At 38.6% G+C, this 144,179-nt stretch overlaps 7 protein-coding genes and 1 non-coding gene across 14 annotated transcripts in view; 3 read left to right on the top strand and 5 right to left on the bottom strand.

Moving 5' to 3' along the window:
- The window catches only part of sept6 (septin 6), a 64,650-nt gene extending 39,821 nt beyond the window's left edge, over window positions 1-24,829 (bottom strand). For all 4 annotated transcript variants that reach the window (XM_039766100.1, XM_039766098.1, XM_039766101.1 and 1 more), the window contains exons 1-2: window positions 24,738-24,829; window positions 411-525 (exon numbers count right to left, since the gene is read on the bottom strand). In XM_039766100.1, the coding sequence (XP_039622034.1) occupies window positions 411-525; window positions 24,738-24,767 (145 nt within the window). In that variant the 5' untranslated portion in view covers window positions 24,768-24,829. The remainder of the gene's footprint in view (window positions 1-410; window positions 526-24,737) is intronic.
- A 27,418-nt stretch (window positions 24,830-52,247) lies between these two features.
- sowahd (sosondowah ankyrin repeat domain family d) lies at window positions 52,248-55,938 on the top strand. Of its 2 annotated transcripts, none has more exons than XM_039766097.1 (2): window positions 52,248-52,613; window positions 52,945-55,938. In XM_039766097.1, the coding sequence occupies exon 2, from the start codon at window positions 53,015-53,017 to the stop codon at window positions 54,143-54,145; it is 1,131 nt and encodes a 376-aa protein (XP_039622031.1). In that variant the 5' UTR covers window positions 52,248-52,613; window positions 52,945-53,014; the 3' UTR covers window positions 54,146-55,938. The 2 variants fall into 2 exon arrangements, with proteins under 2 accessions (XP_039622031.1, XP_039622030.1); XM_039766096.1 differs by having other exon boundaries at window positions 52,249-52,841.
- A 5,993-nt stretch (window positions 55,939-61,931) lies between these two features.
- Window positions 61,932-69,326, bottom strand: rpl39 (ribosomal protein L39). Its single transcript, XM_039766095.1, has 3 exons — window positions 69,220-69,326; window positions 63,015-63,118; window positions 61,932-62,123 (listed from the first exon to the last, which is right to left on the bottom strand). The coding sequence occupies exons 1-3, from the start codon at window positions 69,220-69,222 to the stop codon at window positions 62,075-62,077; spliced, it is 156 nt and encodes a 51-aa protein (XP_039622029.1). The 5' UTR covers window positions 69,223-69,326; the 3' UTR covers window positions 61,932-62,074.
- Window positions 62,413-62,547, bottom strand: LOC120538421. Its single transcript, XR_005635463.1, has one exon. It is a non-coding gene; the product is annotated as a small nucleolar RNA SNORA69 (small nucleolar RNA).
- Window positions 69,327-78,315: 8,989 nt separating the features above from the next.
- Window positions 78,316-104,995, bottom strand: upf3b (UPF3B regulator of nonsense mediated mRNA decay). The gene is made up of 10 exons (XM_039766094.1): window positions 104,764-104,995; window positions 101,953-102,059; window positions 99,474-99,580; window positions 95,878-95,976; window positions 94,038-94,148; window positions 88,129-88,172; window positions 85,768-85,950; window positions 82,330-82,493; window positions 81,799-82,102; window positions 78,316-79,169 (listed from the first exon to the last, which is right to left on the bottom strand). Exons 1-10 carry the CDS (start codon window positions 104,866-104,868, stop codon window positions 79,038-79,040), a joined length of 1,356 nt encoding a protein of 451 aa, XP_039622028.1. The 5' UTR covers window positions 104,869-104,995; the 3' UTR covers window positions 78,316-79,037.
- Window positions 104,996-108,217: 3,222 nt separating this feature from the next.
- Window positions 108,218-116,878, top strand: ndufa1 (NADH:ubiquinone oxidoreductase subunit A1). Its single transcript, XM_039766093.1, has 3 exons — window positions 108,218-108,404; window positions 114,217-114,306; window positions 116,764-116,878. Exons 1-3 carry the CDS (start codon window positions 108,303-108,305, stop codon window positions 116,782-116,784), a joined length of 213 nt encoding a protein of 70 aa, XP_039622027.1. The 5' UTR covers window positions 108,218-108,302; the 3' UTR covers window positions 116,785-116,878.
- On the top strand, window positions 116,837-143,962 carry LOC120537274 (A-kinase anchor protein 14-like). Of its 3 annotated transcripts, none has more exons than XM_039766092.1 (6): window positions 116,837-116,891; window positions 136,997-137,110; window positions 137,608-137,702; window positions 141,058-141,237; window positions 141,831-141,883; window positions 143,081-143,962. In XM_039766092.1, exons 2-6 carry the CDS (start codon window positions 137,002-137,004, stop codon window positions 143,163-143,165), a joined length of 522 nt encoding a protein of 173 aa, XP_039622026.1. In that variant the 5' UTR covers window positions 116,837-116,891; window positions 136,997-137,001; the 3' UTR covers window positions 143,166-143,962. The 3 variants fall into 3 exon arrangements, with proteins under 3 accessions (XP_039622026.1, XP_039622023.1, XP_039622025.1); XM_039766089.1 differs by lacking the exon at window positions 116,837-116,891 and adding an exon at window positions 132,432-132,513; XM_039766091.1 differs by lacking the exon at window positions 116,837-116,891 and adding an exon at window positions 132,783-132,850.
- Window positions 117,761-124,695, bottom strand: LOC120537273 (putative defense protein 3). Its single transcript, XM_039766088.1, has 5 exons — window positions 124,377-124,695; window positions 120,614-120,726; window positions 119,051-119,163; window positions 118,404-118,468; window positions 117,761-118,064 (listed from the first exon to the last, which is right to left on the bottom strand). Exons 1-5 carry the CDS (start codon window positions 124,579-124,581, stop codon window positions 117,967-117,969), a joined length of 594 nt encoding a protein of 197 aa, XP_039622022.1. The 5' UTR covers window positions 124,582-124,695; the 3' UTR covers window positions 117,761-117,966.
- Window positions 143,963-144,179: the final 217 nt, after the last annotated feature.

The following is a 144,179-nucleotide window of genomic DNA, read 5'->3' as shown; positions in this document are numbered from 1 at the left end:
TTTTTGAAACCTGCTAGAAGAAATTGTAAAATTGACAACTTTAGATATATTTTGTTTATTATTAGATAAAGCATTTTTTTCATAGAAAGAATAACTAGAAATTTTATTAATCACTTTAGTTCCTCTTGCTAAGGAAAATATTTTCTATAACTTGCAGGGTTATAGTAAAACATTTTCTTGAAAATGCAGCACAGCAATAAAAAAGTAATATTTGAAATAAAGTGTTTAACAAGTTTTGCAGCTCAGAAAAAATAATCAAATAAAGAGGAATAAGGAAAAAAAATATTTCAATTAAACATTAAACAAAAACATTGATTTTTTATTCCATAGAAAGACATTTATCCATCTCTTTAAAACATATACACAAAATGTAAGAAAAAAAAAAACCAAAAAAACAAAAATCGACTTACCCACACACAAGATATTGAAGCAGAACCCATGGCTTACAGATTTGTTGACCAGCTGGTCTGGCATACTGTCAAACCCCACATGGCCCGACAATGGAAGGCTTCTAACTCCTTCTCCCTAAAAAATCATAAATAGCAAATAACGGGAAATTTTAATAAGTTAGATGTCCTTTCACCATAATAGTTTGTAGTTGGAGAGGAGTATGCAAACTACACTGGTGATCGAATCAGACAGATTATGGCATTCAACAACTGAAACTGCTTAGGAATTCCATTCTACTCAGCAAAAATAGATGAATTCCTGAATAATTATGATGCAAACAAAATAAGTTTATTGAGGTTATTTATAGTGGTTGTAAGAATGCAATTACTGTACCCGAATTCTGACAACCCGCTGCTCAAACTCCTCTTTTTTCATCCACGGACATTGTTCTTTTTTGTTTTGAGAAGATCTCACTAAGAAGTCATGAAAACTAATTTATCATAATTTTTAATCTTGTTTGCAAAATATTTTTCTGAAACTTTGACCGAATTTTTCAGACTACCATTTCTGTTTCACAAATTACTTTCTTGAACAGTCCAGGAGTGAGGCTCCAGATAAGCCCACTGAGCCACCATGCCCATAAGCAAGTAACTTAATTTTTACAATGAGATGATCCAGTTGATTTTATCGTTTTATGACCCACCACCAGTTTACAATGTTTATGCACCGCTTATAGGTTATTAATATTCAATATAACTTAGATACTCATATTCAACTTGAGGTACACCAAGATAAATCGAAGCTCAATCAGTGAATATTTCAACAAGAAACACCAAATTCAAAAGGAAAGCTCCAATGATTTTCTCCTCCCAAGTACAAGAAGCTACATAACAAGACTCCTCACCACTTATTGAAATCTCAGACCAAATCCTCAAAATGTCAGGTTAAAATGAATTTCCTCTGCCAATGGATTTGTCTTTGGTGGATAATCATCCATATCACATTTGATATTCCCATTTTGAGATTAATGGTTTGTCCACCTAGTTGTTGCCCAGGCCCTTCCATTTTTTGGCCTACCTCTGACCAGTCTCCTCATATTAAGTTGGCTAGCATCTATGGTCATTACTGACCATATATTATCTTTTTTATCATTTTACATGATTTTATTCAACTTGCCCTCTCTGTTTATCTGGGTCAAATTTTGCAATAAATTTTTTTACCCACTTTTACCAAACTGATTTCCTTCAATCTCTGCGTGCATGCTGATCTCCGGTGACAATGCAACACATCAGTTTTGACCTGGGTTCTGTACGTATCTATATATATCTATATATATATATATATATATATATATACACACACACACACACACACACACACACACACACACAGAGTACTGTGCAAAAGTTTTAGGCAGGTGTGAAAAAATGCTGTGAACAAACAATGCTTTCAAAAATGGAAGTGTTAATCATTTATTTTCATCAATCAACAAAATGCAGTGAATGAACAAAAGAGACATCTACATCAAATCAATATTTGGTGTGACCACCCTTTGCCTTCAAAACATCATCAATTCTTTTAGGTACACTTGCACACAGTTTTTGAAGGAACTTGGCTGGTAGGTTGTTCCAAACATCTTGGAGAACTAACTACAGATCTTCTGTGGATGTAGGCTTCCTCACATCCTTCTGTCTCTTCATGTAATCCCAGACACACTCGATGATGTTGAGATCAGGGCTCTGGGGGCCATACCATCACTTCAAGGACTTCTTGTTCTTCTTTACGCTTAAGATAGTTCTTAATGACTTTGGCTATATGTTTGGGGTCGTTGTCCTGCTGCAGAATAAATTTGGGGCCAATCATATGCCTCCCTGATGGTATTGCGTGATGGATAAGTATCTGCCTGGATTTCTCAGCATTGAGAACACCATTAATCCTGACCAAATCTCCAACTCCATTTGCAGAAATGCAGCCCCAAACGTTCAAGGAACCTCCACTATGCTTCACTGTTGCCTGCAGACACTCATTATTGTACCGCTCTCCAGCCCTTTGACAAACAAACTGCCTTCTGCTACAGCCAAATATTTTAAATTTTGACTCATCAGTCCAGAGCGCCTGCTGCCATTTTTCTATACACACACACACACACACACACACATATAGGTCTATATGAACCTGCTACTAACAATTAAAGTTAACTAAGCAGGAATCTAGTGGTTCAGCACATACCAAGAATATGGTACCACAGTATAAGATATTTTAAATCAGAGACAGAAATTGTCAATTAAATACATGCATGATAATCATGTCTTCCTATCACACATAAGCATACATTAAAGTACTATTGCACAGATCACAAATAAGAGTTTCCCTACCAGAAATGTTAATCCCTCGATTTAAATGGCAATTTGTAGATAAAAAAATGACACCTGAATGTCCAAGTTGTGACATAATGCTGATCCCTAATCTCAGTAAACCAATATATAAAAAAAAATAAATAAATAAATAGGGTCAGCAAGAAATAGAATTTTACTAGTCAAACTGTATTCGGAGCAGCACAAAAATGTGTTTAATTTGCTTTTTTTTATTTTATTAATTTTGCAACAAAACCAGAAGCAACCATCCATAAACATGAACATGTGGAAACTCCAAAAACTCTCACAGCATTTAAATGCTTTAACCTACAAAGTATTCAAGATATGAAATATTGGCATTACCTTTACAGGTTTCTGTATTGGTAGTTTACACCATTTGACTTCTTAACACATCAAATTTAATCCTGGATTAAAGTTTTTTTTCCCTTTTATTCAGTAAACAGGAGGAACGTGTGTATACAATGTTGCAGGTTATCTAAATATTTATAAACGCCAACATTTTACTCTAGGCTTCACATCAACGGCTTTTCATACACTGACAATCAGGAATTGTTTCCAATGACTATTTTTGTCAGGAACTTTATATTAAAAAAAAAAAAAAAAAAATAGCCTGCTCTAAACCTGTTACACGCCTTACAATATATTTAGAATCAAAATACTAGGAATTTCAACACATCTTGTAACTGACCAAAACACTTTCTTGAATAAAACAGAGAAAAGCCAAATAAAATGACACCTTTTATTGGCTAACTAAAAGATTACAATATGCAAGCTTTCAAGGCAACTCAGGCCCCTTCTTCAAGCAAGATGTAATATAGAAACTGAAGTTCCCTGTGTTTATATCCACAAACTAGTACAAGAAACAACATTTGTAAATCTTTAAATGAAAGAACCTATTCATTTTTTACATTTAAGATCTTTCAGGCTAAGATTAATTTAACAAGAGAGAGAAGAACAATGTATGGCCAAGATCTTTGGATAAGATAACTGTTCAACAAAGTCCTTTGAAGTTTGTGATGAGTTTTTCCAAAACAATATGGGTCTGTAGACTGGTTATCTGTGTCAGTCTGAGAGATGAATAAAACAGAAAAGCATTCAGTGTTCATTGGAATATCTGCTGCTACCAGTTGTTCAGTAATGAGTAACTTTTATGGTGAGCAATACAACACTAACAAATGATGCAAACATTTCTGCATTCAGGATATTATCAGTTACAGGTTAAATGTGTTCTGTACTCTGGTTATTCATTTTAAAGACAGACCATAAACATGCAGTTTTAACACATTTTGGTTTGCTGAAAAAGACTAAATATGCAGGGCATATTCATGTGTGGGGTATATTTGGGGAAAATATGGTAATTATATCAGGTTGTTTTGCCAGTTAAGTTTGTAAGTCCTTTGTTGGTCCACAGTACATAAGCAACAGCTGAAGTTTGACATTTGCTTATAAAAACAAACAGAAACAAATAAAAAGATTTAGCAAGTATACAACATGATTCACAGCTTACACTTCTGCCATGTACTACCTGAACAGCTTCCTCCTTCTCACTAAGTTCACAATCAATTCCACTTTTTATGGCACTATGAGGTTTAAAATAGCTAGCTCAAGTACAGACCAATCCACTAAATTTTTACTTGAAGCTATCAGCTCCAAATAGCCAGCACCACTGACAAACGATCTCCTTCATTTTTAATGCCACTATGAGGTTTACAACAGCAAGCACATCTTCCAACAAAATTAAAACTGCACATTGTAGTGTGTGCGCATATTATATGATAGTTATACTGAAAATTTAATTATGTCTGTCTGCCTGTCTGTCTAATATTGTCTGTGGGCCCAGACAAACATTCACACAAAATCAAGTTAAATATGTTTTGTTTTTAGCGAAATGTAAATTTCAGTACAACAAACTTTTTTTGGGCAAAAAATTGTCACCAAAGACAATAATGCAATGCAAAAAATACTTAATTCTACGGCTACACTTTCCGCGTAGCGTTTCCGGTCTTGGGCCGTCTCGTGGAGAATGTAGGCATGACTTCATACAAGTATAGCCGAATGTGTCCTTAGCGTCCGCGTGGGTAGTTGTGTAGTGTGTGGATACTGTAATTTGAGTTTCATACCGGTTGTCAAAGTTTTTTGTTTTTTTTTTGAGATGAACAAAACAAAAAAGTGAGAAATGGCATCAGTTTATGCTGAAAGAAACATTAACAATCCTGGAAAAAGTTGATTCCAGAATGAAGAAAAAGGACATAATGAAAGCATTCAGAATCAACCCTTCAATACTGTCAACAATTCAATAATACCTGTATTTATATTTTTAAAAAGTTCTAATGTCTTGTTTTCATTCTATTGTCACACCTGTATTTCTATTAAACAAAGCTACATCTAATGCCACATTTTCATTCTATTTTCATATTTGTTTTTCTATTATAAAAAAAAAGTTACATCTAACGTCAAATTTTCAATCTGTGTTCATATCTGTATTTCTACTAAAAAAAAAAGTTATATCTAACATCTTGTTTGCATTCTGTATTTTCATACCTGTATTTCTTTAAAAAAAAAAAAAAAATAAAATATTTTTTGCTGTTTGAGAAGTGCCATTTCTTTATCGAGGTATTATCCAGCTTTTTGTGTGTGTACTGCGTTCACAGTCCGTTCACGTGAGCCGCTCAGAGTACATGCATCGAAGGTTCTCAGCTGTGGTTGTGCTATCTCGTGCGATCTTGCGATGTCCACGGCTTTATTTAATGTTAGCTCAGACCCGGCACTTAAAAGTTTCTCTCACACTTTCGCGGAGTTTGTGCCAAACACTATTCTATCCCTGACCATCTCATCTTCGTTTGCATAAGCACAGTCCTTCACCAGCAATTTTAACTCCGTTACAAAGTGATCAAAAGTCTTGTTTATACCCTGTGTCTTCTCATTAAAATTGTATCTCGCAAATATCATATTCGTCGAAGGCATGACAAACGCCAGTGGCAGCGTGTCCATGAACTTAATTTAAACTTAAGGTTTACACCGTGCTTTGTTTCCACAGTAGCTGCACTTACGAATATACTTGTATGGGTCACACGCTTCATATTCTTTTGCTGCCTTCTCAATTGTGTAATGCGTTTTTCTTCAGCGCTCTTTGGAGCTCTTGCTTGTTCTCTGCGTACTGCATTCAGTCAGTTCATGTGAGCCGCTTGGAGTGCATGCATCGAAGGTTCTCAGCTGTGCTCGGCGACCGAGCTGCAGGCTATGGCCGTATATATGTATGTAAGTAGGTTATGACCGTTACGCGTAGAATTTTGAAATGAAACCTGCCAAACTTTTGCAAGTAAGCTGTAAGGAATGATCCTGCCAAATTTCAGCCTTCTACCTACACGGGAAGTTGGAAAATTAGTGACGTTGGAAAGTTCAATATGGCGGCTGACAGTGGCGCCATACCATCGAAATAAGTACATACATCGGTTACGGTTAGCGCAGGGAAGCCGCCTACCAAATTTCGTGAAGATGGGCCATAAATAGGTTCAACATGGCAGACGTTGTCGACCGTTATGACCGTTACGTGTAGAATTTCGAAATGAAACCTGCTTAACTTTTGTAAGTAAGCTGTAAGGAATAAGCCTGCCAAATTTCAGCCTTCTACCTACACGGGAAGTTGGAAAATTAGTGATGAGTGAGTGAGTCAGTGAGGGCTTTGCCTTTTATTAGTATAGATTTCCTTTGCTGTGAAATCCATTTTCTTAACGGGTAACTATTATAATAAGTTTGTTATAATATTAAGGTTAATGTCACAGTCTTTGTAAAACACTTTTATGGATTCATTCAGATGAGCAGGCTAAGTTTGGCACACAGGGGCTAGTCTGCCTGCATTTAGAAAACCATTACTTTAGCAGTTTGAAGAATGTAGGACAACTGCGAGTGTAGGCATTGTGCTATTATTGTATTTTTGGAAGTGGGGTTGAGTCCTTTACTGTCCTTGTTTGGAGACCAGAGAGGACCAGCACATGGAGCAGCCAGTATAAAAAGGCTTGGACATAGCTAAACCCTTTGAAGCTGACGTCCGGATGATGTTATCTTCATCTGTCCCGAAAATCCTTTCAGTGCAGCAACGGAAAATGGCAGACTGTATACATCAGGATCCGACCTTATGTATTGTCTTGCTATAGCTTCCTCCGTTTATAAAGCCGTGTAAATCGTCATTAAAGAAAGCTAAGTATAATTCTCTTATGTGATTTTTGTACCGCCGTAATCACTATGGGAGGGATATCGCCTTTTAATATCATATCTCTATATTTTCGGTTACTTAAAATGCCACAATTTAAAAGAACTTATTCCAACAACGGAGCTTTTGCTTCTAAAGGAAACAAAATGGCACTGCGAGCAGGGTTATGGCTAAATTAATAACCGTATCATATTTATAATGTAATATTTCTCCCTATATAAAAAACTATTCTTCTATACAAAGCCACAAGAAATAGCTTATCAATCATAAATTAATAAACAGCAGTTAGTGGAATTATTTCCTTGCATGCTGATTAGTGCAAGAGTAAGGGTATAACATCCTGTGTAATAAAAATGTTTAAATGAAAAATGCAAAAAAGTTAAATGTTGCCATATTAAACTAGACTGATTTCTTTTTCTAGTCTTCATATGAAATACAGGTACATCAACATATATAAACCCTCTATACTGTATGTCAAATGATTATTATTATCACCAGTAATTACGAAATGTAGCAAACTGAATACATGTATGCATTTGTATCTGTTCAGTGATTAATGCTATGAAGATTTGTTATTACATCAATGTATTAAGGCTAATGCCCAGTAATAATGCCAGGGCTCTAGACTAACTTTTTGCACTGGTTGCACTGGTGCGCCTAACTTTTTTTCTTAGGTGCACCAGCACAAAAGTTAGGTGCACCAAAATTTTCAACCGCATCACATTTAACACCACAGTTCTACACGTTCACTTTATTTATTTATTTATTTATTTATTTTTAATCGCTGTCCATATAGGCAATATTGACTTGTAAATGATTAACTAACAATCTGGTCAATATAAAGTTCTTTATTTGAAGGCAAGCACAATTCTACAAGAAAGGTAACTTACTGAAAAAGTGTTGGTGCTTAAAGTGCTTTACTGAGCTGAAATTTAAACTTAAAAAATCTCAAGATAAATTAACTAAAAAGAAAATCTAAATTAAGTGTTTTAAGGGCTTCAAACTGAACATTTCATGGCTCAATGTCTTATGGACTATCCTCCATTGCAGTCACATGCCCCTCGGATGGCCAACTCCTGTAGTTTGGCCTTCTTGATCTTTGGCCTTGACTAAACCAGCTGGCCACACTCTCTAGCATCAAAATCTTCCAGACTTGGGCATGAGCATGCTCGACCTCAATGTGTCCAATAAGTATATTCACCGGTCTTCCTCTCCGCAAGATACGACCGTACACAATGACGCATTCCTTTGTGGCGATATCTGTGTCTCCGTCGATCAGGAATGCCATGTACGCACTGTTCGCAATTTGCACAGACGTCTTTTTTTTTCAATGTATCTGCGATGACTCCTATAAATTGGGCGCACGCGACATCATTGCTGTACGTCGGGTTTACATTCAAGCCATTTTTCTTCATAAGAATTATTTCGGACTTGAATTTAGTGAAGGGAAGTTCTTCTTTGCAATATTGTAGGCAGCGTTAAACTTAATTATCATCTCGGCCTCGTCTGATGATCTGTTTGCTGCTGCCTGCCGCTGAAAGGCAGCGGGGAGAGGGGACACTTGAGCAGTGCATTTATCGCGGCATGTAATGTGTTTTATAGATGCATTGTGCTTTTTCAGCGTTTCAATACTAAATGTATTAGAACCAGTCACAAATGCACTACTGCTGGCCATGGTCTTCCCACACTCTTTACAGTAAATACAGTGCATTATATTATCGGCTTTACTGTATCTTAGCCAGGGAAACTGGTCAAGCCACTCTTTTCGAAATGTATACACTTTACCCCTTTTAATTTCAGTGGGCTCGGACTCGATTGTATGTGGCTCATTATCTAATGCCGCCTCCGGACCAGGGCTTGCTATAACTTGGGAGGTTGATGGCTCTGTGTCAGAGCATTGGTTATGATTTTCGGACGGATCAGGCCCTAACTTAACATTCTTAACGAAAAAGCTGTCAATCGTTCTTTTCATCTTCTCTCATAATCCGCGGCTACATCCACTGTTTACCTGATGGGCTACTCACCTCTCTCTGTCTGACTGCATCACATACATTTTCAAACGTACACACACGTACAGGAATATCTGGACCACGGCCAATCGGGGCGGATCCGCCCTTCACTATCTCCGATTGGTTTAGACCACGATATGGGCCTAATGTGTGTCTGTTGTTGAACAAAAGGGAGACTTTAAGAGTCACAGAGTTTCGTTTTTTTTCCCCCTCGAACGGCTGGTCGCCCCGGTGCAACCTTTGATTTTTTTTAGTCGCACCATTGAGAAATTAGGTCGCACGTGCGACCAAATTGGTCGCACTCTAGAGCCCTGAATGCACATAGCTAATTGGATTGCTCAGTTATACATTAGAATCATTAGTCTATATAAACTGTGCTGTAGTAATATCTTAAACATTTAAAAGATTTGTCTCTTGAGCAGATGAGCTACAGTTTGTTATATGGTATAGATGTTATAAGATTTTTGTTTTAGACAAAAATGAAAACACTTAGGTTCAAATATGTAACATCTTGTTATAATTTAAGACACCTGTGATAGATAACTGATGCAATGCGTTAATTTAGTTTAGTGTATTATCCTACTGAAGAAACAGTTTCACTAGCCTGGTTTAAATATATTAATTTATTTCTGTTATTTTATGTTGCATTGTATTATACATATGATTGGTAAAGAATTGTTTTATCTTATGTATTTGCTCTACCCTTCACCCTTCCTTATTTAGCCTAACAAGTATTTTAGTTTAACCACTCAATTTAGTGGTTTAGGCCTCTCCAACTCAGTGGTAAAGTCTTATCAATAAAGAAAAGATGGTGTACTATGAATAAGATTTAAAGAGACTGTACTGCACTAATGACTCTTGATCTGCTGCACATACCTGGTAATAACTGGTGAAGAAACAACTTGCTTTTCCAGAAGTGGAAGGAGTGCAGAACCAAAGAAAGATTGTAAGTCCAGCTACACAAATCTGACGCCATGATATGTGCAGACACTTTTCTGCAGAAACAGAGTTGTATGGACTTTTAACAGAAACAGGCTGTGAAATGCCATTGAAGGGAGATGACAGCTGTTGAATGCGAAGGGCTCCCTTGATTGACTGCTGTATCCAGTGCAAGCCTAGAGTGAAGTGCTCCTCTACTAAAAATGGACAGTCACCATGTGTGCATTTCATGAGCTCTCTAATGGCAATAGGACTGTTTAATTTTCTGTTCCAGAAATAACAAAAACTTTAATGTCCTGAAGCAGTCACACGTTTGTTCAAAAGGATCTGCAAAGCTACCAATCTGCAAAGCCACCAAGCAAAAGACTTTGTCAACAAACCACTGGGTTGGACAAGGCATGTATATAAAAAACTTTAGGAATATACTTAAAAATGTTATAAGAGGGGCTCAAAGGTATGAGGATATGCATGATTTACCAATAATGTTAAATTGTAAATTGAAAGGGAATAGAACATCTGATAGTGAAGTTGGGGAGGATTAAAGATGGTGAACAAACAATTATGCAATAATACTAGTTAAGAACAATTAATAATCATAACAATAGATCTAGAATAGCATCTGAGTTATGTTACAACTAGTGGTGCAACGGATCAAAAAACTCACGGTTCGGATCGGATCACGGTTTTAAGTCACGGATCGGATCAATTTTCGGATCAGGAAAAAAAAAAAAAAAAAGACAAATTTAACTCTCCATTTATTTAATTAAATAAATAATTTATTTTGCCCATTAAAAAACATTCAACTCAAGACTCATTCCACTCAATTATATAAATACAAATGAAGGTGCAATATAGGGCATGATAACTATTTCCTTTAATGTGGACACAATAAAAAAACAACTTTAAATGCAATTTAAGGCATCATTGCTTCTTACTTTGAACATGGAGAGAGAAATAAAAACTAGCTTATGTCCACATCATCAAAAAAGAAGAAAGAAAGCAAAGCTGACCGGAGCTTATAATTTCAATTTTATTTTTTCAAAACCATGCGGATGTCTACATTTTCTGGGGAAAGTATAGATCTCTTTGCTGTAACTATGTCCCCTGCTGTTGAGAACACCCTCTCGCTAGGCACTGAAGTGCCAGGCACAGCAAGATGGTGTCTTGCCATTGTGGCAAGGTGAGGGTATTTACATTCGTTGCTTTTCCACCAAGTCATTGGATCACCATCGACTGGAATGCCACTTGCTGCCTCATAGGATACCACCTCCTCTTTGATGGTGTTAGCAAAAGCCTTGCTGACCATGTCCTTCTGTGCAAAGGTCTCGCCAAAAAGCTCCGCCATTGCCATCTTCTTTTGGGGAGATGTGTCTGCTCATGTTGGTGCTGCATATTGACGCTGCAGGGTAAGTTACATTATTGATTAAAACTTTTTTTTAAATGATGCTGAAGGTTTGTCGAGCTCCTCTGCTAAAACTGCTACCACTGTGCATGACCATGCGTATGTAGCGGCAAACCGGACAAAAGTCGAGCGAAAATGCGTGAGAGAGATAGAGTTACTGCACGAGAGCTACAGAGTTAGTGTGTGAGAGAGAGAAAGAGTTAGTGCACGAGAGACACGCGCACAATACAGTGGAACTTTTCTTTTCACGTGCGTACCGAACCGTGGACAGAAATCGGTTCGGATCACGGATCAACAGTGATCCGTTGCACCACTAGTTACAACTATTGTAACTCATAAAGAGATCAGACACCAAAGGGTGGGGCACATATAGCAACATACTGAAGTTAGAAATGTTATGAGTGCCAAAGAATAGTGAAATCCATCAAGATGCTATATAGAATTAAAATATAACCTGATGCTATGATACCAACTGCATGGATTCAGTAATATTTAGATACAACACTGACTATGTAAGACATAACAGGACATCTCCACCTACACCACTGGTGAGATGCAATGATCACTATTTAGTGTTAAATGTAACTGTTTGTCCAAATGTACTGTAACTTATCATTGTTAATATTTACGCTGGTATATTAGAAACAGGAGCTATAGTGGCACTACACTTCAAATTTCCAGAAATGTTATTGAAATGTCTACACTGTGAAGGGGGATCGAGTACCTTTTACTTTTTAGATAAGACCCTCAGGGATTGTTTTGTCACAGATCCAGTGACAAAGGGTGGTTTGTTATAATATTAAGGTTAATGTCACGGTCCCTGTAAAACACTTTTATGGATTCATTCACATGAGCAGGCTACGTTTGGCACACAGGGGCTAGTCTGCCTGCATTCAAAAAACCATTACATTAGCAGTTTGAAGAATGAAAGACAACTGAGAGTGTAGGCATTGTGCTATTATTGTATTTTTGGAGGTGGGGTTGAGTCCTTTACTGTCCTTGTTTGGAGACCAGAGAGGACCAGCACATGGAGTAGCCAGTATAAAAAGGCTTGGACACGGCTAAACCCTTTGAAGCTGACGGCCGGATGATGTTATCTTCATCCGTCCCGAAAATCCTTTTGGCGCAGCAACAGAAAATGGCAAACTGTATACATCAAGATCCGACCTTGTGTATTGTCTTGTGGCCCCCGGCCGGGGCTGGAGCCCGGCGGACGCTAGGAGGACGTGAGGAGGGCTTGTGCCTCCTCCAGACCGCGAGGGGGCGTCCGTCCTGGTTCTGTTGGGGGCCACGGGCTGAGGGCATGGAAGCCCTTCCCTGTAGGGGCCCGTGGTCACCGCCAGGCGGCGCCCCGATGCCGGTTTATCCCGTGCGGTTGCCGGTTGGGGCTGGAGCCCGGCCGGGACGCCTTGGAGGACCGGAGGAGGCGAGTGCCTCCTCCAGACAGAGTGGGGGCGTCCGTCCTGGTTAGGCAGGGGGCCTCGGGTACAGGGCTTTGAAGCCCAGCCCTGTAGGGACCCGTGGCCACCGCCAGGCGGCGCCCCGGTGCCTAATTATCCCGGGAGCCCGGCACTTCCGCCACACCAGGAAGTGCCGGGGAAGACTTTGTGTGGCACCCGGAGAGCTGCCGGGAAGACAGCCGCCACTTCCGCCACGCTTAGGCGTGGCTAGAGACGGAACACCTGGGGCTCATCCGGGAGCCTTATTTAAGGGGCCGCCTCCCTCCAGTCATTGGTGGAAGTCGGGAGGAAGTAGACGGAACTGGAGAGAGAGGACGGGAGGCGGCCAGGAAGGCACAAGAGACTGTGGGCCTGGACTTGGGGAAATCGGTGCAAGAAGGCACTGGGGGTGCACGTGAGCGAACTTGTAAATAATATTAGTGTAAATAAAAGTGTGTTGGGTGCAAAAATGTTGTCCGTCTGTCTGTGCCGGGGCCAGGTTTCACACTTGCTATAGCTTCCTCAGTTTATAAAGCCACGGAAATCGTCATTAAAGAAGTATAATTCTCTTATGCGATTTTTGTACCGCCGTAATTACTATGGGAGGGATATCACCTTTTAATATCATATCTCTATATTTTCAGTTACTTAAAATGCCGCAATTAAAAAGAACTTATTCCAACAAGGGAGCTTTTGCTTCTAAAGGAAACAGTAACTAACTACCCAAACCTTAACAGCAGTTCAGTCTGACGGAAGTATTAACATAAAAAAACGGAGAAAAATTCAAAACAAAGCGCAACTGCAGTTTCATCATATAAAGTCTCCATATAACATAACCCCTTATTACTACAGTAGAGTCTCGCTTATCCTACCTTTGCTTATCCAAAGTCCCACCACAAAAAAAAAAAATGCATCAATCGGCAACAAGAACTGCAAGTTGTGAGTGTAGTCTAGTTTTTGTTGTGCCCGACTCTGCCGCAGCTAATTACAGTGGAACCTCGGTTTGCAAGCATAATTCGTTCTGGAAATGTTTAATACAAAATCTAAATTAAAAATACATAAAGCAAATTAACCTGCACTTTACCTTTGAAAAGAATCATGGCCGGTGTGAGTGAGTTTCTAAACTCTTGTGGGATACCACCCAACGGGACGACACGCGGAAGAGTGTCCCAAAGCAATCGCAGTCTCCCAGCGCTGTAGCAGTTCGCCATAAAAGCAAATCCGAAAAGATCGCGGACATGCTATAAGCGCCTGCCGTCGATGGGTGATACAAGGAACAACAAATGCGCAGGGCACAGTATTACTTTCCCCTGACCCTGCCTGACTGTTGTGTCTGTGTATAGGAGAATGGCAGATCCCGCTACAATAAATAACTGCACTGTTGCTGTTTCAAGCTTAATAAAGCTGGTGTTGCTAAAGTACTGAGACTCAGCTTCATGTTTTCAGGTGCAAGACGGGGACTCGCACGTCACAGCACAAACACACACACACACACACACACACACACACACACAATGCTGTAGTAAACAGTATACGCTCATATGGATGTTGACTATATGAGTAATGGAGTTAAGGCTCTAGAAACTGCAATTAATTACATTGAGCCACAAGAAGCAGCTACAGGAATCAACATAATGATGCTGCAAAGATGGCGAGACTTGACAGCGAAGAAACGGCACTCGTCAGGAAAGCAGACTTCGATCAAAAATGTCTTTAAATCATCACAGGACTGAACTTTTTAAGTACAGTACATTCTGCATTTAACTTCAGACAATTCTGTAACTGTAAGTTCATTTTTTCAGTGAATTTATTCTGTTTTGTTGTAAAACATGATTATTGATTATTAAATGTCAAACTATGTTATAATTTTACACATTACAAACCTAATAGGCTTTTTCGTAACACCTGCCATTATCCAACATTTTCGTTTATCCGACGTTCTGCCGGCCCGTTTATGTCGGATAAGCGAGACTCTACTGTACTTATAGAAAGTTTTCGAAAGCAGACAGTTTCATGTCACAAGTCAAAATAGAAGTGTGTGATATAAAACAGTCAGAGAACACATGTCTCACTGTTGAAAAATTATAAGATCTCTATGTAATAATCTAATTAGCCCTTTAGTTCACATTAACAATAGAATTACCAGAGCCTACGAAAAAACTCGTAGATCCGTCCCACCTTAAATCGCTTCTTAAATCCGTTCGCACCTCTCCGCCAGCATCTTTTGTCTTTGAAATGTGCCGATAAAGACAAGTTGCAAGCAGCCGGCTATTCCATCCCCCCACCGACTTAGAACGTGCACGAACTTCTCCCAGCTCATGCCTTGATTGATTATCTGGGAGTGAAGTGGAGTTTTAGAGTGGAACTAATAGATCGTTATTTGAAACACACACATTTCATGTGTGTTCCATTTCTACAGTAATCTGTGTAAACACATTTTTAAAGCAGAAACTTTTTCATATTCCAGTAGTAAATGACAAAATGTAGGCATAAACTATATAATGTATGAAGCCTGAAGTCCAAATATCAAACAAAGACTTTCACAAAAGGTACAAATATAACAGAACAAGTGCACATTTATTCAAGACTTTAACCGATGATAAAAGAAAGCAAGTTACAGTAGACAGTTGATACGACAGCTCGCGTGGTGCAATGCTTCTTTGATTTCCGATCCGTGCTATATAAAATAATCACATTCAAATATTAACAGTTCCCATACACCCAAGGACTTCCCTTTCTACATTTACGACATGTGTACTTGTTGCAGTGTACACACCTCTCTGTGCTATGGTTCCTATTACACTGAATGAGCACCCGACACTGTACTTTCTTCCCTGGGGGAAGCTGAGGTCTTAGAACTGAAGCTTGTTGATGCTGCATCATCTTTTCTTTTTCCATCGCTTTTTCCTGTAAGAAGCAACGACGAAGTTCCACTGCAAGGAGAGTCACATTTTATGCATAGACTGTTACCCGGCTTCACCCAGTAAACTTTGCAAGACAATAGGCCTCAACTATAGTGCAGCCGGTGAACTGGGTGTATCAAAAGTACCATGTAATACAGCACTTTTCTATATACAATATTTGTAGTTTTTGTTTTTTTTTTAATAAAAACCAAAGTCTCATATTATTGGCAGGCAGTGTGGTGTAGTGATTAAGGCTTTGGGCCTAGGTCTTTAAACCCTAAGGTTGTTGGTTCAAATCTTGCTACTGACACTGTGACTATGACCAAGACTACAACTTTGTCTTCAGTCAGAGGCCCGCCAGGTGGTTGACGGAACAGAACAGATAGATGCAAACCAGCTCTCATTTTGGCTAAGAGTGCCATAGTCAAAAGCAAAACACAGTGCTTGCTAACCAGTGTGCTTTGCATTTTCCTTGAGCTTCAATAAATTTTCTCAACATGATCACGTCTCTTTTTTCCTGTCCAGGACACCAGCCCCGTCTTTAGTAATCCGTCCACGCTATTGGTTAGTGGTGCCATTTGCATAGCACAGACTTGCTTCTCTTCAGTCCTTCATTTGCATAAAGCATGCTCTCAACATAGCACAGAGCGTATAATTCTGTATAATAGCAATAAATACTGATAATTAAAAAAAAAAAAAAAAAGATTCAATTTCATTTATAATAGAACGTCACCAATATTCAATAATATCTGTTAAGGCAATTTTTGGGGGATTTTGGGGGTTACCCCTAAATATAGATATACTGATCTTGTCACCAGACAACATCAATTTACAGTTTACTGTTGGTCCCTTTTTCTGATTATATTTCCTAAGCCACAGTGTATTGCTGCCCATGTGAGATTATTTATGTTTAAGATATATCTGACTTAGTGGTCTGGCAGCTCTGCAGCTCTCTCGACATTAGCAAATAGTGTTGATATTCAATTGATATTTTGTTTTGCTTTATTTACTTTTTTTTTTTTTTAACATGGTTTATTTTCATATCTGTGTATCTTGTCATCTCTGCCATTCTGCAAACTAAGGCTATTCAGTTAATCTGTGGTGGCACAATAACTGTGTTTTTTTGATTAAGGCAAAACAATGAATTCATTACCTGAGTTTTTAGGTTGTTGAGATGTATGGGTTATGTATTGAAGATACTGATATTGACTAAAGTATTGGGATTTCTTTTTTGATGCATTTTGGCTGTTCTAATTTGGTGGCATTAGCAGTACATGGAGCAGAGGTAGGGATATACTTTACAGTGTTTGATTATAGTATTACCATGAATCTTTATTAATGACATTCATACTGTACGTATTTCTAGTTGTATTGTGCCATCAGCCATTCTGATTAACAGCAAAACTATTATATAAGAGTTGGGGGCCCCCAGTGGTCAGTGAAATAAGCTACAGCTTTATTCTTGGTTGTTAAAAGCACGTAGTATGTTTGCATATAAATGTAAATTCTAGTCATTCTAAAGTATGTTCTTGTATTTAATCTTCACTTGCTTCCAAGCATACTTTACTATACTCATGTTGCTACTAAACACAAAATATCAACTACGCTTTAAGTATGACATTCACAAACTTTAATAGTTTCAATTTTAGCAGCATTATTCAAATTATGTAGTGCATTGTGTACTTATGAATTTAATCTATATGTTGCTAAGACTACATGTCTCACTTCCCTTCTAGTTCAGCAGCTGAGAAATCTGACATTGTCTGTTTTACATCAATTAAAATCCAAACAGGATGGTTAGCAACTCATGTTCTTTACTTTCCAAGCTATCTCATAATTCACTATTCAACACATCAGCTTCATATTTAAAGCAACCGGTACTATTAGGGTACTGTTTCATGCGCACCTAATCTTGGATTTCCTAAGGGAGTTATGAGACACAATTTACGTTAGTAGAATCAACTGAGCCTCGAATGTAAGACTTGGCTAATTCATGCAAGACCTATTCAGAAAACACTTAATTTCATAAGTGTGCTTCAAGGAATAAACATCAGGTCAACATCAGGAGTCAAACTAAGGAAGTATCAGCAAAAAAAATAAATAAATAAAAAATAAAAATGATTTGAATTCTTTATTAAAATATCACCTAAGACCAGAAAGCAAACAATAAAAAGGTAAACTAATGTAAAAATGACACTCTTGAGATCTACAGGCCTCTTTAACCACCTCTAGAGCATTGTGGCATAGATCAACAAAAAGAACAACCCTGAAAAGAAATACCATCTTCAGAAATCTCACCAGGAAGTAGCCTCTTATGTAAATGAAAGAACAAAGCTGCCTGTCTAAACTTTGTCAGAAACCACCTGTAGAAGTCTGAAGAATTCTGGAACCCTGCTTTCTGGACAGAGGAGTCCAAAATTGAACTAGTTAACAGCAAGAAGGCACATGTTCGGCAAAGAGTGGACACAGCTTACCACCAACCAAACCTTTCACTACAGTCAAGCATTCTAGTATGAGAGAGTGTCCTTGTATGGATTTTGTTGTTTTTTTTTTTTAATCTGGCCCTAGGCAACTTGAAATTATTAAATGAATCAAATTCTGAGTTGTATCAAGGAGTTCTTGAGAAGAATGTCAGGCAATCAAAATGAACACTCAAGCTAAGCACAAAGTGGTTATTTGAACAAGACAACAATCCTAAATACTCAAGCAAACCCACACAAGAACGGTCTGAATACTATCAAAGTGCAACGGTGTATGCAAGACATCCTTCAAAACTCACAGAGCTGGTAGAGTTTTGTAAAGAGGAGTGGGAGGAAAAAATAAATAAATAAATAACTCCAGCAAGACATCAAAGACTGCTTTATAGTTATTGGCAGTGACCATGTGAAGTTACTGCATTAATAAAGTTTATTCATTCTAATCTAAAGTAGATGACAAAGTTATTGACTGAAAGAGTTAATTTACTTTTGTACACAGGAATATATGGTAATGTTATATTTCAGTCTTTTAACAAGGAGGTTCAGCATCCCTTTTTATGTGTTGTAAGTCTTTATTTTGGATAGTAATTCAACACATTAGGAGTTTGGGTTCGTATAATATTTTGAATAATGATCATCTTGAATGTTTCACAGACCTTCAAACTTTACTGTATACCTAGCACTTCAAATAATTGCAAATAATTGTAAAAGATTAGTTTGGAAAACTTTTTGATAATATATACTCTGCGACCTCAAGGAGGAGGTAGGCTTAAAATTCTGGGATAAAACTAGTGCGGAAAGCAGAATATAGCTGTTAGCTACAGACGTTGGGAATTTAATGGAGTGTACGTTTAGGAAGAACTGCTTGGATTTATACTGTTGGAAGGACATGGTACAGATGAGGGGATTTTTTTAAAGATTCTCATTTTTTAACAAACACAAACTTGATCTGCAAAAGGATAATCACTTGGTTAACGAAGGTGCTCCAGTGATATTCACTACAGCACAACGGCTGGTAGTTTGGCTATTCCTCATATGCGTTTTTTACTTTTATCACTCATCTATCTGTCTGTGCTCTGTGCCAAGTCCAATGGTGAGCTGAATTATGCCATGGACACTGTTTTGAGTATTTAACTTGGATTCACTTCTAAACTGAAGCATCACCTCTTTCTCTAGCTACTTGCTGACATATCAGCAGAACAGACTGACCAACATACATAAGTATGTCAAATGGCTCAGCAAAGGTCCCGAATCATTTCTGTGAATTTCACAAGAAAATTAAAATCTTTCTTGTGCAAGTGTAAACACAAACAGATACCACTACTCTTACAGCATATGCAAGACAAACATTTTTGCCAGTTGTCCGTGTTTTATGAGAACATTTTCGAAAACTTAAAAGTCACTGAATCTAAAATTACAAGGGGAGAAGAAATCTGTTGGCAACTTGGTGGACTTTGTGTATTCAAGACAAAGCTAAGAGACTGTCACACGTGACTTAGCAGCACTGAAGTTGCAGCACTTCCCACAGCTCCAAATATTCTTAATCAAGAATACACATTGCACCCATTTTGACAGACTTTCTTAAAAAAACTGACTGAACTTTGTAGAGATCAAGGATTCTATATTCTTATTTAGAGGGTGCAGTTTGCCCGTAATCCTTCTCTATCAATCCTAAGTCATGAGTTCTGTGCCCAAGCCAAGGAAGTACTGCAATGTATTAGAGAGATCTTTACAAGCTTTATTAGTTCATGTGTAGTCATTATTTGCATTGAAGCGGAACTTGCAATTTGAGGGTAAAGTGGACTTTTGGACTGCTCAGGTTAGTCACTATCATTATCCAACTCTGAGAAAACTGACCTCTCTAGTTTTGGCAATGTTCAGAACCACTTCAACTTGTAAGTCAAGCATTTTTCATATGAATGCCATTAAAACAAGCACATGTAGTTCCATGGCTAATGCCAAGCTACACCAGTGTCTTAGGATTTGCCCTCACTTCATATAAGCCAAACTACATTGAGACTGTAAAAGCATGACAATGCAGTTTCTCTCCTTGATTTAATTAAGAACAGGATTGCTGCAGCAGAGGTTTAATAGATCTTAAAATGTGATAAATACTTATCTGGATAAATTCCCAGTAGTGAATATGTGATTTACATTTGTATATAAAATTCTGCAAGAAAGTAGAACATATGTTTGTATTAATGCTCATAGTTACACTTTTTGGGTTTTATTTAGATTTTTGGTGTATGCTTCTAATTACTTCTATTATTCCAAGTTGTTCTGCTGGCTAACATGCTTATTAATGAAGGATGCCATATCCTGTTATGTACAGACTTTCTTGATGAGAGTCTTGTAATTTGTTCTCTGTAACAAATATGTGATTATGAACTTGTTTTAACAGTACAATATTTTTTAAAAACAGGACTTAATGTTTAATAATAATAATAATAATAGCTTATTGTACCAGTTGAATACTAAAATTTGGACCTAGATATACTATACTATTATACTCTAACACAGAACTGTTAGAAGCACTAGCATCTCACCAATAGTGTTAAGGCCTAGTCTCCACAATCCCATTTGATTTTAGTATTTGGCTCTCTTGTTCATAAAGTTAAACAGGTCTGCTCTTTCAGCACAGCATATTCAGTTGACAGTTCTATTTTGCCTTTGCATATTGCCTTTTCAGTAGCTGTATCTTCTCTGCATCTGTTGTGGCACTTGGACCGCCTTAGAGCATATGTGACATCATAAATGACAGTCCTACTTTCACTGAATTTTAATTCAAATGAAATTTACATTGACAGCCTACAGAGCCATTCATAATCAGTGTACTGATCTAAGACAGCAGCAATCTGGTTATATAAAAAACAAACTGCATACATTTCTTTACATACTCAGTGCTCACTTTTTTCATGCACCTGTTCATTAACACAAATATCCTACTCCTCCAAACCGTCATATGACTGCAATTGCAAGTCAAACTATAGACCATGCAGACACGGTCAAGAGGATTACTTGTTGATCATGTAAACATCAGCATGAGCAAAACTGATTACCTAAGTAACTTTGACCATGTTATGATTGTTGGTTCCAGATATGGTGGGATTTTCTAATCTGACATAGCCCTGCAATGGACTGTCAATCCTGTCCAAACCTATTCCAGTTCTTCTACCCAGCACTGCTGGGATAGACTTCAGCTTCCCTAAACTATCTTAAACAAGATTAAGATTGTCATATTTTGCATAAAATTACCTTTTTGAAATTGTGATGGGTGTGTTGGATTCATACAGTTGACAAAGATACAGTATGATGACAAATTAACAGTGTATTGTAAGTTAACACAATATATTCATCATTAATGTCCCTTCACATTTTACCTAAAACAGTGATGTTAATGGATTAAGGATTCTTCAGATTCAAATTCATGTTTTAAATGTATTGTGGCATGTACTGAGTAGAGTGCAATTCTTACATGCGTATTCCAGGAATGTTAGATAAATAAGGTGTTTAGAATGTCCCTTAGATATTTAGAGACTTAGAACTGTGACCAAGTGAAGCAGGCGCCCAATGAAATAGTTCACGATTAGGATCCTGACTCGAGTAGATTTTGAAAAATCTGAGTTGAAGAAAAAAAAAAATATATATAATATATATATATATATATATATATATATATATATATATATATATATATATATATATATATATATATATATATATATATATATATATATATATATATATATATATATATATATATATATATATATATATATATATATATATATATATATATATATATATATATATATATATATATATATAATATATATCCCATGTAGAATTCTGAGTTGGACAAGGCCATATTTTACACAGACTTAAGAGGAAATGTTATCGGCAGCTGAATTCCGTTCATACCCAAAAATCTTAGTAAAAAGGTCTTATTCCCAGAATGGCCTTCCATTATCTAATAATTGCACAATAGCATAGCCTGAACACACTACCTTTATCATGGCTTATACTGTCACCCAAATGTATTAAGCCCAATACCAATAATGCTCTATTTATTAATACAGACATTTTATTAACCCCAAGGGAAATTGTAGGGTTATAGCAGCAGACCAAAAAGGCACAAAAAATGATCATAATAATTAAATATAACAAGGTACAAAGAAACACAATTAGGAATACTCATCAATTACAATTAAACAGTGAGGGATGTCGGTCATTGAGTATACAATATTGCTCATAGTATCACTATTAAAATATCTGCTAGACCAGCTCAGTACCACTCAGCACAAGGCCATGGGATAACCCATTATACAGCCTGATGGCTTAGGGTTGAAATGACGTCACATAATGCTCCTTGCAGCAAAGAAATTGTCTCAGTCTATTACTGGAGGTGCTCCTTTGCTTAGCCAAGACCTCATATAAGGGGTGAGATTTTTTGCCCAGGATAGTAAGCAACTTCCAGAGTGACCTCATTTCTATCACTTTGTACAGCAAGTCCAGCCTGACTCCCAAGATCGTACTAGACTTGTTTGTCTGTAGGCATCACATGCACTACTGATATTTTATCAGTACAATACTGCATAGAAGACTGCACTGGTCACTACAGACTAGTAGATTACAAGTTAAGAGTGGCCTGCATACACTAAACAACCTTATCCTCCTCAGGAAATAGAGGCAACTCTGACCCTTCTTGCATGCATCCTCTGTGTTTGTACTCCACTCAAGCATGTCGTTCAGATGCCCTCGCCATCTTCAAATCTTCACGTCAGATACACCATGCTTAAGCTGCTCAAACTGTGGTCTACATAATGTGCGAAGCTAAAGCCACCAGCCAGTAATCATTTAAAACTTTACTATCTTGGGGACTACAATGAGTATGTTGGGGGTAATTGAACTTTTATGGTTCTCCTCTAAGTGAGTAATTGACAGGAATATCTCGTGCATATAGTATGTCCTACACTGGTACCATATTCTAAGCTAATTATACATTTAACAGAATTAAAAATGAGTACAGTATAGAGTTCTCAACTCTTAAGTGTAGGTGTGCTTACAAAAAAATGAAACAAAAAGGAGAAAGGTCTGTGCAAGTTGTGCAGGAAGTTCCATTGTGTATGAATGAGAAATAGACAGTAAATGCACAAAATTGAGTAAACATGAAAACCAAGACAGCAAAGGCCAAGTGCATGTGAGATGTTTTACTAAGGGAGTGACAAACACTTAAGTTGAGAAAAAGGGATGGGTGTAAAACAAACAAGTGATTAAGTAGAAGCAATCCAAAGATGTTTAGGGCATTGAAAGAAATAAAATGACTGGGTGAAGTGGTGAGGTATGCTATGAAGAAGATTCATCCATCCATTTTCTAACTAATTAATACAGTTAAGGGATGAAAAAAAAACAAGGACGTCATGCATTATAGTTTTGCCCGAATCAAGCAGGCAGATATTCATTAAATAATCTACTATGTTTTAAGAAAAATATTCGAACCAAGAAATAAAGCTCACTGCACAGCTTAAGTCTATATACACAGTACTATAAAATTCCTCAACTGAAAATCTGCCGTTCTGGATTTGGACGTTCTCCGCATGTTTCAGTTTTTTTCACTCTCCCTTTACATCTTCGGGTTGTGTCGTTTCCACTCCACGTCAAAATATGCAGGTCTTATTTTAATTGAGCCCATGTGAGAGTGCCCAGCGATCTGGCCAGTATTTGTTCCTGCCTTACGAAGAGATTAGACCCGGTTTCTAGTCATATTAAATCGAATGCGGGTTTGTGAATTTTACGTTACAGGTTAACTGGCTTAAACTTTAAAATTCACCTTTACCTGCTGCCAATTGTAAAGATTCACTCAAATAATAGAGAAATAACGGTTTACTGAACACAGAACTGTGCCTGTGGATAGATTCAATGACACGAGAGATTGGTGGCAACATGCTGATACTTACAAAAACCATACTATGTCTAATTCGGATTTTTAAAATAATAAAGAAACAGAATGTCTCCGAGAACAGAAAACACAAAAAGGCGCATCCCCGCTCTTCACAGTTACGTCGCTTGCGTACATGGAGTACCGTAATGAGATGCACTTGTCGTATACGACCGGTTCACTCTGAATTTAGGCAACGCCCATCGTGCAACTAGCGGCGTGACAGGAGCAGAAAACAATGAATGCACACACATAGCGGAACTGGACGTGAACCGAAAGAACTTGGCACCTTGGCAAACGGCAGCAATGAAGCAAAAAATAAGCGCCCGCGAATCTCGTGCGCCGGACATCAACCAACACACGCGCGCCTATTCATAACTGAAAACAGATAATATGCATATAAAATACATGCGCTTACAAACAAGAATGGACCATTATTTTAAATGCATTATCAGACAACTTCCTTTTCTGTTTTAATTTAAATTTCAATTCAATTTATAAGACAACGATTAAAGAAAATTCTCTCTCCACAACTGGGGCCACTTTTTACTTACTAAAGCGTATATGAAACATTCTTCTTTAGCGCGCCACACAGAACATGTGAGTCGTATTCACCATTAATCATAATACAAAAGAAGACTAAAAGAAAACCCACCGCTTGTCGAGCTATTTCTGTCGCCGCCATGGTAAGTCCGTACGCTGCCGACAGCCTTAAACAGGAAACGGCTAGGCACACAGAGCGGAGGAAATCGGCTCCATCGGGAGAACGTACCAAGCGTATTCGTCACGAGGGGGAAAATTCAACGTACGTTTGTTTTCACAGTATCTCACATGTAAGTTAGATGCCTCCCCTTAAGCACACGTTAAAGAATAACATTTATTTTACATATATTTTTATGTGAGCAAATAACCTTGTGAAACTTTCACTAAAAACTTACGTTTCTATGGCACGTGTCCCCCGTTTTCATGTGGTTCACTTCCCTCGGCTGAGCAAAGAGGCAAAAACCATACAACTATATGATGCAGAAGATCTGTGCCTTCTAGCGGTATTGAGTATTCATTCCTGTACTAATTTAAGTGATGCTGTATACGACTTACATAACAACTCGAGACGAAGTTCAGCATTACGAGGTTGGTATATTAAATCCATTGGCTCCTACCACTGCTTAGTAGTCTTTCGAGGTACTTGGAACTTAAACAAAAAAAAAAAATAGATTTTGAGTAGACCATATTGCTGGAGCCAGTAGTAACACAATCCCATCGAAAAGAAACCATGTTAAGCCTTTTTATGTTTTCATTGTTTAGAGTGCCATGCAATGTATAAAACTTACTTATTTATTGAGTCATTGTAAAGGGCTACATTTCCCCCTTGGTACAAATAAAGTTTTGGTTAATATCTTCCAGTCCTGCTGAGCTAGATTATTCAGAGTTAAACAATTCTGTCAAGTCTTAAAAATGAACATCTTACTAAAGGTAAACAAAGTTATGTTTGTAATACCTACTGTATTACACATTCTAAACATAAAGTGTACATTACATAATAAATTATGGTTTTTGTAGGTTCATGTCATCTTTTCAAAGTCAAATACTGTGTGTGATATTCTAGTTAGATTCCCTGTAGAATCACTGTAGCTTTTTTGACTGAAAATGTAAACTGTATGCCCCATTATGGCACAGAGATAATGTGTTTCTTTGTGTATTTTTTTCTGTAACCTCATAGCTACATAATTCTGAACTCAAATCCCAGCCCAGGCACCCCAATTTTATATATTATTGAGCCAGCCTAATCTAGTCCAGTATTGTAAGGACCAATAGGCACACTGAGACATACACCCTCACTCACAACCAGGTCTGTTTAAAATGAGTAGTCAACTAACATACACATCTTTAGGGTGTGAGAATAAAACCAAAGAACATGCAGATGTTGTACACTGACACAAGGAAAACATGCACATTTTTCATTGAAATTGATATGTTCTGAATTTGAACCCAGCATTTAGCAGTCAAAAGTCAGCAGTGCTAACCAGTGCTGTAAATTACTTCCCAGAAAAGTTAACTAATGCTCCATATATTAATAACTAAAAGTTAGCTGAATATTTGAAAATGATCAAAATTTGTGACCATCTGGATAGAACCTAACAACAGGCTCTTAGCTAAAGAAAGTTCATTTGTACCATTTTTTCTTTGAGCAAAATAAACCCAGTAGGGAGGCTTTTTCATATAAACATCCAACCTTTTTTTAAATATCACTGCACTGTTATTTATTTAAGAAAATGTTAAAGATGAACTAAAGAATTTTTTCTGTCTTGTATGCATTGTCACATCCATTGTAGTGTCTTTCCACAATTGGAAAAGAAAATATAAATTAGAAGAGAGGAACAGTGCGTTTTTTAACTATGATTTAAATGTTGCATAGAATATGGTAGAAATAAAGCCCCTCAAAGTAGGGGCCACAAATGTGAGTATACATTTACCACTAGCAGTAGAACTGTGGGGTTAGGGGACTGCTATTAAAATAATCCAGGTGTCCTACAGGTTAATACTAGTTGACTATAAAATTATGTATTGTGTGTGTACCCATTTTCATCTTTCTAAGGTAGCAGCAAAGCTATGAAAATATTTTAGTAATAGAATGTAAATCTACAATCAGCCAGAATCTCAGGAATGAGAATTATATGGAGGTAAAAAGTGAGGAATAAACTGCTTGATTCATTAGACTGTACCACATTTGTTTAACAGGGTCTTTCATTCATTCATGTTCCATTACAATGGCTTGGAGGGCTAGAGTCTGTCTCAGAAGCATTGGATGAGCAACCAGTCCTGGACAAGTCTTCAGTCCATTGCACGGGACTCCAACCCTTGCTAGACCAGTTTATTGTAACCAGTTAACCTAAGCTGCATCTGTTTGGAAAGAAGGAGGACAATAGAGTAACCAAACTATATAGATTTGGGGAGAGCATGCAATGTATGTCCATTTTGAGGCATATGAGAGTAAGCAAAAATTGTCTAAAACATGATTATTACATTTTCAACACAATAGTTTTACAGGAATCACAAGGCCAACATCATTCTCTGCTTTTTTGCAAGGTTCTGGGTAAGTGTTCACATACCTTTAAAATATTGCAATGTCAGAAACTTTATATTTAGTGTTTACTCCAACTCAAGGAAGGCTAGCAAAATAAAAGTGTACTAAGCAGCTTTGAGGAATTCAAAATTTTGAAGCAGTAGCATCAAGGAAGCACTATGTATATGAGACTTCTAAAACCATTACAGATGCAACATTCCTAGTTCATGGGAAGCAGTGCATAATTGTGGGCTAGTATGCAGTTTATGAATACCTTGTGAAATATGTTTTGCCATCATACTTACCCTTAACAAGATTACATTGTTGCTCTTTTAAAGATGCATTCTACAACAAACATATAGCAAGAACAAGACACAAGATGTCTGTTGATAACACTGGGCTGTAGGATGCGTTATATGCACAGCTCTGGTGCCTCAGAAGCTTCAACAGGAAATACAATTACCTTTTATCTCCCAGATGACATTTACAAGTGCATGTGATCTATAACGTGATGGAAAATGAAGTTCAAATCAACCCTGATCAAAATATTACTGTACCAAATAAATGATCCAAAAAAGGCAGTAGTATTATGTGAGAAGTGTAAATATTTCTGGAAAATACATACAGGAACACACAGTTTTTCAGAAATAAAGAAAGCTCTGTGTTATAACTGCTGGCACAAGCTATGCCATTAAATAAAACAGACCATGGAATTGCTGGTTTAAGGTATTTTTTGAATAAACATTACTGTAGTAAGTAACCTCTAAAATGTCAATATGGATGAGGCAGAATGATGAAGTTTATACATACAAAACATTCCCCCAGCAAATAAAGAAAGCCATGTTTTCTAAACAGTTCAGTCCAGAGCACAGACTGCTTTAATGTTATTTTTATTTCTTGTGTGGCATACACACACATACACAGACAGATGAAAGAAGTAAAGGATTTGCAAAGTCACACAACACAGAAAATACAATAAAAATGAACATAAAGTCTTGCTTGAATGAAGCATTGCCCAGTCATCTGCTTGACCACTAACCATCAAGTCCCTCTTCACTCCCTGCCCCTCACCACTGGTCAATATATGCATCAATTATCAGGCTGCTTAAACAGTTAGCATGTCTATAACCAACAAGCTATACTAATAAAAGGCAAAGCCCTCACTGACTGACGGACTGACTGACTGACTGACTCACTCACTCAGTCACTCACTGACTCACTCATCACTAATTCTCCAACTTCCCATGTAGGTGGAAGGCTGAAATTTGGCAGGTTCATTACTTACAGCTTACTTACAAAAGTTAGGCAGGTTTCATTTTGAAATTCTGCGTGTAACGGTCATAACTGGAAAATGCTTTTGTCCATATACTGTATATGGCCATAGCCTGCAGCTCGGTCGCAGTGTGAGGCGGATTTGCGTCTTGCATCATCACGCCTCCCACGTTATTGAGTGCCTGCCCATATAAGGTAAATATTCACGGGTGAAGGACTGTGCTTAGCATATTCATAAGTGCAGCTACTGCGGAAACCCTCCCTCAGCGAAAGTGCGAAAGAAACTTCTAAGTGCCGGGTCTGAGCTAAAATTAAATAAAGCCGTGGCCATTGCAAGATCGCACGAGATATTTGCAAGATACAAGTTTAATGAGAAGACGCAGGGTATAAAGCCTCGATGCTAAAGACCTGGCGAAGTCATGGAGAACATGGAAGGACGAGTTCACATTATACACAGAACTTGCAATGGTGGAGGCAGAGGAAAACACTAAGGTCAGATTATTCCATTATCTTATTGGAGAGAGCGGCAGAGAATTGTGTCAGGTGCTGACCAGTCATTTAAGAACTGATGAGTTAACCATGAGCTTGAGTGGTGGGCCGTCAGGGCCTGCAAAGCCTTCTCTGCTGGTCTAAAAAAATATCTGAATCACAAACTGATGTTAATTATATTTTGTCCATTAATACTTATTAAATAATTCCAAATAGTCTGTCCGCTTCCTTTCATAGCTTTTCCGATGGTTGTGCTGCTTCCAGTCATGTATTTTCATATTAAAGCATTTAACCAATCACACTTCAGCCATTATTTGTTGCCAGGCAGAGAGGCCTTCACAATCCGTTCTGCAGGCCCTCTAACACAGAATAAATGTCAAGTAAACTGTTGCTTCAACCAATCAGATTTTGAGTTAGTGTCAGTAGGGCCCTCTAGCAGGCATACGGCAACATCGCCGTATTCAGACCCATTGATTGGATAGAAGCTGATATGAGGAACTCTACGAGGCCACTGAACGCACCGCACGTGCTCTGAGCGCAAGATCCTTGCGCGCACTGCCGCCAACTCCATGGCAGGATTGTGGACAATATTATTTTCCAGACACAGACCAGATTTCAAGACCATGAAGAACTGATGTTTGTCTCGCTCCTCGACCCCCAGAAATTTCGGGAATACAGGAAAAATTTCCTGCATGCAGCCTTCTCCAGTTTAACACAGAGCCACGGAGCAGTTTTTGATCTGTCTCTGCTAAAAACAGAACTGACTGTAATGTATGCCATAGATGATTTTGCAGGGAAATCTCCCACTGATCTCCTTGACTTCCTTCATCAGAAAAATCTGAATGAGATCATGGGGCAGCTGTACACATTGGTATATTTGGCAGTGACCATTCCCGTGTACACTGCTTCTGTCGAGCAGACATTTTCAGACCTAAAGTGAATTAAAACTTATGCCACAAATACAACAGGGCAGGTTCGACTTTCAACATTAGCTTCAATGGCGATAGAAAGGGACTTTTTGATGGAACTGAAGCGCACGGATAATTTGTACAACAGAGTAATTGAACTGTTTTTGAGGAAAGAGAGGAGGATGGATTTTGTTTACAAATAATCAGAATTTTTGTTGAGTAAAATGTTGCGATTTTCCTAAATAATATTGCAAGTTTATGAATTATTATTGATGTTTTTTATGTGAGTCACGGCTGTAGCTGCAGTAGAAAGGAATTTGTTCACCCCTGGTTTGTCTGTTCAATAAAGGCATTTATTGTGGCTACAGGAGTTATCTATCTGCGATGCAGCGGCTCTTTATACTGTATTTCTGCTATTTAAGATGGTTTTTATAACCATAAATTAGTTTTTGAGAGGCGGGTTGATTCAGACGGAGCACTACTGAAGGCCTAGGTGTGAAATGCACGGTCCACCACTGGTCCAGATGATACATAAATTTGATGAACATTACAACCCGAAAATAAACGAAACTGTAGAGAGGTTCAGATTATACTTCTCCCAGTGCGTCTCTCTAAATCCTCCGTGCAGGAACATTACCATAAGGCTTAACATTCTTATTGTTACATCTTCTACGTGCACCGAACCGTCCTTATTATGAAGTCTTCCTTGCTTTACCGCTGGCTGCTTCTTTCCATTCACCTTCCTAGCTCTTTGTTTAAACAGTTTTCCTTCTCACTTTTCCACTCCTTCGCTGTCTTCTCCCTTTTCGTTCAAAATATGCGCCTCCTTGCCTTTTTACAGTCAGCTCCCCTTACGTCACACCATGGTACGTTTAGCACAAGTTAATACCAGGAATGCTTGTTAAACATCTTACATTCACGAGTAGCGATTTGCGTAGTGAACACTTCGATTAATGAAACCTTTTATCTTTACAACGGTTGACAAACATGGAATGTAACTTCAAAACAACACATCCTCCAAATACGAACCTGATTGAAAGAAATAATGATAATCAAATCCTTGATGACAGCAACACTCATAACAGTGACAAAACAATTACATTGACAATCAGGTTATATTATTTTTAAAATGTTTCCTTTTCTTTTTCATAACTTCTTTAACACACTACTTCTCCGCTGCGAAGCACGGGTATTTTGCTAGTTAAGAATAAAACCAGAATAAAACAGTTCCTTAATGTTCTTCTTCTGATCTCGTATGAGTACAGCTCAACTCCCTCTCTGTCTCCCTGGCTCACCCATAGTTCATTCAGCCAGACTGGAGATTCCAGTCCTATTCACCAACCCCCATCTTGGCTACCTCCTTCAGCATCTGCCAAACCACTCAGGGTTGGTTGTACTCTCATCTTCCTTCTTGCTCCCCTGGTGTACCTTGAATCCCTGAGGAGGACTCCACCGCCATCGCACCCACTCCTCTGAAACTTCAGCAGGAACAATCTGCCCCAGTGCACCAGTCCTTCTCTGCAGGGCTAACAACCGCCCTGCCTCTTGCTCACCTGCTGGCTGGCATGTTCTGATTCAGAATCCAATTCTACTCTGAAGATCTATTTCTTTCTCTGTTGAATTTTTTCCATTCTTCCCCCGCTCTCCGTGCAGGCTCCTTTTATCCTGCCTCGTTGGATACAGGTGTCAGGCATCTGACCAATCTGCTGACACTTGCATGTGAAAGAGGGATCAGCCAAGCACCCCAACAACCCCAGAACGAGCACTGGCATGTGCAAACCCACACCCGATTGAAGCCTGCATGCTCTAGGATTCTATTATTTATTTAAAACTGCACTTCGCCATGGACCTCTTATCATAGGTCCCAGGAGTTTTACGTTTTCTGATAGCTAACATCTACCATAATATTACTTATCTGTTGATGCTTTTTATTGTACCTGGTAGAATGTATTGTTTTTCCAGAATATTGGCCCAAATTTTTGTTCTTTTTGAGATCTCTAGACAGTATTTACTTTACTCAGTTTAATCCACATTACTAATTTACTAATCATCATGTCATTTGTTATGAGTCATATGACAACAGGGCATGTTCCTTTAGTCACTTGCATGTTCAATTGAGGGTTTCACAAAAAACATTAAAATAGCTTTTTAAGAAAGAAATCAACCACAAATTTGCTAGCTAATGATTGCTTGTTTAGTGAAGTTTTTCTTTTCATTTATTTTAGAAGAAGGATTTTTGTGATTCGTCACCTGGCCCAAGAAAACATTGTCAACAGTATCAAAATCGATTCTGATGAGGCAGGTGGCAGTTTAATTTAGTTTTTGAATGGAGGTGGTTCACTCATTTACTAAACTATTTACGTTTTTCCTGATTTACATGACTTGTTTACTAGGGGTGTATAATCTCCCTCCTCCTTGAACCGTCACCTTATCGTGGTGGAGGGGTTTGTGTGTCCCAATGATCCTAGGAGCTATGTTGTCCGGGGCTTTATGCCCCTGGTAGGGCCACCCAAGGCAAACTGGTCCTGGGTGAGGGATGAGACAAAGAGCGGTTCAATAAACCTCCAATGAAAATAAAACTTGGACGCGTTTTCCCTTGCCCGACGCTGGTCACGGGCCCCCTCTGGAGCCAGGCCTGGAGGTGGGGCTCGATGGCGGCGCCTGGTGGCGGGCCTGCACCCATGGGGCTCGGCGGGCACAGCCGAAGAGGTAACGTGGGTCCTCCTCCCCATGGGCTCACCACCTATGGGAGGGGCCAAGGAGGTTGGGTGCAGTGTGAGTTGGGTGGTGGCCGAAGGCGGGGACCTTGGCGGTCTGATCCTCGGCTACAGAAACTGGCTGTTGGGACGTGGAATGTCACCTTTTTGAAGGGGGAAGGAGCCTGAGCTAGTGCGCGAGGTTGAGAGGTTCCGGCTAGATATAGTCGGACTCACCTCGACGCACAGCTTGGACTCTGGAACCAATCTCCTTGAGAGGGGCTGGACTCTCTACCACTCTGGAGTTGCCCCCGGTGAGAGGCCGAGCAGGTGTGGGCATACTTATTGCCCCCACTGGAGCCTGTGCATTGGGGTTTACCCGGTGGGCGAGAGGGTGGCCTCCCTCCGCCGGGTGGGGAAGGGTCCTGACTGTTGTTTGTGCGTATGCGCCAACAGCAGTTTGGAGTATCCACCCTTTTGGAGTCTCTGGAGGGTTGCTAGAGGGCATACCTTCTGGGATTCCCTCGTTTTGCTGGGAGACTTCAATGCTCACGGGCAATGACAGTGAGACCTGGAAGGGCGTGATTGGGAGGAATGGCCCCGATCTGAACCCGCGGTGTTTTGTTATTGGACTTCTGTGCTCGTCACGGATTGTCCATAACGAACACCATGTTCAAGCATAAGGGTGTTCATATGTGCACTTGGCACCAGGACACCCTAGGCCTCAGGTCGATGATCGACTTTGTGGTCGTGTATGGACTTGCGCCATATGTCTTGGACACTCGGGTGAAGAGGGGCGGAGCTGTCAACTGATCACCACCTGGTGGTGAGTTGGCTTCGATGGTGGGGAAGATGCGGTCAGACCTGGTAGGCCCAAGCGTGTTGTGAGGGTCTGCTGGGAGCGGCTGGCAGAGTCCCCTGTCAGAAGTAGCTTCAACTCCCACCTCCGGCAGAACTTCAACCACGTCCCGAGGGAGGTGGGGGACATTGAGTCGAATGGGCCATGTTCCGTGCCTCTATTGTTGAGGCGGCTGACGGAGCTGTGGCCGCAAGGTGGTCGGTGCCTGTCGTGGCGGCAATCCCGAACCCGTTGGTGGACACCGCGTGAGGGATGCCGTCAAGCTGAAGAAGGAGTCCTATAGGACTTTTTGTCCTGTGGGTCTCTGGAGGCAGCTGATAGGTACCGGCAGGCCAAGCGAAGCGCTTCGTTGTTGCTGAGGCAAAACTCGGGCATGGGAGGAGTTTGGAGGCCATGGAGAACGACTTTGGACGGCTTCGAGGAGATTCTGGTCCACCGTCCGCGTCTCAGGAGGGAAGCAGTGCAGTGTCAACACCGTATATAGTGGGGATGGTGCGCTGCTGACCTCACTTCGGGCGTTAGGGTCGGTGGGAGGAGTACTTGAAGACCTCCTCAATCCCACTAACATGCCTTCCAATGAGGAAGCAGAGCCTGGGGACTCTGAGGTGGGCTCTCCCATCTCTGGGACTGAAGTCACCGAGGTGGTCAAAAACTCCTTGGTGGCAGGGCCCGGGGTGGATGAGATCGCCGAGTTCCTTAAGGCTCTGGATGTTGTAGGACTGTCTTGGTTGACACGTCTCTGCAACATCGCATGGACATCGGGGACAGTGCCTCTGGATTGGCAGACCGGGGTGGTGGTCCCCTCTTTAAAAGGGGACGGAGGGTGTGTTCCAACTATAGAGGGATCACACTCCTCAGCCTCCCTGGAAAAGTCTATTCGGGGTTCTGGAGAGGAGGGTCCGTCGGATAGTGAACCTCGGATTCAGGAGGAACAGTGTGGTTTTAGTCCTGGTCGCGAACAGTGGACCAGCTCTTCACCCTTAGCAGAGTCCTGGAGGGTGCATGGGAGTTTGCCCGACCGGTCTACATGTGTTTTGTGGACTTGGAAAAGGCATTCGACCGTGTCCCTCGGGAATCCTGTGGGGGTGCTCGGGAGTATGGGGTACGGACCCCTGATAAGAGCTGTTCGGTCTCTGTACAACCGTGTCAGAGCTTGGTCCGCATTGCGGCAGTAAGTCGAGCCCGTTTCCAGTGAGAGTTGGACTCCGCCAGGGCTGCCCTTTGTCACCGATTCTGTTCATAACTTTTATGGACAGAATTTCTAGGCGCAGCCAGGGTGTTGAAGGGGTCGGTTTGGTGGACTCAGGATTGGGTCACTGCTTTTGCAGATGATGTTGTCCTGTTTGCTTCATCAGGCCGTGATCTTCAGCTCTCTCTGGATCGGTTCGCAGCTGAGTGTGAAGCGGCTGGGATGAGAATCAGCACCTCCAAATCCGAGAGCATGGTCCTCAGCCGGAAAAGGGTGGAGTGCCCTCTCAGGGTTGGGGGAGAGATCCTGCCCCAAGTGGAGGAGTTCAAGTATCTCGGGGTCTTGTTCACGAGTGAGGGAAGAATGGAGCGTGAGATCGACAGGCGGATCGGTGCGGCATCCGCAGTGATGCGGCTCTGCATCGGTCTGTCGTGGTGAAAAGGAGCTGAGCCGTAAGGCAAAGCTCTCAATTTACCAGTCGATCTACCTCCTACCCTCACCTATGGTCATGAGCTATGGGTAGTGACGAAAGAGCGAGATCGAATACAAGCGGCTGAAATGAGTTTCCTCCGCAGGGTGTCTGGGCTTTCCCTTAAAGATAGGGTGAGAAGCTCAGTCATCCGGGAGGGGCTCAGAGTAGAGCCGCTGCTCCTCCATCGAGAGGAGTCAGATGAGGTGGCTCGGGCATCTGATCAGGATGCCTCCTGGGCGCCTCCCTGGTGAGGTGTTCGGCACGTCCAACCGGGAGGAGGCCCCGGGGAAGACCCAGGACACGCTGGAGGGACTATGTCTCCCGGCTGGCCTGGGAGCCTTTGGGATTCTCCGGAAGAGCTGGAAGAAGTGGCCGGGGAGAGGGAAGTCTGGGCTTCTCTGCTTAAGCTGCTGCCCCCGCGACCCGACCTCGGATAAGCGGAAGAGAATGGATGGATGGATGGATGTATAATCTCCAAACTAGACATACTTTAGTTTGGTATATTGATTGTTGTATCAACATATAATAAAGCCTTTTTTCATATATATGTATTTATATATACTAGCTGTTCCAATATGTGGCAAGAGGTAGAGCGACTCAATTGGAGGTGGTGTGTGACTGAGGATGGCCCTGCCCGGCTCCCTACTCCTGAGGTCCTGCCTCCCCCTCCCCTCGGTCAGCCTGTGTCTCGGATTTGTGTGAATAAATCAGTGCCACAACCAAACTATGATAGCGTGATGAAAGAAGTCGCAACATCAACTGAAATGTTCAAGCAAATTATAGAACCAAACCCGATCTAAATCCGTTAAGTAGGTCTCTCGTCGTGAAAAGCAGACAGACAGACAGACAGGCATTGGATTATAAATATAGAGAGATATATATATAATTATAAATTATGTGATTTAATGGCATTCCTAATATATGAAAGGATTTATTTTCTCTTCTCTTTGTATGCCTTTACATACAACAGGAAAAGATATTCTGTGGCCCAGGCCCATACAGCTCAGTCCTGCACCTCCTCCTCAGTCAAACCTTTTTCCTTCAACTACTCTCTTCCATAGCTCTTCCTGCAGGCTAATGTCTGAATCTTGATCATTATCAAACCTCATATATTCTGCTGTCTTCCTATTTATCTTCAATCCTCTATCTTTCAATGCCCTTCTTTTTTATTCCATCTTCCTCCTCACTTCCTGTTTTTTGGTGCTACACAATACAGTGTCACCAGAAAAAAGCCTGCACCAGGGGGATTGGTCTTTTATCCCATGATTCAACACACCCATAACCAGATCAAAGAGGTAATGACTTAAGCAAGATCCCTGGTGCAGACCTACTCTAGTTGGGATCTTGTCTGTTACACCAACACTGCTTTTATCCTGAGTCCTCTCTCCCTCATAAATATCCTGGACAGTCCTCACATACATCTTTGGTACTCCTTTTTCTGTCATGCACCTCCAGACCTCTTGACATGGCACTCTATAATAAGCCTCCTCCAAATCAATAAACACCATATGCAAACCTTTCTGTTTTTCTCAGTGCTTCCCTATGAGCTTTCTTAATGCAAAGGCTGCATTAGTTGTTCCTTTCTCTGGCATAAAACCAAACTGCTCCTCCCCTATGATGGTCTCTTCCCTAAGGATTCTTTCTATAACCCTTTCCCAAATTTCCATTGTGTGTGACATCAGCTTTATCCCTATAGTTTCCACAATCTTGAATATGGCCCTTATAAATGGGTACAATCACACTATTCTTCCAATCCTCTGGTATTCTCGCCTGTTCATAGATCTTCTGCATTATATCTCACAACACACCTACTCCCTCTTCTCTTAAACTCTTGCACGCTTCTGCTGGTATTTCATCCAGTACTGTTGCCTTTCCATTTTTCTTTCTTTTCAGTGCCTCCTTTACTACCTCCTTTATTATTGTTACTAGCCCTTCATTTGGGACTCCATCCCCAAATATTATCTTTGGATTTTCTTCATTCAGCAGCTTTTCAAAATATCTCTTCCATCTATTCTTGATCCTATCATGTTCACTCAGGACTACACCTTGCTCATCTTTTATATGTTTTATCTGACTAAAATCCTTCCCAGCCTCGTTCCTAGTCTTTGTTATTCTAAATATTACTGTCTTTCCCTCTTTTGTCTCTAATTGTTTCTCTAAAGCCTGGACTTTGGCTCTTGTCACTGCCCTCTTTGCCTCCTCCTATCCTACTTATACATTTCTCTATTTTCCTCTCTCCCAGATTGGAACCATGTCTACTTTGCCTCCTTCTTAGCCTTTTCACATCCTGTACCTCTCTGTTTCACCACCATGCCTCTTTGTCCACAGATGGGCTCCTTCCTGTCACTCTACCCAACACCTCTTCACCTACTCTTAATACAACTTTGCTGTTCTACTCTCTCCATTCCTTCACACTCTCAGATGACTGCACTTCATTTAAAACTTTCTCCCTAAACCTGTTTTAAGTCTTTTTAATCTCCACCACTTTAGCCTTGATGCTGCTTGCTCTGATTTTATTTTCCAGCTAATTTTGATCTTCCAATCCATCACTAACACTTCCTTCTACACATCATACTTTCCCCATGTATGAACTTACAATTCTTTATTTCTTTCAAATGAGATTGATTACACATTAGAAGGCTATTTGGCTTTCCCTTCCTCCACTACTGTAAGTCACAAGCTGATTTACTTTCTTTTCAAAACATGTGTCAACTATTACCAAATCAGATGTCATTGCAAAATCTACTATCTTCTCCTTTTCCCCATTTCTCTCCCCTGCTCCCCAACTGTCATGTACCTTCACTATCATCTCTCTTCTCTTTCCCATATGTTCATTTTGATCACCACCAAATATTGCCTTTTCTCCCTCTATTACCACCCTAAGCTGTTATCACCCAGAAAATGCCTTTCTTCTCTTCCTCAAAGCACAGTTGATGAGCATATGCACAAATTACATTAACTATAGTCTCACCATGCCCCAGCTTGACATTCATCACCCCATCACTCCTCCTGTTCACAATGACAAGACTATCTTTTAGTTCTTTGGATGCTACTATACCCACACCATGTCTCCCTTGCTCATTTGCACCACTGTACAACTGAAAGCCTCCCCCAATTCTCTTACCTTATTTCCCTTCCATCTACGGTAGTTTCCTGCACACACAACACTCCTACTTTCCTCTTTTCCATCAAGTCTGCCAACTCTCTTCCTTTCTCTGTCATTGTCCCAACATTCAGTGTCCCCACTTTTTAACTTTAATTTACCATTTTCTTTCTCCTCCCTGTCTTCTCCTTCTGCTTTTTCTGGATTAACTTCTTTAGCTGGGCTTGCCCTTGTCCTGGTAGCCGTTGCTAACTTCACAAAGGAGTCAGATGCCTTAGTATTTTTCAAAACTGATTGGATTGATTCAGTCATTCAAGTTTTGGCTAAGTTTTACATCCAGGTGCCTTTCCTGACACTAATTCTATCTATTATTCTGTCTTGGGACTGGCACCAGGTTGGGCTGCTTTGCCTCTCTGAATGCTAGATTAAAGATGCTATATAAATACTGTGTATTGCCATTATTATTATTAATTATAATCCTGATTGTCAAGTTTAATTAAACCAGCCATAATACAGTAAGTGTTCATTACCACCAGATGGCAGCATCAGCTGAAGTTTTTCATGGTGATGTCATAATGAATCAACAAGGCTGATTTCAGACAAAGGAATAGAACCAAAGAGGGACTGGGAAAAGGAGAAGCAGCATGAGCTAAGAAGAGGGAATAAGCAAGGTGCTGGGCTAAACCACTTAATATGGGCAGCCAGCCCTGGGACCTTAAGTATACATTGTAAACACTAGAGGGCTAGTGTGTTATTTAGTGCAAATTTGAGCTGTTTTTTTTTTTAATTTATTTTACATGGTTACCTTCCTTTTTGGAAGGTGATAAAATATTGGGTGTTAGATATTACCCACATCTGGAACCATTTCCTTATGGTTATCTGAACTGAAACATGAAGAAAAAAAAGAAACAGGAACAAAAAAGTTTCAAAAAGGAAATGATTAAAAGATAAAAGTCATGTACAATACTCAGGAGCTGCTAGTAACTAAATAATTTATCTAAATATTTAACTTAATTAGGTATGAAGGAGTAGAACATAAAAATAACCTATGTGTAAACCACAATAACATATTATGGGCTGTATATCTTTCACTGGTTATTTGTCACCCAAGCACAGAATCACAAGAAGATCCTGAGTACATAGCTTCTCCATCATCTACAGTATATCACATTCATTTGGATCTTGTGGCTATTCAACCACAAATAGCATGTTTGAAGACAGCAGGCCATCTTACTTAACGTAGGGATGCTACTGTGCACCCTGCTCCAAGGCATTGTTGAAATTGTGAAGAAAACCTAAGAGTCATTTTATCATATGTTTATTCATTTTCCAACCCACTTATCTAATTGAGGATCACAGTGCTGGAGCTAATTCCATCATCACTAAGAAAAAGGTGTGAACAAACTGAGGCCATTATTCACCACCCACCACACTCATGCACCTCACATTTGTTCATAAACAAATTCTTAATCAGTGCTATGTTTCTGTTCTTGTCTGAGAAATATGTTGAAAATAAAAACTTTGCATTGCCTTCATAATTTGTAAAGCTTATAAGAGCTCTACGCTTTTTTAACAATGAAGAATTGACTCCTTTAGCCCGTCCACACAGCCAATACCCTGCAGACCCTACATAAGTGTAATGGCTCATCTCCGGAGTTTTCCTGGTGTGGTTATGTCTTTCTTGGTAAATGAAGACCAAACTACAAAATGTATAAGTGACCTTATAGATGTAACATGTACAAGAAGACAATGTGGTCTACAAACTGCTGTGGTTAGTGCTTCTAGGACCAGAGTTCAATTCTCATTCAATTCAAAGAATATGTGGAGTTTGCGCATTATATCCATGTGCAAGTGTGTTTTCTGCAGCCACTACAGTTGTCATGTTCAATCCATGTTAGGTGAATTGGAAACTCCAGGTGCCTCATGCATAAACGGTGTGTACGCACAAAAATGTTGCATCACACATTACCATGCTCACTTCATGATGTATTAAACTAAACTTGGCGTAAAGCCATGCACATTTTCACGGCAGCCTCACACCATGTGTATGTGCATTTCTTCTTGGTTTTGCAAACGGGGAGCACCCAGCGTCAAAGCAGTGCTGTTTCTGTGTGGTGTCCCTTTCTTTTCTAGATTTGCATCAATGATGCGGGATTTATTAAATACATCAAAATTAATTGCACATCATTTACAAATTTAATCAATTGATTGTAATCATTCTATAACAATATAATAGTACACGGAATGGCCAAACTATTCCAATTACCACAGCTGCTGTAGCTTTGTTAGAAGACATAACAAATGGAAGAATTAGAAGAGAATATGTATTTATAGATTATGATGACAGGCTTCTAAGTTGATTTTGATTTCCAACAACTATCTTCTTGGAGCTGTGTGCTGAACTGGCGCTGGCTTTACAATGGAAAACTTTGAGGAATTGTGCTCTGCCTGCTCCTTTGCAAGTTCTGTCCACTTTCAGGTTTTTAACCACAGGTGCTTTTCAGTGTAAATTTGCTGACCTATCGGGTATTTCACAAATACCACTACCAGTCGTGCCATGCCAGCTGTATAGAATAGTATTATCCAGAATCAGATATCCTTACACATCAAAACACAATTCACAGCAACGTTCAGTTTTCCAAATGTAATCAAAGCAGTCAACTGCACACATATTGCTATTGCCATGGCGCTGGACAAGTTACATCAGCCAGGGATGAGTCAGCAAAAGAATGAGCTGGCATTACATCATCTATAGCAGGTCAGCCTATAACAACAGCAACTCTACTTAGTCGCAGGTGCTTTTTCCAGCAAGTGTGGCAAAAGGCAAAGCAGTCCTTTAAAGGATAGTGACTCACCTCAAAAAGCCATGTAAAGAACAGAGAATCTATCTTGTGTGGTGCTTTGTGCTAACGCTAATTTATAAAGGCGCCTTCAGAGAACTAATTTGCATATGTAAATAGAAAGTATTTCCACTCTATTAATGTGCTGCTCTACAGTCCACAGAAACTGTGTCGCATTTTGTGCAAGCATGTAGCATGCTGCATAATGTGGCACACAATCTTGGCTCGCCCATATATGTAGAGATGCAGTATGATGAACCTGACCCACCAAATGATCATCCAATTCAAACAGCATTGAAACTTTGTTTGAATGTAACTAACAGAGTGCAAAAACAGGTAGAAGGTGAACTAATTTGCATATGTAAATAGAAAGTATTTCTACTCTATTAATGTGCTGCTCTACAGTCCACAGAAACTGTGTCGCATTTTGTGCAAGCATGTAGCATGCTGCATAATGTGGCGCACAATCGTGGATCGCCCATATCTGTGGAGATGTGGTATGATGTACCTGACACATCAAATGATCAACCAAATCAGACAGCATTGAAACTTTGTTGGAATGTAACTAACAGAGTGCAAAAACAGGTAATCAGATGCTGAATTTGTTTAAGATTTTCATTTAACTTGTGGTCAATATCACATATCATATCCCTTATATTCCTTAGTTCATTGGCCACATCTCTTTCAGCATCCTCTATTGCATTTTGTGACTCCAGAACAACGTCCATCAGCACCTTGTCAGATGGTCGCCCAACAGTTTCCAAGGCAGAGGTTTGTGTGCAGCCAGAGCCTGAAGATGTGCTGGGCACAGCAGCACCATCATCACCTGGAGCTGCAGCTTTTGTAATGTTGTTTGAAACAGAATAAATAACAGATTAACTTTGATATCTGACAACTTTTTTTTATTTCAGGCACTGTGTGACTTTCTGAACTTGAACTTTCAAGTGTCTCTGCCACACTGTATCACTCCATAAATTTCTTTTTGTTACTTATACCACTGCTTATGACAACAAATAGTACTGTTTCCTTGCATCCACTTCAAATTTGCCAAAATTCTTCTTTTTTCCATGTGCTTTTGTCATTGCCTTTTAACAAAACACTGAACGAAAGGGGGTATTTATATTGATTTGCATATTCAAATATGTTAAACTCTGGGAGGAGCCAAGGTGGGGCTGTAGGCGTGTGCATGTGCATTAAATTTCAAATTCATTGAAATTTATAAAGGGGGAGTGTGTGAAACTTGGCATACACACAGAAATTTCAAAAAATGCATGCATGGATAAAGATGAGGTGTGAACAGATGGACTGTCTGGGCTTGTGAAAATGGGTCGTAAAAATCCTAAGCCATTTCATAGGGTATACCTTCTAGATTTGATCCAGCCATTTTTGTAACGTAATTAATATTTTTCCATCCGATACTTGTGTGGTGCTGAGGTGTCACACGTTGCACTTGGGTCCCAATCCAGGTGGTTCAGGGTGTGGTGGGTGCGGCAACGCATTAGTACATGTTATACTTGAAACTTTTATATTTAATAAACGTTATCTTGTTGTCGAGAGCTTAGAAGACACAGCAAAAAATATAACTCCTTAAATGAAATGCACTCTGCAACATAAGCTCTGTGGTAGAAATCAAACATATTAATTAAAGAAAGAAACTCATCCTCTACTAGGACTAGTCTGATAAAAACTCTTTGAGTCAGTAACCAGGCAGGAGGAAAGCTTGTCCATAGCATCTATAATTATCTCCTCAGTAAATACTTAACAGGGAGCATCCTTCATATCAGTCTGTTGCAGAATGATCAAAAAACAAAGGGTAGAAATCCATTTTGTAAACAACTGAATTTACATACAGTGTCAATCAATGCATGCTTTTTACTCTGATTGGTTCATTGGTTTACACATCAGATAACTTAGAAAATAAGTCTATTTTTATTATACTCTTGTTCTTTTATCTTTAGGTTTAGCCATTATCCTTGAAATGTCTGTGTATGTGACATCTGTCCAATCCTTTTGTTTACAGGACATCTGTTGATCTCCGAGTAAATTTTGTATAGGACATCAACCTTCCTCTTGTACATACTTACCTTTTGGGTGCTTAACCATTTCAGTAGTCCTTCTTCATGAAATTTCTTAAAGCAAATGCTTATATATTTCACTGTACATTGTAAGCCAAAATACTTAATTATTTTTACCTCTAAAGTATTATCTCACCGCTTCCCAATTATAAATTCTGTTCAGGTCTGTCTGTATTGTAGAGTCTTTGTGACCTACTGTAATTTAGCACCTTTGTTTGTTACTGATTTATTTTGCTAGAGTTTTCTCCGTATCTCTTTCAGGGGAATTTCCTAAGTTTGAGATAAAAAATAAAAAGATTAAAACTGTGTACATATTTACACATTGCTTTAAGTGAAATAATAGGTAAAGAATGTTGTCCTCTTGCCTCCTTGATGTACTGTATTTTAAAAAACAGATCAGCTGTCTAGTAGCCCATAATAAGTTAATACACATTCAGCATGCACAGCATCCCGCAACACAAGATTTCACCAACAATACTAAAATAATACTTTTTTTAACATATTTTTGATTTCTTATACTTTCAATTTTTATTCTAAACTAGTGATTTCATGTATTAATACACATTTCTACAACACGGGGTGGCAATGTGCAGCGATTATTACAAAAAAATAATTTTAAAAAATTAACATTAATTTGGAAATGTATAGTGATCTGTCTTTTACAATTTTCAATAACAATACAATGCAAGAGAGTTTCCAAAGAATCAGAAGGTTCTACCAAGGCTTTTATTTTAATTTAATAAAGTAAAATAAAATATGCATACTACACATATATAAAGTCAAAAAATACTTTTTTACATCTCCACAACTTATGGTTTCTGGCTTTTTTAAAAATGTCTGCAAGAAGAGCCATCAAATTATCATCAAGTTGAACTTGGACAACTGCAGCGAATTCACAATTTTCCACAAATGCCATGAGACAAATAAAATCCACCATTTTGTTTAGGCCACTTAACACTTTTGATTTTGCTGTGAATGTCAGTTTAGTTTGTCCTTTGATGCACAGGTGATGCCTTAGACCCGAAGTTCCTGATTTAAAGCTGTTGCATTCTCAAGTTTTGACCACATATTGCAGTAAGCAACCAACAGCTGGTTTCATTTCTCACTGCTGACAATACACAATAACTGCCATTTCTAATTTTCTTTTGCTTACAATGTTGTGAAATTTGTCTTAGCCATGTCAGCCAGCATGCTGTTTTCACCCCAACACCAAATACTAATTTAAAAGATAAATATTTATTTGAATATTGCTTCTTATTATATATATGTAGTGTTAATATTATATTTCACCCTCTAAACAGCTAAGTTGAATCCCACAGAACTACCATTAAAATTCAAGTCTCTAGACCTCTAGTCTATAAATATGATCTAAAGACTGGTGATCCACCAAATAATTGCTACCAAGGAGTTAAATAATGTTCAATGTTGTGCTGTTGCCTAACTCTGGTAAAAGCTCTTTTGCTTTTTTCCACTCACCTACATTACATATACTAAATATAAAACAGGAAAAAAATATACTAATGATAAAATATGGACAAAGCTCAGGGGGATGTATGTTATCCATACACAGGCATTGCAATGTCAAAGCAAAGACCAAATGTTTAATATCTTCTAAAATTATATACTGTATAAATAAAAGCCAGAACATGACTGATTCAGAACTATAAACTCTCCCATGACATTCCTGAATAGGCGTCAGTATAACCATTTGCATTTTTATGCCATATAATAAGTAAGATAAAGTCCAATTGCATACAAATAAGGTGCTCAACGTACTGTATGTTAAGACTAGTCCTATGAGCCTATAATGGGTTAACCAGACATCCTCTCATCTTAATTACTGTCAAGTAATACACTAAACATACAGTAAACTGTTACTGAATTTGTGCCAGGGGAGGCATCCCTCTAAATTTAATTATGTTCAGTCATGTCAAAATTGTCTCCAGAATGTCCAGAAATGACCAAATAAATCATAATCATGTGCAACTGAACTTTTGAACCCATTGTCTTTCTAAATGACAGAGCTAATGTGCAAGTCATGTAATTTAGAAATTGACATTTAATTCAACTGTGTTTTTGGAGATGTCTTCACATTCTAGAAATATTCATTCCTATGTTAAACAAATTGGCATAGTGCTCTTAGGTGTAATATTTCTAGGTCTTGGGAAATTGACAACATTCTGTTTATCATGGTGCCAGAGAAAGGCATTATGGCTATTGTTGGACAGACATGCAAGTACATTTTACAATACTACTATTAATGAAAGTCATTACTGAAATATCAGATCTTGAAAATAACTTGTCAGGACGGACACTGGGGGAATCTAACACCAGCAGAACATGATTCCTTGATCTGAGTAGGCTTCATTTAGCTCTTCTATACTTGGCTCTAAGCTTTAGTTTTAATGTAACACCACTAACCAAACTTGTGTATATAATCCATAACCTGATGCACTGAGGTATTAGATTCATGCTATAGTAATGCTTCTCTGACCTTTGGTTTGCAAGAACCCATGACATGCATCACAATCCAAAGCCACTATGAGGTGGATTACAGATATAAAAATGTCTGTTTCCTGGGGTGGCCAAAGTAACTGCCAGACCTGAGTCCCACTGAGAATATGTGTCAGGAGTTAAAAAAGTGCAACATTTCAAACGTCTGTACCCAGGTTATTCTACCTTTCTAGTTTTTCATGTGTAACTAATTAACAACAATGTGTAGAATTTACACTTTTAAGTATAGTTTGTGTTGGTCACATGGACTTACCACCTGTAAGAGGGGCCAAGGAGGTTGGGTACAGTGTGAGTTGGGTGGTGGCCGAAGGTGGGACCATGTCGGTCCGATCCTCGGCTATAGAAGCTGGCTCTTGGGACGTGGATTGTCACTTCTCTGAAGGGGAAGGAGCCTGAACTAATGTGCGAGGTTGAGAGGTTCCGGCTAGATACAGTCGGGCTCACCTCCACGCACAGCTTGGACTCTGGAATCAATCTCCTTGAGAGGGTCTGGACTCTCTAACACTCTGGAGTTGCCCCCGGTAAGAGACACCGAGCGGGTGTGGGCATACTTATTGCTGCCCGACTTGGAGCCTGTTCATTGGGGTTTACCCCGGTGGACAAGAGGGTGACCTCCCTCTGCCTTCAGGTGGGGGGGCGTCTCCTAACTGTTATTTGTGCATATGCGCCGAACAGCAGTTTGGAGTACCCACCCTTTTTGGAGTCCCTGAAGGGGGTGCTAGAGGGCATACCTTCTGTGGACTCCCTCGTACTGCTGGGAGACTTCAATGCTCACGTGGGCAATGACAGTGAAACCTGGAAGGGCATGATTGCGAGGATTGTTCATAACGAACACCATGTTCAAGCATAGGGGTGTTAAAGGCCTCAGTTCGATGATCGACTTTGTGGTCGTGTCGTCGGACTTGCGGCCACATGTCTTGGACACTCGGGTGAAGAGAGGGGCGGAGGTGTCAACCTGGTGGTGAGTAGGCTTTGATGGTGGGGGAGGATACCGGTCAGTCCTGGTAGGCCCAAACTTGTTGTGAGGGTCTGCTAGGAACGTCTGGCAGAGTCCCCTGTCAAAAGTAGCTTCAACTCACACCTCCGGCAGAACTTCGACCACGTCCCTAGGGAGGTAGGGGACATCGAGTCCGAATGGGCCATGTTCTGTGCCTCTATTGTTGAGGCGGCTGACCGGAGCTGTGGCTGTAAGGTGGTTGGTGCCTGTCGTAACGGCAATCCCCGAACCCTTTGGTGGACACCGGCGGTGAGGGATGCCGTCAAGCTGAGGCAGCTAATAGGTACTGGCAGGCCAAGTAGAATGTGGCTTCGATGGTTGCTGAGGCAAAAAATCGGGCGTGGGAAGAGTTTGGGGAGGCCATGGAGAATGACTTTCGGACGGCTTCGAGGAGATTCTGGTCCATCGTCCAGCTTCTCAGTAAGGGGAAGCAGTGCAGTGTCAACACTGTATATGGTGGGGATGGTGTGCTGCTGACCTCTACTCGGGATGTTGTGGGTCGGTGGGAGGAGTACTTCAAAGACCTCCTCAATCCCACTAATATACCTTCCAATGAGGAAGCAGAGTCTGGGGACTCGGAGGTGGGCTCCCCCATCTCTGGGACTGAGGTCACAGAGGTGGTCAAAAAACTCCTTGGTGGCAGGGCCCCGGGGGTGGATGAGATACGTCCAGAACTCCTCAAGGCTCTGGATGTTGTAGGACTGTCTTGGTTGACACGTCTCTGCAGCATCGCATGAATATCAGGGACAGTGCCTCTGGATTGGCAGACTGGGGTGGTGGTCCCCCTCTTTAAGAAGGGGGACCGGAGAGTGTGTTCCAACCTCAGAGGGATCACACTCCTCAGCCTCCCTGGAAAAGTATACTCGGGGGTTCTGGAGAGGAGGGTCCATCGGACAATCGAACCTCGGATTCAGGAGGAACAGTGTGGTTTTCGTCCTGGTCGCGGAACAGTGGACCAGCTCTGCACCCTTAGCAGGGTCCTGGATGGTGCTTGGGAGTTTGCCCAACCAGTCTACATGTGTTGTGTGGACTTGGAAAAGGCGTTCGACCATGTCCCTCGGGGAAGCCTGTGGGGGGTGCTCTGGGAGTATGGGGTACCGGACCCCCTGATAAGGGCTGTTCGGTCCTTGTACAACCGGTGTCAGAGCTTGGTCCGCATTGCCGGCAGTAAGTCGAACCTGTTTCCGGTGAGAGTTGGACTCTGCCAGGGCTGCACTTTGTCACCAATTCTGTTCATAATTTTTATTGACAGAATTTCTAGGCGCAGCAAGGGTGTTGAGGGGGTCCGGTTTGGTGGACTCAGGATTGAGTCAATGCTTTTTGCAGATAATGTCCTGTTTGCTTCATCAGGCCGTGATCTTCAGCTCTCTCTTAATCGGTTCGCAGCTGAGTGTGAAGCGGTTGGGATGGGAATCCGCACCTTCAAATCCGAGACCATGGTCCTCAGCCAGAAAAGGGTGGAGTGCCCTCTCAGGATTGGGAGCGAGATCCTGCCCCAAGTGGAGGAGTTCAAGTATCTCAGGGTCTTGTTCACGAGTGAGGGAAGAATGGAGCGTGAGATCGAAAGGCGGATCAGTGCAGCGTCCGCAGTGATGCGGGCTCTGCATCGGTCTGTCGTGGTGAAAAAGGAGCTGAGCCATAAGGCAAAGCTCTCAATTTACCAGTCGATCTATGTTCCTACCCTCACCTATGGTCTTGAGCCATGGGTAGTGACCGAAAGAACGAGATCGCGAATATAAGCGGCTGAAATTAGTTTCCTCTGCAGGGTGCCTAGGCTTTCCCTTAAAGATAGAGTGAGAAGCTCAGTCATCCGGGAGGGGCTCAGAGTACAGCCGCTGCTCTTCCACATCAAGAGGAGTCAGATGAGGTGGCTTGGGCATCTGATCAGGATGCCTCCTGGACGCCTCCCTGGCGAGGTGTTCTGGGCAAGTCCAACCAGGAGGAGGCCCCGGGGAAGACCCAGGACATGCTGGAGGGACTATGTCTCCCGGCTGGCCTGGAAATGCCTCAAGATTCCCCCGGAAGAGCTAGAAGAAGTGGCTGGAAGTCTGGGCATCCTTGCTCAAGCTGCTGTCCCCGTGACCCGACCTCAGATAAGCGGAAGAAGATGGATGGATGGATGGATGGATGGATGTGTTGATCAATGACAAAATTTTTTTATCAAAGATCCTTTTGGTAAGACTGCAAAAAAAAATCCAAGGAGGAGGTGATCTCTTTTCCATACAGTATTATGAATATATATGCAACTGTTTTTTTTTTTTATTAAATATATACTTTTATTATGGTGTTATTCTTATGCCAGTACAGGTTTCTGCTATTGATTCTACTTTTTTCTCCCACAGTCCACAGACATGCTGCTTGACTGATCAGTAATGTGATGTTGGTCTGAAGACTGAAGAAGTATAGTCTGTGACTGACTACCATTTAGCCCAGTGTGGTCTTTTCCAGCCGGCACTATTGTAGTTTCTGCCAGAATACACTCTAGCACCATACAACCTTGACCTAGGCGTTGTAGGTTTAGAAATGCGACCATGTCAGCATTTGAAGGAGGTATGTGCCTGTAGGCTTTGGAGCCTGGGACTAAAGCAAATAGGGCTTGTTCTGCTTGTCTGCCCATTTTGTTCCATGCTTATCAAATTCTGTATGCAACAGTCTTTAAAAGCACTCTAAAGCAACTGTTGTTATACCAAACACTGATTTTATTTTATATAAAAGCAACTATTGTTATACTAAAAAGATTTTATTTTTCTATATATTGTAAGGCAGCTGAGTTGCCAATAATACACCTCAACATGACAGTAAATTCCTGTCAAGTGCCATACTGACTATAGTCTACAACCAACTCAAGCTGTTAGTTAATTTTAGAATGTTTCTGCAGCAAACCACTGTGTTTTCACAGCAAAATTCTGGGAAATGTTTAATCCATTGATCTAAAACATTGCTAGCTTGTGTTTTGTGTGTCTCATTTCACAGTACAATACATTAAAAAGTTAACCAGCGAATAACATTATTTTACTATAATCGATATAACTGTTTCTTAGAGTGGTGTTTCATCACACTGTTGCAGAGATCTTTCAGTTAACAATTATCACCACCATAAACAAGCCAGGGTACAGAAATGCTATATTCTACTAATTATGCTGCATTACATTTATGTCAGAAGTCGAATGTCAAAGCTGGGAATGACGTGACTCCCAAGCTGACCACATTCCAGTAAAACATTTGGAAAACCTATATGAACGCCTCCAGGAAAACCTTTGCTGTGCTTGTTCTTCCAGAATAAATAGCACTTGATAACAATGCATTATGCTGTATTTTGCACATCCAAACACTGTAGCAACATGTCCACAAATTGAAGTTGGACAGTACTGTGTTTACGACTTATTTAATGACACACAGATAGATAGATGTATTAACAAGGAGTCAAAGTGAAATGTTATACCAGTCTGTAACAGAATATTGAGTTTCACATCTTACCATTTAAGACTGGGTTTGAATTCAAACATGCTCAGTGTAATTTGCATGTCCCTGTGTCTGCATGTTTTTTTTTTTTCTCTAATTATTCTGGATTTCTTCCCAACTCAAAATGCAATCACATTCTCCACAGTTGTCTGGTGTGCTTCAGCAATGGTCCACTTCAGAAATATTGTGCAGCATGTTGTGAGATCTGCTAAGAAAAATATTGGCTGTGCTGTTCCACCTGTTGCAGATAGTGTCATCAACCATGTCAAAACAGTCACCAAGGACTCATCTCACCCAGGTCATCACTTGTCCAAAAACTCCCCTCTTGTCAATGGTTTAGGTTGGTTAAAACTAACAGATACCTAAACAGTTTCCTTCCCAGAGACAGAGACCTCACAAACCAGTATTTTAGCCTGCCTTCCTCACTGATTAATATATGCAGGCGGGGTTGGGGGGAATGGTATGCTTATGCATGTGTGTGTATTTGTGTGTGCATGTGTCTTTCATTTGCAAATTTCCTTTATAATGGCACTATACTGCAAATGTGAATATGTTATTTAACTTATGTTATTTCCATGTGATGTTTGTTCTGTTATAAGCACATCCAAAGCTACCAAGTTACATTCCTATATTTTAAGTGCTGGTGAATAAAAGTGATTCTGATCCCAGAGATAGAGAGATGTCTGTATAAATGATGATAGATGTGTGTTTAAGTGTGCACTGAGACAGACCACTGCCTTGCCTAGGGTTTGATTTTGCCTGTTGCACAAATCAGCCTAGTTAGGCTGCAGTATAGTGACCCTGAGTCAGAGTATGAAGATTTGAAAATGGTTGGATTGATATTCCACCTAACAGTATGTTTACAAGGAAAGTTAACTCCTTACGGACATGGTACATACACTAAGGAATACCCAACGAACACCGCACAGAAGGCACTCCATTAGCAAGGGAGCTGGGATCGAAGAGTTTTAAGGAGGCGTTACCTGATATGTCACACATGTAAATATTCCTTTTTCCTAGAGATCAGTAGCCAGCATCTGTAAGTTATATAATATTTTGAAAATGATAACACTACCTATAATGGAGCAGTACTCATGTTGAACTTATTCTAAAGGATGAAATGCTAAATATTGAAAACAAGTTCATACAGCAGAAGTACCTTATGAATTGATATTCTTGGTCAACACTGCAAAAAATGTTTTAAATATAAGAAACAGACACCCACCCCTGTTAAGAACTTAGCGGTCATTTTTGATAGTCATTCTATAAAACTTTTTTACATCAGTCATAATACTTATTCACAATACTGTTGAACTGTAGACAACATAGTTGCCAGGTATCACAATTATCACAACAGAGCATAGTTTAAACTACAATGTCCATTATTCACCTGGCTCGAGGATATGCAACAGCAGCAAAAGGCAATGTAACTCACAGGGCATAACAAAATGACCACTTACACCTCTCGGCTTAACAATGACTGATGCAATGACAGTAATGTATCACTTCATGGCCTTCAAATACTGTACTCTAATAAACCATCCACAATTTGTGGCAGACTTCTAAATACTTGGCAGTACTTCATTCCATCCATCCATTTTCTGATTCTGCTTATTCCATTACTCTGTAACATATCACCCTTTCATTTAAAAATCTTTATAGGCATCTCATAAAAATAATTCATTCAATACTGTATCCTACTGTTAACACCATACATACCTCTCTGATTCCCTCCAGGTGCTCCTGCTTTTATTCCAGCAACATTTCATTAGTTCCAGCGATGGGCTCCTCCATTTCTGCCTGTCCCCAGGTGTTTGGTGAAGCAGTCTCCACCAGACTTCAGATTTAGCCTTTAACCTCATGTAAATTGCATTGGATCATTAATTGATGTCCAGCCGTCTTGTTCTGGTGTGTAGTTAATGATAATGTATTACTTTATTCTGTTGTAGAGTATCCTTGTGTTGTGCTATAGGTGCTATTTAAATAAAGTGTGAAACATTTTAATATATACAGTATGTCTTTTAAATCAGTTGGATTTTTTTGGAGAGAGGGTTATACAGTATATGTTTTATGTTTCGGTGAATGCGACAGCCCCACGTCACTTGCTTAGTATGCTGAAAAGCCAGAATTATCTAAAAGGAAGTGAAAGTTTTTACAAGACGTTTTTCTTGCTGCGATCTTAACTTGCAGGACTGGTGACCCAACACTAGCTGTTTTCCATTAATTGGTTACGCATTAAAAGCGAGCAAGTCCTGCGGGCTTCCTGGGAGACAGTTTGTTTCATACGTCTTTTTTTTTAACTTGGTTTATTTCTTGTCCATACTTTCAGACGTTTTGCAGAGGAGGCGGGGGAAGTCTTACTTTCTGTTCGTTTACTAAGAACAAAGTTCAAGCTAGTTAAGACTGATCCTGTGAGGAGTGTGAATTCTTTTCCTCCTTGTGTTTTGTTTGAAAAGAATGGTTGAAAAAAACTAGAAAAATGTATCGGGTGACTTTGGAAAACAGGTTTTAAGACTGAACCTCCAGCGCCGGTGACTGCAGAGGGACTCGAAGCCCGAGCTTGGACATTAAAGTTGGGCGGAATGCGACAGGTGCGACCGCGGTGGGCTACGATCGGCAAGAGTTCGCTTTCTACTCTAAACCGCCTGCAGATTTTAACTTGTTTATCAGCGGAAACGCATAAACGATATGAAGAAAGGGGAACCGCACTTAATGGGTGGTGCTCATTTTTATCCTCTTTCTTAGCTAAGAAACTTCCAGACGACATCGAGCAGCGGTGAATTTACGGCACTGAGGTGTTCGCATTAAATAACGAATCGGTTCGTTTGGCGTTTATTCTAAATATCGTTGCATTTACAGTACGGTATGCGTTATTTGCCTTACATAGTACGTGATATATTTTTCTCTCCTTTTTTTCTGCAGGAAAAGCCTAACTGTGTTCCAATGATTTGATTTTAAGTGCTGCATACTTGGACGGCGAATTCTTATCGGGATGGACCATCTCTTCTCCGCTGAGGAGAAGGGCGATCCCTCGTACTCAGACGAAGCCTTCAGTATCCAGGAATCCAGTGATAAAATCGGACCGCCGAAGACGCAGGAAGGCACGGATGCAGCACGAAAGGAGGAGCCTACCACAGCCCCCCAGGCCAGCGGCTCGACGCAAGTCCCATTGAGGTCCAAGAGTTTGGGGGGCGTGAGCACCAGCGCTCCGCGTTCACCCCGACTGAGTGCCTCTCCCGCGCCCCACTCTGTCCGGAGGCAGAAGCTGCAGAGGCAGCAGGATGTAGGCGATTGGGGTAGCTCTTCAGAAGGGACAGAGAAATCCAGTATCACTCCGGCGATGAGGAAAAAATACCTTAAGGAGCTGCTCTTGAGTAATGGGCTGAGCAATGGACTCGGAAGCTTGCTGTCCTCCACTACTACTTGCAGTGTCTCCAAGGACTGTGACAGCGACCAGTGGACTTCTGATGAGAATGCCAACCGGCCGTTCTTGGCGCTTGATCCTGTGGAGCATGCCTGGATGGTCTCGGTGGTGGAGGCGAACTACGATACCATCGTTGAATTCTTGGAGGAGGACCCCACGCTGCTCACTAAGCGGGACTTTGTCAGTGGCTTTACTGCAATTCATTGGCTTGCAAAATACGGGAAGCACGAAACTCTCATCAACTTGATGCGGTTTGCGGAACGCAAAGGGGTCCCAGTGAACATCAACTTGAAGGCTAGCGGCGGGCTCACACCTCTGCATGTAGCGGCTATGCACGGTCGCGACATGGTTGTTAAGGTGCTGATTGGCGCCTACGGCGCGGACATTGAGGCCAGGGACAACAGCGGGCGCCGACCCTGGCAGTATTTGCGGGCGGGCTGCTCCTACGAACTCAAGGAGCTCATGGGTGCCTTGGAGGCGGCATCACCTTTGGGCATCGCGTATCACAATGTGAATAACAATGGTTCTGCCAGGGGGGCCTACAGCAAGAGAGTAGCACGGGATGTCACGGAGACGCCAGAAGAGCCTCCACAGGCCAACAGCCAACAACCATGGACTGCGCCGTTAAGGAGGATCCTTAATTTGGGGTCTTTATTTTCCTTTCGTAAGATCTGGAATCGTGCAGGATCGGTGCGGTAGGACAACATCCAGCACAAATCGGTACCCCAGGACATACTTGCACTGATGAGTCATATCAAATGTAATCGTCTAAACAGCTTTGAATCGTGAGGGCTGAAAACATGTACATTTGTAAGATATTTTTATATTTGCATACGGCATGAGGAAGGAAATGACGAACGTTTAAAACATTGCATGGTGGATTCAAGCACGGTGGGTCAGGGTAGTAAGATAGCCCAGCGAGCCGTGCCGCACCCTCTGCAAGCAAAGCGACGGCCAATCCTGTAGACTGTTTGTGTTCTTCCCGTGTGCGCGTGTGTGTCGCCTCCGCCGCCACCATTTCATAAATCGACACGTCAGGTGCGCGAATGGACCCAGAGATCGATAGACAAAGGCAGGCGTTGTTGGGTCCGCCAGTTACACCAGAACGCTGGTTCTGATAGAGGAGTGGAGGGTAGCTAATGCCGGTCTCGCCTATTAAAAACCTTTAATCGGTTGTATCAATAGAATAAGGGGCTGCCATTATTTCTGCTTGTAACGAGTCTAAAGGAGACGGCGATGGTACACCATTACTGTTAGCTTTGCAGTTTCACATCCACACCATTAGTGTTGGTTTATTTTACAACGCTTTACAAACGCTCCAATGCTTATGCATGAAAATTACACGGTATGCACAGCCTATGTTTAACTGAACAGATAATGCATTAAGCAGCCGGCAGCACTGAAAATAAAAGGATAATTGAGGAAAAGGTCAAAAAGAAGTCACCGCATAGTGAGAACGGACGTCGGAGTGTGATCGCCGAATTGTAAATTATTGCGGTTTGTTTGCAAGTCTGCTTTGTCATAGTACTCACCGAAAAAGGCGCTATATTAGAAAAAGCCAAAATGAGGAGGAGAGTACTATTGGTTAATCGTAATAAGAGAAAAATTAGCATTTTCACATTAGGCGTAATTCTTTAAAATATTATAAAGTATATTTGTAATATAATATACTGTATAAAGAATCTTGTATTCTGACCTGTAAATATTTCAGTGGAAGGTAGAGTAGAAAGGTGCAGGAGAGAGGCGGCTTAAATCATTCATTGAGAGTTTCCCATTTTTATACACTTTTCCCATCCAAGGATAATTCATTTCTTTGACTCACAATATTGTTTTGCCACACAGTAAAATGAACAACAAAAGCGTCTTTCTTTTCGAATGTAAGAAAAGTAAAAGTCGGTGAATGATACCACCCATGTACTGACCGAAGACATTTTGAGAAACAAAAGCGAATATTTAAGTGGCACGACGTTGACGCGTACAAAACGCCCAGCATTCTGGACATGTCGTGTCATTTTCTAACCCGCTTAAGCCAGACCAGGGTCACGAGGGCTGCTCGAGCCAATCACAGGTAGCAAGGCAGGAACAAACCCTGGCCAGGGCGCCAGTCCTTAGCGCGAACAGACACACACCAAACACTAAGGTCAATTTAGCGCCGCCAGTTTACCAAATCTATATGTCGGAAAGAAACTCGGAGTACCCGGTGGAGAACCATCAGACACGGGGAGAACACGCAAACTCCACACAGGGAGGACCTCAGGATGCAACTCCCGTCTCCTAACTGTAAGGAAGCAACGCTACTATATGTTCCAGTCATTCTAGTAAAAATGAAACATATTTGGAGCACAGTTCTTAAAATGGAAGACTTTGTGAAAAGGGCACACATTAAAATATTGTGTAGTAATTATCCACTTTTATAAATATATGCAAATGTTGTTGTTGGAAATACATTTTCACAGTATTTGAAAAATAAAATTACAGTTGTCCAAATTTAAGTATTGTGCCGGTTTGTTTGAACAAAACTGATGCAAAGCCGTAACCCTCTCAGAATGGGACACGTTGAACTGGTCAATTGGCATGATGTAACTGATCTTTCTTGAACCTTCTTAATCCACATACTGGGTGCCAGTGCATAGCTTGCGACTGCCTTTAGTGCTGCCAACAGAGTGCGCTTAGAGCATGAAACAAAACCAGTAAGAAATAAGGAGAGGGCCGTTCAGCTGGGAGTTGAACTGGGGTCTGTATGCGGCCACTGCTCCACTACAAGGCATTGGAGACTGAGCCAAAACCCAATCCATCTCTGTGCTACTTTGAATTCTCTATGTAAACTGTGAAAGAAATACACTCACTGATGTGAGGAGAGGACTTTTGGTGTGAAGTGTTGACTGTCGGACCCACGCTGTGAAAATGACGGTTCTGTAATAGCTTCTACATTCATAAAAAATAAACATGTCAGAGTGGTCCTTCAGAGCAGTGCCAGAGGGGAACCATGTTTGATTCTCAAAAGACCCAGCTCCATGAAGATTTCAGAAAGAACTTTTATTTATTTAGATGTGTAGCAGGCTCTATACAGTAAATAAGCATGACAAATTTGTGAAAGACCGATGAGTTCTTTATTTTAAAAGGACTCTCGCTGCCTACAATAACACGGGCTAGTCCAGGTTTTCTTAATCTGTTAGTGTCTTGTTAGGTAACTTGACATGCATTAAAAATTTTAGGCTTCTTCTTCATAGTAGAAATTTTTTCATGGTTACTTTTTGGACCTGTTTTGATCTAAATAAATAAAGGGTCCTTTGTACAACATTCACATGGATGGTTATTTTGTCATTGCTCAGGGAGTTGGCACTGTCATTGTTAGTAGTGCATCCTAACTGTAGGTGAGCGTTTAGCTTGCGCCGTAGTCACTAATGCAAATCTGCCATTTCCATAACAGGACTGCACATTATTTTAATGATTCCTAGAAACTGAGCATCCTTAATGTGTGTTCACAACGGATTCTCATTCCACTAGATAAGTCAGACTAGTTTGGGAATGGCGTGCAAGAACCGTGAATCACAAAGTAAGCTGATGTTCATTTTTCAGGAGGAAATTGATACAAATATGAAAGGAACAGGAGATCACACAGGGCTGAGGAATTTCTTGTACTTTGTAGAATTTATAACATATAAGGCAAAACTAAAACTATGCAAAAGCATGTGTTGTGCTGTAAGAGTGGCCTTGCAACTGGACATTTCCGACTACATTTATGTTTCCTCTTGAAAGCGCAGCCATGATGTGTTTAGGACTCCTGCATATGTGATGTGAAGAGTAACCTATTTTATGAAACTGTGGTGCTTTCTGATGGTTAAGCCAATAAATTCACACTGACATTAAAAAGTATTCAGCCCCAAAAGCCATTTCCTCATGTTGATTGGGATTTTGATCTGTTTGACGGGGATTTTTTTTTTTTTTGCCAAATCAAATACTATTTTCCACTGTGCTGCCTATAAATGAAAGAAAATTCTAAACTACTAAAAATTACATTTATAAATGGAAATGTCAACAGTTTCTAAATATTCCTGCCCACATTCAGCACTTTATTGAAGCGACCCTTGCTATTCTTACAGCAAGTGGTCCTTTTGGATAAGCCTCCATTAATTCTGCACAGCACGATGGTGTGCCATTAGGCAATTCCTTCTTGCAAAGTTTCTCGAGCTGCGCCAGGTGAGTTGGTGAAGCGGCTGTGCACAACAATATTCAGGTTTCACAACCGGCCTTCGATAGAGTTAAGGTCAGCATTCTGACTGGGCCACTTCATTTTCAGTCACTCCATTGTAGCTCTGGCTGTGTGCTTTTGGCCAAGACACACATTCTCCCCAGTTTAAGCCTTCAGGCAGAAGGAAGAAGGTCTTCCTCTATACATCATTCACCATCTCATCAGTCCTGACCAGACTGGCAGCCCCTGCTGCTGAAAGGCATCACCACAACATGATGTTATGGCCACCACAACAGCATGGATGGTGTCAACCTGTCTGATGTGTGCTGTTAGATTTACGTCACACACACAACTTAGTTTTCAAGCCACTTTAGTTGCATCAAACCATATCTACCTGCCTCATTTTTGCAGCATGTTCCAAGTGATGTTTTGCAAATCTGTATGTGTAAGGACATGTTCTTTCTTTTCAGCCAGGGCTTCTTCCTTGTCAGTAACCCATAAAGACTCATTTTGTGCAATCCCTTGGAGCTTGGAGAGTCTTGAAGATCATCTCTGACTTCATTCACAGACGTCACAGTAGCTTCTCTGACAAGGCCATTCTTGGGTGGTGACTAAGTTTAGAGATTCAGTGTGGCTGGTGTATATTTTTCCACTTCCACATAACGGACTGCACTTTGCTCTGAGGCATGTCCATGGACTTTGAGATGGTCTTGTACCCTGCCCCAGATTGTTGCTTCTCTCTAATTATATTCCTGACTTTTGTGGATGCTCTTTTGCTGTCATCTTGGTTTCCTTTGTGGAAAAATCTCAACTTTACTGTTGGACCTCAGTGTGAGAGGTGGGATTCATCCTCATGCATGAACTAAGAACATCTGGGCCACCATTTCCTATACAGATGGAGACCATCAACAAATATGGTAATAAGGTAAGACCCCTGAGCAAAGGTAGCCTTCAGTTTACAAAGGGTATGAATATTTTTGAGTCTCGCAATTTAGATTTTTCCTTTTTAATAAATTATTGAAAGGTTTACAATTGTTTTTTTTTTTTTTGGTTTGTCATGCTGTACACTGCCATGGAGACCAACTAGAAAAATCTCACTTTAATATATGGTAAAGTCACAATCTGAGACAATAAAACATGAAAACAGTTTTGGGGCCCAAACACTGGGCACTGTATGTTTGCATTCTCAAAATGACCAAAAGAGCCAACTCCTAAAATTACAATCTTTGGCTGTAATTTCTACCTTAATGCTTCATCAATGATTTGATCATTTAAACAATCGAATGTAACCAAAGGCTATGTTTAAGTTCAACTGCCGCTGGAGAATTCACAAGGTTTAAATGTTTCTAGTAACAAACTAGACCCCCAGACACTTCCATTAGACTTTAGCAGAGATGACGTCCAGATGCTTCCCTTTTAAGGGCATTGGGTTGTGTAAAAAGTTATTGAAATACAAACTGTACAAGATAATCTGAAATGCCTGGGGTTTTTTATGATAACCTGACCTCGATTAAGCCATACTAACCTCAAAAGATCTTTTTGTTATTGCATGAGAAACTTTGTGAAATATTGAGACTTGGTGCATGTCCTCAGAAAGTATGGTGATGATTGCTTCTTATTAGAAGAAATGCAAGATGATAGTTTCATGCACTACAAGTCATCATTTTGTAGTATGAAATTGAAATGTGATAGTGGTATTTTAAACTACAATCTATTAACATGAAACATCCTTATTATTAATGAATGCATATGTAGTGATCCAAATTTCCATCACAGAGGGACAGACCACAGCTTAAGAAATGTTGACAACAATTAAGGGACAGATGAATGCATCAAGCTACCTTAGATCTGTCATAGTTAATGTGCACCACCAGCATTTCAAGCATTCACTTGAACTGCCAAAGCAGGTAATGTAGACTTTAGTGCCAAATCAACATGGAGAGGACAAATCATGCCAAAGAAAACAATTCATATCAAAACAATGACGTAAAAAGTGACAGCACACAAAGATACTGCCTATGCTAACTTGTGTCCAATTTCTTAATACCCAGGAGAAGAAATACACATCTTAGTGCACCACTAACGTGCCATAAACCAGTGAATAGTAAAGCTGCATGTCTGCTCCATCTTTGATTATTGACTACACATTTTGTATAACAAATACGAAAATTACTTTCACTTCAGATTTAAAAGTTTATATGTGTATACACACATGCACAGCTATAATCAAACAGTATCAACCCTTGCAATGTAAGTTGCTTCTATCACATAACCTTTGAGACTTCTTTGAGAGGATTTTTATTTTTAACCTGTCTGCATCTCCATACATAAAGACCGGAGGCCTAATATAGGATGTCTCTCGTGCAAGAGTATTTAAGCACACAGCTACAAACAGTCCTCCAAGTATAACCAACAATTTCGTTAGATTAAAAGTGAACACATGAGCAGCTGTCTTTTTTCAAATAGCTGGTAAACTTGTCCTGCAGACACTAACACTGAGATTGCAATCTTGATGTTTATTCTCTCACAAGGCCTCCAGTAAAACTGCACTATTTTTAGCCTATCTTGTCATTTAGTGAACAGGATTTAAGGAGGACTGCAGATCACTTGCATGCACACACACATAGACACTAATAGAACTGCACCAACATACTACTGTGAGAAAGTCTTAGGCACTTCAGGTGGTTAACAAAAAGGTGTCTTGGGCAGTTAATTTGCATCCTTTGGATTATTGTCAGCGTTAAGAGGCATGCATATCTTTTGAGTTCCAAACTTTGTAAAAAGTGAAGCAAATGATATCCGCATATACAAAAAGAAACTGACAGAATAATGGAGCACTTCCTGTTTAGAAACATGAGACTTTGTAGGCAAGAAGCCCACCAGCACTTGAGTAAGAAAATCAAACAGAGAAACCAATGATCAATGGCATAATAGGGAGGCTGAACTAACATGATTAAGTGCAAATCTGTGTAGAGGGAATAAAACTGGTTAAGTGATCAAAATACTAAAAGGTCGTGGTTGATGCAGATGTGGTCATTTATGTGGAAATGTGACAATGGCAAAAGTGAGCATAGCAACAAGACAAGGTGGTCACCCTACATAAGCAAGGTCTTTTAAGATATGCTGTGCAATATTGACTGGAAATGCAGTGGTTGACCACTGAGTGCAGCAAACAGGAAAAATATCAAGCTTACTTCAGTTCGAAACTGGAATATATCCAGCACAGTTACCAGCTCGGGACAGGAAGAAACACAAGGACTCTAGTATACCCATCTACAGTCCAAGGAAGTCTTGTGTGTTGCAACCAAAAAGCTATTCTTTGAACCTTTGGCTCTAACAAAAGGAATGGTCTGCAAAGGACTGGAGAATGGCAAATGGATGGATGACTGAAGGCAATAGTGAAGCATGGTGGAGGTTATTTGCAGGTTTGGTGCTGCAATTTCCACTAAACTGAGTTTGTGACTTAATGAAAAAGAATGGCCCTTCACTGCAGAAAAGTACAAGCAGAGTCATTCATCACACAATACCACCAGGAAGTGTAGCATGACATAAATCCAAATCATTAAAAAAAAGTGTACAGATAAAGAGGACCAGGGACTCTCAACAGATGGTATGGTCTCTACTAATCTCTGACCCTAACATTATCAACCCCATCTAGGATTACATGCAGAGACAAAAGTAAGCATGTCAGCCAAATCTGCGGTGGAACAGTGGCAAGTTCTTCAGGAGGCTTGGAACAACCTACTGAACTCCACAAGTACTTCAGAAAAAGCATGACAGTGAACCCAAGAGAAATAAAAGGGTGGTCACACCAAATATTGTTTTGTTGTTTAATGCACTTTCTAGGTGTTTAATAAAACTTATTTGGGTATTTTGAAAGAATTCCCAGTTTACATTTTTTCATAGTATTGTACATTAAATTTGGAATGTTTACTAGCAAATGACAATAGTGAGGAAATGAATCTCATAAAAGTATTAGATTAATATCATGAATTTGACCTTAAAGCCACCTTCTTAATGCAAAATGTTTAAAGACTTCTGCACTTACCACAGCCATTTCACAACAATAAAACCTCAATACCGTTTTGCTCATGTGGTACAAACCAGTTAATATCATAGTACTGGGGAGCAGTGTGTTAATGTGTTTTACAACTGATGTGCTTACTGTAGGAGGTTGGAAGTAAACTTTTTTTCTACTGTTTTAGCCTAGCCACTCCTTTTACCTAAATCCCACAATAAAGGGCACATCTCATAACTGAGTCCAGCTAAGAATTTCACACACAAACCAAAAACTGCTGTCCAAAACATTTATTGTGCACTTCATATCATCAGCCATGTATCTGTACAAAATGTCTTCCAGATGTAAGGCAGCATGTCCTTTTTTCTCCCATTCTTAAACGTCATGAAAAACTCTAGGAACATAATGGGCACCCTGTTTACAGGCCAAGTTTTGTCCTTCGCCAATGTCTTCTTTTAGAATTGTACCTGTAATAAATATAAAAACAAATGAAAGATCACAGATTACATAAAATGTTCCAATATTCAATACTGTAAACAAATAATTACACAACCATAAAAGCCACTAAGGATTAAATTAACGAAGGTTCCATTTAAATTGATTTGCTGGCAACTGGTGTAAAACATGATTAAAAGCAATTTTGGTAAACCCAACCATTTTCTACCTAATAAAAAAAAACGTTTTAAGAATGAAACATTAATTTATTGGTTAGGTGACACACCTGATATATTATTGGACATAACTGACTCAGTCATGAAATGTAGCTGTGTTAGGTAAACACCATCACCACGTTGGCGAAAATGTTAAACCAGGTTCCCAGCAGCATGTTGCTCTCAGCAGGTTAATGGCAGTACTCCCACAGTGTGAAGCACTGTAATTGCAGCCTGCTTAATGAATAAACACCACTTAGATAGTTAAAATGGGAGGTTTCCAAATTTGTCTGGCAGAATGCTCCAACATCCAAGACGTAGAACATAAAATTAGTGTTCTTTGTTAATATCTTTCTCTGATAAATATCTGACACCTTAAAATTCTTCAAGGCTTATGCTGAAAGGCACATGAAACACTTTTTTTTTTTTTTACACTTTTAAAAATTTTATTCTGGTGTCAATGCAATGCTGAAACATTTATTGCCTGAAGCCATGAATCTATCTGTGCATCAGGTGCAAGTCAACTCTCAATGGATGCTAGCCCACTGAATGGCACTCTTGTGTGCACATATTCAGCCATAAGCTGATAAATTTTTTGCAAATTAAATCCCAGGATGCCACGACAAACCCATAAGCTATGGACTATTCCATAAGTATATTTTAGCAATTTCACAGCCAGCCTCAAAATAAACTCTAAAACAAGCTTACCTGATCTTGTTACCAGTCTTCATGCGAATCCACTGGGGGATTGGTCTATTCTGTTTCTGCTTCTTGGCAAGGAAGCGCTTGATCCTAAAAGTCTTGTGGGAGGACTGTGCAAAATAAGAAAAAATATCAGCTTGGCACCGTTTTAGAAACAATGTAGAAAAGTAAGCCCAAAAGAAGGTTTTCAGTTATCTTACAATGGATTCTCACCTTGCACTGAACCAGGAACTTAAGCCTTGCCTTTACACAAAATTACTGTTTACCACTTCAGATCTCATCTGAAAACATTTCTTCAAACATTACATCTCTATAGGATCCATTGTATATTTTACTGTTGCTACTACCAGAATGGACACTCTGGCATGCCACAAAAGGTTCTTCAATCCTGTGCCACGTAAAGCACCTTCACAAAAACGCCAATACCGCGTTTCCCCGAAACTAAGACAGTGTCGTATTAATTTTAGGTCCAAAAAATGCACTAGGGCTTTTTTTCGGGTAGGTCTTATTTTTATTGAAGTTCAAAAAAGTAAAGTACTTTTACTCCTGTTCAACAATTATACAGTACAAACTACTGGTATGTTAATGCCTGTTCAACAATCAAATCAAAATATACGGTATTCATGTTCTACAAACTACTGTACGAGGGAGTACCAAAAATAATCCGCAATAGTGCCACGCTGGACAGAGCCCCTGGAGCACACATCTTCTCCTGCCACGGCAGGCAAGCACAGAACAACTTACTCCGAGGTAGTGCCCCAAGTTTCAACCCTGTCTCCTGCCGTTCTCGATCCCTGCGGCCAGCTAGCGGCCGCACCTCACCCCTTCCCAAATGAGAAAAGATTTTTCTCGCCTAAAAAAAGGTGAAATGCAGCACCCCATCCCAGTAGTAAACAAAAGCCCACAGCCGCACGCTGGCCACAAAGAACAAGCAGCAGCAAAAAACAAGGTTGAAAGCTGTTCCACACTCACCCACTGCAGCAGGAAAAACGTGCACCTCAAAAGCCCCGGCCAGCGCAGCGCTACCGGTATCATGGACTCCCTTGGGCACCCCCTCCTATGTTAACTCTGATTTAACAATCAACATGTATTCATATTATACAAACTACCGTATGTTAACTGCTTCTACATTTATTCAAATACAATCATGACATCATCTACTAGAATATCATCATAACTCTCCATATCGGAACCTGCAATTCCTTCCTGGATTTCTTTTGACTCCAATTCCTTTAGAATGGCCCCAATCTCTCATGTGCAGCAATACTGTTCTCCTTAAATGAACACTTCTTGCCCAGGTAACCTGCTTGTAGTGCATTGGCAACACAGCTTTCAGTGATTTTATCCCATGAATTCTTTACCAAAGTCACCTCTTGCAGCTTAGGGTTCACAAAGTCCTCGCTCTGATTTCTATTCATTCCGTTTTCAATGTAATCATTGACTTCTATTCGCAAATGGTCCTTAAATGGCTTGTTTATTGCAGTGTCAAGTGTAACCAGGGCAGCTTTTAGGCAAATACGGCAGCTCTCTGGGCAGATGCAAAAATGGCAAATTAGCGGTAGGTCTTATTTTCGGGGGAGGGCTTATATAAGCAGTACATCAGAAATTACTGCTAGGTCTTACTTTCGGGGAAACATGGTATGATGCAGAAGGGGTCATATTGGTATGCTCTCAAGTTCAAAGTTAAGACAGAGAGGGCAAGTCACAGATTGATTCCTGAATAATCAGGAGGTAGAGAAGCGAGAAGAGACAGAAACAATCAGGAGAAAGATATGTATTACACCATTAAATCCACTTAGTTCAACTTAAGGACACAGGCAACCACAGCCTATCCAGTGAACTGAAAACAAGGCTGCAGACAGGCATGTGTTTGGAGCAACTGTACTGCAGAGCCCCTCTGGGATAATGTAGAATTCCAAATTAACCTAGGAGGGAATTTCACCCAGACACAAGGAGGACAGGAAAATTCCACAAAGACTGTGACTAGACACAAAATTCAATGATTATAAAATATGCAACATATCACAGTTAAGAAGAAAGATGTTATAGTCAAAGATGCAAAAAAAAAAAAACAATCTAATAAAAAAAGTCGGCCTACATGTACAACAATAAGAACATTTAACATGCAGGTTAACTCATGTAGTCACATTCAATATTCTAATACACAAACATATGTTAACTTTACTGCAGCTTAAAATGACACCTTTTCATTTAGAAAAAAACTACAAAAACATGAAGATTTGTCAAGTCTTTCCCCAAAACGACTAGCAAATTAGTTTTGACTTAATATTTATTACATCAATTAAACTTGTATTTGGCCCCTACCAACCAAACCCCATTTAAACCTGAAGTAAAATCTGCAATTACTTTTGGGAAGAGGTTGTAAACAACTAAGTGTTACTGGTCAAGGCTATAACAAATATTATCATATCTCAAAAGAGGACAATTCAAGTCAAAATACCAGTGGAATACAGAGAATGTGAAAGTGTTTTGTTTTTTATTTTATCTTACAACTTTGGCAATGATGAAATGAAGGTTACAATCGTAAGGGCTGGAAAGCTCTCGAAATGTACATGAAACAGTTTAAAGTTTAGCCTCACATGCACACTTTCAGTTTTTAATAGCGTTCAGTGTTGGTGAGCAGTAGTGCAGATTCACGTACCAACTGGGGAGTTCACTTTGCCAATACCAGTTTTCACTAATCTTGGTACAAAGCAAAACATTTTACAGTTGTATGGGAGAGAAAAGCAGGATGGTGGTGCAGTGGTCAGTGCTACTGCCCTGGACTTAAATTCTGTTCATGGTCATTCTCTGTGTGGAGTTCATAAATTGACCCCATATCAATATAGATTTTCCTCCCACAAGCCCAAAGACACTTGACAGCACCTACAAGTAATACATTTGGTCAATCACAAATGACTCATCTCTGATTTTTTTTTGTCTTGTTCAAAATAACTGCAGCTACAACATGATCAGTTTTTGTGTGTACATGGGAGAATGACAAAATTGACCTCTGGATGAATCATACTGTAAATATGTCTTCAAAGTGACATCTACACCTTTGGTTACAGAATAGAGATTAGACAGTTGGGTGCATATGGGCTCCATCAAATGAATGGAAGGCTCTGTAGGGCTTACTGAATTTAAAATGAAAAGGCTGCTCTGACAGAACTATCCTACTAAAAATATTGAAAAACTATTCCTACACAAATTAGCACAAGATAAAACAAGCCCTGCTTCTTATACAATTAACTGTTATGCTCTTCATTTTTATAAAAAAAAAAAAAAACACACACTGTATATACAAACACACAGTGTCATATTTATGCGTTAAAAAAAAAAAAAAAGGGTATATAGAAAGTCTCCACCAAACCCACAATTGACTGCCATCCTTGCACTGCATACAGCACAAATTGCCATATGGTGGTTAGCGCCGCTGCCAGACAGTGGTTTTCCCGTTTCAATTTTGGCAATCCATAGCCAACATATTTTGCTTTGTAGGGGTTGTCACAAGGCTTATTTGATATTTAATGTACATCAGTGGTTCTGAAATTCAGTCCCGACATACAATTATGGCTGCAGAATTTTATTCCAATCAGTTTCAGAAATCATTAAATCATGACTGTGTTGACCTGTTTATTTAGCTAGCTTTTGTCATTCAGAAAAGTATGGCAAATTAAATTCAGGATTATGTTTTTTGCTATAGCTTTAAATGCTTAACTTTCGTGTATTATTTTAACTCATTTTTTTTCTTTGTATTTTGCTGTCTTAACTGTATCCAAAAAGTATTGATTAGGGACAAGCTGTGCAGACAAAGGTGAAAATCACACTGAAGCTAATGTGGACATGAAGACTTGACATTTAGTCAGGTTCATTTGTTGTGGTAGCTAAAAAAAAAGTCTTTTCAAGTTCAGTCCCGTAGAGCACTGTAACTGCAGGTGTTCGTGCTAAAACACCTTTTAACTGGACCCATTTCTTCATTATGTCAGCTGTTATTTCCCAGTTGCATCCTTCTATGTGCCAAACCAGAAATGGCTACCTTCTTGTAATATACAAGAATGTGTATGTTACACCGGAGTGAATAATTTTAGGTTTTCTTACTCTTCTTGTGGCTCTTCTCCACACAAATGAAATACACAAGTTGCTATTTTCCCTTAAGATTCTGTGTAATTTACATGTGGGTCTGCACTGTTCCTCACTTCAATGACTGGACACAATTAAGGACGCAAAGTCCACATAAAAAGTAGAATTAGAATGAATACAGCAAAAACGTTAAACATTTTAATATACTGAAAAAACAAAAATCTGAATTTCTTTTAAATGTAATCATCACACAGGCACATTTTTTTCCCCAAATGCAAAATGAGAAAAAGTAAGACTAGCTAATTAAACAACTAGACCGCAGTCGGACTACTGTTTTGTAAAACTAGTAGGGATGTAACCCCAGGCCTGAACATGAGAACCTCCGATTTATACTTTTGTATTTTATCAGAAACGGAGAATATTTGGGTATCACAATGACAATTTCCCCTCAGGGATTAACTAAGTATTCATCCAAAACTGATAATTTTTTATTTGTTATTGATAATTCCTGTCTCCCCTTCTCCACAGGTTAAGAGTCTGGGTGACATCCTTGATAGTACTCTTACCTTTTCTGTCCCACATCAATAACATCGCCCGGGCTGCATATTTCCCATTTGCGTAACATTAATCATACTCTCCCCTCCATCACTCCCCACACCACTGCTATCCTCGTTCATAGCCTTGTCACTTCTCGTCTGGATTACTGTAATTCCCTTTTCTTTCGTCTTTCTCACAAATCTCTTTATAAGCTTCAACTGCCCACATCATTATTAGAACCCCCTCCATTCACCATATTACTCCAGTCTTGCAGCAGCTTCACTGGCTTCCAGTTAAGTTCTGCATTCAATTTAAAATTCTTCTGTTAACTTTTAAGGCTATCCACAACCTTTCCCCTCCATATCTGTCCAACCTCCTCCATGTTGCCATTCCCTCCCGCACCCTTAGATCATCTTCATCCGTTTTACTACCATGCTTTGCGCCCCAGCTCTGGAACTCACTACCATCTGAGCTGAGAAATATCGAATCATTCTCTCTTTTCAAATCTAAACTTAAAACTCATTCGTTTAAGACTGCTTTTTCTCTTTGACTACAAGTGCTGTCCGATTTTAAATTTTGTATTTTAGTTTTGTTTATAATGTGTGTTTCATCTATCGTTCGGTGTCCTTGAGTGTTTAGAAACGCACCTACGAATAAAATAAAATTGATTACTTTTAAAAAGTCTCTGTTGCCAGTCGCCATGCAAATAATTTCTTAGTAATGAGAACAGGATGTGCAACGGTTACGTTTTTCTAGTCCTTATTAAAAGCGAGTGATATATTTACTCAAGCAATGTCATATTAACTTTAGAGACTAATACAGAGTAAAATCCTGGTATTGCTCCACTATAATTTTAATACTAAAAAGCCACCATTTCACGTCATTAGCGCCTTTATTTGCCATTGACCTACAGCTTGTAGGTTCAAAACATCTACCGGCAGTTCACAAAATGACCGAGAATATGAAGCGCCATGTTTGTTTACACACTGTCAGAAACCAATGAGCAAAATAATTTACCAACGAATTTGAAGAGTTACAACCTGACTGTACCGAAATTGTAAACCTGAAAGGGCGGACGGCGGCTCGTTCAATACAAGCGCCGGCCTTTGACAGAGCTCTCCACGCCAGGATAATACCGAGATGTTAACCAACCTTCGTTATTCAGGGTTGTGTGACAGTTACCCTGAAGTCCCAAAAGGTTCAGTTAACGTTGATGGATGGCATATAACCGCCACTAAAAAGTTAACCAGCAATACACAAATCCCTTCACAACGTTACCTGGAAAGAATTCCCTCAGAGACTGATGGCAGTGAACGGTCCAGGTTCATTGAAAGACAAATGGGGAAAGCATCGATACAGTTAAACAGTGACAATATATTTGTATTATAACAGAGGGCAAAGATGGCGGTTTGCTTCATCCCCTTACATTGAAGGTAGGTAACCAAATAAACATTGCTTTATTATGTCTGTGCTTTACTATTAACACCACATTTTAAATAAAATTATAGCCAATGGTTCATAGGTATACTAATCACTACCGTCGTGCATTTCTAACACTAAACTATTAAGGATGATAAAGGATTTTTCTTACCATATTGAAATCCACAACGCTCTCACAACAATGGCGGGTGGCAAAGAGGAAGAAAGTCAAAGAACGCAGAGCTTAAAACAGGGACCGTCCATTAGAACAGGGATACCTTAATAGTTAGTGTGCTCCCTGCTGGATAGGAGGAGCAACGACTTTTGATCATTTCAACAACATTCGAAATAATCCAGCTATTTTAAACTAGTAAAAAATAAACCACCATCACAGGCTTTAATTTGTATAATTCGTAGAGGCGATTTGCACTGTTAATCCCAATAAAACTCTTTGCTAAATATATTCTGAATGCTGCAATCATTACGTAAAATGCTCACTGCTATATTTTATTTATTTGTACTAAATTTATGTTTGATGGCTGTGTTCTTTGTTGATATGTTTTTAATGCTGTGACGTGGCGTCTGAGTATTGACAAACAAAATTTCTCTTTTGGGACAATAAAATTGAGTTAACTTGAATCTGAATATGCCCAGTGTGAAGCATGCTATATAAATTCACTGAACAGATTTTAAATGGGTATTCAATTTAGTTTATTCTCACAGTGCATCAACTCCCACGGCACAGCAAGACACTGAGAAGAGAAACAGAAGAGAGGAGGTTGGCTATTTTGTACAAATGACTAGCAAAAAGAGATGCAGTATGCACATCTAATCAGCAGCTCTAATCAGGGCATGCTTATTCTCAAACGAGAATACATGTCTGGGGACAACCCCTTAAAAAAGTGTATAGGGAATGGCGGTGAAATCCTGCACTGTAAAGGCTCCACACACAGGGCTTCTTCCTAAAACACTTACCCCCAATTCCTCCAGTTCGTGCATTTTAAACCGTTGTTGGTATTTCAGGAATAGGGATCAAAAGATACTGAATGAAAGACTTGATGCTGAGAGAAAATAAAAAGCTAGAATTTCTGTTAACCATTCAGGAGCTCAGCAGTACAAGGTAACTGAAGTCAGTCAGTCATTGTCCAACCTGCTATATCCTAACACAGGGTCACAGGGGTGTGCTGGAGCCAATCCCAGCCAGCACAGGGTGCAAGGCAGGGCACACACACACACCAAGCATAATTTAGGATTGTCAATGCACCCAACCTACATGTCTTTGGACTGTGTGAGGAAACCAATGCAGACACTGGGAGAACATGCAAACTCCACGGAGGGAGGACACGGGAAGCGAACCCAGGTCTCCTTACTGCGAGGCAGCAATGGTACCACTGTGCCACCCTGCCACCTGTAACTGAAGTGTAATAATTAATATGTATGTTGTAATGAGCATGGAGACAGACAGATACACAAAAGCAGACCACCATTGGGCTACTTCAAGTGCATATTTTGCAGTTCATATTTTCATGTATGTAGCTGCCAGTTCTTTTAAGCTTACATTGACCCCTACACTATCTTCACATTGCTGAACAAAAGATTGTAAACACAGCATATACGACAACATATCGTTCACGTTTACAATTCATCCATTGATGCCGTTGTAAGCAAATGTATAATCTGATGCTACAGAAAGGTTTTTCCCTTGCGTCAACTTATGTTTATTTTTAAAACATGCATTCGTACTCTCTGTCTGACGATGCTAATGAGAGCACCATTGCTCTTTGCAGTTTAAAATCACCACCCGTACTTTGAGTGCCGCCTTCATGAGGCATTGGACTGGTTTAGAAATGTGACATTTGTTAAGTCGTCTAATTGTTCCCACCCACCATTAAGCAAGACCCACTCATGGTTGTCGTCAGACATATATATTATATGTCTGGCTTCAGCGAGACTAGGGTATGCTAGACAAAGTAGTGAGGAGGCAGAATAGCAGGCAGATCATTCCACAACTTTGTGGTCCTGTAGGTAAAAGTTCACCTTCCACTACTATTTTGTTAAAGGTTGAAATCTAGTAGGGATCTTAATGCACTTTCTGGTTGTAAGTAATAATAAACTCAGATAAGTAAACAGGACCTTGGCCATTTAAGACTTAATATGTGAGGGTGTGCTTAATTGTGAGGCAGTGTAAGAACATAAGAACCAGAGTTATGCGGTTGTACTTTCCAGTTCTTCTAATGATCCTTGCAGCAGCAGTTTGAATTATCTAAAAGCTGCAAAAAGAACAGTTTGAACTGTTAATAATATAATAACGCATTGCAGTAATTAGTCCTACTAGAAATAAATGCTTGAATTAATTTCTCAGTGTTCCATATTTAGAAACCATCTTAATTTTCTAATAATTTTAAGATGGAAAACACAGGGTTTAGCTAATTTTGTAATGTGTGTTTTAAGAGATAAACTGTTGTCTAAGATGATGCCTAGGTTGTGTGCTAATTCAGTGAAACTAATTGTTAGTCCAGCTGAGTTAAAAAGTGACAGAATATTGTTGCAGTCTGCATAATCCCCCCAGTAATCAACACTTCTGTTTTTTAATTCTGTATTCAGAGACACACAGTTATCATCCATCCAATCCTTTAATTCATTGACATAATTAGGTAAAGATACCATTATAGAACCATCATTTGGTCTAAAAGAAAAGGTATAGCTGGGTATTGTCTGCATATTAGTGAAAATTAAGTTTATATTTTCTAATGATAGTTCCCAAAGGAAGCACGTAAAGTGAGAGCAGTCTATATATATATATATATATATATATATATATATATATATATATATATATAGTCCCAGTACTGAGCCCTGCGGGACACCATATTTAAATTCTGAGTAGAGGCATTGTCAGCACATTTCTATACATGCTGAGATCAATTTGATACATATCAACTCAACCACTCAAGACACCAGTGTAATTTTCCAGCCTATTTAATACATGGTCAATGGTGTCCAATCCTGCATTTAACTCTTCCAACATAATACCTGTGTCCCTTCCTTCACCAGAGGATATCAGAATATCGTTTGTGCAGTGTATTTATTGTGACCACTGTGAAAGACGGACTTTCTGAAATATATTTTAATGTGTAAGGTGTGACCAATGCTCTGTGATGATTACTTTTCAAGTATTTTACAAAGAAAAGGTGCATTTGAAACAGGTCTATAATTATTAATATTATAAGTAAGTGGGTCTAGCTTTGGTTTTTTTCAGTAATGGTCTGATGACTAACACTTTTAATTTATTAGGAATTGTGCCAGTCAGTATTGAACAATTGACAATGCTAATAAGAATGGGTGCTGCCAGGACAGCCATTATGCTTTAATGTAGCTGTCTCACAATTCTAGTGTCTTGGGGTCAATGGCACATTCACATTGCCATTTGTCACTATCAGATTATTATTCTTTGATAAGAGTTCTTTTAATAGTTTTATTTCTGCCTACTTTCAAACAAGGCTGCAATAAAGTGTACTAACCAGCTGTTCTTAAGATCAACTTTTTCTCTTTTGCAGAGTTCTAGGAACTGAGTATGTGGTGTCAAAGTAAGTTATAAGTAAAAGCAAAGAACAGCAGATGTATAGCTTCTTGTCTTTACATGTCCTCCCCTCCTACTTATACTCACTCATAGGCTGTATCCTTTATTTGATATCCATCCATCCATTATCCAACCGGCTTTATCCTAACTATAGGGTCACCACCTTTTCATTGTACAGTAAAGCAAAGTGACATCTAGTGGATGGCTGGCATTATGGCATCCTGATTCAACATGCCTACTGCTATGTTGTTGAACAGATAGATTACTTACAAGTGGTTTGGATCCAGACTTGCATCCTGTTTGCATTTTCTCCATCAGACATATCTGGTTGGCTTTCATCATGCTGGTACTTGAGTAGGCGTCTTACAAACACAAGCCTCTTGTCTTGTTACACCTAGTTTCTGTTTCACAATGGCTTTGGTCTAGTGCACTTGCTTGTGTTTGTACATCATGTTTGAATCCTTGTTTGAATTTTGAATGTTTTTACTGCTCCTTTGGGTACTGATTGAGAAACTACCACAGCCTGACCTGCCATTAACTTCTCTGACACGCTCAGGCACACATAAATTGATCCCTCTGTAATAAATGCTTTAGGCCGCTTTGCTCTATATTAATATACAAAGTCCTTCTCTCTTTTTTTTAGCCCCAAAATTCATACTCTGGAAATGAATACAGACAGCAGTCACAGTATCTCTTTTTCAGTTTTTCCGACATGTATTTTCTGGTGATATTTGGAAATTTAATCACAACCTCATCTTTTTTGATGGATTATTTCAATAAAAATGGCATTTTAAAAAGTTTTTTTTCCACTTTGAACATCATTTGAAATTAAAAAAAAAAAGAAAATGACAAAAGAAAATGATTTCCTACCCTCCCCTATGGTCATGAGCTATGGGTAGTGACCGAAAGAATGAGAATACAAGTGGCTGAAATGAGTTTACTCTGCAGGGTGTCTAAGCTTTCCCTTTAACGCTAGGGTGAGAAGCTCGTCATCTGGGAGGAGCTCAGAGTAGAGCCACTGCTCCTCCGCATTGACAGGAGTCAGATGAGGTGGCTCGGGCATCTGATCAGGATGCCTCCTGGACGCCACCCTGGTGAGGTGCTCCGGTCACCTTGGGAACACCTCGGAATTCCCCCGGAAGAGCTAGTAGAAATGGCCAAGGAGAAGGCAGTGTGGGCATCTCTGCTCAAGCTGCTGCCCCTGCGACCCGATCTCGGATAAGTGGAAGAGGATGAATGGATAGATGGAAGAAAATGACATCAATAAAACGTCTTCCTATTTTAAATGTTGTGCCATTGGCATTTCCTCTTCTCTTTAATTCAACTCTTGGACCCAAGTGCTGCTTATAAAGTGCAGCATCACACCTCCTACAGGACTACCTAAGAAAGACATCAATCAGTTACATTTACTGCAGAATGCAGCAGCAAGAATCTTAAATAGAAAAAGAAAATCTAAGCACACTTCACAAGTTCTAGCGTCATTACATTGGTTACCCATGTAATTTAAAATTGATTTTAAAATACTAGCAATGGTTTACAAATCCTTAAATAATCTCGCCTCGTCCTACATTTTGGAATTTCTATCCCAGTGGTGCCCAACTCCAGTTCTGGAGGGCCGCAGTGGCTGCGGGTTTTCATTCTAACCTTTTTCTTAATTAGTGACCTGTTTTTTGAATTAATTTTAATTGACTTGGTTTTTAAGAAATGTAACCTTGAATTTCTTCATCGTTCCTCTAAAATGCTTCATTTCTTTCCTTAAGTGGCACCCAAACAGAAGTGAAATGTGAAGTGAGTGAGCCAACAGCAAACTAACTAAGGCAAAGCCTCAAACTCCAACCAGTTGCTTAATGAGGCACTGAGTCTCGTCATTAATTAAACTTGTTCTTTAATTCTATGGCTTGTTGCTGCTCTCATTGTGCAATAGCAGACATTTCTGAAATTGTGGATTTTCTCTTTTCTAAGAGCAGATTAGCATTCCTGAGACCTTCACCTTTCTTTATTTTCAGATATTGTACGATGGTCACAGTGTGCTGGTCCTGTTTTGGCTCATTTTGTATCTCATTATTGTTTGGCTGCTAATTAAGGAAAACGAAACAATTGATGGCTCTGAGTCCATCCATCCATCCATTTTCTAACCCGCTGAATCCGAATACAGGGTCACGGGGATCTGCTGGAGCCAATCCCAGCCAACACAGGGCACAAGGCAGGAACCAATCCCGGGCAGGGTGCCAACCCACCACAGGGCTCTGAGTCTTCAAGACCAAGTCAAATAAAATTAATTCAAAAGAAGTTAATTAGCAGCAAAAACAGGTCACTAATTAAGAAAAGGGTTAGAACGAAAACCTGCATCCACTGTGGCCCTACAGGACTGGAGTTGGGCACCCCTGGTCTATCCCCTTACACTCCAAGTCGTAATCTCAGATCTTCAAATTAAAGTGTTTATAATTCCATGAGACAACCCGAAAAAAATGTGGTGATTAAGCTTTTTGCTGTTTATATACCCAAACTTTGGAATACCATCACCTGATCAAGGTACCATGCTGCCCCCTATGTTTTTGGATTGAATGGCAGGTTTCCCAACTGTCCACATGACCATCATCAACAATTTCTTCCATGTGAAGCCTGTAAACCATGAGGTCTGATTTAGAACATCTATGTTAGGTAGAATGCCCAGGGAGTGCCTGGTGGTCATTTGGCTTTGGATTCCCTGCAGATTATTTCTTTTCTCCAGCCTAACTGGAGTTTTTTTTTTAATGTCCTCCTGGCCATCTGACCTCACCTTTTTCTTTGTTACATACTATATAATATTATTGTCTAATCTTGTTTACATTTTATATTAACTTCCTGTTCATTTAATCTTGTAAAATGCTTTAAGGTACATTGTGTGTATGAAAATGTGCTATACAATTAAACATTGCTGTTATTTATTTAAATTTTGTCCAAAATATTCCTTCATAGATACTGCATACAGCTCAAAAAAATCATTAATTTATAAGCATAAAAATATCTGGCGCTTTTAAATACTGCTGTAGACTCGTAAAAACATCATTATAATGAAACAGTTTTGTGAATGATGCCATGCTACTCACCACAACACCATATGGCCCTTCATGAAATTTATTAGGATAAAAGAAACCTGGTCATTAATATAATTTAAATGTTAGAAAATATATACCCAAATATAATATTAGAAAAATATACAATTAGATTTTTGGAAGTTTTGCTAAAATGTTGCATCTTGAGAATATCTAAAATTGTGTGCGTTTTATATTAAAAACACAAAGGATACCAAGAATAAAAAAAAAAAACCTGCATGTTAAAGATATGAGCAAAGCTAATATTTTTTGGTTCTGCTTCTAATGTAGATCTACAACTATATTTAGCACTCTAGCAATTGGCACAAGTGATGTAGTATAAGTAGTCTAAGGAACATTCACAGACATCAACTTTATTTGCTATAGCACGACTTGTCATCTTAGAGACTTTATAGCATTTTCAGTCGATTGTGACCTGACTGAATGCTCTTGGTTTTAATGAAAAGCTAAATCAATAGCATACACTAACAACAAGGTAGAAAGGCTTTTAAACCCTAATGGAATGATAGACCTTTGCAAATCTAGTCAGATCATGAAGAAAAACCTTTCAAACCTACCAAATGACTTAGACTACAGTGACAGTTCACATTTCTGCATCTTGAGTCTAAGTACAAGGTAAAAGCAATTAAGCAGTGTCTACATGTGTGATCCAGCTATGAAGGGTATAGAACTGTGTTTCATAGTATACAGCATTTGCAATGAAAGATTTCTTACATTAGCTTATGCATATACATGTATCATAAAATATTGTAGTTCCAGTCAGGTTCACAAGAATTTGGACAGTGACACAATTTTCATAATTTTGGCTCTGTACACCACCTCAATGGATTTGAAACAAAGCAATCAAGATATGATTGAAGTACAGTATAGACTTTCAGCTTTAATTGAAGGGGGTTAACAAAAATATTGTATGAGCTGTTAGGAATGGCAAGAATTTTTTTTATATATGGTCTCTCTATTTTATGGGGGATTTGGACAAACTAAGATAATCATAAATATAATGATCATGTTCAATACTTGGTTTAAAATCCTTTACAGACAATGACTGCCTGAAGTCTGGAGCCCATTGTCATCTCCAAGTGCTTGGTTTCCATCCTACAGATGCTTTGCCAGACCTTTACTGCAGCTGTCTTCAGTTGCGGTTTGCTTTTTGGACTTTCTGTCATCAGTTTTGTCCAGTTGGGTTGAGGTAATTTGGCTGACTTGGCCATTGAAGAATACTCCTCTGCTTTGTATTGATAAGCTCTTGGTTTGTTTGTGCTGTATTTTTTGGCTCATTGTCCATCTTTACTGTGAAGCATCATCCTATCGGTTTTGTAGCATTTGTCTGAATCTGAGCAGGGAGAATAGCTCTATACACTTCAGAATTCATCCTTACTTAAACACTAGTGACTGACTTCCATTCACAGCCATGCATGATCATGCCATAAAACTGCCACCACCATGTTTCACAGATGATGTGGTATTTATTGGATCATGAGCCATTTCTTCTTTTCTCCATAATGATATTTCCCAACATATTTCTGGCATACATTGATTTTGGTTTAATTTGTCCAAAGAAAATTGGACAGGCTTTAAAAATAAAATTTTCTGGCAAAATCTAATGTCTTTCCTGTGCTTGAGGTTTACCAATGGTTTGCACCTTGTGGTAAACCCTCTGTCTTTACTTTCATGAAGTCTTCTCTTGATTGTAGACTTTGGCAATGATAGGCCTACCTCTAAGAGAGTGTTCTTGGTTTGGCTAAATGTTGTGAAGGGTTTCTTCTTCAACAAGGTCAGAATTCTGCAATCATCCAGCACAGCGGTCGGTCTTCTGTAGTTTTGCAGACCTTCTGGTGTTGCCGAGCTCACCAATACATTCCTTATTTTTTAAGAATATACCAAATGGTTATCTGACCACTCTCCAAAGGGTTTGTTTTGTTTTCTCAGCCTAATTAAGGACTGTTTGTACTTGCATGGACAGCTCCTTGGACCTCATATTGACAGTTCACAGTGATGGCTTCCAAATGCAAATTCCACACTTTGAATCAATTCCAGACCTTTTACCTGCTTAATATTTAATGAAATAATGAGGGAACTGCTCCCACCTGGATATGGAACACCCTAACACTCAAATGTCCAGATACTTCTGAGCCCCTGGAAATGGGGAGGCTATGCAGAAAAATGGCTGTCATTCCTAAACAGATTGTACGAAATTTTTTGGTAAACCCCTTAAATTAAAGCTAAAAGTATACACTTCAATCACATCATGTTTGCTTTATTTCAAATCCACTGTGGTGGTGTACAGCGTCAAAATTATGAAAACTGTGTCACTGACCAAATACTTACGGACCCAAGTATATATAAGTGGGCAAATTCTTATGCAGGAAAAATTTTGATGCTCACTGTACATTTGGCATATACTTTAAAAAGAAGCAAGTATCCTCAGAAGGAAGCAAAAGACATTACAAATGTATAGAACATTTGCTATTTTCCAAAACTGTTTAGATTTCTGAAATAACACTGGCACTGGAGATTATTGCAGAAATGAAGAATCAAAAATCAACACATGAAAAAGTTATGCAGAAACTTACTGCTCAAAAAGAAAGCAAAATATATTCCAAAAGCATCTGCTTGATAAATTTTATTACAAACATCCAAGGATAGTGAATCCACAATCTAGTCAAAAAAGCAACTACAAAATAGCTGTGAATTTGAGACATTCTATAATTTGTATTTAATTGGAAAATGTGCATGCCAACAGCAATGTTAAGATCTGCTTTAGACCTAAAATTAGTTTATTTTTCTGCATATCAGATACATTTACAAGCATGCTTTCACTTGTAACAGTATCTAACTCGATAGCGTCTACAATAATTGCATTAAATATCCTTTGAAATAAAACTCTTCCCAACTCTAGACCAGCATCACTTATATGAGGAATATATTACTATTCACTGTTAACTGCTCATAGTCTGATCCGTTTCTAACCTAGCTAACAAATTACTGTTTAGAAAGCATACACAAGGCAAGGCAGATTTATTCAGGTAAGAGCGTGAATGATGCTGGGTATTCTTTCACTTGACTCCATGTGTTCCTTATGTCACTTCAGAGTTACTGTATTTGGTCCCTGCAAGCTTTGACTTCTTGTATAGCCAGCCCTAAGTGCTCAGCATTTCGGCAGTTTTCTGTGAGACCACATCCTCAAACTGCATAATGATCTGCTTGTCGATCCACACCAGTGTTGGAAGTGTATGTTATGATCAGGCACACAAGTCCAGCCTAAAATTAAAGCTTTGTTGATCATAGAGAACCAGCTTGTCTTTTCCCCAACTCTCAATCTTCTCCTTTTTCTTGACCGGTTTTGGCATCCGTTTCCGATTTCTTATCTTCACAAGGCGGCTCTGCACTGACTACACGGGTTCGACTTCGGGCACCAGGCTGATAGAGCTGTAAAGCTGGTCGGTCCTACATGAAGGAAACAGCAGAAATTAATATGTTTAAAAAAAAAAAAAAGGCTGAGAAAAAAATTCCATAGTGAATGTATTTTTATTACAAAGACTGTTTTTAAATGTGTAACACTTTAGTCAGGGTAATCTGCCAAATCCCCAGCCCTACTTTCATAGGATGTATACAATGACCTTTTAGTTACATCAGCTGGCAACAATTTGAGCACCATAAAAAACGAAGGAATATGCTTCCTGTTTACAATCAAACTTTTCCACTCACTTTAATTATATCAATATGATTTTACTTTGATTTTAAAAATGAAATAAACAAATAACAGGTAGTTAGAAAACTGTCATTCATGCTTTTTTAAATACCATATTTACACGTGTATACACGCGCACATTTTTCCTTGAAAATTAACATTAGAAAATCAGGTGCCCGTCATACACAAGGAAACTGCTTGGGCTCGCTCTCTCGCTCGCGCTCGCTCTCTCTCTCACGCTTGCTCGTGCTTTTTCTCTCGCTCGCTCGCTTCCTATAGAAGCGCAATGCGCGTCCTACACAGGGAAAAATGATTTTCTTTGTAAAAATTAGGGTGCGCGTCTTACACGACGGCGCATGGTACACGAGTAAATACGGTATATTAGGTTGTCATAATAAACAATACTTAAATTGTCTGCTTGGTATAAGGAAAAATGCAACAGATTATTTTTAAACGGGATAGTTTTTGCCTCACCAGAAAAATATATTGTTTTTTTTAATGTATCCACAAACATTTCAACATTCATCTATACTAATAAAAGGCAAAGCCCTCCCTCACTCACTCACTCACTCACTCACTCATCACTAATTCTCCAACTTCCCATGTATGTAGAAGGCTGAAATTTGGTACTTATTTCGGTGGTATGATTCCACTGTCAGCCGCCATATTGAACTTTTCAACGGTCTTTGTTACTTATGGGCCCATCTTCAAGAAATTTGGTACGCGGGTTCTTAACACTAACTGAATCCTACTTACGTACATATATACGTTCATAGCCTGCAACTCAGTCACCGTGTGAGGCGGCGTTGGGTCCCCCATCCCAACACCTCCCAAGTTGTTGGCTGCCTGCCTATATAAGGCCGTCCGTCGCTCCAGTCTCTACATTCCCTTCTTTGCTTCGCCACGGGATTCACGTCTCCCTGCTGATAACTACAGCCTTTTTATTTAATCCACGGCTTCTCTGCTGTTTTATTGTTCATTTATTATGATTATAGTTATTGTGTAGGTATTTTAGACTTACTTTACATTGTTCAGGTACCCATTTCCTTTATCATTCCAACTGTACCCCCATTAACATGTCTATTGAGGTGATCATCATCGATCAAAGAACTGTCACTTACCGAGTGGTTTCCATGCCCGGAGATGGCACCTACCTTTTCCATTCTCTTTGTTACATATTGCACGGCCATATCAGGCTCACTCTTGATATCCGGAGGAACATTGTGTCTTATGTATTGAATGACTGGGACAGATTCAAGGTGTGGACTGATGATGGTACAGGAGATAATTATTCTACACAGGAGTACTAGAAGAGTAAAATGCTTAAGCCCTTCACCTATGCATCTGCATGGGAGTTGATAGTTGCCGCTGAATTGTTCGGTTGTCGCTTTCAAGTGTACCGAAATGGCCAAATATTTTACACCTTTCGACAACCGCCAATGCCTCTAAAACATCTTAGATTGACAGGTGACGATTTCAGTAGTGGACACTTTGATGTTTATAAATGTTTAAACTCTCAAAAGCTGGATGTGAAGTTATCGATGAAACCGGTTGTATACTTACAACGCTTGACAGATGCCGAATGTCTCTTCAACACAAGTCCTACAAATACTGTCGTAATTAAAACAAACCATGAAACTCAAACCGATTATGACAGCAGCAATTCAAGCTGTGAGATTTGAAACAAGATTACTGTTCACATGGCCAACTGTACGTTGCATGCTCAAGAGTAAGCTCAGCGCACACCTTGATCATATTACAAACGGAGTGCCGAACTGACAATGTGGTATACAAAGAGATCCTTAACAAATAATTATTGGTATATTTTCCCTCAGTTTAAAAAGGTTTAATTTTCTATTTAATAAAAATTTTAAGGCAGTACGTCGCCGCTGCGAAGTGCGGGTATTTTTCTAGTCATGCTAATAAATAACAATTCATAAGTATTATTGTGGTTCTAATTATTGCTCTTAGAACAAGCTTGGTATCAAAATATTTTTGGGTAAGGTAATAGCATATAAATAAACAAACTTTTTCACAAAACACATACATATTTAGACAAATAATGTTAATAACATTATGCTCTATGACTATGTTGTTTTCAGATTACAGATATAATTATTATTATTTAGTCTGCTGGGTGCACATAAAGAATAAATTAATTAACTGAAAATTCTAACTTATTAGAGTCCACTGAATTTAATCGCTAGTACTTTATGACTCATAAATAACTGGGAAGTCCATTAAAATATTATTTACAGAATATTCTTTCGGCATTTCTGTAAAGATTCTATAAGCTACTGGTTTATGCAAATGTAATTGGACAACTTTTCAAAAATTATAACTGCAGTATTAAGTGTTAAGAGTATCTATATCACTGTTATTTACCTTATTTCTTAGACGATCACGCTTCACAGGTTCATCTTTTTTATCTTCTTTCATTGTTTTCTCATTTTTGTCAGAGCTGCCAATGTGAGAGTCAACTGAATTTTCATTTTTCTTTCTCTCCCACACATAATCCTTTTCTTTTTTACCTTCCTCTTCTCTTCTTCGATAAGTGAATTCAGTATCATGGTGCTCCCTCCTTCTTCGACGTTCCTCATCTAGGCGCCTTAGACGCTCCCTCTCTCTTTGACGCTTGTCTCTTTCTCGGTCTATATCTCTGTAATCTTTACGACCATCTTCATCATACCTGCATTTTGGAGGAATAAAGCAAAAACTATTTACAGAAAATATAACAGTAATTAAAGTTTTTATCTAAATATTATTACAACTAACCATCTTAACATAATTCTGCTATACTGAAAAATCAATGTTGAATATCAACAATACTATTTATATATAAAAATACTAAATTGCAATATTCAAATAAATAAAAAAAGCATTTACTATAAAAGAAGAATTAATCTGTACACTCACTTCCTTCCTTTGTCCTCTCTGTGTCCAATTTCTGGTCTCTTCTTCAGCTCATTTCCAAAACCCATAGAAAACTTATCATCTTTTATTTTCTCCTTGTCTAATTTTCTTGGTTTTTCTTTAAGCTTTTCAGACTCAAAGTCATCTCTTTCTGGTTTTCTGAGAAGCTATTTGGAAACAGCAACAGAAATTTACCACCTAAGCTAGAAAAGTAAATTCTTGAAAAGAAAAAACTTACTTTTTTGTGTCATGATTATACAGGGCAGTTCTTACTACACTAGTATGTAACCTTTCTTTAATGTGCTACATTTACACATGATAAAAGTTGCAAAAACTTGTACGATTATTCAAAAAAAAATCAGAATTTTGTTTTAAATCAACCTGATGGTAAGCAAGTTTTTACTAATTAAAAAAAGAACACAAGCCTGATAATAAAATGTTAATGATTAGTAGATTTTATAAGAGGATTTGATACTAGACAATATTTAGTGAGACAGCATAACCTTTTTTCAGGTGCACTGAAGATCACACAGGGAGCAGATCAGACTTATTATCAATTAATTGAAGGAAGGCTGCAGTCACCCAACATCCCAACTCTCACTGATTTCAGTCAATTATTTTATTTAGTCCCATTCTTAGACCACACCATTAAAATGCTTTACAAAGCAAACAAAAATACATTTTTAAAGGAATAATACAGAACACAAATTTACAAGAGAAGTTACACATACCAGATCTCAGCAAGATATGCCCAATAAAACACCCAAACATTAACCAAAGTTAGAGTAACCCTTTCTGAATCGAGTGGCGTTAAATGTGCATTATTCTATATAAAAGCTTAACATCTTTAATGTGAATAAATACTGTACATACAAAAGACTTTTTCTTCAATAAAATTGATAACTTTTCTTCCAAAAGTAAAGTAAATCAGTAAGAAGATCTCCGATTCACGCTCCAGCCAGGACATCAAAACTATGAAGAAATGTGTTCAGTTTATTGCACAATAAGAATATTACAATAATTCCTAACTAAAGGAAAAAAAATGGATATATTTGCAGGCATATACAGCCAAAGGACAACAAACATCATAAACATAAATTTATGTTAAGTTGGTTTGACTTTTTTTGCTTCTATAGGGAAAGGCACTAATGAATTATAGTTCTTTAATTCCTATCTAAAGAATTACCTCAGGAAACCTCACTAATTCTGGGCCAGTTTTTAAATGTTCTTTTCAGAGTTCTGGTAGTCCAGCTATATAGGTGGATCAGAGTTTAGCATGGCTGGACTCAATGAGGCACCCACATCAATCTCCACTACAGACGGTTTTCTGCTTTACAGCATGGCCTTAAGTTACTCTATGGAGTAGAAGGTCGTTCAAGCCTGTGTTATTGCCATACCATATGCAATAGGATATTGCCATACAATATGCTATAGAGCAGAATTAAAGGCTTAGATGATGGTGCACATCTACTGCCTGCCATTGTTTGAACCTGTTATCAACCAAAAGGTTGTGTACACAAAAGCAAAGTTTTTTCAATCAAGGTTGCCAACGACAGAACTATGGCCTTTGTTCACTCATCAAGTGCTGAGTGAATGATGCAACAATGAGAAATCTCTGAATGTCTTTTACCAGTGATTGATCAGTTTTCCCAGAGGAGAAACTAGACATGTGAAACCCAAGAGAGGCCCAGTGCTATATCTTCTAAATTTGCGCTTTAGTGGAACTGACTTTTGAAGTTAAGTGTCAGTTAACTGGGGGATGCAGATTCCAAGTCTTATGGGACAATATATAGAAAAAGAGCGCCAACATCACTCTGTCCTAGGACTGTGAGATGTCTTAAAAGTCCACATCGTCATTTCAAAACATTGATGATGCCTGATACCATCGCTTGATTGGGAGGCCGTTTTTGGAGAGATGCTTGTGGATTAAGAATAAGTAACTGCTCAACCCACGTACTGCGGAAAGCATCTGCACGGGGTGGTGGGGAATGGTGTATGGACGTTTTAGCTTGGGACAGTTAGCTTTTTTGTCTGACAGATTCCTGTCTCTTAGCACACAGAGGGATTCGGTAATGTTATTATGATAATTCAGAAGTGATTCGTTCCTAGTTCATTTAACAGTACTAAAAATCTCAATGCCATATTAGCATGAAACTCTAAAATTAAAATTAATTAATAAATAAATGTCTACCAACAGAAAACTAGAAGTTACTAATTACTTTTACTCACTCAATCACTGTTCCCTGACTTCCCTTTCTACCATCTTCTAAGTAAAAAAAAAAAGTGACTGTAGGAGGGAAAAAGAAAAAAAAAGTAATTTTTTGTTTCATTGTGGCTTGGCTATAGTGCATATTCTACCTTTTCTTATCATGTGTGCGTTAAACAACATGTCACAAAAAGTGCACAATGCGGAGCACTGACTGGTACTGCGAGCTTGCAGTATATGATGTACATGTAGAACGGCAATTGGACTGGCTCTAAGAAATGTAAGGCACTGCTCTGATATATGATGTAATCGGTATATTTTAGATTTTTTACATTGTGTACACTGTACAATTGCACTCCTATTTGCCTACAATCAATGCTTAAAGTGGAGCCTCCAATTTCATTATTACTTTTACAGGACCTTCCCCCTTGGAGGTCAGAGTGCATGTTTATTAGTATAGGATATTGAAAGGAGTGGGGATCCCCATGCCCACATCAAGCACTGCCCACAAGACCAAATCTCACTGTGGTGTTATATGTTATAAAACCTATGCAAAGACAGGCTGTGGCTGTCCCACGAACCAACGCAGGATAAATGGGTGAGGAAAAAAAGATTGTGTCCAAAAATATTGTATTGTCATTTACAAGCTGCATTAGCCTGGAAATCAGTCACCCACCAGATAATCTGACATCCCATCACACAAATGAGCAGTTTCAGTGGACCTTTTAATACAGGCACACCAGCCAAAGTCTAAAAAGAATTCCAACTTGTGCTAAGGAGAGTAAGCTGACTAAAACAATGCTACAAAACAGGGAGAAATATTGGGCATACTGAGCACCATAGCAGCACACATCTGCAGTCTTCCAATTCAAATTTTATATGTGATGCGCTAATCAGGCTGCCTTCCCTCAGCTACAGCACACTCCTGCTAAAGTCAGGAATCTTACATGCCTCCTACTGTGAATAGGAGTATCTGACAGCTTTCTTGTGAGGCGTGGAAGATTATACAAAGGAAAGAAAAAGAAAAGAAAGAAAAAAAGGTAAAAAAAAACAAAAAACGGGTGCAGTTTGGTACTTTGAGGAAACTTCTGCAAATGTCTGGAGTCAATTAGCGATGTTTATTTACTGTATATTGATGATATGCCTAACCAATCGACAAAGGAAAATATCCTCAATCATCGTCAATATCCAATATTTTATTTGCATTCAGTATAATCTAGTAGTATATTACATACCTTAATTTTTGGCTCAGTTACTTTTTCCTTCTCATACAGCTTCTCTCCAGCTTTTTTGTGTTTCTCTGCTTCTTTACGCTTTCTACGATCCTCTTCACGCCATTTTCTTCGCTCTTCATCTCGTAGCCTTTTTCTCTCCAGCTCTCGCCGCCTTCTTTCCTCTCGCTTCTCTTCTCTTATCCTCTAAAAAAAATAGTAATCCAGTCAAAAACTCAGCAAATAGACCTTAAAGACAGTGAAACCAGAACTCTCCTTAGCTAAGTTACTTATGATGATTACAGACTATGACTTGAAAATTAAAAATTGTTTTGCCGTTTTCGTATAAATTAAATATTTAGTAATAAATTGTACACTTTCAAAGTCAATATTGAATCAAAACTATTACTAAATACAGAAAAGCCAATCAATCAGTAAAGATAGGTGTATAATTATTTTATACTGTTATTTATTTTATATCAAACAAATCGTAATTACTGTTTAGCACATGTTTAACAGTTTTAGCATAGTTTCTGTTTATTTATGATAAAGTTGTAAGGTTTAGAAATGTATTATTGTATTATAGCTGTAAATGTGTGAAAGCACTCTAAGCATGTATTCCATAAATAGTGCTATACAGAAACCAACTGAATTAAAATATTATACAGTACTTGGAACCTTTGTAATCAGCTCTACAAACTAAACAAAAATTGGTTTATTGCCTGAAACCTGATGATGACTATGTATATGATTCTCTTTTAGCAAAAAAGTGATTACACGTTACTGAGTATGGGATTCACTTTTTACAAGAAAGGCTTTATTAATTGTGAAAACTTGGCAAGCTTCTCTGTTTAAACCTAAAGTGGGTCACGCAGCCCGGGCAAACAATACTGTACAGATAAGGTGGGTACTTTCTTGCCATTTCTCTGCACTGCCACTACTGCTTCTCTACAGACAGGTGACCAAAAGATCAGAAACACAGAAATATGGTAATATTAGACTGTAAAATGTATGGCATCCTAAAAATAAAATTAAAAACAGAGCACATGTTGGGGAGGGAGTGAACTTAAGGGTATTTTTTACCCCTACGAAGTCTCCCATCGACCACATCCTGGAACGGAGGGTTCTCATGGAGCACAAACAAGAATATCGGCAGAGTTTCTTTGTAGCCTTTGTCAATTTTCATAAAGCATTCGACTAAGTTGATCGAGCTGCCCTGTGGAACATTCTAAGACTTCAAGGGATTCCCTCAGGGTTGCACGATATCATGGCCGGCCTGTACACTGGTACTGTGAGTGCTGAGCAGAGTGGAGGTAGAACCTCTGTGTTTTTCCCAGTTGATTCTAGGGTTTGTTGGGGTGTGTTCTTGCTCCTACTCTGTTCAATGCTTGCATGGACTGGGTGTTGGGCAAGGTCGTGGGGTCCAGTGGCTGTGGGGCATCTGTTGGTGAAGAAAGATGCACTGATCTTGACTTTGCTAACGATGCTGTGATCTTCATGGAGTCAATGAAGGCTCTGATCGGGGCTCTTGAGCAAGGAGTCCGGGTATCTGGACTTGCAAGTGTCCTGGATAAAAACCAAGATCCAGGCCTTGAATAACCTGTTGAGAACAGTCAACTGCAGTGTGTCTGTTAGCAGAGAGAGTGTCGACGTTATCGAAAGGTTTACTTAACTCGGCAGTGACGTTCATGTCTCTGGTGACTCTTCCTATGAAGTCAGTAGAGGTAGCTGGAAATGGATGTGTCGTTCTCCGGACATCCATGCAAAATAACAAACATCCAAGTCTTTAGATTCCTGATGCTTCCTGTCCTGCTATATGGTTGCAAAACATGAATGCTATTCAGTGACCTGATAGGTGACTGGACTCCTTTGGTACTGTGTCTCTTCAGAGAATCCTTGTGTACCGCTGGTTTGACTTTGTATTGAATGAGCGATTGCTTACAATGTCCTGAATGAGACACATTACTTGCATTGTGAGGGAGTGAATGTTACAGCACTATGGCCATATGGCACAATTCCCAGAGGGTGATCCGGCTCGTAGGATCCTCACTGTTAAGGACCTGAGTGGGTAACACCCCAGAGGGTGGGACTGGACCACGTGTGTCTGCCTGGGTTGTGGGTTGCTAACCAGGATCCCGAGCTGTTTCATCATGTGGTGGGCGTGGCAATGTACTGTACCAGTGCATGCTCCACAGCCTGACCTGGACATAACAATCACCACAATTAATTTAATATAATGAGTATGGTGCTCATAGGCTTAAGTGTAATTTGTTCTTAGTATTACAGTAAACGTCCTAGGTATAGATGTTAAAAAGATACATCTACAAATAAAGTAATTAAAATTAGTCAACAGTGATAGGATTTTAAAACAGTAAAAAAAATTACCTGTTTATTTTTCAGGAAGTCCAACAGAGGTGTAGTTTTTTTTGCTGCAAACAAAAATGTATGTTTAGGAAAAAATAAGCATAGCACAGAAAACGTTCAAAAACAGCTTACAACTTTGCAAACATTAATCGAAAACACACTGAAGTAATCCAGACATACTGTATGGGTATTATACTTGTTCTGCTATTTTAGTCCTTGATTTTATTGTTTTTTTTTTCTTTTTTGCCATTTATTGATATTAAACTTCCTGGTACTTAGTCTTGGCAAACACTTCATCTTTATTTTCCTTATTGCATTGTCTAAAATATCTACTGCTTCAAAATGATGTACAGTGCATCTGGAAAGTATTCACAGCACATCACTTTTTCCACATTTTGTTATGTTACACCCTTATTCCAAAATGGATTAAATTCATTTTTTTCCTCAGAATTCTACACACAACACCCCATAATGACAATGTGAAAAAAGTTTACTTTGGGTTTTTGCAAATTTATTAAAAATAAAAAAATTGAGAAAGCACATGTACATAAGTATTCACAGCCTTTGCCATGAAGCTCAAAATTGAGCTCAGGTGCATTCTGTTTCCCCTGATCATCCTTGAGATGTTTCTGCAGCTTAATTGGAGTCCACCTGTGGTAAATTCAGTTGATTGGACAAGATTTGGAAAGGCACACACCTGTCTATATAAGGTCCCACAGTGGACAGTTCATGTCAGAGCACAAACCAAGCATGAAGTCAAAGGAATTGTCTGTAGACCTCCGAGACAGGATTGTCTCGAGGTACAAATCTGGGGAAGGTTACAGAAAAATGTCTGCTGCTTTGAAGGTCCCAATGAGCACAGTGGCCTCCATCATCTGTAAGTGGAAGAAGTTCAAAACCACCAGGACTCTTCCTAGAACTGGCCGGCCATCTAAATTGAGCGATCGGGGGAGAAGGGCCTTAGTCAGGGAGGTGACCAAGAACCCGATGGTCACCCTGTCAGAGCTCCAGAGGTCCTCTGCGGAGAGAGGAGAACCTTCCAGAAGGACAACCATCTCTGTAGCAATCCACCAATCTGGCCTTTATGGTAGAGTGGCCAGACGGAAGCCACTCCTTAATAAAAGGCACATGGCAGTCCGCCTGGAGTTTGCCAAAAGGCACCTGAAGGACTCTCAGACTATGAGAAACAAAATTCTCTGGTCTGACGAGACAAAGATTGAACTCGTTGGGGTGAATGCCAGGCGTCACGCTTGGAGGAAACCAGGCACCGCTCATCACCAGGCCAATACCATCCCTACAGTGAAGCATGGTGGTGGCAGCATCATGCTGTGGGGATGTTTTTCATCAGCAGGAACTGGGAGACTAGTCAGGATAAAGGGATAAAGATGACTGCAGCAATGTACAGACACATCCTGGATGAAAACATGCTCCAGAGCGCTCTTGACCTCAGACTGGGGCAACTGTTCATCTTTCAGCAGGACAACGACCCTAAGCACACAGCCAAGATATCAAAGGAGTGGCTTCAGGACAACTCTGTGAATGTCCTTGAGTGGCCCAGCCAGAGCCCAGACTTGAATCCGATTGAACATCTTTGGAGAGATCTAAAAATGGCTGTGCACCGACGCTTCCCATCCAACCTGATGGAGCTTGAGAGATGCTGCAAAGAGTAATGGGCGAAACTGGCCAAGGATAGGTGTACCAAGCTTGTGGCATCATATTCAAAAAGACTTGAGGCTGTAATTGCTGCCAAAGGTGCATTGACAAAGTATTGAGAAAAGGCTGTGAATACTTATGTACATGTGATTTCTCAGTTTTTTAATTTTTAATAAATTTGCAAAAACCTCAAGTAAACTTTTTTCACGTTGTCATTGTGGTGTGTTGTGTGTAGAATTCTGAGGAAAAAAAAGAATTTAATCCATTTTGGAATAAGGCTGTAACATGTGGAAATGTGGAAAAAGTGATGCGCTGTGAATACTTTCCGGATGCACTGTATACAGTCGTCACAGTCAAATTCTTTGGTATGTCTTATTTGTCCCTCTTACCCAATAATCAATCAGTGTTGTTCCTTAGTCTACCAAATTTAAATGTTACATTCTTCTTTAATAAACAGTGATGCCATCCACAAACATTTTTATTAAATCAGTGAAACAGAAAATGCTCTCACGTTTATCACCTTTTCTGCCAAACCAGAAGCCCCATAAACTATATTATGACCATTAACAATGGATACACATATCCATTCAAACTGCCAACTCAGACCTTATACTCCCCTTAAAACTCCTTATTCTATTAATTGTTTTTCCAATACCTGAAGGGCATATGCTGAGACCATGTTAATCAGGCATATTTTTTACTTTTTTAGTAAACCATGCTCATAAACACTCTCTTCAATTACATCTTCTCTGAAATATTTTCAATGGCAAGTGCAGCAATACTGATGCTGCCCCAACTGCTCTACATCAGGAAAACGTTCACACTGTACTTTCCATCACCTCTTACTTTCTCACTTATTTTCCTCTTGTTCAATACCTATAACACTTTGCCCAATTTTTCCATAATTCCAGCAAAATTCTTAAAATACTTTATCTAACTCACTAATTTACTGGCAACCATCTACAAACTTGTTATAGTTTTATCAATTCTCTTTAGTGGGATGCAGAGATACTATTCATTATTCTTTCTGTCGGTCTGATACGGCCACGTAAGTACTTGTACTTTTTATAGACTGTATTGTGGCCGCAAACCATGTTATTAAAAAAATAATAATAATAATTAAAAACAAACAAACTACTATGTACTGGACCCAAAAGTCAAGTGACAGAAATCAAGGAGGGATGGAATGTAAAATACGAAAAGCTGTAATCTACTTCTAATACTAAAGACATGAGGAGGATATAATCGGGGAATACTTAACACAACTGTTTTCCACCAGAGAAATAAGGTTGCAATTAAATACATGGCTATTGTGGACCAGTCAGATTTCCTTATGTTTTTGATCTGAGTTCATATAGGGTTATTCAGGGTACCAAGCTTATCTCCACTAGAGCTGCCAGATACGGATATGAAGTTAGAATATACAGTATGCGATTTACACATGCCTTTAATATTTGAAATATAATTTAATGTTTCACATCTCTTCACTCTGTTTTATGTTACTGCAGTTGACACTTACAACGATTTGCTGGATGACTCCTTGTGTGGCAAGATGCGCAATAAGCTAACGTTTGTAGCTGATCTTTATGCAGAGATGCCACTAATGGTGAAGTATCCACTATGTACTTATGCTAAAAACAATAAATGAAAAACATAATATAAAAAAATAAGGATAGATTTACTTTATTGAAAGAAATTAATATGCGAGTTTCCATTGTGAATGGACTGACAATGAAAATTCTTTCATTTTACATAGAACATATGAATAGGGGGTTAAAACAGGTTAGAAATACATTTGTGTGCATCTTTTGATGATATTGTATTTTCTGTCACTATTCAGAAGTAGGTATGCAAGTAAGAATTTTATTATACAAACCGGATTCCAAAAAAGTTGGGACACTAAACAAATTGTGAATAAAAACTGAATGCAATGATGTGGAGATGGCAAATGTCAATATTTTATTTGTAATAGAACGTAGATGACAGATCAAACGTTTAATCCGAGTAAATGTATCATTTTTAAAGGAAAAATATGTTGATTCAAAATTTCACGGTGTCAACAAATCCCAAAAAAGTTGGAACAAGTAGCAATAAGAGGCTGGAAAAAGTAAATTTGAGCATAACGAAGAGCTGGAAGACCAATAAACACTAATTAGGTCAATTGGCAACATGATTGGGTATAAAAAGAGCTTCTCAGAGTGGCAGTGTCTCTCAGAAGCCAAGATGGGTAGAGGATCACCAATTCCCACAATGTTGCGCAGAAAGATAGTGGAGCAATATCAGAAAGGTGTTACCCAGCGAAAAATTGCAAAGACTTTGCATCTATCATCATCAACTGTGCATAACATCATCCGAAGATTCAGAGAATCTGGAACAATCTCTGTGCGTAAGGGTCAAGGCCGTAAAACCATACTGGATGCCCGTGATCTCCGGCCCTTAAACGACACTGCACCACAAACAGGAATGCTACTGTAAAGGAAATCACAGAATGGGCTCAGGAATACTTCCAGAAACCATTGTCAGTGAACACAATCCACCGTGCCATCCGCCGTTGCCAGCTGAAACTCTACAGTGCAAAGAAGAAGCCATTTCTAAGCAAGATCCACAAGCTCAGGCATTGTCACTGGGCCAGGGATCATTTAAAATGGAGTGTGGCAAAATGGAAGACTGTTCTGTGGTCAGGCGAGTCACGATTCAAGTTCTTTTGGAAATCTGGGATGCCATGTCATCCGGACCAAAGAGGACAAGGACAACCCAAGTTGTTATCAACGCTCAGTTCAGAAGCCTGCATCTCTGATGGTATGGGGTTGCATGAGTGCTTGTGGCATGGGCAGCTTGCATGTCTGGAAAGGCACCATCAATGCAGAAAAATATATTCAGGTTCTAGAACAACATATGCTCCCATCCAGACGTCATCTCTTTCAGGGAAGACCCTGCATTTTTCAACAAGATAATGCCAGACCACATTCTGCATCAATCACAACATCATGGCTGCGTAGGAGAAGGATCCGGGTACTGAAATGGCCAGTCTGCAGTCCAGATCTTTCACCTATAGAGAACATTTGGCGCATCATAAAGAGGAAGGTGCGACAAAGAAGGCCCAAGACGATTGAACAGTTAGAGGCCTGTATTAGACAAAAATGGGAGAGCATTCCTATTTCTAAACTTGAGAAACTGGTCTCCTCGGTCCCCAGATGTCTGTTGAGTGTTGTAAGAAGAAGGGGAGATGCCACACAGTGGTGAAAATGGCCTTGTCCCAACTTTTTTGGGATTTGTTGACACCATGAAATTCTGAATCAACATATTTTTCCCTTAAAATGATACATTTTCTCAGTTTAAACTTTTGTTCCTTGATTTATGTTCTATTCTGAATAAAATATTAGAAGTTGGCACCTCCACATCATTGCATTTAGTTTTTATTCACGATTTGTATAGTGTCCCAACTTTTTTGGAATCCGGTTTGTACTATGTACACATGGCAATAAACGAAGTGCAGACATACCTACAGTATCTGAAACTAATATCCCATGATCACACAGTACTCATCATTGCTGCGTTAGCACAAAAACATCTTTCAGCACTATGTATTAATTTGTACAGCAATAGACAGACTGATAAGAGAAAAAACAGACTAAAATGTTTTTCTTTTTTCTTTGTTTTTTTTAAAGAACTTGCCTCCAACATTTGAAAGCATAGTTAAGCTAGGTATAAGTTGCAAAGAATTACGCTTAGTTATTTTTTCTGTGTCGAAATATCAAACATTTACAAGAGTTGCTGTTCATTTTAATAAAATGTATTTAAATGGATGTTTATTCTTTTGTAAGCAAATGCAGTGTTTCATTCACTATGACTTATTAAATAAAATTGTTCTCTTACTTGTTTTTAATAATGTAGCATCTTTCCTTCTAATAAATCTACTTGTTAAGTACTCTGTACTGTCCTACAGTATTGACACAGTATTGTTATCATTGTGAAAAAAACAGTATTGGCGCATCTCCCAATTCATTGTTTCATCTTTCTGTCCAAAAACAAAATAAGTAAACAGATAAAACACTGAAGCCCATTTCACTGCATGGTTGTTCACCTATAAGTTGAACTTCTGTGTTCCTCTAGCTGCAGGGCAAATATGTTACTGTGGAGTGACGCAGGGTAAAAACATGCCTTGTATAAAATGATGAATAAACTGATACCCTGAGGAAATATTAATTTAATAAACCAAACTAGTGAGGATAAAGAAATTAAAATCTAAACTTTAGATCTCATCTTATGCTACTTACCTTCTAATTCTTTGGTTTTGGCCTCAATTTCCTCAAGAAGCGTTTCAGGAGTTGAAGTAGTTTTTTCTTCGTCACCATTGTAATTTTCCAAAAACTTTTTGAAATCCGAGTCTGTTTAAAAAATATAAAAAGTGAAGGGTACTTTGTTTTTAGTTAACATTCTTATGTATGATGTGTTTCCAAAGTAAAAATGTTTAAAGTATATAAGTGCACTTAATTGTAGCCTAATCCTAGACTGCACAGGAATAAACCTATAATTGCTGAAAACAATCAAATATTTGGTAGAAAACAAGCATCTATAGGAACTATATTCAAATTTACTATGCATTCAAATATACAGTGTTCAACAAATAAATCTACTGTAGGGGTTATAGGAACATGAGCTTTACTCTCCATCGTGCTATCAAACCTTTTGGCATACATATAGGCAAACTGTCGACCACCACCTGTTAGAAATTATAAATGTTATAACACTACATGCGTTTATGCTTCAAGCCATTATAAAATACTCTGTATTTTTAGTAGTGCTCATTACTCAGCATTGGATAACAAAAAAAATAGTCCATTTATGGTACACAACAGTTGCTTATTCATGTTGCCAAAGTTACCGCATGCTAAAAGAATTGACGATACTCTTAATAAACATTAAATAGCATAGTTAGAGTACTAGGAATTAAAATGTAAATGCATAACAACCAATACTTATTGTCTAATCCAGAAAAAAGTTTGTATTCAATACATTACTTATTCCAATTCATGGACCTGGAGTAGGAGCCCATCCTTTTAGGACTCGATACAAACCAGGAACCAAGCCTGGATGGAATCCTCGATAGTTTAAAGATGAGAATGGTTTATTAAAAGACACAATTCATTTAACACTGAAGAATAAGAGAAGTAATCAGACGTCCAGAACTTGGAACAAGTGACTCTTGTAGAAGATATTTCTGTGAGAAGAAGGACCACATTGATGGTTTCGTGTTTGTTTTCAAATAAAGTTATCATCAGGCTTATGTCTCCTTCATAACAGCAGGGGCTTATATGGCAAAAGGTAGTTTGAAAAACTAACATACACATTTAGTACAAGTCCTGAAGATTTAGAGCTGAACTTTCTCCTGGTGAATTCTCCCACTCCCTCTCTCCATTTCAGTGATTAGAAATAATTTACTACAATTTTCAACCTAAGACGGAAGATCTGCATCTAAATATACAATTTTGGAATTCTTAAAATCAAACAAATTTATGTATGTATGTATGTAATGTATGCCAGAAACTTACTGGGATTTTTGCTAATTCGCACATATCAAGCAATTTGGTTGGTTTCATGGATCATGGTTCAAGTACATTCATACATCAAAGCTCCAAGTAGAAGAATGATGACCCTAAATGTACTTAGTTTGCAAACATAACAAATTACACTTACTAACCAGTTATCTTCCTTCTTATGCCTTGATGAAGAACAACTTTACTGACATCGTCATGGACACCTACCTCTCTACATGCTACTGTCAGTCTCTTATGAATGTTGTATTTAAATCAATGTCAATGCATTATTATGGTTTAAAGTTTAAGATATTCCCTGAAATAAATAGTCTTGTCTTTGTTTTTTTGACATAGAAAATCTGCAACAAAGATGTGAAAGTCAGCATTTGAAAGGCAACAATATTTATAAAAAAAAAATAAAATCACAATAGTTACTAGGTTTAATAGTTCTACAAATATTGTAAACAACATGGTGATCTTCCTGCTTCTTGCTTTTTGGGATGAACAAAAACACTCAGCAAAGGAGAAGAAAGTCACGTAATAAAAACATACCGCATTATACTTTAAAAGCAAGTTATACCTTCATGAATTGTTCCTGCTTTAGCATCCTTTTTTTTGGCCTTTTTCTTTGCAACTTTCTGGAATGGAGCAAACTCTACAATTGCAGGGTATTCTTGACCTTATTTGCAAAACAAATGATAAATTAAAAAGACAGCATTTCCCAAAATGTATTTTTACTATAGTTTTGGTATAATGGGAAAATCTTTAAAAACAGTCAGGATCAACATGCATACAAAACCAAGCAAATTATCTATAATTTTAGAAAATTCTATAAAATAAAATGTGCAAAATGATGTTAATAATAATTATATTGTACAAACAGATATGTCCATAAGTATTTGGACAATGATACAATGTTCATAATTTTGGATGTGTGCGCCATCTCAATGGACTTGAAATGAAGCAATCAAGATGTGATTGAAGTGTAGACTTACAATGTTTTTCTTAAATGTCTTAAATTAAAACTGCATGTGCCATTTAGAAGAGACAGACATTTATATACATGGTCCCCCTATTTTCTGGGGCTCAAAAGTATTTTGACAAACTAAATTAATCATGAATATAACGATTATTGTCAATACCTGATTTATAATCCTTTGCACTCAATGACTGCTTGAAGTCTGGAAACCATGACATTCTCCGAATGCTGGGTTTCCACCCTACTGATGCAGTAAAGGCCTGGCAAAGCAGTGGTCTTCAGGTGATGCTTGTTCATTCGACTTTCTGCTTTCAGTTTTGTCTTCAGCTAGTGAAATGCATGTCAAGTTGGGTTGAGGTCAGTTGATTGACTTGGTCATTGAAGAATATTCCACTTATTTGCCTTGAAAAGCACTGCTTTTGCTTTTGTGGTATATTTTGGCTCATTGTCCATCAGTTTTGCAGCATTTGTCCAAATATGAGCAGACAATAGCCCAGTACACTTCAGAAATAATCAGTGATAGGGCTACCTCCCGAGAGTGTTCTTGGTTTGGCTAAATGTCGTAAATTGCTTTTTCTTCATCAAGGAAAGAATTCAGCAATCATCCAGTACAGTTGCCTTCCATGGTTGCCCAGGCCATCTGGTTCTGAGCTCACCAGTTTTTCTTTTTAAGAATGAACCAGATGGTTGATTTGACCATTCCTGGTGTTTCTGTTATCTCTTGGATGGGATTGTTTTGTTTTCTCTGCATAGAGATGGCATGCATTTACTTGCATGGATAGCTCTTTGGACATCATAGTGACAGTTAACAGCAACAACTTACAAATACAAATTCCACACTTGGAATCAATTCCAGACCTTCTGCCTGCTTAATAGTTAATGATATAATGAGGGACCTGCTTACATCTGGCTATGGAACAGCTTGTCAGTCAATTGTCTAAATACTTTTGAGCCCCTGACAATGGGGGGGCCCATGTATAAAAAATATGATACAATATTTCTGTTAAACCCTTGAATTAATGCTGAAAGCCTACACTTCAATCATTAAATTATTTCTTCATTTCAGGTCGATTATAGCAGCATTTATAGCCAAAATTATGAAAATGGTGTCACTGTACAAATATTTGTGGAGTTAACTTTACAAAAACAAAAGAGAAAAAAAAAAACCAAATAACCTGTTACTAAATCCTATAAAAAAGTTAATTGTTTTTACAACAGGAAATATATGAATGTAAAAGATGAAGAATATCCTAGAGTAAATTAGGAACACATAATTAAAACCAAGTGCTGCTACAAAGGTCATTAAGATAAATAAGCCACTTTCATTATGATAGCAATGTTAATTTAAAATGCAGGAGTTTTGTAACAAATAACTGGTTTATTTGACTGTGAATGCTAAGCTAAGACAAAAACAAAGTTTCCTAGACAAAGCCAGTAAGTGAGAATTTTCTTTCAATAAATAATTTAAAAATAATAATTAATGTTTGTGGGCAAAGGAACGTGTGTCATAACTGAAAAAATGAAATGTAATTTAAACAATACTGAATGTATCCTTTAAGACAGTATGAAGTGGGGTAAAGAACTGCTGACCCAAGGAAATAACTTTTGGGTCATCACTGCAATAAAGTTGATTTAAAACTATAAGAGTGGAAATTGTACACTTTAATATTTTGCTCTAACAAGAACAATGTACTAAATTTAACACTTTGTTTTTTGTTGTTGCTGCTTCTAGTTTCCTGGGTTTCAATTCCATACTCAGCAACTATCTGTATGGAATCTGCATGTTCTCCATGGGTTTTCTACAAAACATCCACAAAGGTGTGTAATATTGGGTTAACTGGATGCTCTAACTTGTCCTCGGGGTAAATGTGAGTGTGAGACTGTGCAGTTGGGCTCTACAATGGGCTGGTTCCTGCCTTGTGCTTAATGCTTGCTAATACAGGCACTGGATAACACAAGGTAATGAATTAGATTAACCGTGTAAATTTTAAATGTGGTCAGAGTCTCACAAGAACTGGAATACATGACAGCTGTCAAAAAATTCTTGGACTCTTACACTAAACCCTTTGCAATGAATGGTTCCCTAGGAAACAATCTGTTTCCTGATTTCAATGTGTCAACCACGCTCTCCTTGATGGACACAAAATTGGAGTATTGGTTCTGTACCCTCCAAGTAGGGCTGCAAAAGTCTTCATAGTTGAGCTAATTCAGATTATAATAACACCTTTTAACTTTCATAGCTGATGTGACATCTAAACGCATACACTTTGTAATAGAATCACTAAATTAAGCCATATTAGATATGAAGGCTATTTTTGATTAAAGGCTGACGCTGATAAGTTTGTATTTGTTCTCAACCACATTTAAGCTAAATTCTATTATCATTGTCTTCAGACATATAATATATATGTCTGGCCCTAAGAGATTACTGTATTTCTAATCTGTATTACATTCTCATATCTTTACACAACGTATTAAATATCAGTTAAGTATTTTTATTTTTTCATGGCTTAAAAAAAATACTTTCTACTTTAGTAGCATATTTTTGATGTTGACATTTTTTTTAAATTCTTATTTACAGTTTTGGCTATCGAAGAAGGATGCAAATTTTTCTAAATTTACACATTAACAGTTTACATCTAATTGATGAAGTATAACTAATAATTAACTCAATCTATTGCCAAACTTCGGCAGATAAGGGCCAGTTTAAATACTAACTGCTACGTGGGGTTGTGGTGTTGGAGTTGATTTTCAGTACAAAAACACAATATTATGGAATTTCTTTGGGTACAATCTCTCTAGACACTTGTAAAATATATGCAAAGGTAAAGTGAAAAGGTAATGGCAGCCTATCCCAATTAGTCCATTTATGCAATGGTTTCCTTTATTATATTAATTACTCATAGTAATTGCTTAAATTTCCAACTACTTTTGAAATGTAATGAGCAGAGGAGTAAAATAAGATTCAAAGCAACCATCACAAACAACACAAGACAGATGCCCACAAACTGCAAATTGAAGGAAAGGTAACTGAAAGACACATATCTACCAATCAGTAATTGGAATATAAGTTGTCATAAACCACAATTCAATGCACTTAGCACCTGTTCACATTACAATACACCCATGTTTACAACACAACTTTTAATATACTAAGTGGATGAAGTATTTCTTTTACTCTATTGTTTTAAATTTACCTTTGCTGTCGATGAAAACATAGCCATCGAAACGATCTCTAAACAAAACTATATCTTCTTGGTTTCTGAAGTTAATGTATGCTCTAGAATAAAGATGTGGATACAGGCTGCCAACAAAGCAAAAGCAATTAGAAAAGGCTATATTGGTACAAAGTTTTATACATGTGTTATATTGAGATCTCATTACAATACAAGAGCTTTACCTAGCATCTGAAAAATAAGTCTGAATATCTATATTACACATGTAATGATTGAGAACTGCTTTACAGTAGTAAAAAAAAAAAAAAGCAAAGAAATTCAGAGACCATCTCATTTAATCCAACCTTATTACTTCCCACATTACATACACACATTTAACAAATCTATAATTTTCTTTGAATATTATTGAATTTATATTATACATGCTCAACTTGCATTAATAAAGAAAAAAAGAATAAAAATAGAATCATACACAATAAATGTGTGCTTCTGTCGGGTAAAAAAAAAAAAAACAGTACATTTACAGTAAAGTGCAAAAAGTAAATATTTTCAATACCAGACTGATGTTATATAAGAATGTAAAATAATGATGACAAGTTAGGTTTAAGGAATAATAAACAATGACAGGCTAATTAAAACAGGAGAAAGGTAGGGTGAAATGACACCTTTTATTGGCTAACTAAATAGATTACAAATGCAAGCTTTTGAGGCAGCTAAGGCTGATGAAGGGGCCTTAGCTGCCTCAAAAGCTTGCATTTGTAATCTATTTAGTTAGCCAATAAAAGGTGTCATTTCTCCCTACTTTCTCCTGTATCAATCTATGGCTAACACGGTACAACACTCTACTGCCTTATATGGATCAAAACTTTTGAGAAAGCTGTGTTTTTGTGCATGTTTTAGAGTTAGCAGAGAGGAGTGTGTGCTATCACAGACTGTATTACAGAGTGCATTCACTCTGTAATATTGGTAAAAACACTTCAAATATTTAAAATTTGTCACTTCTGTTTAATGGAACACTCCACCCAAAAATGCTACGTTTTAATCTATTATTGCACTTATCATTTTTTGTATTGATAGCCAAGAAAAAAGACTTAGGCTAACACACTACAACATAAACCATTCCCGATTCAAACAAGATCAAGATTTTGAATTTGTCTTCCAGTGCATAATCTTTTGAAAACTTCATAGAACATTTTTGTTATAAACTTGTACATCAAGCACAAGTATTGCATTGTTATTAGCTACCAAAAAGATAAGAGAGGAAAATGGTTAAACTATGAAGTGAATTGAATTTAACAGTAATAGGAAAACACCCACTTTACTCCCACACATCCAAGGTCAGTTTAGTAACTGAGAAAAGTAACTTAAGAAAACCTCACAGCAGCAGAAATGCACATGCGCTAAATGTGCAGAACCTGCTTTCCGTTTAAAGGATCGGTATACTCTGAGTATACTTTCAAGTGTACACACATCATGTCAGCTGAAGTGTGTAGAAGCCCTAACCCTGTTCTAACACGATATTTCTTAAACATGAAAAAAAAAGCAACTGACTGCTGACTTCTAAAGAAACAAAATATCAACTTCTTTCTTCAATCTCAATGAAGAGAACATTTCTTTTTCAATTTTGTGCTAGATTTACCTTGAAACTCCAAGGTGCGAGTTCTCTTCTTTTCAGTCATACTGATATTTGTTCAGACCATTTTGTGTATGTGCATATATTTTTATTTATGTGCTCACAAAACAGTACTACCATAATGTAAAACTCCAAATCATAAGAGCCAAGCAAAACATCTTTCATACACAGATAGTATAAATGCTTTCTGTAAATAATGTTGAACCTGTGTTGGACAGTCATAAAGCTCAAAAGGTCTTCCATCTGTGCACCAAGAATTTACCACAGAACAAGGCGCCTTATCTCTTGTGCAAGCCTGTATGACTATACTCTTAATAGTTACTACCCTACTCTCATTGCATCTCTCTCTCATGGGGTTAGTTTAACAGTGTCTTGCTAGAATTCCTCATTCCTTCCTACCAACCCAAGAGATATCAGAATCATCATCCAGCACAGCATGGTGTTGAAATATGTGGACATTTCTAACTTATGGATTAATGCCTAAGTATAGTGTGTAATACTCCTCTGCATTTACATATTAGCTTGTTTCACCTATATCCACCTCTCTGAACTGGAGTCTTCTCCTTCGGAACTTTCAGGGTGCACAGGGTCTCCAACAGAATCCTAGGTGAGTTCCTGCATTAAGTTGCAGTACAGGTTACCTATTTCTGGCTTAAATATATAGCAACCTTACAATACAGGGGTCTGGTTAACTGGAATTTGCGGCAGATTCAGGTTTTATGTAATCAAGCTTCTGTCAATTCAAAAATCGATATACTGAACATATTCCTTATGCGGTGGATTAATACACTTAGTTTGTCTAGGATTTTACTGATTTAACCATTTATAGTAAGACTACAAAAGTAAACAGAATGCTTGTGTTCATACCTTGTATCATTGGCAAAAAACTCCAAATAATCAAATTCTGGGAGAGGTTGAAGCTGCTCCTCAAGTTGCTCTTTCGTCAGATTTGGAGGAAGGCGGCGGATAACAATCTTTATTGGAAGAAAGAAAAACATTAACCTTGTTTATATGACAGCCTTTCTAAAGATGATAAATGGCAGATTCCCATTATTCTATCTGCATACAGTACAAAAAAAAATGTAAAAAAAATAAGCCTCACATTCCATGCAATATTTTGGCATACATTTCTCCAAGTATTTTAGGTTCCCCAGCAAAGTAAAGGTTTCATACTTAAGGTGCATAAAGAAAGGCATAGATATACATACATTTAAACTGAAATGTCACACAGGTATGGCTACTGAAGCTTTTTTTCACCTAGACACAAAACCATTAATATACTGTATACTTTTGGACTTTATCAGGAGAATGCCCAGCACCCACACCAGAAAGTAATAATGTTAATCTTTGTTTTCAGTTTAGAGATGGACTGCCTGATGAAGTTTTCATATTTCTGCTTTGTGTAAATTTATTAACCACATACTGGTAACTTTAATGCACCATTCCTGAAACAGGACTCCTAACCAAATATAGCATGAATTACAAGAAATAAAATGTGCATCATTGCAGTTTTCCAGCAAGCCCTTATTTCTCAGAACACAATTTATTCTTTAAAAAAAAAAATACTGAAGGTAAAACACAGCTGAACATTGATTATCTTTTGTTCATGAAGGATATTCCTGTTCTATGACAATGAAAATTTAACAAATATATTGAATGCAAATTTGTACTTTTTATTTTATTTACTATGGTTTGGCAGCCAAGGATATGAAAATTGTAAGTGCATAAAATAACTATGGAAGTTCAAATAAGAGCATAGAAATACTTTAAAAAAATCTATTTAATGCAAAATAGCTCATCATTTCCAATTTGACTAACACTTCCAAAATGTTAGATTAGAGATCTGAAGGTACACTAGGTGTTTTGTTTTGTTATGCTACTTGATAACTGGTTACAGAACAGTAAGAGGTGGCATCATCCTACTTATCACCTTTACAATTTCAAAGCTACTCTTCATCTTGTCACTCCTTAGTCTCTACACAGACATGCTGAATCAACTGAATTCCTTCAATCATCTCTTATACCCTTCGATTCAGGAATTACTCTAGAAGCTTTTTGCTGTGCTTTCTTTATTCCTTTTATATCCTTCTTGTAATATGGAGACCAAGACCACACATGCCTGCATCATAATACTTTAGTATAATCTATCTTGATTTATACTCCAAAGTGTGGATTAAAACATAACATATATTTGACTGGCTCTGTACAATGTCTAGTGAATGACATGAATTCACTATAACTTCAAAGACTTCCTCAAGCAACTCACTGTATACTATATCTTACATGTAACATTTTTAAGTTATTCACATTAAAGGTCAATGACCTCACATATTAAGAAACTTGGGTTTGAATGTTTACACCTTATAGGTTTACTAAGGTATATATCTGCCAACACGCCTAGTCTGGGGAAGTGCTTTTACTTTCAAATAAGACTACTTATAATGGTTGGCTTCTGAACAGAACGACGATCCAAGCAAAACGAACAGTATTCAAGACAAATTAAGCACATTGAGCACAGTTTTCGGGGTCACCGTTACTGATTTTTGTTAGCTTCTAAGAAGAGATCACTACTTTGCTTTAAGTATATTAAAGACGTTATGTATTACTAATACCTTCCATGCGGCTTCGAAGTTTAACCATGGATCTCAAACAGCTAGTAGTGAAGGGAGCAGTAACACAGGACGGAACTGTACGTGCAACGCTTTTTAAGTGTTTTTGGGATAAAATGCAACGCTAAGGAGGCTACATGTAAAATTATCTGAGGGGAAAAAATCCTTCTTCATGACTGCTGATGTGAGGGCTTCACCGATAACCTGTTCTCTGACTTTCTCTATAAACGGCATTATAGCGCCCTCTTTTTCAAAAGTAACAATCATTTTTTAATATAAATTAACGAAATGCAAGTAAAGAATACAAACGGAACCGAAATTGCGATAAATTAATAAGTATTGATTCAACACGGTTCCCAAGATTGAAGTCTGGGAGCAAAATCACAGCACGACACTGAAGCACAAACACAGACAACTGTATAAGAAACGACTGTTGGACAAATAATTCAAATTACTGTGCAGATTGTCCTTAAAACTATGGAATAGTTTTGGAATATGGAATAGTAATCAAAGTATTCTAACTCGACGCGCTGCAGCCGAGTTTTGACACATACTTCTCGTTATATTCAGGAAAGAATAGCATTATTTTACACGTTAGGTTGGCATCGTAAAGGAAAACACTGACCACTTCGTTTCCTTTATGTTAAGGGAATGAGAATCTGACTGGTCCTGTGCTTATGCAATCGTAAAACGAACATGTTCACAGTTGGAAACTAAATGAATACTCACTCGCGACGGACCAGGTATTCCCATAAAAACGTATCGGCAACAATTACGGTGTTCGTCAGTTGATTACCGTAAGGGTTAAAAATATTTAAAATGAAAAACAGAACAAGGCACTCCTGCCCTCTCGACAGAGTTTAAGTAAATAACATAATGTTGAAGTTTAAGGAACACTTTTACAGAAAACTATACAGCGCCATGCTGTCATATGTACACTATTTGCTCTTAAATATTTTACACAAAACCCCAACAACTTTCGTAGTCTGTATAACCAGATTGTCAACGTCAGATCTCACACAAGGGCCTTCCCTTCTGTCAATTCGTCACCACCATCAGCGTAACGCACCTTGGTCATAACCTCTTTTTTCTCTTTGCCAGACTTTTCATTCTCTTCGGATTTTATATCCAATCTTTTCTCCCTCGGTTTAGTATTCTCTTTGTCTTCCTTCATACTGCTCTTTTAAAAAACAACATTGAACTGAAAACTCTTGACTAAGACATTCGCAGCATACATAAGCACCGCACGAACTTTCAATGAGCCTCGAGTAGAGCAACAAGCGGCTCTTCATGATCATTGGTACACCTTGAGTGCAGGGGGCGGGTAGGGCCTCGAAAGCACGCGAGAACCCGCGCCCAACACGAGATTTTAAAAGTGCTTCACGGGACGGGCTGTTTTGAATTGCATTGTCTTTTTTGGCTTCTTTTAAAAACATTACTGCATTTCATGAATTGAGTATATTTTTTAAGTTTCAGTCGTTGATCTGAAGTATTTAATCTATTGCTTATTATTATGTTCGTTAAAGTTTGCGTTCATGTATTCATAGATAGATGGACATAGAATGAAGTTCTTACTAGCGTGTCTGTTTAGAACAGCAGGTAATATAGTGGGAATTATGCGGACTAAACTTTGGAACCTTTAAGAAAACGAATTGACAGGCGACAGATTGATATGTATTTTATAAGAAATAAACGATCATTTAATTTTACATCTAAAAAGACGATTTGTGTAATCCGCAATTGTAAAACCTCAGTGTGGTTTTATACTGTATAAATTTTGAGCTGAATTTGTCGATAACTATATAACCTTTTTTATTTTATCGCAATACCATACATGATATAAAAAAGAAAATAATATTTCCAGAAAATAGGATCATTTTGATCATCAGAAACATTCTCATAAATGTAATAATCATTGAGAAACAGATTGGAACGCCATAACTAACGTCTTTAGAGAAGGCTAAATAAGAAAATAAGGCTAATCCATTTACAATTGTGAATGAAATAACTCAAAAATAAATTAAAGAAATGAATAAAAGTACAGTGAAATTCATAGATTTGTTCCCATAAAAGAAAATAATATAATTTAATTAAAAAAGAAAAAGCAAAAAAATATATATATTTAGTAAATTACAAAATGTGCAATTAATCTCAATTTCTGGGAACATTTTACTTGTAAGGGCATTAACTGGGTAAAGTTTATGAAGAACTGTATATTGAATTTCACAAACCATTGGTAACAGAGGTTAAATAGTTTTCTGCCAATTAATTTTATCTTTAATAATTGCCCATAAAGTATACACTCTATGTTTAATCTGACAGACATGAATACTGATAACTTTACCAATAAATTTTTGTTCCATAATTGAGTGCCAATAGAGAGATCAGGAAGGTTTGGGACAGTTTCGGAATGTCTGACACCTTATATTCCAAATCGTAACCTCAGATCCTCAAATGAGTGTCTCCTTAGAATTCCAAGAACAAAACTTAAAAGAAGTGGTGAGGCGGCCTTCTGCTGTTATGCACCTAAAATCTGGAATAGCCTGCCAATAGGAATTCGCCAGGCTGATACAGTAGAGCACTTTAAAACACTGCTGAAAACACATTACTTTAACATGGCCTTTTTATAACTTCATTTTAATCGTAATTTAACTTAATCCTGATACTCTGTTCAATTCATCATAACAACTATTCATGGTGGCTCTAAAATCGGTACTGACCCCTACTCTCTTTTCTGTTTCTTTTTCCGGTTTCTTTGTGGTGGTGGCCTGCGCCACCTCCACCTACTCAAAGCTTCATGATGCTCCAACAATGATGGACGGATTAAAAGGAAGAAGTCTACGTGACCATCATCATCATCAAGCCCTTCCGTGAGAATCCTAAAGCCAAAGAGGACTGTTTCATTTATGTTAGGTAGAATGCCCAGAGGGGACTGGGCGGTATCATGGTCTGGAATCCCTACAGATTTTATTTTTTCTCCAGCCGTCTGGAGTTTTTGTTTTTCTGTCCCCTGGCCATTGAACCTTACTCTTATTCGATGTTAATGTTGATTTATTTTTTATAATTATGTCTTTCATTTTTCTATTCTTTAATATGTAAAGCACTTTGAGCTACTGTTTGTATGAAAATGTGCTATATAAATAAATGTTGTTGTTGTTGTTGTTGTAGTTGTATGATAATGCTTACATAATAAATACAAGTTTGGAAAGTAAAGAACTAACTTAAGGGATAGAGGAGAAGTGAAAAAACATAAACGTACAGTGTACAAAATTAAATTTATTTAAACTTTTTCTTACAAAGTTTTTAGTCAAGTGCTTTGTGCTGTAAACTCATGTTTATGATCCACTGGATTTGGTTTCCACACCCATGTACTGTCTGTGTGGAGTCTGCACATTCTTTTTATATCTGCTTGGGGTTTCCTTCCACATGCAAAGGATGTGTGCATGTTAATTGGTGGCAAACGGTTGCCCTGGAATCATTTTTTATTCCATCCAGAGCTGGCTCCAAACTTGTACCTAATACTGCTAGGATAGGGTCCAGCCCCTCTGGAGGTTTTTGTTGGATAAATGTGTTACCTTGCCATCCAGATTCAGTTTCAAACAATACATAACATATTTATGTCACGTTGTTATCCATATTTCTTGCAATTGTTATAGAAAATTAGAAACGTGAGCTTTAGAAACACAACATACCAACTTAATACTATAAATATATAAAATATTAGGAAAAATTCATTTGAATAGTCACATAACAAACAAAAACAACTTGTTTTAGATACAACAAGGAATGTGAAGATGCATTTGATTTGGAATCAAGTGAATGGTTTAAACCTTCAGAACATTAAGAAAAGGGCAGACTAATTCCTCACAATGCTCTCAGGGTAGGATCTGGCCAGAAATAGAGAAGGTTATGAGGGTGAAAAAAATTCAGATGTGGACATATATTAGTGAAATTAGGTTTAGTGCTCACACAGTGAGTGGCATAGTGGTTACGGATTTGGACTTCAAACCCTGAAGTTGTGGGTTCAGATCCTGCTAACACTGTATGACCATGAGCAAGCCGCTGCTTGTGCTGCAACTGGAAGAGCAAAAAGAACAATTTTATTTCCAATGTTGTAAGGTGCTGGTGTATGGATAAAAATTAATGAGGAGAAAATGAGAATGTACAAAATACATCGATCCTGACCAAACCTGGAATTAAGACAGCAGTTCAGTAATGACAAAAAAGAAAAAAAAACAGACCTTCACGAAAGAAAGAGATAAGGGGAGTAAAAGCTAAAAATATCGATGTGTATTTGTTGTATTGTCATCATGGGAATTTTCAACTTCTGGATTTTATATTCTTAAATAAACAAAATTTTCTGTAAATGAAAACGGGCTTTCCTAGTTAAAAATAACTGACGCGAATTTCCTGGATATTGTGGACGCTAGGGAGCGCTGTTAGATAATGACTTGTCTCGCTATTACTATTGAGAGCGATGCTGTCTTTTCAGAATCTCGTTAATAGATGGGTAGGAAAAAGCATTCTTTGCACCGGAAGTGATTGTGGGTCACCTTATGTTTCAGTAGAAGTAAAAAGGGTTCTGAAGAACGGATTCAACGAGCCATCATGTGGTATGAAATTTTACCTGGTCTCGCTGTGATGACAGTGTGTTTGACTATACCAGGGTTGTCGACAATGTTCATCCATAAGTTGACAAACGGTTGGAAGGTGAGTCGGCTTTTGAAGCTCGAGTCGATAGAGAATATATGGCTGCATATTTGTACTGAAAGGGAATTCGAGAGAAACAGTAGAGATACGCATTGTTGTGAAGCGTTTATTCCTTAGAATTATGTCATTTTCAGTTTGGTTGGTGGAGAAACAGGCGACATTTATTTCAATCATCCATTTCCCAGGCTAGCTCGTCCAGAGCAGGGTCGCGAATCCCTAGGCAGAGCGCCAGACTCCTACAGTTAGGGTTGCCACCCGTCTTTTAAAATACGGAATCGTCCCGTATTTGAGAATGAAATTGCGCTTGGCTCCCAAGGGATGTGGCCCCCGCTGCAGTATGCGTCTCTAATTTTTTTGTATTAAAAGTGGTAACCCTACTTACAGTACATCAGGGGCCCCTCCAGTGCACGTCGTTGATCTGTGGAATTTAAACGGAGCAAAACCTCGCGCACTTGGGGAGAACATGACAACTTCACGCAGAAAGCATCCAGTACTTGAATCCCGGCTTCCTTGTACCGAAACAGCAGTGTAGCCACTGCACCGCCCTGTTTTTTTATCGTCTGCAGATGTGAGGAGAGACTGTAGCACTATCGAGAAAATGGACGATTAAACATGAAAATTTTCGTCTGTCTTATATTCAAGAATTGTTCATAAAAATGAATACAATGCAAAGTAAGTAATCAGTAATCGTGTTGAATGCATTTAGTAGAAAAACAGACCACATGTTCATTTTTAATAATGTATTGGCAATAGCCACAAGTTTGTGCAATGCTGCAGGTAGTGCAGTAATAGTAATAATAGTATTTTAGGCCCTGAAAATGAAAATTTAGTAGCAGTGCAACTTAAAATGTACTCTCTTTTTAAATCAGAGGCTCACTTATCCCAGGTTGGCTTTTGCCCAGAGCTCCCATGATAAGCTCATTTCCACGTATCAGAAAAATAAGCAGGATTAAAAAAAAAAAAAAAAGACGAATGGATCTTTCAGTAACAGATGACGTTGGTTGCAGTTCATTGAACAGAAACCAACGTGTCCTTCTTTTCTAATGCCAAACCAAAACGTTTGGTTTCATGTGAAGGAAATGAGTTAATGGTGAAGATTTCCTGTAACTTTGTTTAGATGTAATTTTTACAAGAATGGCCTTAATACAAAAGTAATTCAAATGGGCAGCAAAGCATTTCTTTTAAGCACTACAGTTTTCTGTTAGATTTTTAAATGTAATTAGATTTACCGTTGTTGTTTACATTGCAAGACTCCCCAATATAAAATTATCTATGTGTCAAGGTCATGATAATGACCACAATATTTGTTTTGACAATATATTACGTATTGCAATTTGACTTTATTATTTATTGGCGATGTATTACATCTACCTAACTGTGTTACGATTTAAATCAAAGGTTAAAAAGTCATTCTGTTACAAATTCTTATGCTACACATCTCCTTGGTGTATTAATGATGTATTGTCATGGAAAAATCTTAGTTTTTTTTTTTTTTTACTGCATTACCTCCCCTTATCTCTACTATAGTAGTAGTAGTATACTGTACATCATCATTTTTTTAATTTCTTTATTACGTAGTAATAGTTAACAGAAACAATTCGATTCCTCAATGGATAACTTGTATTTTGCAAGACAGTTTATAATCACTGCAATGCTGCAAAATATAACTGTGCAAATGTGAGTTGTTGTTATGTATGTTAAGTACATTCTTCATCTCAAGCTTAGTGAATTCTTAGGTGTTCCCAGTTTATCTGATTTTTATGTTCCCTCCAGTGTGCCTCCTAACAGTGGGCCTTGCCTGGTAAATCCTTTATGAATTATAATCATTAGCTTTGCCAAAACCAAATTTAATTGGGTTAATTTGATTTTGAGTAGCATCAGTTCTGCAATCTAGATTGTAAACTACTCCTCATGCAGAGAAGACATAAAACACTGAAATAATCAGATATTCCATTGTAATCGCAAACATATTCTTTTGGTCGCTACCAGAAATTCTCTGATCTTAGGGTAGCGTAGAATGTACTTACTCTGACTGTTTATATCTTGCTTGATTACCAGTGTCATGTCCAACACTTTGCAGTACCACTGTCTGTGCCTAAGATCCAAGACGTTTTTGAGCTCCTCAGCTTGGTGTAGTGACTTCCCTTTCACCTACATGGACAAAGCCATTCTTTCAAGGATAGAATCATGATTGTATGTTTGGAGATATACTGTTTCATTGAACATCCAAGATCATGGATGAGGCTGCTAGACTTTTACCATGATCAGGCAGCTAAGAATGCAACTCAGGTGTACCAAAACAGATTTATCTGAAGGGCGATGTGACATATTATTGGTGCAGTCCTATGTCCTCCTTCAACATCACTGACTTTACAGGTACAGGAACTGAAATACATGAAACCTAGGAACCCTGTGATAACTCCTGCATTCCCGCGTAGAAGAAACTGTGGGTTATGTGGTCTTCTCTCGGTGATTGAAGATGTTTAGATAGTATTTGAAAATTCCTTCAGTGCTTAAAATATTGTTACATGTGCCAAGGCCTGGACAAAATTGCTAGATATTTAGATAGTATTTGAAGATTCCATCAGTGCTTAAAATATTGTTACATTAGGGGGCTCCACCCCCTGCTCTCTTCGCTCGCCCACCCCCCCGGTTTGGTTAAACGGATATACAATTTAAACAGATTATTTTCATCCATCCATCCATTATCCAACCCACTGTATCCTAACACAGGGTCACAGGGGTCTGCTGGAGCCAATCCCAGCCAGCACAGGGAGCAAGGCAGGAACAAATCCCAGGCAGGGCGCCAGCCCACTACAGAACACACACACACACACACACGCTCTAGGGACAATTTCAGATCACCAGTGCACTTAACCTGCATGTCTTTGGACTGTGGGAGAAAACTGGAGCACCTGGAGGAAACCCACACAGACATGAGGAGAACATGCAAACTCCACAAAGAGAAGGCCTGGGAAGCAAACCCAGGTCTCCTTATTGTGAGGCAGCAGTGCTACCACTGCACCACCGTGCCGCCCTGGTTATTTTCATTTCATTCATTTATTTCTTGACATTTGCCACTAATAAAGCTGTAGTGAATGATTTATTCCCCCTTCACCCCACACCAGGTACGCTATGCGCCAGCCACTTTGCATCTCTGCCTCTCGCGTTGTGACGAGGGGAGCCAAACACATGCTAAGGAGATGCGGTCGCTCCTTCGAAATCCCCTCTTAAATGGTGATACAATGAGAAACAAATACATTTTTTTTTTTACCTTGTCAATGCTCGTTCAGCTGGCTTGCTGCTGCTTGTGCTGTGTGATTTGCAAGTCCGCTGTACAGCAGCTGTCCTTTAGTCTCACTTCATTGTCTTGAGGGACGTTAAAGTGTCTCTGAGAAAATCATGTCTCAACCCAAGATTTTCTTACTATAATAGAGAGACATGCCAAGGCCAGGAAAAAATTGCTATTGCTATTCGGCCAGTCTAGAAGTATCCTTTTAGCCTTTCTTGCAATACTAAAAAGTAGCATTAACTGAGACACCTAAACAGCTCTGTAAACCATTACCCCTGAATTAATCCTGGAAATCATCTTGCTGTTGGTGCATGAAATGCCTCGTACTTTCAAGTGCACAGCTGCCCTTACCAGTTCTGTCCTTTATTGGGCTCAAGGTACAAATGCACTTTTTGGTGAGTGCTATACTCATTCTGAACTGAGGAATTTACTTCTTATTCACAAGGTCTGCTCCCAACTAGGACTTTCTGATAAAATGCAACTATTTACATATAAACGTTTCAGTTGAATTAAGAACTGATGTTCAAATGGAAAAGAATATTGTTTGCTTTACCTCCCACACTGTATGCAATATTGATGTAAGTTACAGTTCTGCTTTTGCACATCACTTCTATGATTAGATTTTTACTTCTTAAACACAGTCCTCCAAAACACATTTTAGGACACATATACACAGGCAGTTTTTTCTGGGTATATTTTGTGCATTATTGACACAAGTGTCCCGAGCTCCACTTTTTCTTTGACCTCATCACTTTGTGTGGACTGAGAATCTTTTGTTTATTAGAGTCTTCTTATGCATCTTTTAAGTACATGTTTCATAAGCATTTAATGCTCTACAATAACACCATGAAAAAAAGCAAACATCAATTGCGATAGTATAAATATGAAAAAAGGTCTAGAATATTAAGCTTACATATATTAATTATTTTCTGTAACTGTAAAAAGTGAATAAAGGGAAACTAGGTTGAGTTTAGTCCAGCCTGTTATTCACTGATCACCTGCTCCAGCTCACAACCCTCTGTTGGCATGTCACACAATGAGAAGTATCAAGTCAGATATGGTTCTGCACACCTGAACTGTTTCTGAACAGCAGCAAGGTTTTTTTTTTTTGCACTAGGGGACTTTGCCACCTGCTCACTTCGCTTGCTAATCCCCCAGCCTGCGCTATGTGCCAGCCACTTTGCGTCTCTGCCGCTTGAGTATGTGGATTTCACTTTCACCTAACAACAAATATTTTAATTCTCGTGGATACGCCTCTTCATTGGGAAGAAACACTACTTTTCCCCGATGGCAACAGGAATTAGATGATATACAGTTTAAATCTGAACAATACATTCGATTTCTTTTCGCTGTTCCGTTATTTCACTGAGTAACATTTTCCAATTGTTTGCGCTAATGCGATCTTTACTATCATTTTTTTGAGACTTTCGAATTTTTGTACTTTCATTATCTCTAACCTGCCATGCATGTGTATCACGCCAACATTTTTGAATTCTTTATGACGTTCTACATTGTCATCTACTCTTTGTCTTTTATTTCTGGCCCTGGGCGATGTCAAATCTCTTGGCACAAAGTCTCGTCTCACGGGACATGAAAGTATCTTTCTGAAAAAGTCATGTCTCGTCCCAGGATTTTTTTATCATAATGTATTTTCTTTAAACAATCACAAGAGATTTTGTCTGCATTTTTGTGTGTAAACTGCACTTCCTCTTTGGTCATGCCACTATGTGCCTGATGACAATACTTTTTTGTGAAATGCTCTGTTTTCAAGAATTGCATTCAATTAAAGGTTGCAGTTCCACCTTTTTATTTTAAACAACTGGAACACCAGGTACAGTTTTGTATTGGAATTAGGTGTTGCCAATGGCACACAACTACAAGCAGGAAATTTTAATAACCATCCGTACTCGAATCCAACAGATGGTTTCTTACAATCACACTTCTTTCGGAGTCTGCATCTTTCCTTGTACGTGTTGGACAGAGTTGATGTGTAATATTCTTTAGAACAGTGCACTTTTTTGGCTGTATTCATTATGTTTGATAGGCACTCAAGTTACTATTTAAAATTTTTCGCACTACACCTAAAATTCCTATACTATTGGCATACTTAACAGCAGCAAGCTAGCATCCTTACAATTGAACAAGGCAGCTGCATTAAATGAAGGAGGCTACCGCCAGTGGAGAAGTGTCGGTGCAGAGCTGATGGTATGTGTAGCACACTTGACATTTTCACACAGTTTCTTCTGACTGGTGTACAACCAAGGAGCAATATTAGGGTAGGGACAGGGAGTCTTATTGTTTTGTTTTTAATCTATTGTGGTAATTAGTTTTTGGATCACCCATTGTTTTGTCTCTCCTGTTAGGCTAACCACTCAGACTCGATACCAAAGTTACATGAGTTAAATTATTGTAATACATGGAAAGTTTTTTATTCCTTTGGCAGTGTGTAGAAATAATTATATAAGGGGAGAATAGTAGTGTTACTTCATTTTACAGCCTTGTATCTATTTCCATTTATAGGAAAAAAGAGTTGCACAAATTCCCTACCAATGGTATATGATGGAACGTGACAAGAGGGTGTCTGGGGAGAATAAGTATTACAAATCAAAGGTAACGTTTAAATGTATTGTTAAATGCAATGCCATGCACATTATACATATTCAGATTATATATATATTTACTTTTTTTATTGTTTTGCAATTCTTTTGTAAAAAGGAAGATTTTTGGAACACTCAAAATTGTTTTTTTTTTATATTGGTCATTTTGAATCTTTCATTTAAGATAGTTTATTAATTCCTGAGATGGAAAATATGATGTGCCAATGTTGTTAAATAGGGACATCAGGGACACTTGTATCCCATATTTTAAAGGAGGTCCTAGAGTAATTTATTCTGAGGGCAACAAAATGGAAGAGAGGCCAAGGCATACAAGTAAGATGCCACGAGAAGTTCATCATAGCATTAATTGTGAACAGAGGATTCCAACATCTAACTTTTGAGCTCATGCAGCCTGATCATTTGTATAATGGGGTCTTAGAATTGCAGAACCATCCTGGGCTAGTAAGAGAGATGATACAAGGACTCTTAGAAGGTATTTCTGAACCTGGAGGTGATGGTCTATAATGGCTTTAGCTAAGAGGTGAGGGGGTGAGCAAAGACTGAACTGGCAGTGTAAGAGGCACTGGCAGTGTGAAGGCCCATGGGTTAATCATTCCACCACTTACAAGGCCCAGGATAGTCTGTGCAAATGAGGCAGCTATGGTTTGTTTTCTGTTACCTTTTGATTAAATGGAGTTATCCTTTAAATTATCAGTCACTTCTTTCATGCATATTTTCAGTAAATCATTCATTTTTGATATACATTTGGATATTGGTTCTTTTCCTTGTAGATTGGTATGTCATTACACCACCTTTTTAGAGTATTTAGAAATGTGAGTACAATTATTGTTAATTAAGAGCTCTGTGGTACAAAAGCAGCAGCATGTAAGTCAAGGGTGTAGTTTGGTTTTGCTTAAATTTGTTACTTACTCAGTTTTTGTTTTCTCTCATATATCATTGTTTAGTAGAGGTGCACTGATTTTTTTTTTTTTTTATTATTCGTGTCAAAAATTAGAAACAAATACTGCAAGTGATTTATCATTGTCTGGGACAACAGTATTTTTTACATATAGATGTAAATAGAATGTCATTTTCCATGTGATTTTTAATTTGATTATACTTCCTTATAGAAACTTTTTTTTTTTTTTTAATGTAACAAAACAGCAATTGTTGATATTTTTAGAAAACTATATGGCTAAAAGTATGTCGATAATTTTCCAAATTATTGAGTTCAAGTGTTTCAGTATCACCCATTGTTAAAAGGTGCATTAAATCAAGCACATTGCTATGTAATCTCCATTGACAAACAATTGCTGTAGAATGTGTTGTACTGAAGAGCTCCAAGACTTTAAATGTGGCACTGCCATAAGGTGCCATTTTGGCCACAAGTCAGTGTGTAAAATGTCTACTCTGCTTGATCTACCCTGGTCACCTGTAAGTGTGATTATTATGAAGTGGACATATCTAGGAGCAACAATATCTCAGCCATGAAGTGGGAGACCATGTAAACTCTCAGAGCAGAACTGCCTAATGCTGAAGCATAATGTGTAAAATTCACCTATTCTCTGTTGCATCACTCACAACAGAGTTCCAAACTGTCTCTGGAAGCAACATTAGCACAAGTGGGAGTCGGAAACTTCATGAAGTGGGTTTCTATGGCCAAGCAGCTGCACACATGCCTAAGATCACTATGTGCAATGCCAGCCGTCAGTTGGAATGGTGTAAAGCACGCTGTTGTTGTAGTCTGGAGTTAATGAATCAAACTTCACTATCTTGTCAGTCTGATTGACAGATCAGGATTTGGCAAATGCCAAGACAATGTTACCTTGTAGACTGCATAGTGCCTACTGTAAATTTTTGTTTAGGAAGGATAATGGTCTGGATCCACCTTGGTTTCAGAGAAAGGTACTGTCAATGCTTCAGCATACAAAGATATTTTAGGTAATTATGCATGTCCACCTTTGTGGCAATAATTTGGCATTACTGTGCCCCTGTGTACAAATCCAGGTCCATAAAAACATGTTTGTTTGATTTTGGTGTAGAGGAACTTGAGTGGCCTTCACAGAGCTCTGATCTCAACACTATTCAACACCTTTGGTATAAAATATAATGCTGATTACAATCCATGTCATCTTGTCCAACATCAGTACCTGACATCACAAATGATATCCAGGATGAATTGGCATATAATTCCCTCAGGGATATTCCAAAAGCATGTGGAAAGCTTTCACAGAAGTGTGGAGTCTGTCCTAGCCACAAAGAGGAGGCCAACTCCGTATTAAAGCTTTGGAATGGGATCTCTGACATGCTCAAATAGGTGTAATTGTCAGATGTTCACAAACTTTTTCCCTTGTAGTGTATGTGAAGTTTCTTTTTCTGGCCTTCTAACAAGTTCAGTTGTGCTTATTACTTTGTACAGATTGTGTGAAGAAACTGGTTTGACTTTTATGTTTTTTCTCCCACTCAACAGGGACTTGAAAACATTCACTGAGTACATCAGAAATCAAGGGACCTAAGACATCTCAAATATTATCTGCAGATATTTTGCATACTGTAAATTAATAAAATTGTATTAAGATGCTTTATGATACCTTTAAGGTGAGTCTCTTTATTTGATCCGTCTCATTGCGTGCACGTTATATGATTACATAAGAAACTATTAATTTTGCTTTTTCATAACAAGAAATATTAGATGATGTAGCAAGTTCTGTATTTGACATCGAGCTACACTATCTTGGTTTCAGTTGTCCTGAGTTCGTCTGGTGTGGTGTTTTATTTGTGAATGGGTGTGTGGGATGTCTGGATATTTTGATTTTCCTCCAATGTCCTAAAGATTTACAGATTCTGAACTGGCCCTATGTGAGTTTATGTATGGGTGTGTCTTGAGAATGGTCATCTGTCTAGGGGTGGTGTCCACTTTGTGCCCAAGCTGCTTGGATAGGCTCCAACTGTTTGTGACCCTGAACTGGATCAACAGTCTACAAAATGGATGCATGACCTGTACATGTTAAAGATGATGATAATACACCATTTTAAAATGTATCCCTCCAAGTTCAATTCATCTTACTTATTTGTTTTGCCTTGTGATTTGTTTTCTGCAACTAATGCAAAACATCATACTTTGCTCTTTCTTCTGAGGAGCCAACCAGAATATTATGCAAACTTGGGCTTAATGTGATCTTTATAGTATCAATGTATTTTTAAAATGCATGTATGTAACACACAAAGTCTAAAATAAAACCCTTAACATGCTGCCTAAATGTGTTAGGTGCCTCAAATTGCATTAGATATACATTAGAACTGTTACCAGTTACTAAACTACAAAAGTCTCTTAGAAAAAAAAAAAGATGGAATATAGTGAATTTGTTATGAATTTAAATAATAAAGTCATCCTTAGGAATCAGTAAATTATTAAGAATGGACTTCAGGAGTACTCACGCATTTGTATTGGACATTAATTAGAATGATTTTTTAGGAGTTAAAAGTAATAGTTTATTTGTAATTCCATTGATTAGTTTTGCGACAGAAGTAGAGGATGACACTCAATTATTTTTTTACCATTAGATAAGCAATTAATAAAAAATTAAAGATAAAGCTATATAGTAGTCAGTAACAGAAGGGGAATTCATCACAACACTTTTCCCTGGAAAAATTCATAACTCTTCTGATTTTCTTAAATGTAGCTTAGGAAGTTGAGCAAAAGAGCAATGAAGATAATGATCAAATTGTCGGCACTGCAGATTGTCCCAGTATTTTCTGGACTTGATGTGACTGAAAAAGAAATGCTGTGTTACTCAATTTTATATTATTTTCTTGATTACATGTAATCAGGAATGGGTTATAGTAAAGCCTTATAATGAACTTGTCAATCAGTATGTTAAGCCTACATCTTTTAGAGTCCTAATTTTACATTGTAGCAAGCTAGCTTTCACAATAAAAGTAATGCAAAAAAAAAAAAAAAATTAAAAAGCGACATTTCTTCCAAGTAATTTATTTAGGTGCATAACATTAAATCTAAAAGTAGTCTTCAGTAGCTATTTATAATGGCTTGAATCTGAATGCCACTGAGAAGTACAAGTAGATGATGGATATTAAATGCATGTTACATACCTGTGGTTATCACTCTGGACTTCACATTCAGCCAGTATACAGTACGGGATTGTGCTACAGTAGCCCTAAAATAAAAATGGACCATGTAAAATGATTTACCACTAAACTGTTGCATTTAGCAGTGGTGTTAATAATCTAGTCTATATCATAGTCTACTATATATTTATTGACATACTGCTTGTAGTAGTGAAACAGGACAAACTTTAAAAATCAATAAAAAAAATTTAATTGCGGCCAGGTGGAATGTAGGTATGCTCCAACGTCAAACTTGGCCACTGTATCTGATCATTTTCAGAGTGTCCCCCGCGTAGGGAGAAAAGCATGTGGCTGTGATATCTCTGGCAATCAGTAGCTACCCCCTAAAACACACACAGCTCTGATCTCTCTCTCTCTCTCAAAAATGTCAAACTTTACTCCTTAACAATCTGTAGATGATAATGTCTGTTGAACAAATAGGTACCACTAGTTAAGTGGAGGCAAGGTATGCTCCAACATGTGGCAAGAGATAGACTATATTTATATACTATATATATAGTAGGAAATATAAAAAAATACATCTACAATTTCAAAATGAACAATTAAAGCAAACGCAAGCTAAAAGAGTCATCTACAGCCACTTGCATATAAGTAATATAAGAAAGACTTACATGAAGTGAACGGCAGGAGGCATGGGAGAAGGAGGAATCCATGAATATGTAGTTGAGTTATTTTTGATCTGGGTGTTCGAGTGCGTAATAGCACCTTGCTCATTTCCAGAGCACTGAAACAAAAGAAATAAAAAGCTGCATATTCAAACACAAGTAATGCATTAGTACAGTGCCTTTTCACTGGTGGTATAGGAGCCAAAGTTCAGAGGAACTGCCTAAATGTACAAGAATTTAATCTGATGAAAGTATTTGTTAATTGATTGGTCAAAACAAACACTATGTTTGAGCAAGAATGTGGTCTTGCATATACTTGGTATGAGAACATCTAGGGCCTAGGCCAAAAATCAGTGGTCAACTTTGTAGTCCTGACACCTAATTTGTGATATTCAGGGCAGTATTTTAAAGACAGATGAAATGATCATCACTTGGCAAGGTGTTGGCTCACATGGCAGAATCACTGCCTAGACAGACCTAGAAGATCCAAAAGGGGAGTCGGGATGTTTTAGTAGATTGCTCTGCTAGAGATGATTTCAGTGTTCACCTCCAGCAGGAATATGCTTCTTTCATTTCACTGAAAAGGCTAGGGGTGTGGAATTTGAATATATCTGTTCAAAACTACAATAGTATAGGTAACTGCAAAGAGTTGTGGCTATATATTTGTAGATGTCTGGCATAGCAGGAACCCTTGGATGCACTGGTAGAATTTAATACAAAATGGGAGTTTTTCTTTCAAATGTTAGCAGATTAACCTTGGAAACTGATGTACCAACAATAATAAAAACAGCAGTTGCTGGTCTTGGAGGGTTTTTGGTGAGTTAATGCAGACTGACTTCCATGCTATATGATGACTATTTGACTTCAGGAGGGAAAGTCTAATGAATAGCTATCTACCTTGAAGAATTTTGTGGGTTGATCTGCAAGAGTATAGGGTGCATTTCATTTCCCTTAATGGGGGTTTGCCTAGTTTCAGGATCTGAGGTAGGGTGTTGACCCTCTTTTCTTCACAACAGCTATAATTTCTGGTGTGTGTTGAAATGTTTTGTAGCTTCACTTGAAGCAATTGGAATTAGAATAATTTCAACAATATATCCAGTTAAGTTAATGGGGTGCTAGGGCATATCCTAGAAGCTTTGTTGGTGGGATAGACGCCAGCCCTGGAACAGGATGCCACACAATTGCAGGGCATATTTACACCCAGCCACACTCAAACTCCTGTCACCATTCAATGTAACATCTAAGCATTTGTCATGTGGAAAGAAAATTGGTGTGGTTTGAGAATCAGCATCTCCATATCTCAGGTTATGGTTCTTTTTCAGAAAAGAATAGCTTAATCTGTAATAACTTGTTTTAGATGCTTGAATTTAAAATGCCGTACTGACTTGATGATTAGTTCACAGCTAAAGTAGAAAGGATTGTCAGTCCTAGACAGATTACAATGGAGACCGTACAACTATTGTTGTACAAGGGAATGCTGTTTTTGGAGGAACCCTTGGACTTATAACAATAAAGCTGAAAGTATTGCCAAATTTACATAAGAAAATGCACGATTAAAGGAGGACTTACCATTAAGTATTTGGTGTTGGGAGGAGGAGTCTGCCACTTCCCCAGAGCAATGTTACTATTAGGCATGAGAGCCTCTAGAAGCAGACCCTTATAATCTGGACCCGAAATTACAACTGAAAAAGAAATCTTCATGTGATTACAATAAACAGATAAGGGCTTTTTTTCATCCATCCACCCATCTTCTATGGAATCTGCTCAATGCATTTTGGAGTTGTAAAATGCCTCATTTATGCTTGTATTAATTTTTCACAGTAACTACACTGCCACATATACACAATGAGTACCAAGGTAAGTTAAGGGTTATACAACTAAATGAAAACTACCAGGGAATTGTTTAAGTTTCTGCATACTCAGTTTGGTCCCTATACCCATCTAAATTTCTGAACCTGCTTTTTCTGTTACATGGTTTCAAAGCGCAAGAGTTTATACCAAATGTATTTGTCACAAGGCAAATACATAACACAGCAGCACATATCCACTCAAACATGGATTCATACAGAGCCAGTTCAGAGCTGCCAACCAATGTAATAAGCATGTCTTCATGGTGCTACATAGAGGAGCCAGGCCAGGAATCACTAACCACTGTGCCTTTGTGCCTATGCACTGAGCAATGTGTATCATATCAGATTTAAAGGTTAACTCAAACGCATTTTAAGTTTTCCTGTCAGATGATTCTGTTTGTAGCTTTGATCGTGGGCTGTGTAAGAAATCATTTAAGAGCCGTGCTGCTGTTGGTGTGACTAATGCATTTAATATATGGCTGGATTCAGTCTAAGAAAAGATTTAATTCAACAAAGTCATGGAAAAGTTGAGGGTGGTTGTCAGGTGACAGTAGGCCGTGGTTCTTTTACTAAATTAAATTTGTCATATTATTTAATAAATCGTCTGATGAACTGAGTTGCTTTCCATCACTTGTGCACATTATGTCACTTATTCTGTTGAGTTACGTAAATGTTCTTTAAATAATTAAGTATAGCTTAATAGAAGGTTTACTAGTTTTGTTTTTAATTGATAAAAGATATTGGCCAAAACTGTAACTGTTTATTTCTGTTTTGTTTTTTTTGTATAATTTATAAGTGACAGAATTGAAATGGGAATAGCTAAGCAATTTTCAGGCACCATTCATTATAGCCAATATTACATTTTTGATGAACTCCTAGCTCTTATCTATTTCAGAAAATATTAATTTAAAGTAAATACTTGTACATTTTAATTGGTAGTTTCTTTGCTCTGTAACAAACACATGAAGTCACCTTTTGAGGAAATATCCATCCATCCATCCATTTTCTAACCCGCTGAATCCGAATACAGGGTCACGGGGGTCTGCTGGAGCCAACCCCAGCCAACACAGGGCACAAGGCAGGGAACCAACCCTGGGCAGGGTGCCAACCCACCGCAGGACACACACAAACACACCCACACACCAAGCACACACTAGGGCCAATTTAGAATCGCCAATCCACCTAACCTGCATGTCTTTGGATTGTGGGAGGAAACCGGAGTGCCCGGAGGAAACCCACGCAGACACGGGGAGAACATGCAAACTCCACGCAGGGAGGACCCGGGAAGCGAACCCGGGTCTCCTAACTGCGAGGCAGCAGCGCTACCACTGCGCCACCGTGCCGCCCTGAGGAAATATTTTTAACAAAATATGGTTATTTCCCTGTAAATGAATATTCTACAAAGCAAACATTCTTCCTCCTACTTAAAACATTTTTGGGAAATGTGGTTGGGCAACTTTACCATCCCGACATGGTGATGTACATCCTGCCAAAATTGACTTAAAGGGAATTGCAGTGTTTCTGTGAGAAAAGACCATCTTTTTTTGTCAGCTCCGATATCTGTCACTGTCTTTATGTCCCACCGTCATTTTACTAAAACCCATATTGCTTTTACACTCACGTCCAGTTGTTGTACCACACATGAAACTGGTTTTCAAGCCTATCTCATGGCTTCATTTAGTTTCTGTGATTCCCTTCCCGTGATCCATTTCCTGACAATACGTTTTTAAGAAATACTTACACACTTAACTTCCAAAATCTCATAGGTAAATTCTTTAATGCTTGTCAAGTACATTTACATTTAGTTATTTGTCCGACACTTTCATCCAAAGTGACTTAACAACATTTGAGATAAAATTTGGTTACTTTTTTTTATTTCCATTGCAGGTGGGTATAATGACTTACTCAGGGTCACACAAGTGCCAGTGGTGGGATTTGAACCCACAACCTCTGCATTTGGACCCCAAAGCCTTAAGTAGTGAAGCATAGTGTTTAGAGGGTCATCATGACTTCACGTTTCATTAAAGCTGCTGAAATAATTCAACTTTCTGTTATTATCATTCTTAAAATATGAGCTACTTCAGCTTTAAGAATGATTGAAACATTTTTATCTATGAGTATTATTCTGGACATTTGAAGAGTATGTTATGTCATATTTGGGGCAAATAACAGCCAGTATTATTATTATTATTATTTATTAACAATTCAATTAGAGTAAAAAATGTATTACTATCTACTGTACATCTTTTAAGTTGTGTAACCATACAACCCTCACAATATATAGTAGTATGCTCTTGCTCCATGTGGCCCTTACGTAAACCATTTCCATGGTTATATTAGCATATTGATGTTTGCTTTCACATAATTGCTTACTTAAAATAATAATAATACCATTATGAAATTCAATTTGAAACTGTGTTCCCCTTCAAGGTTCAGGGTTTCTATTTGTCACATTTACACAAGACAACATGAGATTGCCTTCTCAGATGTATCCAATGACAGACAGAAATTAAATAAAAGAAATAAATAGAGACAAGACAGGTTAAATTCTAAGTTGTTGGATGTTATACTGTCGTAGCCATTGTGGATGGTTGTCCAATGCTGTCTTTGTCTTATTGTCTATATAAACACAGAGAACTCCACTTTCTGTATTACAAACTGCCTGAAGAAGGAGCCTGAGTTGCCTCGAAAGCTGCATATTGTGATCTTTTTAGTTAGCCAATAAAAGGTGTCATTTGGCTTGACTTCTAATAGAAATTCTAAAATATTTACATTATTTGAAAACCAAATTCCTTGCAAACTACTCCTAGCAGTCTGCATATTTACTTAAGATGTTTACATGATACATACTGTATGAAAACATCTACACTTCTCAATATATTCTTTATCTCTGTTGTTCCTTATTAAAAAGATGTATGACACTGGGAAGAAAAGAATTTCTGGAGCGATTTGTATATGTTTTTAAAGCGAGTATTCTCTCTGGTGTACTGAACTTCCAGTTTTTTCAACCATTGCCCTCTGACACACACTTACCAAATTATGTTTGATAATTTGCTGAAACTTTTTAAACTTTTGGTTTGCCAGACTACTAAACCAGGCAATGAAGCTGAAAGTGATGGCAGAGTGGATTACACTGCGATAAAAAGGACAACATGAAGTCCTTGTCCACTTTAAATAGTCTGAGCTTACAGAGGAGAAATAAGTGCTGATTGCATTTAGAGTAGATGTTGCTGTATTAATATTCCAAATAAAATTATAATCTAGGGTAGTTCCTAAGTATTTATATTCAGTCACTATTTCTACCTCCACGTATCTGACATAGAATTCGGGAAGGGTACCATTGTGGGTTTGGTAAGAGGGCATTAGAGAATAAAGAGAATAAAACCAACAAGAGTTGTGTGTACCACTTTTCAAATGTATAAATGTATTTATATCCATCTGTCTAGTATTGGAGCAAAGTTTTTAAAATCTTTTTGACTTACCCGTGAAAGTCTGCACATTTTCATCCGAGGTCCTCTTGAAATCAATGGCGTAGGGAGCAGGAAAAGGCTGTGGCTGGACCCCTGAGTGTCGAGGCATCAAATCTGCACAAGCTGATACAGGAGCTCCATTGGGCAGCGATGATGCTAGTTTCATTTGCCAATAAAGAAGTACAATTAAACCTGTGGTCAAGGACCACCTGAACATGTCGGCAGGAAAGAAAGTTACTGTATGAAATGGTCACCGTTGACTAAAGCCTCACTCCCTCCTCTCTCTCATCTGTCTGCCTCTTATAAGAGGCACTTGCTGAGTCATTCAGGCACAAATATTCATTTCTGTTATTCCTGTCTTGAGGCAGAACAGGACAATTAAGACTCCCCTTCTTTTTGGGTAGGTGGTACGTCACAACTTTGGCTGAAATTTCCCAAACTATTCAAAAGGCCTATTGTGTGCCTTTTTGTTTTTAAACACTCTGCCTGAACACTGTTCCATGTTTAGCAAGATGAGATTTCAGGAAAGCTGCTGTGTTGTTCAAACATTTTTTTGGGTTTGGTTTAGGTAAGAATTCTGTAGTAGTTATATTCTTATCCTTCTTAAAATATGGAAATCCCGGGCCTTAGTAGTGTGCCTGTTAGATAAGACTAAATTGGTGTAACTTCAGACACCCCATTTATTTACAAAAGCAAGGACTTTTACAGTGCATGAAGCAAAAACTCAAAATCATAAAATGACATTGCCTAATGCCCTTCTAATAGTACTACTGTATCTCCTACCTCTTCTTTCTGTTAAAGTGAGCCTCATTAATTATTTTTTTAACTCTTAGTCAAAAAATCAAAGCTATTGAAATTTTCATTCAAATTCCGTCTACTAGATTGCATTTTTATAAGGCTGTAAAGGGTTGGTAGGAGGTCACTGCGCCTCCTGACTAATAAAGGGATGGACAATGTTCCCAGGTAGGAGAAGTGGGATCATGTGACATTTACAAAGGTAGTGTCTCAGAGAAATATCTATGATCCTGTAGTCCATTGCATCAGAGTTCACACTTTTCAAGTTGAAGGAGTGGGACGGTGTGTCAAACAGGCTTAGCCCTTCATTCATTTATTTATATATTTACTTCATGTTATAGGTTTCATTACAATACATTAAACAAAGTCTAATCAATAATACACTCAATAATTATAACCAACACTTGAAACCTCTCCCCTAACCAGTTTGGACAGTAACTGTATGTGAAGAAAAGGCCCATTGTAAATGGTTCTTCATACGCATTATGAAAAAATAAAGAAGATAGAACAGAGAAAGAGACCTAGCAGGCTTACTTTAGAATATTATAAATTCTTGCCAAATTCTGAAAAAAACTTTGCGTCATGCCTTATGAAGCACTTCCCCATTGATATATGGAAGCTTTGTTAGGTTTGTTCCAACTGTGAAAATTAGTTTACACACAAGCAATGGAATGTAAGAAATACAGTAATGGTGAATTTATTGTCACATAATCTTATTTCATAGGTTTTTACTTTGATCATTTTAGAAATAAGTAGAGATAGATAGATTGATAGATCTTCATATGGATTTTTTTCCAGAAGCTCTTTAAGTAAATACATAGATAGATAAATAAATATATATACACACACTTTGGTCAGAACACACACCAGAATAACTAATAAGGAAGGCAAATTTAAAAGAAAGAAAACTTCTGATTTGGCTGTTCCAGTCCCAGTGGGGCATTATGCAGACATTATTGATATAAAGGAGCCCCCATTGTGTTTCTTGTCACACTTTTACTGAATAATTCAGTAAAAGTGTTAATGTGTCAGAAAGAGGATGTGCAGCATTGATCATAATGGCAGTAGCTTTTGTTTGAATTCTCTTCTTCTACTAATAACCCAATTGTGCTTCACTCACTCAGAATATGGAACCAATGTAGAAAGCATTTTAAGATGGAGGAGCTTTTATCTGTGGCACCTCTGCAAGAGAGCCACCTCTATCAACCTTCGCAAACGTGCAGTTTTTAATATCTGGAAGAAATTTGGAATTAACTTGCTTAGAGATCTGTACATAGACAACGTCTTTGCATCGTATGAACAATTACATTCCAAATTTAACATTCCAGCAAATTTCAAAAATTTCAAAAAATAAATAAATAAATTCTCTCCTTCGCTAGTTTCTCCAGGGAGCCCTCAATGCATCCTATAACTGAGCTTGCCCTTTTAATAAGCTTGTTGATCCAGTGAGCATCTCTTGAAGTGATTTTACCAGACCAGCACACCACAGCGTAGAAAGTGCAAGTGACAAGATGTGGTGTTTTATTTATAGTGGGGTGTGTACATAGTGAATAGAACATTAGACAGGACTGTTCCTTGGGGATCTCCAGTATTCCTCACATCCATATCACAGAAACAATCCTTGAGTATCACAAACTGTGGTCTTTCCGACAGATAGTCCATTATCCAGTACACCATAGGCTCATTCACCTACAGATTTCTGAGTGTATTCCTTATCAGGGATGAATGGATGGATGGTAGTGAAAGCACAGAAGACACCTAACATAACCCTCACAGTGCTGCTAGTTTTGTAGTTTTGTCCAGGTGAGGATAAGCCTTGTGGAGCAGAGAGATAATTGCATCTTCCCCTCCAATCTTTGTCTGAAAGGCAAACTGCAGGTGGGTCCAGGGGGTTTACCACAAAAGGACTCATATAGACCAGGACCAGTCTCTCAAAGGTCTTCATGATATGAGATGTAAGTGCCACTTATCTGTGGTCATTAGGTGAAGAGACACCAGCCTTCTTTGAAACAGAAACAATGCAGTTAGTTTTCCACAGCAGCAACAGCATATTATGAAGCCTTAGGGACAAACTGAACAAGCGACACAGGACAGCACAAAGTTGGTCAGCACAGACCTTCAGGATTTGAGGATTGACTCCATCTGATTCCACAGCTTTTCTTGTGTGTAGCTTCCTCAGTTGCCTCCTTACTTGGTCTTCAGTTATGAACAGCCTATTCTGAGGGTGAATTCATCACTGGCCATTCCAGGTATTCAAGGTGGCACTAGGAGGGCAATCTATTATCCCCAGAATTGTCTTAAATCAGGAGTACCCTAAAACATATAACATGTCCTAGTGAGGCTGATGCTTCATGGCGTCATTCAAAGTTAGGTTGTGTGTTGTTGTTGAAATTCCCTTGAAATAGCTGCTTTATAACACCCTGCATGTACAACCTTATCTGTATGAGGACAGCTGCTTTAAGCAAAGAGACTTGCTAAATCAGAACAAGCAGACTGGACAGTTACGCTACACCTGTGCCAATCACCAAAGCAGGTACCCGCTGACCATGCTACTTTTTATTGGAGGTGTCCCCCCTCAGCTGCTAACCCTTGTGGGAATCACTCACACCAGGTGTTCCTACCACTTGTAGTCACCAGGGGGTGGCAGAGAGTCCCAAACCCAAGACACAGTAATACACCAGGCGGTCTGTGAATAAAATAAAAGGTATTTATTCACACCAAGCATGTCTTCACAATCCTCCAGTAATCAGCCACATAAACAATACAAGTAAATGCCATAATTCTTCTTCCTCCTCTCTTCCTCCCACTGAGTGTTACCCGCTGCCTCTTGACTCTGACTTGTCTATGTGTGGCCCCTTTTTAAGCTGGACCCCAGAATGCTTCCAGTGCCATGCTGTGTCTTCTTGGAAACACTTTTGGGTCATGAAGAAAGTAGGGAGGTCCTCTCCTAACAGTGCTCTCTTGGCAAGTAGAGACCCCCGCAGGCCGGTATTTCTGGACTCCGTCCCTCAAGCACCCCTGTGGTTGTCCCGAATGGATTGCCATATGAGAACCACTGCCACCTGGTGCACGGGGGATGTAACTGGTCCCTACTCTTGGCTTCCACTGGTCTATTTATTAAATCATACCGGCTGGGTGCAAAAGTATTTTCCTGTTCGGCTGGCCACTTTGTCCCTGTCATCATACTGGTGTCCTGTCCGGGTAATGAATTATTCCCCATTCTGTTCAGGATGCCGTTCTCCTCCTACACATTATATCTTGAATATATTCACATGGAAATTCTTATGTTTGAAATTTTGTTAATTGATAATCAAAAAAGTATTTTAGCAAGGATATCCTCCCCATTAATGGCTAAAATAAATTTAAGCATAGATACCGATGGAAGATTAGGAAAGTTAGGCAGGCAAAATTTTAAATGGTTTGTAACAGAACAATAAGGCATGTTGAAAGAATTTTATATATAAGGTGTATTTTTTTTCAAAAGGTGCATATACATTTTGAATTTAGAGTTCTGTAAACATCCAGAAAGCTGATGGTTTCCAGTAATTAAATACTCTCTAGGTTAAAGAGGGCCATAATATAAAATGATTCTACACTGGAGCAGCTGAGAATAGCATTTCTACCTTAAAATGTTTCCTACTTATGTTCCATATTTTGAGCAAGTGATACACAACAGATTTGTCAGTAAATTAATGATAGTAATTACTTTAGTGTAAAATAGGGCATATAGTGAGGAGTTTAAGAAGGATTTCCTTTCCAAGGCCAACCAAGCAGGTACAATTCCATTAACTTTCAATTTCTCCCATAGTGTCAAAATACAAATACAGTGTCAATAAAAAGTATTTACTCCTTGGCGGTTTTCACATTTTATTGTTATACAACATTAAATAGCAATGGATATAATTTGAGTTCTTGACAGTGGTCAGCAGGAAAAGACTGTTTAATGCCAAAGTGAAAGCAGATCTCTGCAAAGTGGTCTAAATTAATTACAAATATAAAACACAAAAGCATTTATCTCTGAAATATTCATCCACTTTAATATGACACCTAAATCATCCCTGATGAAGCTATCTGGTTTTAGAAGTCAGCTAAATAGTTTAATGGATATCGCCAGTCTGTAGCCCCAGTCCAACTTGTGGCCAGACCTATACAATGAAGATAAATGAACACTCCAAGCTAATCTGTAAAAGGTGACTGAGAAGTACAAGTCACGGAATGGATGCAAAAAAAAATGTTCCAGTAACTGAATATTCATTGGAATCCAGTTAAATCAATTCTTAAAGAACAGATAGAGTATGGCACAGCTGAAAATCAGGCCATCAACAAAACTGAAGAAGACCGGTGAGGGAGGCCACCAAGAAACCTCTGATAACTGAACAAGTTACAAGCTACAGAGGCTAAAATTGGAGAAACTGTGCAGACAACAACTCAGTTTTATGATAGAGTGACAAAGAGAAAGCCACTGTGAACAACACACACACATGACACATCAGCAAGACTCTGCAGGAAGGCACCACAGAGACTGTACAGCAGGGATGTCGAACTCCAGTCCTGGAGGGCCGCAGTTGCTGCAGGATTTCATTCTAACCATCTTCTTCATTAGTGATCAGTTTTTTCTGCTGATTAACTTCTTTTGCCTTTGTTGTAATTAACTTGACTCACCCCTTAGTTGTTTTTTTCCTTAATTAATAGCCAAACAATAATGAGACACAAAACAAGCTGCCACATCACCAGCTAACCACATTATCTGAACATAGAGAAAGGTGATGGTTTCAGTAAGGTTGATCTCTGAGGCCACCAAAGCATTTTGGTGGTGTTCTTAGAAAAAACAGAAAATCAACCGTTTTGGAAATATCTGCTGTGGCAGAAGGAAAGCAGAAACGAGTCGTGGAATTAAATGATGGATTTAATTAACAGCAAGAATTGGCTTCTCATTAAGGAACTGGTTGGAGTGAAATTGGTTGGAGTTTGAAGCCCCAGTTTAGTGGGTCATCTGTCAGCTCGTTTCACATCTCATTTCTGTTTGGATGTCATTTAATGAAGAAAAGAATCAATTCAGAGCACTGAATCCTTAAGGACAAGGCTATTAAAATGAAGGGAAGAAGAGTTAATTAGTTGTGAAAGCTGGTCACTGATTAAGAAAAGGGTTAGAATGAAAACCTGCAGCCACTGCAGACCGCCAGGCCCGGAGTTCAACACCTCTGCTCTACAGTCAGCTTGAAGAAGGTCCTGTGGTCTGATAAGACTAAAAGTGAGCATTTTTGGCCATCAGACTAAAAGTCATGTATGTCGTAAACCAAACACTACACCTTATCAAAAACACAACATCCCCACTGTAAAGCATAGTAGTGGCAACATCGGGCTGTGTGGTTGCTTCTCTGCAGCAGGCCCAATAAGGCTTGTGAGGATAAAATGAATGCTACAAAATCCTGAAGGAAAGCTTGATACAACCTGCAACTAACCTGCACTTTGGGAGAAGATTTGTTTTCCAGAAAATCAACAACCTCAGGCATAATAAAGACAGAGCTACACAGAAATTGCTTAAAATCAACAGTGTTATTGTGCTGGGCGGCACGGTGGCGCAGTGGTAGCGCTGCTGCCTCACAGTAAGAAGAGCTGGATTTGCTTCCCGGGACCCTCATGTGTGGAGTTTGCATGTTCTCCCCGTGTGTGCGTGGGTTTCCTCCCACAGTTCAAAGACATCCAGGTTAGGTGCATTGGCGATCCTAAATTGTCCCTAGTGTATGTTTGGTGTGTGGGTGTGTGTGCCCTGTGGTGGGCTGGCACCCTGCCCGGGGTTTGTTTCCTGCCTGGCGCCCTGTGTTGGTTGACTGGGATTGGCTCTAGCAGAAACTCGTGACCTTGTAGTTAGGATATAGCGGGTTTTATAATGTTGGATATTGTGCTTGAGAGGCTTAGTCAAAATCCAGATCTCAGTCCAAATCATAATTAGAGAGGAAGTAAAATGGAGAGCAATTTAGGGTGGTTGGGAAGTGACGAATTTGGTGCACCTGTTATAATCTCTGAAGGCAGACTCATATGGCAGCAGGGCCTTTTTGTCTTATTTCTAATATGTGCTGTAATTGTATATAGACATTCCTATTATGTTGTTTTAAAATAAGAGAGATTTGTTTGTATATACTGCATCCTTTGACCCTGTTTCAGGGTAAAAAGGCACCAAGAGGATGCTTTTTTTGTTAAGCTGTATTTGAGCTAAGCTAACTTTGTTGAAAACTAGTCTCAGTTTGACTAACTGGGTGATGTCTGAAGATTTTTGTATCAAAGATTGCTTAGACGTGCATTGCAAAGGGCTCTGAATACTTAATCAGTTATTCTATGTTTCTTTATGTAATTAATTGAAGATCTGTAATTTTTTTTAGCACATTAAAACGTGAAAAACGTCACTGGAGTAAGTACTTTTACTGTCACTGTACATAATCAGTGGGCTACGTACTACAGAATGAACAAATTCAGACCTTAGTAGAAGAGTGGAAGAGTCTTGCTGTTTACTGTAAATATACAGAAATTTAGAATTGTCAAGTCAAGTTTGTTTAATGTGGATTCCTCTTTTGATTTGTACTCTGGCAAGAGACATTAAAACTTTACACACTTCGGGAAGGGCACTGGAATTTGAATCTGTCAGGTGCCAGAGCCATCCCTACAACATCAAGCAAAAAGGCACAGAGTGACAATTCATTGGATAGGACCATCATGTACAGACACATTCTCATCCATCCATCCATTTCATAACCTTTTACCTTTTTCAGAATCGTGATGATCCAGGACCTAGTAGCAACCTAGAATGGGACACAAAGCACTTGCAGGGTGCACTCATGCACATGCACACACAGAGTTACTAATTCCTGGCCAATTTGGAGTTGACAATCAACTTAAAAAAAACTTGGAAATTAACCTCAAATATGTACGTTTTTGTGAATTGATGATAACAGGAGCCCCTTAAGTAAGGTCTCAAATAACTCTGTTGAACCTGGAAACTCCAGACAGACACTGGCCAGATCTCAATTCAAGACTACGGTCTTAAGACAAAACAGGTACAAGAAATGGACGGATCATTCATTCTTGTCCAGTTTTCTTTCTTTTATGGAAAAACAACAAAACGTTTTATGTAATAAAATATATTGAAATCAAGCTTGCCTAAAAGCAATGCTCATGCATTATTAGCGTACATTAGTAGTAGCAGTAACAGTGTTCTTACATGTACAGAGCGCAGTGAAATTCTTATTCGCATTACGGCATTTAATTGATGTAAATGCCGACTCATGGCCGAGAAGTCTTTCGTGTTGAAAATGGGAAATGTGCTGTTACAAATCGTCCATGTTAAGAGTGCGTGTGGGTGAGTACCCGAAAGTTCTCCACAATGAATTGGGAGTACTGTACACCCTGAGCTACCACGATGCTGCCGGCGTAGACAAAAATACAGTATATATGCAGCTCATAACTACTTAAGGAATACACAGCCTAGAACTGGGTCTTTCAAAACGCCGCACAGTAAACCAAAAAGCAGTAAACTTGAATTCGATACTAACATAAGTAACAAAGAAACCTGCACACAGCCCTCGTAACACCTCAGGCGAGTTCGCTCCTTGCTGTCTTGGCAACGGACACAAACAAATTCTGCAGAGGCGATCAGCCGTGAGTACTACAAGTAAAACGCATGTCCACAACAAAAGGTAAGTCTTAAAAGTATAAATCTATGCATTCCACGAGCCCACAAGATTCAAATGCCTGTTATCTTATTACTGTTTGCTATTTGCATCCTTTTCGCGTGTTGGTACCTAGGTGTCTTTAAACGGACGCCTTTATTCGTCGTAGAACCGTAAAGAGGCGACTGAAAAAAACAATTGATACGCTGTGTTGTGTACGTCATAATAAATTGAGTAAGAAACATGTAAACATGTAGTAGTACACTTAATGTTCTAAGTGATACTCGAATTAATTGCAGAAGAATACACTTCGTCCTTTAACCTGCGGTGTTTCCTGTACCAGAACTAACGCCGATACACCAAAAAGACGCGTTCACGTAACGAGCCGGAATTCGGTAGTGCGCGCGCGCCCCCTGACGCCGAACATGAAGAACGGCCCACGAGTTCGAGATGGAGCCTTGAAATATTGTATCAATCAGGACCTATCTTGACCTTGGAAAACGAGCGAGTTTTGAGCCCTAAGAGAAAGAATGCATTGTGGATGTAGTAAAATATTTAAAAATTCAAAGGTGAAATACTCGTGAGTGAAAGACATGCAAGGAAGATAGATAGATGGATAGATAGACAGATAGATAGATAGATAGATACTTTATTAATCCCAAGGGGAAATTCACATAATCCAGCAGCAGTATACTGATACAAAAAACAATATTAAATTAAAGAGTAATAAAAATGCATGTAAAAACAGACAATAACTTTGAATAATGTTAGCGTTTACCCACTCGGGTGGAACTGAAGAGTCGTATAGTGTGGGGGAGGAACGATCTCCTCAGTCTGTCAGTGGAGCAGGACAGTGACAGCAGTCTGTCACTGAAGCTACTCCTCTGCCTGGAGATGACACTGTTCAGTGGATGCAGTGAATTCTCAATGATTGACAGGAGCTTGCTTAGCGCCCGTCGCTCTGCTACAGATGTTATACTGTCCAGCTTCATTTCTACAATAGAGCCTGCCATCCTAACAAGTTTGTCCAGGCGTGAGACTTCCTTCTTCTTTATGCTGCCTCCCCAGCACACCACCGCGTAGAAGAGGGCACTTGCCACAACCATCTGGTAGAACATCTGCAGCATCTTATTGCAGATGTTGAAGGACGCCAACCTTCTAAGGAAGTATAGTCGGCTCTGACCTTTCTTACACAGAGCATCAGTATTGGCAGTCCAGTCCAATTTATCATCCAGCTGCACTCCCAAATATTTATAGGTCTGTACCCTCTGCACACAGTCTCCTCTGATGACCACGGGGTCCATGAGGGGTCTGGGCCTCCTAAAATCCACTACCAGTTCCTTGGTCTTGCTGGTGTTCAGGTGTAAGTGGTTTGAGTCACACCATTTAACAAAGTCTTTGATTAGCTTCCAATACTCCTCCTCCTGCCCACTTCTTATGCAGCCCACAATAGCAGTGTCATCAGTGAACTTTTGCACGTGGCAGGACTCCAAATTGTATTGGAAGTCTGATGTGTATAGGCTGAACATGACTGGAGAAAGTACAGTCCCTTGCGGCGCTCCTGTGTTGCTTACCACAATGTCAGACCTGCAGTTCCCGAGACGCACATACTGAGGTCTGTCTGTAAGATAGTCCACGATCCATGCCACCAGGTGTGAATCAACTCCCATCTCTGTCAGCTTGTCCCTAAGGAGCAGAGGTTGGATGGTGTTGAAGGTGCTAGAGAAGTCCAGAAACATAATTCTAACAGCACAACTGCCTCTGTCCAAGTGGGAAAGGGATCAGTGCAGCATATAGATGATGGCATCCTCCGCTCCCACCTTCTCCTGGTATGCGAACTACAGAGGATCGAGGGTGTGGCAGACCTGTGGCCTCAGGTGGTGAAGCAGCAACAGCTCCATGGTCTTCATCACATGTGACGTCAGAGCAACAGGTCGGAAGTCATTCATCTCACTAGGACGTGATACCTTTGGGACAGGGGTGATACAAGATGTTTTCCAAAGCCTCGGGACTCTCCCCTGTTCCAGGCTCAGGTTGAAGATGCGCTGTAGAGGACTCCCTAGTTCCTGCACACAGGCCTTTAGCAGCTGTGGCGATACACCATCTGGACCCTCTGCTTTGCTGGCACAAAGTCTCCTCAGCTCTCTGCTCACCTGCGCTGCTGTAATTGTGGGTGGGCATGTCTCACCTATGCTGGTATCAACAGATGGATGATTGGAGGATGCAGTACTCTGAGGTAAGAGTAGGTTAGGGTGGTCAAACTTGTTAAAGAAGTTGTTCATTTGGTTTGCTCTCTCCATGTCTCCCTCGATGGTGGCACCCCACTTCGAGCTGCAGCCAGTGATGATCTTCATCCCATCCCACTCTTCCTTCATGCCGTTATTCTGCAAATTCAGCTCCAGCTTTCTCCTGTACTGCTCCTTCATTTTATTTGACTTGCTCTTGAAGAGTCAGATCCAATAATTGTTTCTTTTTCCTTAATTTGCAGCCAAACAATAATGAGATACAAAATGAACCAAAACATGACCAGCAAACTGTGTTGATAATATAATATCTGAAAATAAAGAAAGGTGAAGGTCTCAGGAATGTTGATCTGCTCAGGTCCCCAAAACATTTTAACAGTGCTCTTAGAAGAGAAAATCAACAGTTTCGGAAATGTTTGCTATTGCATTACGAGGGCAGTAACAAGCCATGGAATTAAACAACGGGTTTAATTAACAACAAGAATTGGCGCCTAATTAAGCAACTGGGTAGAGTGAAATTAGTTGGAGTTTGAGGCCCTGACTTAGTTTTCTATTGGCTCACTCATTTCTCATTTCATTTCTGTTTGTGTGCCATTTAAGGAAAGAAATGAAGCAATTCAGAGGAACGATGAAGAAATACAAGGGAACAAATCTTAAAAAACAAGTCCATTAAAATTAATTCAAATGAAGTTAATTACCAACAAAAACAGGTCACTAATTAAGAAAAGGGTTAGAATGAAAACCCGCAGCCACTGTGGCCCTCCAGAACCGGAGTTGGGGAATTAAAAAAAAAACATTGTTGATGTGTGGGTGCAATTGCAGTAATAAATCCCTCTAAACTAAAATGCAAGTCAGATTTATTGAGTACTGGATCAAGCTTGTATTTTTGTCTTTTCTTAATGCAAAATTAATTATTCAGTTGAGAAAGAGGCTTTCTACATACAATTGTTTGATATGTATTTCATAATGTATTTATAGGTTATACATCCATCCATCCATTATCCAACCCGCTATATCCTAACTACAGGGTCACGGAGGTCTGCTGGAGCCAATCCCAGCCAACACAGGGGGCAAGGCAGGAAACAAACCCTGGGCAGGGCGCCAGCCCACCGCAGGACACACACACACACACACACACACTAGGGACAATTTAAGATCACCAATACACCTGACTTGCATGTCTTTGGACCGTGGGAGGAAACCGGAGTACCCAGAGGAAACCCACGCAGACATGGGAAGAACATGCAAACTCCACGCAGGGAGGACCCTGTATACAATTCTGTATACAATTGTTTTGTGTTTTATGAAAGAATATGAAAAATCCGAATACTTATTAAAACTTTCCTAAAAGGTAGCAGGAAATACAGTGGAGGAGTATTGTAATTCCTACATAAACCAACATTAAATAATATGTGCTGCGGATTTCCAAAGGCTGTGGCATGTGTTATGTGAAATTAATTTGTGACAGTCTTCTATATAATGTATGCTGCAACAGATCTCATTCTGCTGAACAAGCAAGTGAAAATTCCTGCTTCTTCATGGTGAAAGTAATGTAAATTAAATTTTTAATTTTGGAGAATAACACTTTGAAACCGTGTATGTCTTCAAAGCTGTGATTTAAAGTAAAACATAATAAGACTGGTTGGGTTAGTGTGTACCAAGATTAATATTAAATAACAGCTTTTTACAGTGCGCACCATGCCATGTAAATTGACTTTGTGAAGTTCACGCGGCTGTGAGAAATTACGACTCACCAATTTAACCACACTGAGTGCTATGTTGGGCTTATAAGACTGACCCACATATCATTATATATACTCTTCTAAACTATAAGATACTATACTATACTACACTATACCGTACTATACTATACTTTACTATATAGTTGGTTTTTAACCTTCATAAAGTTTGCTTTCATGTTTTTCTTCAGGGACAATGGATGATGAATATGTTGATTTGATTAACAAGAAAGCTGCAACGGTTACTGAGATTGCACTAGAAAATGCCAAGAATTATTTGTTAGATATGCATCTGCAAGCAAGAGGTAAAGTTCTTGTAGAATGTCAATATGAACATAAGACTGTGGTTGATTTTTTTTTTTTCACATTCTTACACAAAACTACAATGATCCTAATAGGCAGAAGTTGATAAGGCATAATTCTCTTATTCCTGTTCTCTTGTACGAGGCAGACTTTCTTATTTTGGATTTGTGTATTGTTTACTGTTTAGCATACATTTAGAGACATTTAAAACATGTTTATTTCAAGTGGCAAGACGTAATCAGATTTTTATATCTCTAGTAAAGTGACTTTATCAGCCTCCTTACGTGTTTTCATTGTCATGCTCTATTTTTTTGTTTTTGTTTGGTGACTGCTCTTTGGTTTTTGAAAATGTAGTATCTGAGCATTTCTCTTTTTTATTTTTCTGGAAACTATTCTGTCAAAATTGCAATAAGTCTATATTGCATATTAAAATGCAAATTATGTACATATAAAACATTTTATTTTACTTTATGGAACAAGTGCATTTGTTTGTTTTCAGAAAATACAAATCAGGAGGTGAAAGACATTCAGTGGACTTCAAGTAAAGATTTCACAATAGACTTAGGAATCAGGCAAATTGAAGAGTATATTTTAGTAAGTAAAGATTTTCAAAACCATTGATTTATGGCTAAATCTGTATGTCCTCTTCAAATAAAATGATTTAAGTAGTACACTTCATGTATTTTCTCTAAATGCTTAAAAGTATATCTGTATTTCTAATTCAAGTTCCTCATCACTAAAGTGTATGTTCCGGGATCTTAAACTCCAGTCCTGGAGGGCCACAGTGGCTACAGGTTTTCATTCTAACCCTTTTCTTAATTAGTGACCTGTTTTTGCTCCTAATTAACTTCTTTTGAATTAGTTTTAATTGATTTGTTTTTTAAGATTTGTTCCCTGGAATTTATTCATCATTCCTCTGAATTGCTTCATTTGTTACCTTAAACAGAAATGACATGTGCAGTGAGTGAGCCAACAGAAGACCAACTAAGTTAGGGCCTCAAATTCCAACTAATTTCATTCTAACCAGTTGCTTAATTAGGCACAGAGGTTTGTTGTTAATTAAACCCATTCTTTATTTCCATGGCTTATTGCTGCTCTCATTGTGCAATAGCAGACATTTCTGAAATTTTTGACTTTCTCTTTTCTAAGAGCATGGCTAAAATGTTTTGGGGACCTGAGCAAATCAACATCCCTGAGACCTCCACCCTTTTTATTTTCAGGCATTATATGATGGTCACAGTTTGCTGGTCATGTTTTGGTTCATTTGGTATCTCATTAATGTTTGGCAGCTAATTAAGGAAAAAGAAACAATTATTGGGTCTGAGTCTTCAAGTGCAATTCAATTAAAATTAATTATAATGAAGTGAATTAGCAGCAAAAACAGGTCACTAATTAAGAAAAAGGTTAGAATGAAAACCTGCAGCCACTTGGCACTCCAGGACTTATGTTTGAGATCCCTGGTTTATGTTAAGCATTGTTTTTTTTCTTTACAAAATTCAGTTGAGAGACCTTTATAGATTGATGTTTGGACATCTTTTAATGTTGAATATTTTAACTTTGTAATGGCTGGTGCAGAGAAAAGAGGGATTGTAGGCAGCAAACATTGGCTCAGAGCATCAGTTTTAAGAAGGAGAGGGAAGCACATTCTGGCAAAGATACCATCAGTGAGAAGTGTGTCCTCTATATGTAATGGACGCCACAGAAGGAACAAGCACAGGTACACTACGAAAAAGGGAAAAAAAAAACAAGATTTTCTGGGAAGAAATGGACAAAGCTTCCACAAGAGGATAGAGGGCAGGATCTCAGCAGTGCCCAGACTTGCCAGAGTAAAGCAACAAACAGCTAGCAGAGGACTAAAGCAGGAGCAAGAACCACATCACTCTTTTATGAGGTCAGGATCAGGCAGTAAGGAGGCTGTCTCAAATATGCGTAAAGGCTTGGGGATGTAGGAGCACCAATAGCTGCTAGAGATTGCAGAGCTGTTGTAATAGTAGAGCTGCCCTGAACAAGACGTGACACCAGGGCTCGGCCCTGAGAATGGGCTTAATGCCTCCTCAAAGTCATAACCTTAATGAGTCTAGAGTCAGAAGGTGTTTAGTATTAGGAGCTGAAGTGGTGGGAGGCAAAGAGAAAGAGAGGATCATGGGGGGTGGGCTTAAGGGTGCTTTGTGGTCCTCTGAGACAGGCAAAATGGTAAAAAGGAACACAAACCTATGTAGGTAGGCTCAAAGTAGCTATAGCATTTGGTGTTTTTTCTCTGTTTTTATTTCTTCTTTTGCCAATTCCAATGTGCTTGTATCTTTAATAAATATTCTATTCTTGTAAATTTTGGCTTGCTTAGTGTTATTAACGGTAAGATGGTTGTTATGATAGTACCTTGTTGCAGTACACCTGGTACCTGCTTTGACTTCCTTTTCCTTTATATTTTTTATATGCCCGATTCAGATTTTTCACACAAGTACTACTTAGTAGTGCATATACTATCATTTGTTAGTAATATCACGTGCAGAGCTGCCTCACAGATTAGAGTCCCTGTTTAATATTGGATCAAGGTGCATTTTAATTTTCATGAACTTCAACCTGGAGTTCAACCTAAATATACAGTATATATTCAACTGACAATGCAATCTTTATTGACAAAATACATGCAAGGGAGGGAAAACCTTTGATCAAACAGAAAGTGCCAAAACAAAATCTCTAGGTGATCCTCTGGTCCTGACTGGTTTTGAAGTCAGCCTACCAGGTGGAGTGGCTGACCCACTTGCCCACCTCATAATTACCAGTAAATACAGCTGCTTCATGGTACTTGTACTGCAGCAAGAATTTCATTTGGGACACCATAAGTGCAAAGTATTCCTACACCCAACATTTTTCATGTTGGTTGTCCAACATAACCAAAGACATTCTTCTAGACCCTGTAATATACTGGAATCTCACATATATGATAAACTCAGGACCCTTCTTCAGGCAAGATGTAAAACATCAGTTTCTATATTACATCTTGCCTGAAGAAGGGGCCCGAGTTGCCTTGAAAGCTTGCATATTGTAATCTTTTTAGTTAGTCAATAAAAGGTGTCATTTTGCTTGACTTCTCACTACATTCATAATGACTAACAGGGTACAACACCCTAGTGCTTCTGTGTTAAAATAATTAGCCTTACTGACTTAGCAGCATTCCAAAACTGCATAACAAACAGTCCACGTTGCAGCAGGCTGAAACCTTTGTATAATAATCTTTTTGCATTTAGATGCAATATGATTATCCGGCTGTCATTTGCATTTTCTGCAGGTACTTTGTGCTTTGAATTAATTCAATGAGCTTCTGTGAATGGGTACAAAGTTAACATTAGTGGGGTACTCATATTCAAAACACTAGAATTACTGACAAGATATATTATATATGACAATTTAATTATTTAGGTCAGTGGTTCTCAACCTGTGGGACGGGCCCCCCTAGGGGGGCGCAAAGTAACAAAAAGAGGGGCGCGAAGATGTGAATAAAAGAAAACAAGAATTGAAAATATGAAAAATACATCTATTGAAACCAAAACAAATTAACTTAAACTACATTCTGATACTAGAAAAATAAAAGAGTTAGATAAATGTCGATAAAAGTTAAGTAGGTATAATAAAATATGCATCTATGATATATCATTAATTAAAAAAGAACAAATTGGTATTAGATAGATAGATAGATAGATAGATAGATAGATAGATAGATAGATAGATAGATAGATACTTTATTAATCCCAAGGGGAAATTCACAATTAGTGGGCTCCTTTCAAAAAAACGTAAGTGGGGCGCGATTAAAACTGTTATGAAAACTCAGGTCGCAAATACTTAAAGGTTGAGAAACACTGATTTCGGTGAAACATCTGATATTTCTTGCTTTTTACCTTTATATCTATAGTAATACAAATGTAATTTCTCTCCAACTCACTTGTTACAGACTTGGGAAATGTCCAGCAGGTGGCTCCACTGTACTGACTTTATTGAGGAGGAGGTCATGGAGGGCATCACGCGCTACCATTACAGAGTGAAATGGAGCATTCCAACTCGACGAAAACCAGTGCCACGGTCAACTGCCTGTGTCTATTTCATAGTTGATGTTTTTACAAACAAATCACAGGTAATCATGCAATTTTAGTCTCACTATATTTCCACATTATTCCAGAATCTGTTAGCTGCACTGTGACAGAGCTTTGTGCTGCCGCCATAAAGCTTCAATGATTATATTTTAATTCACTGTCTGTGTGGAACTTATATATTGTACCCGTCTCAATGAAACTAATACCCTGGTTTCCTCACACGTAACAAATATGTGCACATAAAGTTAATTGAGGACTCAAAACTGGACCATTGATTATGTAGATGTGAGTGTGCCCTATGAGGGATGGTGTCTTATCCATCTAACTAGTTACTGCCTTACACCCTTGCTCCTTTTCATCATGAAATGAAAATGATTTTGCACAACAGGTTGACGGATGAACTGTTTTATATGAAAAAATGAATGCCAAACCACCCAGTGCAGTTGACATTCTTTATTAAACACATTGTTGTGAGATTCTTAAATAGAATTATACCAGAAGAATCAGAATACCTAAGCAGCTTCGGTAATACTGAATTTGGCAAGCAGTCTTACATCATTTTATATACCATACATATTTTTCAGCATTGAAATACTACACAGATAGACTGTTTTATTGCTTTTGTTTTTTTCAGAATATGCCTATTCAAGTATGCTTTTTTGTGGAATCAAATCAACTTATGCACAGGTAAAAATGAACCATTTATTACTATGCATATAATTATTATCTGACATTAAAAACAACATTGCATAGTGATAGGATAGGATCTCATCTTTTTAGAGAATGTGTATTTTTACTCTGTTTTTGTAAGTTCCTCTGAAAATTCTGGTTTCTTCCTATAATCAAAAAAATGCTGGGAGGCTTATTTGTGTGAGTGTGAAAGTATGGTATTTGAATTACAATAATTACTAAAAAGAAAGGAAAATGTCTGATAAAAAGAGCAGTCACAGTTCCAGTGTGGCATTTATAAAGGTTAATTGACGTAAGTATAAAGGAGCCCCGTGATGTTTCTTGACACACTTCTGTGGAATGATTCATTAGCTGAAAGTCCTCCATGTTGGTGTGTCAGAGAGAGGACGTGTAGCTTTGTTCATAATGGCACTGAGTTTTGTTTTAGCTTTCTCCTTTGCTGCTACCTCCTGGGGGTCCGGAGTGCATCCCATAACTGAGTCTGTCTTTTGGATTAGTTGTGGGTTTTGTGGGTTTCTCATGAAGTGATGTTCCTGCATACAATTATACATAATATAGACACTATGTATTCTCAAGAGTTACTATACATGTGTACGCACCCATCCGCACTGTTTCAGATGTTGCAATATTTGTTGTCATGACTGGCTATTCAGTATCCTTATGACTATGCCTGAGTATTCTTTAAAAAAATCCTATAAACCATTTCATTATTTTGGAAAATGAACTTTTGGAAATCCAAAATGCACTCTTTTGTACTGAGACACTAATGCTGAAGACAAATAAAATCAAATCTGTTATTTTTGTTTGTATTATTTCACTGATATGAAACATTTATTTTCATTCATAATTTTTTGGACCACAGTTTGATTTAGTAGTCATGCAAAACATGGTTTAGTGGTTAAAGGTGAGGCATGTTTAAATCCAACTGCTGGATTACCAAGTGAACTGAGATCATTATGTCACCTCTGTGTTTATATGTAAGTTTATACTGTATATCAGTGTATATTATATATGTATTTTAGTAGAGTGATTGTTGTGAAATAAAATAAATGTTGATTAGTTGAATGGTAAGTACATGTAAAGCCTGTTTAAACAAATATTTTACACATGCTTATTTTGAAACTTTCCTATTACTATACTTTAGATTTATTCTTTGTATTCTTCCATGGGTTTATTATTTTATTCATTTGACAGGCCTGGCCAGTCAAGATTTCGAGAAAAATGGCTTACAGATGTAATTGAAAGCAAGATCCATTTAATGCAAGAAATCATATTTTGAAGAAAAGCTCTAATGAGAACAAAGCACTAAGCCTGTTTTTACTGAAATCTAAAGATTCAAATCTTCTCCTGCCCTCGTGCTTCCTCGTATCTACCTCCCTCATTTATTTAAAACAGTGACATCTGTAATATACTGTTTAATTTGCATATTATTATTTATAAGGGAAGATGTTCTCAGACTTTTAATTAGTATTTGTGCAAAACAATTATGCAGTTCAAATATTTTTTATTAGTATTAAGGACAATGAAAAGTAAAAGTAAACACATGCAGATGTAGGCTGGCCATGAAGGCAAAAATTTAACAGTTGAGTTCCAACCTGCATTGCTGTCTTTGTGGAAGCTGTATATTTCCCTTTGCTCTCATAGGTTTTTCTTCAGATACTCATTCTCAAAAATGTGTAGGCTATTACTGACTCTGAAATGTCCCAATGTAAAAAAGTCTTGATATGTCTGATTTATCTTTGAGCCTGACATTAATGTTACTATTTTGTGCCACAGTCCTGCAGCACAAAATGGGGATACTGAATTGATGAATAAATGGATGGCTAAAACAAATGAGATGAGGTATCAAGTATTCTGTGCAGAAACTGTCTTTATCTTTTACATTGAAATTCTTTTCAAGCTGGCTTCGAGTTTGTAACCCATATATGTACCTCACAGAAAAAAAAAAATGTAAAAATGAAGCTATTTGGTAAGTGATGCTACTTTTAACTCATAAGTGAACAATATCCATCCATCCTCCAACCTGCTGAATCTGAACACAGGGTCACAGGGGTCTGCTGGAGCCAATCCCAGCCAACACAGGAACCAATCCCGGGCAGGGTGCCAACCCACCACAGGACACACACAAACACACTAGGGCCAAGTTAGAATCACCAATACACCAAACCTGCATGTCTTTGGACTGTGGGAGGAAACCCACGCAGACACGGGGAGAACAGGAAAACTCCACGCAGGGAGGACCCGGGAAGCGAACCTGGGTCTCCTAACTGTGAGGCAGCAGCGCTACCACCAC

This window comes from Polypterus senegalus, chromosome 10 (genome assembly GCF_016835505.1).
Source record: "Polypterus senegalus isolate Bchr_013 chromosome 10, ASM1683550v1, whole genome shotgun sequence".
Classification (NCBI taxonomy): domain Eukaryota; kingdom Metazoa; phylum Chordata; class Cladistia; order Polypteriformes; family Polypteridae; genus Polypterus; species Polypterus senegalus.
The sequence above is the reverse complement of the archived record's forward strand: the minus strand, read 5'-3'. Positions and strand labels throughout refer to the sequence as shown.

Bases quoted from the DNA above. Each gene is read 5' to 3' on its own strand.
- sowahd (XM_039766097.1), top strand. From the start codon at position 53,015: ATGGACCATCTCTTCTCCGCTGAGGAGAAGGGCGATCCCTCGTACTCA.
- rpl39 (XM_039766095.1), bottom strand. The intron at 62,124-63,014 runs GTAAGCTTGTTT...TATTTATTACAG, and splicing joins AAGACTGGTAACAAGATCAG to GTACAATTCTAAAAGAAGAC.
- upf3b (XM_039766094.1), bottom strand. From the start codon at position 104,868: ATGAAGGAAGACAAAGAGAATACTAAACCGAGGGAGAAAAGATTGGAT. The intron at 99,581-101,952 runs GTATGAACACAA...CTTTGTTGGCAG, and splicing joins TTTTTTGCCAATGATACAAG to CCTGTATCCACATCTTTATT. The intron at 82,103-82,329 runs GTGAGTGTACAG...TCCAAAATGCAG, and splicing joins AGAGAGGACAAAGGAAGGAA to GTATGATGAAGATGGTCGTA.
- ndufa1 (XM_039766093.1), top strand. From the start codon at position 108,303: ATGTGGTATGAAATTTTACCTGGTCTCGCTGTGATGACAGTGTGTTTG. The intron at 108,405-114,216 runs GTGAGTCGGCTT...TTCCATTTATAG, and splicing joins AGTTGACAAACGGTTGGAAG to GAAAAAAGAGTTGCACAAAT. The intron at 114,307-116,763 runs GTAACGTTTAAA...CCCACTCAACAG, and splicing joins ATAAGTATTACAAATCAAAG to GGACTTGAAAACATTCACTG.
- LOC120537273 (XM_039766088.1), bottom strand. From the start codon at position 124,581: ATGTTCAGGTGGTCCTTGACCACAGGTTTAATTGTACTTCTTTATTGG. The intron at 120,727-124,376 runs GTAAGTCAAAAA...TTTCTTTTTCAG, and splicing joins AAATGTGCAGACTTTCACGG to TTGTAATTTCGGGTCCAGAT. The intron at 119,164-120,613 runs GTAAGTCCTCCT...CTTTTGTTTCAG, and splicing joins CCAACACCAAATACTTAATG to TGCTCTGGAAATGAGCAAGG.
- LOC120537274 (XM_039766089.1), top strand. From the start codon at position 132,474: ATGTGCTGTTACAAATCGTCCATGTTAAGAGTGCGTGTGG. The intron at 137,703-141,057 runs GTAAGTAAAGAT...CACTTGTTACAG, and splicing joins AAATTGAAGAGTATATTTTA to ACTTGGGAAATGTCCAGCAG. The intron at 141,884-143,080 runs GTAAAAATGAAC...TTCATTTGACAG, and splicing joins TCAAATCAACTTATGCACAG to GCCTGGCCAGTCAAGATTTC.